This window comes from Oncorhynchus kisutch, linkage group LG2 (genome assembly GCF_002021735.2).
Source record: "Oncorhynchus kisutch isolate 150728-3 linkage group LG2, Okis_V2, whole genome shotgun sequence".
NCBI classification, from domain to species: Eukaryota; Metazoa; Chordata; class Actinopteri; order Salmoniformes; family Salmonidae; genus Oncorhynchus; species Oncorhynchus kisutch.
Genome location: NC_034175.2, coordinates 30,698,964 through 30,843,142, shown reverse-complemented (window position 1 = coordinate 30,843,142; position 144,179 = coordinate 30,698,964). Strand labels below are relative to the sequence as shown.

General features: G+C 42.6%; 2 protein-coding genes, 1 long non-coding RNA gene and 1 pseudogene across 3 annotated transcripts; 3 read left to right on the top strand and 1 right to left on the bottom strand.

The window, feature by feature from the left end:
- Positions 1 to 28,015: 28,015 nt before the first annotated feature.
- On the top strand, positions 28,016 to 46,559 carry tent5ba (terminal nucleotidyltransferase 5ba). The gene is made up of 2 exons (XM_020498532.2): positions 28,016 to 28,670; positions 45,040 to 46,559. Exons 1-2 carry the CDS (start codon positions 28,518 to 28,520, stop codon positions 46,069 to 46,071), a joined length of 1,185 nt encoding a protein of 394 aa, XP_020354121.1. The 5' UTR covers positions 28,016 to 28,517; the 3' UTR covers positions 46,072 to 46,559.
- A 5,958-nt stretch (positions 46,560 to 52,517) lies between these two features.
- On the top strand, positions 52,518 to 91,430 carry LOC109904016 (transcription elongation factor A protein 3-like; annotated as a pseudogene).
- Positions 91,431 to 115,485: 24,055 nt separating this feature from the next.
- Positions 115,486 to 123,721, bottom strand: LOC109865157 (uncharacterized). The gene is made up of 3 exons (XR_002251534.2): positions 123,609 to 123,721; positions 122,826 to 122,914; positions 115,486 to 115,530 (listed from the first exon to the last, which is right to left on the bottom strand). It is a non-coding gene; the product is annotated as an uncharacterized LOC109865157 (long non-coding RNA).
- Positions 123,722 to 123,757: 36 nt separating this feature from the next.
- Positions 123,758 to 127,871, top strand: oprd1b (opioid receptor, delta 1b). The gene is made up of 3 exons (XM_020453254.2): positions 123,758 to 124,180; positions 126,561 to 126,916; positions 127,007 to 127,871. Exons 1-3 carry the CDS (start codon positions 123,786 to 123,788, stop codon positions 127,534 to 127,536), a joined length of 1,281 nt encoding a protein of 426 aa, XP_020308843.1. The 5' UTR covers positions 123,758 to 123,785; the 3' UTR covers positions 127,537 to 127,871.
- Positions 127,872 to 144,179: the final 16,308 nt, after the last annotated feature.

Sequence of the window (144,179 nt, the reverse complement as noted above, 5' to 3'; positions counted from 1 at the left end):
TCGCACCTATATTTATGTAATTTTTTTACATGGACATTAATCAACATTTCTGTAAAAGTTAGCCAGTTGGCTAATTTTCGACCGCAGTCCCTAGGCAGGTTATTAAAACCACTGACAATACAGACTGACAATAAGCACATACAGAGCAACATATAACTAGCAAAACTATGCCATGCAGATAGACAAAGTAAAAACACAAAAAGCAAGCAAACAAAATTACAAAAATGTGTCCATGTCTAACAATGTACAACATGGAAAGTGGCTATACACAGCTAGAGATTGTTCACACACCTGATTATTCTTTAGCCATGTCTTTAGGTTCCCAGCTAGCACATAACATATTTTTAGCACATATTTTTCTTAAAGCTTGATGAGAGCATGGTTGTCCTATGGTTATGTTATGGATGGGTCCACAGTGTCTCCTGACCCCTCCTGTCTCAGCCTCCAGTATTTATGCTGCATTAGTTTATGTGTCGGGGGGCTAGGGTCAGTTTGTTATATCTGGAGTACTTCTCCTGTCCTATTCGGTGTCCTGTGTGAATCTAAGTGTGCGTTCTCTAATTCTCTCCTTCTCTCTTTCTTTCTCGGAGGACCTGAGCCCTAGGACCATGCACCAGGATTACCTGACATGATGACTCCTTGCTGTCCCCAGTCCACCTGGCCGTGCTGCTGCTCCAGTTTCAACTGTTCTGCCTTATTATTATACGACCATGCTGGTCATTTATGAACATTTGAACATCTTGGCCATGTTCTGTTATAATCTCCACCCGGCACAGCCAGAAGAGGACTGGCCACCCCACATAGCCTGGTTCCTCTCTAGGTTTCTTCCTAGGTTTTGGCCTTTCTAGGGAGTTATTCCTAGCCACCGTGCTTCTACACCTGCATTGCTTGGGGTTTGGGGTTTTAGGCTGGGTTTCTGTACAGCACTTTGAGATATCAGCTGATGTACGAAGGGCTATATAAATACATTTGATTTGATTTGATTTGATTTGATATGTTGCATACAACTTTCCCTCAATGTTTTGGGAATGGTGGCGGATACCCAGCTAGCGCCTAACGTTTTGAGAACCATATGTTTCTTAGGTGGGAATTTCAGTACTTCAGCATAATGGGGCCCAGTTAACCCACTGTTCCTAGGCCGTCATTGTAAATAAGAATTTGTTCTTAACTGACTTGCCTAGTTAAATAATGGTTAAATACAATAAATCTTCATGGGTGTATTTAAAGTCATGTTCTGGGGAATGTTCCGAGAATGTTAAGAAACAACGTTCTTCTGTGGGATTTCAGTTCTTCAGCATAACATTTTCTGCAGATTTCCTCATGGTTATATTTAATGTTATGTTCTCAGAACATTAAGACAACTTTCCATAAAAACCACAAGAAAACATTAGTAATATTCATAGAACGTTCTAAGAATGTTATTAAAAAACATGTTTTCAACATTCTCAACCTCAACAAAACTCTCTATCTTGTTAAGTGTGTTCAGGTGTGTTGGCCGCGCCCACTAATTGGTCACACTTGAGCTTAATGAGTGCTTTTTTCCTTTGAAATGGGGTCTGTTTGAATAGACAAAAATGAACAGCTTTGTATGAGTTAAAAAACATGGCATGCTAGCTCCATCTTGGTGGGGCAGTGGACCTATTCCATGTATAGAGAATCGAAGATCATAGGTTTGAACTTATTGATGCCGTGCCACAATAAAAAATACATGTGTTTGCATGATGTTTGCATTAATGCCTGAGCAAATTAATTTTCAAGTGTCCTATCTGTGCTTGGAGTTCAAAATAGTTAACCTAAGCTAGCAGTGTTATTAAAAGTCTTATTGAAACATGTTCTGGGAATGTTAATTTAATTACCTTCAAACAACCTCCCTGCACCCTAAAATGAAGGGTCCCGGAACAGGCAACATTTTCACTTCCGTTCTCAGAACGTTTATAAAATGTTATATTTTACTGGTCAGGAAACTTATGGCTTCATTCCCAGAACCAGTGGAGAACCAAAAATGTACGTTTCCACAACTTCCAAGGAACCAAATGTGCTAGCTGGGTTATGTGTGAAAGTGCAGTAGGTGGGGCAGTTCCCATGTGTCAGAATGGAAGGTGAGGACACCCACATACAGTACATGAATCAAAGCCAACTAGGCCTGTGGAGTGTAAGAACATGAACTAAAACAGGAAGCTCTGTTGAAGTGAAATTCTGGGCTAGTGCATGTTATCTGATCTTACTGTGTGCATTTCAATATATATGTGTACCATGTCTTTCTAATGGGTGTAACCTGGGTTTTATTATCTCTGTGTGAGTTGTATGTGTGTGCATGGTGGTTGGTGGGCTGGGTGTGTGTGTATGCAGAGATCCAGCTAAAAGTAATTGGATCAATAGAGTGGCATGTAGGCCTATTGGATTAGACTGAGCCTTAGGTACCTGAAGGTATGCTCGCTCTGCTTGCTTTCTACTGACACCTGATGGATCGAAATTCTTTATTAAATAGCTGGACATTGAGGGTGAACCTATTTGCATGCATAGCCGTGGGAAGTCGTTTGGGGGTGGGGGAGCTGAGAATTTTTTGTTGATGACAACGACGGCGCTACAGATGGCTATATCTGTCCACTAATAAAGGACTAGTAAAGGCACGGTGCACTGCTTTTGTGAGATTTTTTTCTTCCAGAAATAAAATAAAATACGTATTCAGATTTTTCAGTGGGTGCTGCAGCACCCTCAGCACCCCTACTTCTCACTGCTATGTCTGCATGTCTCCTTTCCACATATGTAAGACCATTTTCTATGTGGGTCACACCTACCTGCCAGTTGTTTATTATGACATACAATAAATGCATAAGCTCTTTGCACCCTGTGAGACTTTCGGCCCCAATGTAACCCAAGTGTAGCCATTTCTTAATCTTGAAGGAGCATTTTTCATCTTGACTGGGTCCGATATTGATTCAGGTTGTTTCAGCAATCTCCCTAATATGGCTCTCGGTGCATCCTGTTCTGTTCTTATTGACGTTGTATGTTGGTGGGTCCAGGGAAAGAAGTGCATGAGCGGTCAGCCAGTCCAAAGATCAGTGAGACCACCGCCTCAGCATTTTACAGTGTTTGGGCCTGCATGCACATTTCAATAGTTTACCATGCATGAGGTCATGACCAGATTTTGAGGTAAATTATTGAACAGGCCTTTGGACTTGGTTGCCTTTCTATCTCTCTGATGATGTGCGGTGCATATAGGCTACATGATTGTACTACAATTCTTTATGTAGCCTGTATCGATTTCCCATCTACATCAGGATGTCCACATTTGATAGCAGAAAAAAATAATATTTTTTCAGTCATATAAATAGTGTTGAAATATGTTGGTAATATTATACATAGATATATTAAGCTTCTATTGTGGAAAAAGTAGACAATTGTGGAGAATGTTTGGAAACCTGAATGTGTGCCATGGAAATGTCTTGGTGTACCAGGGTATCTATGGTTCAGGGCTTATCAGAGCAGTGCTTATCATAGTGGCTCTGTGATATGGATTTAATCACCATAAAATACCCTGGTTGCAGACAACACATTAAACAGCAATCCTGACCTGTCAGCACGTTGGCTACTTGTCTGCTTACAGAGTCATGTTTATCTAAAGACTGAAGGGAAACAAAGGCTGTGGAACTTCCAGAGAGACTAGATCCTAAATCCAGCGCCTTAGACCACTCGGCCACACTAACCAGCTCTGTCCTCATAGCCATACTTTCTCATCTGTTACTTAGGCCTGCTGCGCTCCCATTAATTTCGATCTCTTATTTGTTCCTTTTTTCCTTTTATTTTGTTCATTTATATCATGTTGCTTTTTCTCAAGGGCGGCTGGTAACCTAGTCGTTAGAGCATTGGGCCAGTAACCGAAAGGTTGCTGGATCGAATCCCCTGGCAGACAAGGTAAAAATCTGTCGTTCTGCCCCTGAACAAGGCAGTTAACCCACTGTTCCCCCGGTAGGCCGGTAATTGTAAAGAATAATTTGTTCTTAATTAACTGACTTGCCTAGTTAAATAAAGGTTAAATTAAACATTTTTAAAAACGTGTTTTCGAAGAATGTGAGTTTACTTATTGAAAGGTTAACCCTTATTTTGGCAGATTTCTGCTCTTTGATTATGTACCAACTGAGGCCACATTAGATCAAAATGTACATACACAATCCCATCACTATAAAAACCTTTAAAAAAACTAATTTATTACTCATGATCAAACGAAGGTCAACAAAAGGTCAACAGCAGTTAACATTTTGATTGGCTGTTTGCATGGAACAAGTTGCATGGAGTTGAACAATTTGGAACTGGATACAACCAAATAACAGATCAGTTTTTTACTCATTGCTAACTAGGTGTTGCAAATCTCAATTGAACTTAGTTGCAATCAATTACATTTGTATGCAATTGTGTAACAAAAGCCTAACAATCATAGTTCCAGTGCCTTCAGAAAGTATTCACACACGTGGAATTGTTCCACATTTTGTTGTGTTACAGCCTGAATTTAAAATGGATTAAATAGAAGAAAAACAAATTCACTGGACTACACACAATACCCCATAATGTAATTAAAATTTTTACAAGTTGATATTTATTTTTATTTAACCTTTATTTAACTAGGCAAGTCAGTAAACAATAAACCATTAAAGCTAAAGGCACTGTATAATGGAGTTGATGCACAGTTCCTAGTCCGTCATTGAAAATAAGAATGTGTTCTTATTAACTGACTTGCTTAGTTAAATAAAGGTCAAATAATAAAATAAAATAAATGCTTGCCATCGGCCATTTGGACCTTGAAGGACTGAGAGCATAGACATTGAATATCTCAAGGACACTACTCAATAATGAACCATAAATGCTGTCCCTTGTATTATCTATAAGAACCATTGACAAAGCAAAACTTGCTAGGACAGTAGTTTGACTGAACTTCAGTCACTTGGACATGACTTCTTTAGGAGCAATAACAATAAAGAAAGGTTGACAAGGCCTTGGTAATAAAAATGTATTGATGCTCAACCACAACTACGCCCTGTCATGGTGGGATATGCAAATACATATACCCATACTAGCAGGGCAGGGACACAGAGACAAAGAAATAGGCAGAAAACAAAGAGACAAATAGGCAAAGAAAGCTCCAGAAATACAGACTGTGAGGCAGAAACTGTGAGATGTACTGTATGTTGATGCGTAAAGTCATTGTGGGCAGCTACTGTTGGGTCTGTAACTCCAAACAGGCTTTGGCCTGCCTGCCCAATAACGCCTGTCCTGGGCCTGCTTTCATTTACACTTTTAAATCATAAAACTTAAAATGCCTCTTTTCAACTTCTGACATCAGTTTGATTGCTATACATGTTTTATCTTTGCACATCAGTGTTCACAAATAAGACAAGGACTCAAGAATCAGGGAATTGACCATTATAATGGTGATATTTGAAAATAAGGAAATAATAGTAATTATCACTGTGTTTATGGTTGAATCAAAGTCCTGATTCAAACCACCCAGCTGGTGCCATTTGCCTCTCAGCACAATGGGAAAGAATTGACTAAAACTTATCTTAGCTCTCCCTGGAGTGTGATCTAAGAAAACCAACTGGCAAGTTAAATGGCAACATATTGTAGCTGATAAATGTTAAAGTAAGTTGACAGACAGGACATAAAGCTGCTAATCCTGCACCAATATTTGAATAGGCTATATTTTAGAAGTGCTGAACTGTGCTAGATGTGTGTGTGATCATGACCTTAGCTGACACTGCCACTGCAAGTGTTGTGCGTGCTAGTAGCGATTAGAAAGAGGAGTAGCTCTGTGTCTCTGATACTTTGCTGGGCCTGCAGGACTGTCTGTAGATTTATACAATGGCTTTCCAATGTGTTTTCCCCTGTTATATCCCAGACAGATCTCTACTTTCCCTATCAGCTCCTGGATGGGAATGGGGTGTTTTCTGGGAATTAAATCAGAAATTATCTTTCAAGAGGGTTCACCCCCCATTTCTGTTAAATGGAACAGAGAGAGGAGGGGGTCACTTCCTCCAGTGTGTTTTTTCGCTTGCACACATGTCATTTACATGCTACTGGGCGATGGGAGACAGCAATGGCACACCTTGCGTGTGCCATTCCTGGCAGGAAGGTGCTGTTGGGCGAGGGGTCCCAGCCGTGGCATTTTCTGCCTTTTGGGGTGTGAGTTGGCTGATCGTAACAATGTTCCAAGACCCCAGCTATTTTTTTCTTCATTTATATCTGACTTGAATTTATCTGCATGTCCAGTCTTTATATTTAGGCTCACAATTTTCTTTTCAGGACAACCAGGGTTATAAGTAAAACAAAACTATTTGAGATAAATAGTTACATTCATGAGTTTAAGTGAAAAATTTAAATAAAAGTAAACAATTGATCAAAATGAATGTATATGAATGCTATAAATACAGCAATTGTTTGCTCAGTCATTAGCCCCAGGCCCCTTCAGGATCCGCCCTTGTCTCACAAACACCGCTCTAGCTCAGCCTTTGTTAATCACACAGAAATAGACAAATACAATGGTACAGCCCAGAAGTCTGTAGCTCAAACACACAATGTTTAAAATGGGTTAGAAGTCCAAAACGTGCCGACGTCACAGTGAGACTTGTAGCAGAGGAAGCAGTTGGTGTTGGGATGTCCCAGACAGAGGAGGTAAGAGGACTGGATTCTCTGGATGCCTCTTCCCGATAGCTAAACAACCACATGCCTTCTGCACATGTGCTACTTGAAAGGCATGTTGTGCAAACTTATTTGCTGTAACTATAAATTACATAATGGACATGTTGTACAACCATCTTTCCCTGAAGTGTTGTAACTATAAACAACATAATAGACAAGTAGCCTACAAACATTGATTGCAACTATAACATTGACATGTTGTACAAAGTTGTATATGACATTTAGGAGTACACCACATCAGTCACTGGCTTCATCAATAAGTCGTCCTCACAGTGACTGTGCGTACATATCCCAACCAGAATACATGGATTACAGGCAACATCCGCACTGAGCGAAAGGGTAGAGCTGCCACTTTCAAGGAGCGGGACTCTAACCTGGAAGCTTATAAGAAATCCCGCTATGCACTCTGACGAACCATCAAACAGGCAAAGCAGGACTAAGATCGAATCGTACTACACCGGCTCCAACACTCGTCGGATGTGGCAGGGCTTGCAAACTATTACAGACTACAAAGGGAAGCACAGCCGAGAGCTGCACAATGACACGAGCCTACCAGATGAGCCAAATTACTTCTGTGCTTGTGTTGTGCATGGCAGAGATCTTCGTGGGCTATACTTGGTCTTGTCTCAGGATGGTAAGTTGGTGGTTGAAGATATCCCTCTAGTGGTGTGGGGGCTGTGCTTTGGCAAAGTGTGTGGGGTTATACCCTGCCTGTTTGGTCCTGTCCGGGGGTATTGTCAGATGGGGCCACAGTGTCTCCTGACCCCTCCTGTCTCAGCCTCCAGTATTTATGCTGCAGGAGTTTATGTGTCGGGGGGCTAGGGTCAGTCTGTTATCTCTCTCTCTCTCTCTCTCTCTCTCTCTCTCTCTCTCTCTCTCTCTCTCTCTCTCTCTCTCTCTCTCTCTCAGAACCTGAGCCCTAGGACCATGCCTCGGGACTACCTGGCCTGATGACTCCTTGCTGTCCCCAGTCCACCTGGTCGTGCTGCTGCTCCAGTTTCAACTGTTCTGCCTGCAGCTATGGAACCCTGACCTGTTCAACGGACGTGCTACCTGTCACAGACCTGATGTTTACAACTCTCTAGAGATAGCAGGAGCAGTAGAGATACTCTGAATGATCGGCTATGAAAAGCCAACTGACATTTACTCCTGAGGTGCTGACCTGTTGCACCCTCGACAACCACTGTGATTATTATTATTTGACCCTGCTGGTCACCTATGAACATTTGAACATCTTTGCCATGTTCTGTTATAACCTCCACCCGGCACAGCCAGAAGAGGACTGTCCACCCCTCATAGCCTGGTTCCTCTCTAGGTTTCTTCCTAGGTTCTGGCCTTTCTAGGGAGTTTTTCCTAGCCAACGTGCTTCTACACCTGCATTGCTTGCTGTTTGGGGTTTTAGGCTGTGTTTCTGTACAGCACTTTGTGACATCAGCTGATGTAAGAAGGGCTTTATAAATACATTTGATTGATTGATTGCTCGCTTTGAGGCAAGTAACACTGAAACATGCATGAGAGCATCAGCTGTTCCGGATGACTGTGTGATCACGCTCTCCGCAGCCAATGTGACTAAGACCTTTAAACAGGTCAACATTCACAAGGCCGCAGGGCCAGATGGATTAGCAGGACGTGTATTCCGAGCATGCAGTGACCATCTGACAAATGTCTTCACTGACATTTTCAACCTCTCCCTGTCTGAGTCTGTAATACCAACATTCTTCAGGCAGATCACCATAGTCTCTGTGCCCAAGAACACTAAGATAACCTGCCTAAATGACTACCGACCCGTAGCACTCACGTCTGTAGCCATGAAGTGCTTTGAAAGGCTGGTCATGGCTCACTTCAACACCATTATCCCAGAAACCCTAGACCCAATCCAATTTGCATACCGCCCCAACAGATCCACAGATGATGCAATCTCTATTGCACTCCACACTGCACTTTCCCACCTGGATAAAAGGAACACCTATGTGAGAATGCTATTCATTGACTACAGCTCAGCGTTCAATACCATAGTGCCCTCAAATCTCATCACTAAGCTAAGGACCCTGGGACTAAAGACCTCCCTCTGCAACTGGATCCTAGACTTCCTGATGGGCCAACCCCAGGTGGTAAGGGTAGGTAACAACACATCCGCCACGCTGATCCTCAGCACGGGGGCCCCTCAGGGGTGCGTGCTCAGTCCTCTCCTGTACTTCCTGTTTACTCATGACTGCATGGTCAGGCACGACTCCAACACCATCATTAAGTTTGCCTTATGGCACAACAGTGGTAGGCCTGATCACCGACAACGACGGGACAGCCTATAGGGAGGAGGTCAGAGACCTGACCGTGTGGTGCAAGGACAGCAACTTCTCTCAACGTGACAAGACAAAAGAGATGATTTTGTGGACTACAGGAAAAGAAGGACCGAGCACACCCCCATTCTCATCGACGGGGCTGTATAGTGGAGTAGTTTGAGAGCTTCAAGTTCCTTGGCATCACCAACAAACTAACATGGTCCAAGCACTTCAAGACAGTTGTGAAGAAGGCACAACCAAACCTATTCCCCCTCAAGATTTGGCATGGGTTCCTTAAAAAGTTCTACAGCTGCACCATCGAGAGCATCCTGAGGGGTTGCATCACTGCCTGGTATGGCAACTGCTCGGCCTCCGACTGCAAGGCACTACAGAGGGTAGTGCACACAGCCCAGTACATTACAGGGGCCAAGCTTCCTGCCATCCAGGACCTCTATAACAGGTGGTGTCAGAGGAAGGCCCTAAAAAGCGGAATGTTGAGGACAGGTTATCTTAAGAGCGGGTGAGGTGGTGATGGTGGGACTGGCTTCCTCTCTCACATCAAAATATACCTGCAGACGAGAGACAGATGGATAGAGAGAGAGCATGATTAATCCTTGTTTTTTTATCCTAACACAGTCAGTCATCATAATCATCAGGAGGTGAAATGCAAAACTAACCTTGGATCATTAACTCTGGGACTACTACATCTCTGTCTGTATTTCATTGTAAAGCATCTCTTTAATAATACTTCCTGTTGACCTGACCAAGTGACCTCTCACCTATGATCATGCTGTGCCCTCTGTGTCAGCCAGTTCAGGTGCGGGAGGGGTTCACCAAAACAGCTGATATAACCTAGAGTATTTAGGGAGAAGGGGGAGAGGGATGAAGTCAAGGAGAGAGACTGTTATTGTGTGTGTGTGGTCTCACCTGGTGTCCACACTTAGTGGCTACAGAGTACTTTATGCCGAAAAACAGACACATGAGGACAAACTATAGAAGATAATGTCAATAGAAGATAGTGTATGTGACGGAGACACCTATCGGAGTGTATCTGAAACATTTGAATATAATAGAGGGCTATATGTCTCACCACTTGGTTATTGCAAGGCTAACCCCCAGGGAAATCATGACTTGGCAGCAACAGATAGTCCAGTGAAAATGGATGTGTTTATGTGGTGTAAATCTGAAAATTAGCAGCTGACATCTTAAGGTTTTTTAAATTAATGCATGTGAGACAGGTTCCATGTACAACAAGACAGGCGGAAGAGAGAAAAAGAACACAGAACAGTTTAATTACCTCTGGTTATGGACACTTTTGCAAGCAATAAAGCTTACACGGCCTATTCCTCAGACAGTGAACATCTGGCAATATCTACATTTTCGACCCCTTGATCAGCTCGCTCTCTGAAACTAAAGAAAATTGCTTATTTTTTTGTAGATATGAAAACAATAACTGAGATATGACAGTTCAATCTAAAGCAACAGATTTTCAGGATACGTCAATACAGCACAGAAAGCTAAACACCAGACTGGTGTTGTTCATTAGGTGATGGGAAATATGCAATGATACCTGCACCATCTACACGCTGCAAAGACAACCCTAACTCTTTGTAACAGACATATTGTGTTCTATCATCCTGTAAAAAAAGATAACGGTTACACTGTCATGAAATATGATTATATATTGACTATGAAAGAAATATGACATGGCCTGCTTATGAGTTGGCATGAAAGAAAGTTAGATTAATTCAACTGGAAATAGCAAGAACAGGCGTTCATAGCTAAATGCTTTTGGTTAGCTTAAGAAAAATCATTATTATTCATTCTACGGTATGTATGTATGTACTATAGTAGAGTGTTATGAAATGACACTGAATCGTAGGAGCTAACTACTAACTATGTAGAAGTTGGACGGAAGAACGCACAGTGCTGCTTACTTGAGATGCCATCATCACAGTCCTTCTTCATAGGTGTCCGCTATGAATTCCTTTTGTGTCTGAAAAAAGTTGCTTTCATAAGAATTATTTTTGATTGAAAATATAAAACGTTTTGCTCTCGACAAAAAGACACAAATGTTCCTCCATAGCATATAACAATTTGCCTGTGAATAGCCACACCTTCATACAAACATGCTACTGTATGCAGAATTCTTGATAAACAACTGAAGATGCTGCCATATCCTGCCAGCACTCCCACAAGTGAGCCACTCAGGCGCAGAATGATGACGCGTGGAAGAGGGAAAAGAACAACAACAATTTGTTGGAAGTTGGGGAGGGTGCTAATAGCTGAACAATAGACTATTCAACCTTTACTAAAGAATAGTTTAATAGGGTGTGGCAGGTACCCTAGTGGTTAGAGCATTGGACTAGTAACCGAAAGGTTGCAAGATCAAATCCCCGAGCTGACAAGGTAAAAATCTGGCATTCTGCCCCTGAACAAGGCAGTTAATCCACTATGCCTAGGCTGTCATTGAAAATAAGAATTAGTTCTTAACTGACTTGCCTAGTTAAATAAAGGTAAAATAATAGCAGAGCTAGGTGTGAAAACCCCCCCTGATATCACAGGCCAGATTTGCCCTAACAACCAAGGGGTAGCTTGCTACTCAATATAGTAAAGGAATGACTTTTCAAATAAGTTACCTTACATGTTATGTTGGCTGATAATTTGTTATTTACGCTGTCCTTACGAACCACATATCATCATTACAGCAGTATGTACCAGTATGTTAGCTAGCTAACATAATGATGATGATGACCTAACGTTAGTAGTTGTACATCAAACTTGCCAGTATATTAACTATAGTTAGTCTAACTACCCAACGTTTATTGACTTGATTATTCCCGTCATTCTTAGCTTAGCTGAATGGTATAGTTGTTGTGCGTTCTCAATGGTCATTCGGGTGCTTTTGTAAATTTGCTCTGGCTGTCTATAGGCTGGACAATAGAACGAGTCAAAATTCACCCATGGCTGAAAAACATCTAAAGAACTTTGGCTAAGCTGGAAACCTAGCGCAAACCCATAGCAAATGAATGGAATCAAACATTCGCAGAGCCTTTTTTACTGGAGTGATGCTTAGAATTCCAGTTTGCCTAAATGGCACAAAAAATGTATCCCTTTTTATTTTACCATGACAATCTATTCGTTGGACGAAACTAGAAAAAAACGACTTGTGTAGAAAGTGAACATCCGCACCTCGATGATGTCAACTGTGCTTATGTCTGCGTAATGAGAAAGTAGGGAAAAAACGTTGGACTATTTTTGGTCTAGCCATCGATGACAAACGAGCTCACTGCCCAGACATAATTACAAAGAGATTCTCCTGATTAAAATGGTGCCCGACTTGAAAAAATGTAAATATACACAGTGAGATATTTGGCGAAATAGACAGACATGCCTATATTTCCCCCATAGGACACAATGGGAAGACCGCAGAGTTCCAATATTATTTTGTTGTCGTTTACATTTTAACTATAAAACAACGTGAGCAGGTCTCATTGCCAACAATAGCGAAGGAGGCATTTTGACGTTGAACAATAAACTGGGAATAGAAAGTTTGGAAGGCGAGTTGGAGCCACAATGCTTAATAGAACTAGAAGCTGGCCGGTTGAAAATGCACTCAAATAAGGCCTGTTTTTCGTGATTACTTCAAAACGAAATACGGAAATATGTTATGAAACTGGGCTCCACGGCGGAAGCAATGAACTAGTTTTTATCAGAAAAGAACGTTGTTAAACGTGTAATGTGTCCAGCCTACTATCGACACGGATTTCAGAACACACTCGTCTGAGTGTACCAGAGTGCAGAATAATTAATTTATTTCATTTATGAGCGCTCAACACCTGTTGAATATGGCCAGTGTCAGTAAACGTTGGCAAAAAAGCGTGATTAAATTGTTTCCAGCAGCACAGATAGAGTCCCCAATGCTCTGGTTAACACAAAATCTTATGAGCTCTGCTAGGGTGAATAAAATGGTCAGAGTGGTCTCATTTGTGTCTGGAAGTAGTTAGCAAGCTAGCCAACGTTAGCTTGGGTGCTTGACTGCCGTTGTACGCTCAAATCAACACTACTCCTCAGCCCAAACGTCCAGTGTGCGCTCCGAGAGCAAAATGGTCTGAATTTACAAACTGACAACGCTCTGAATTTATGAGCATCTGCATTTATTTTATTTATTTTTATTTTATTTCACCTTTATTTAACCAGGTAGGCTAGTTGAGAACAAGTTCTCATTTGCAACTGCGACCTGGCCAAGATAAAGCATAGCAGTGTGAGCATACAACAAAGAGTTACACATGGAGTAAACAATTAACAAGTCAATAACACAGTAGAAAACAAAGGGGGGGTCTATATACAATGTGTGCAAAAGGCATGAGGAGGTAGGCAAATAATTACAATTTTGCAGATTAACACTGGAGTGATAAAAGATCAGATGGTCATGTACAGGTAGAGATATTGGTGTGCAGAAGAGCAGAAAAGTAAATAAATAAAAACAGTATGGGGATGAGGTAGGTGAAAAGGGTGGGCTATTTACCAATAGACTATGTACAGCTGCAGCGATCGGTTAGCTGCTCAGATAGCTGATGTTTGAAGTTGGTGAGGGAGATAAAAGTCTCCAACTTCAGCGATTTTTGCAATTCGTTCCAGTCACAGGCAGCAGAGTACTGGAACGAAAGGCGGCCAAATGAGGTGTTGGCTTTAGGGATGATCAGTGAGATACACCTGCTGGAGCGCGTGCTACGGATGGGTGTTGCCATCGTGACCAGTGAGCTGAGATAAGGCGGAGCTTTACCTAGCATAGACTTGTAGATGACCTGGAGCCAGTGGGTCTGGCGACGAATATGTAGCGAGGGCCAGCCGACTAGAGCATACAAGTCGCAGTGGTGGGTGGTATAAGGTGCTTTAGTGACAAAACGGATGGCACTGTGATAGACTGCATCCAGTTTGCTGAGTAGAGTGTTGGAAGCCATTTTGTAGATGACATCGCCGAAGTCGAGGATCGGTAGGATAGTCAGTTTTACTAGGGTAAGCTTGGCGGCTTGAGTGAAGGAGGCTTTGTTGCGGAATAGAAAGCCGACTCTTGATTTGATTTTCGATTGGAGATGTTTGATATGAGTCTGGAAGGAGAGTTTGCAGTCACGCTATATAAACACAGGGTTTTTCATTTTTCATGGAATAGAAACACCGTAATATTAATCTAATTAATTAAGCACCAGTCAAACGTTTGGACACACCTACTCATTCCAGAATTTTTCTTAATTTTTTACTATTCTCTACATTGTAGAATAATAGTGAAGACATCACAACTATGAAATAACACCGGTCTCCCCTGAGCCCCGCATTCTGTAGTACAGACATGGCCTGCCCTCCCTTATGTAAGGATTTAAGCACTTTCCCATGTTTACTACAGTATGTATTGTTGACTGTACAGTAGCCTAATTACCAAAAAAACACATTTCGTTAATAAAATAATGATAAAAAATGATAATAATGATTTTAAAAAACTCTTTCAAAATGCAGATTTAGTTATGGATCCATAACGAATTACTATGGGAATAAATATCACTGATTTACAGAAACATTTTGTCTAATGAAGGCAAACAATTTAGAATCCTCCAATCCTGTAGCCCACTCCCGACCGTCACGTTGTACGGCACTATATTTTCCATTCCATCCTAACGGAAAACCTGAGGGTTTCGTTTTTTCATTTTTCACTGAATAGAAACACCATAATATTAATCAAATAAATGAAGCCAAATTTCTTAAAATCCTTATCCCTTATACTATGTTTTACAAAAAAGGCTTTAAATTATCTGGTAATGCCAATATGGAATATTATCAAATGCTTCTCAAAGAATTCTGTGGCAGCACGCAACGTGTGCCACAGGAGGAACCACTGTAGTCTCTAGGCCTTGTCGAGTTCAACGAGGTGCAAGCCTAACCGTGACCGTGTGGAATTAACCCGTAACAGTGAAAATGGGTGTATTTCTTATAACACTTGACCTCGACCTCTTTCCCCATAGGAATACATTGCCTGTTGCCCTAACTTCAACCTGATGCCTATGTGGGTTATGATTGCCATATCAATCTATCTTTAATGACAATCCATCAGGCCACTGATTTTAAGCTTCCTGGATCAACCGGAAGTGGTTAAATTGTTAGAGAAAAACACTGCATTCAAACCCTCTGTAAATCATTCAGTTCTTAGCATAAAGACTTGAAAAGACTGGATTCTGTATAAGCGTGCCTCAAGGAAGATATGTATTTACTTTCAGCTTCCCGTGACAACTGGAATTGCCTTAAAATAGGGGCTGTTTCAGGTTAAACATCTTTCCAAAATGTCATATGTGTGATTAGCTGTAAAACAGTAATTTCTCCCATCAGATGTCCAAGACAAAACTCTCACACACACAGCCAGGATGGAGTGACACAATGTGGGGCTTACAGACACACAGAGCCTGCAATCGTAACCGTCAGACCTAGAGCTCTGAAACTTTATAAACCTGTTCTAGAGCTTAAGTCGGTAGTGCACCGTGAGTCATGTGGCTTTAGAAGGTTTTAAGGCAGCCTCGTCCATTTGCAATGTATAAAATTATTTTTTAACATTGGGAAAATGATGACATTTAGAAAAGTCCCAGAATCACAAGACTAGGTGCATTGAAACAGCCGCGGCCCGTAGAGACTGACCGATAGCTCGTTCAGGGACCCCGTAGCAACCCCCTAAATAGGTAAATTTACAGCATTAATTAAGATCTCTGCTCTGGCTCCAAATGACCTATCGAGCCGAAACTTGGGATTCGGGGTGGCCTCAGTGAGGCCTTCACATAATGTCAGAACTGGACCCGGAGCTCAAACGTAACTATGTTTCTGATTTTTTTTAAATGGTTTTAACAGAAGGCGCTATGAATTGTGGGCCAGCTCTGAAATATGTGATAGTTGGCTTCTAAAAGTGAGTTTGGTGTCAGTATAAGTTTGGTTTCAGTATGATATCTTATTGACTGATGACTGACTTGATGGCAGTATAATGTATTGGCAATGTACATTTTATATTGCAAATGGACAGTGTACATTTCCAATGTATTAATGAGGAATTTACCATCACCAAATGGACAGTTTGAAATCAACACCAATGAGAGATTGGACAGTGTCCATTACAGTCAGTGTGAACATGCTCATCTGCAAGTTGACAGTGTCCATTGCCAATGTATATCCATAAGCACTTCAAATTACAAAATGGACATGCTGAATCAAAACCAATGAGAAATTCTGACTTCCTATGATCAAACATGACAAGTAGACCTTCTAGGTTGATTCAGGTCTTAACATAGTGATATACAGTATATTATTTGGTCAGTATATTGGCCATCTCGACATTATATATGCCATTTGCACATGGTTGACTGACTTTTGTGTAAGGAAGCCGACTTCCTATGATCATATATGACAAATGGTCATAACATACTGATTTAGTACGTTCAATACTAATATATGCCACACTGATCCTTAACACTGGGGCCCCTCACGGGTGTGAGACCGGTTGCATCACCGCCTGGTATGGCAACTGTTCAGCATCTGACCGTAAAGGCGCTACAGCGGGTAGTGCAAACGGCCCAGTTCATCACTGGGGCCAAGCTTCCTGCCATCCAGGACCTATATAATAGGCGGTGTCAGAGGAAAGCCCATAAAATTGTTTTCTCTGCTACCGCACGGCAAGCGGTACCGGAGCGCCAACTCTAGGTCCAAACGGCTCCTCAACAGTTTCTACCCCAAGCCATAAGACTGCTGAACAATTAACAAAATCGCCACTGGACAATTTACATTGACCCCTCCCCTCCCTTTTGTACACTGCTGCTACTCACTGTTTATTACCAATGCATAGTCACTTCACCCCTACCTAAATGTATAAATGACCTCAACTAACCTGTACCCCCGCACACTGACTGGGTACCATTGTCCCCTGTGTATATCCTTGTTATTGTTATTCTTATTGTGTTACTTTTTATTCTTATTTTTTACTTTAGTCTACATGGTAAATATTTTCTTAACACTTATTGAACTGCACTGCTGGTTAAGGACTTGTAAGTAAGCATTTCACAGGGGTTAGAGCGTTGGACTAGTAACCGGAAGGTTGCAAGTTCAAACCCCCGAGCTGACAAGGTACAAATCTGTCGTTCTGCCCCTGAAAAGGCAGTTAACCCACTGTTCCTAGGCCGTCATTGAAAATAAGAATTTGTTCTTAACTGACTTGCCTAGTTAAATAAAGGTCAAATTAAAAATAAAGTTTGTTTTGATATGCCATTTGGACATGGTTCACTGACTTTTGGGTTCAGAAGCCTACTTCCTATGATCATATATGCAAATGGTCATAACATAGGCCTTATTGACAAACTCAATAAAATAAGACAAATGTATGTAAATAAGGTATTTCTGTTTTTTATATTTAATACATTTGCAAAAAATTCTAAAAACCTGTTTTCACTTTGTCATGGGGTGTGGATTGCGAAGGAATATTTGATGGGAGAGAGGGGGTTTTCCAGCAACCCCATCATCATCACCCCAGCTCCCACAACAACCCACACCGCTGTCCACCCCTCCTTCACCTGGATCTAGTGGGATTCGTCAAGCGCTCCCGAGGATATACGATGGAATGGCTGCCGGGTGCCAGGGGTTCCTACTCCAGCTGGGGCTCTACCTGGCAACTGTTCACCCAGCTCCTTCAGGACGCGAGAGTGTAAAAGCCCTCATCTCCTGTCTGACTGGTAGAGCAATCGAATGGGCCAACGCAGTCTGGGGAAGGGAAGGACCGACGTTGGACAATTATGAGGATTTTACTCACTTCCGGGCGGTTTTCGATCATCCACCTGAAGGGAGAGTGGCGGGGGAACGCTTGTATCATCTCAGACAGGGGATGAGGAGCGCACAAGACTTCGCTATGGACTTTTGAACTCTGGCCGCCGGCGCGGGATGGAATGAGCGGGCCCTGATCGACCACTACAGGTGTGGTCTACGCGAGGACGTTCGTAGGGAGCTAGCCTGCAGGGACACCACCCTTATCTTTGACCAGCTGGTGGACCTATCCATCAGGCTGGATAACCTGTTGGCCTCCCGCGGACGTCCGGATCGAAGTCCGTCAATTCCATCCCCCAGTACCTCAGATCCGACGCCGATGGAGCTAGGAGGTGCTGCTATGAGGGGGACCGGAGGGGGGGGGGGGGGGGGGGGGGCATTCCCTGCACCCCCGAGGGCACACTGCTGGTCAGTGCTGGGGAGGTTCTCCAGGGAGTCGAGGCAGCAGGCCACAGCAGGCCACTGGTGGATAATCCCAGGTGAGTAGGCACCCGACTCAGCCAGAGCTTCCTGTTTCGCACGTGTGTATGTATTGAGTTTCATGAGTTTTCCCCGCATTCCCAACATAAGGCACTAGTAGATTCAGGTGCAGCTGGGAACTTTATTGATCGTTCATTTGCAATTAGATTAGGGATCCCTATTGTTCCTGTTGATCTGCCCTTCCCTGTACATGTCTTAGATACTCGTCCATTAGGGTCGGGACTGATCAGGGAGGTCACAGCTCCACTATGTATGATAACGCAGGGTGATCATAAGGAGAGAATTAGTCTCTTTCTGATCGATTCACCTGTGTTTCCTGTGGTGTTGGGGTGTCCCTGGTTGGCCGATCATGACCCCACTATTTCGTGGAAACAGGGGACTCTCAAGGCTTGGTCACGTCAGTGCTCAGGAGGTGTGTAGGTGTTTCCATAGGTGCAACTACGGTGGAGAGTCCAAAACAGGTCTCCACCATGCACATCCCCCATGAATATGCCGATTTGGCTCTCGCCTTCTGTAAAAAAGAAGGCGACTCAATTTACCACCCCATCGACGGGGGGATTGTGCGATAAATCTCATGGTAGACGCAGCACTTCCCAGGAGTCACGTGTATCCTTTGTCACAAGGAGGAGACGGCGGCAATGGAAACATATGTCTCTGAATGCGATGCGACTGCAGTGGTCAGCTGGGGCGGACAGGGCTTTTGGTCACCTGAAGGCTCTGTTTAACTCGGCTCCCGTGCTGGCTCATCCTGATCCCTCTTTGGAATTTATAGTAGTGGTGGACGCGTCCGAGGCTGGGATAGGAGCTGTGCTGTCTCAGCCCTTGGGTACGCCACCAAAGCTCCACCCCTGTGCATTTTTTTCAAAGAAGCTCAGCCCGGCGGAGCGAAACTATGATGTGGGTGATCAGAAGCTGTTGACTGCTGTCAAGGCTCTGAAGGCGTGGAGGCATTGGCTTGAAGGGGCTAAACACCCTTTCCTCATTAGGATTGACCACCTCAATCTGGAGTACATCCGGGCGGCAAGGAGACTGAACCCTCGTCAGGCAAGGTGAGCCATGTTTTTCACCCGTTTTGTTTTCACCCTTTCCTACAGACCAGGTTCCCAGAACGCTAAGGCAGACGCACTATCCCGGATGTAAGACACATACTTCCGGCTTCTTGCCTGGTGGCACCGGTGGTATGCGAGGTGGACATCAAGCGGGCGTTACGTACAGAGCCCACTCCCAACCAGTGTCCAGTTGGGCGTCTGTACGTTCCCTCTTATGTCCGCGATCAATTGATCTGTTGAGCTCACACGTCACCCTCCTCTGGTCATCCTGGCATCGGTCGGACAGTGCGCTGTCTTAGTGGGAAGTACTGGTGGCCCACTTTAGCAAAGGACGTGGGGGTTTATGTTTCCTCCTGCTCAGTGTGCGCCCAGTGCAAGGCACCTAGACACCTGCCCAGAGGGAAGTTACAACCCCTACCTGTTCCACAACGGCCGTGGTCTCTTCCTCCGTCACAGGGAAACACCACGATCCTGGTTGTTATGGATCTAAGTCCTGACGCCTCCTTCCTTTGCCCGGTCTCCCTACAGCTCTACAGACTGCGGAGGCCCTGTTCAACTATGTCTTCCGGCACTACGGGGTGCCTGAGGATATAGTTTCTGATCGGGCTCCCCAGTTCACGTCTAGGGTCTGGAGGGCGTTTATGGAACGCCTGGGGTTCTCGGTCAGACTCACCTCAGGTTTTCACCCCGAGAGTAACGGGCAGGTGGAGAGAGTTAACCAGGATGTGGGTAGTTTTCTGCGGTCATATTGCCAGGACCTGCCGGGGGAGTGGGCGGCTTTCATCCCCTGGGCAGAGATGGCCCAAAACTCCCTCCGCCACTAACCTGATCTCCTTTTCAATGTGTACTAGGTTATCAGCCGGTCCTGGCACCGTTCCATCAGAGCCAGATTGAAGCACCTGCGGTTGGCCTCCGCAGGATGTTCCTGTGATGTTTTCTCAGAACCATTTCTATTGCTCTCACATTTTGTTGTGGCAGTATGTTCTAAAAACATTACTGGTACATTGTGTTATTACATTACCTGGAAACCTAATGAGAACATTTGGGGAATGTTCTGTGGTGGTTGTTACAGATGTTGTGCACCACGTTCCAAGGATATATCACTTAAAATAATTTTGGGAGAAAAAAAAATCATTCTTTGAATGTTTTGGGTATGTTATCATCCTCATAAGTAGAACTTAAAGGGAATCTTAGATAATGTTCTGGGAATATTTCCAATTTGCCTCGTACTTTCCTCCACTTGAATCAACAACTTGAAGTAGCCTAATCTGAAATGGTTTAAGACTGATCAGAAAGTGCCTTTGAAGCAGAATTACACTACCTTCAGATGTTAGAAACATGTGATGTAACTCTATATTAAAGGTTGACTTCAAAATGACAGAAAATACCTTTGCTCTACCTACAGGGCTGTACCTAACTTCTTCTGTCTGCAATTCAACACTATCTACTAATTACAGCTCTATGGCATATTACAGCTCTATGGCATAATGATGCATTCTGAAAAGGTTTTATAGCCTTTTGAGGGTGATGGTTTTATCCTTCCCCCGCCTGCCAGTATGACTGTTTGTGTCCAGTTAGTCATTGTCAACCATATTGTCTGTTTCCCGAATGGAACCTTTTCCCTATAGTGCACTAATTTTGAGCAGGGACCATAGGGCTCTGATCAAATGATTTAGTGCACTAGGCCTATATAGGGAATATGGTGCCATTTGGGACCCAAACATTGTTTGGTAACATCTATTTACAGCTCTGCCTTACAACATGCTGACGGCTTGCGTCATTCAGCCGTTTGAGTGACATTTATTTAACTGGATTCTCTGTTGTCTTTCTGTTGCTCTAGGGCCAAAGGTAGTCTATTAATCATCAATGTAGTCAATGCTGCAACGTACAGCCATTGATTAGCCTCCATTATAATCAGACTACACTTCTCTCATTGATGTCTAAGATTGTGCCCTTAAATCAATTTCTCCATGGAGACAACTCAAGTGTCATCTTCTGTTCAGGATTAGATTGATGAAATTCGTAGTGGCTCCTTTTTTTAAACCTTGTTTGAGCGTGATTAGTGCAGGATTAGTGGTTTGTTTTACGCACCATTTATTCAAGGTGTGATCAAATACTGCAAATCTCACCCCGCCTACAAGACTCACACTTCCAGTGTGCAGGACTCCACCAGGATGTGGCCTATGGCTCTGGGTCTGACATAGAGTTGGGTGGCAATAGAGAGTTTATTGGCTCTTGACCATTAGATACAGTAGGGATAGTAACTGATTATAATAGAGAAAAGTATTATCATTCAGCTCACAGTGCACACTATTTTATTCACTGCTTCCTCTGTCCTGTTTTTGCCTTTTTTTCTACAAATAGTGAACCCTTTACCTTGTTTGTATTGCACTTTGTTATGACACCTTTCGTGATGTCAAACACTGACACATCTGATCCGTCTTACCCATCATCACTAGGGAGCTGGAATGGCAAGCGGTTTGACATTCTACACGGTCCAGGGTTGCCTCCCACAATGCTGGCTGCCACATGGCAGGTTATTTATAGTTTGATGACGCAGGTGTCTCACATCACCACCTGTTGGACCCTTCGCTGGAGCTGCCTCTGCACAGCTGCCAAACGACGATGATGTTGTTGCCACGGAAACTGGATTATGTTGACATGAAGGCCTTTGAAATTGTTGTCCATGGAGACAAAATCCATGGTCCCTCAACATGCAGGACGTGGTTATCAGCCTCCCATAGCTTCAATGAGTCACTACACAGCAGCCAGCCCAGGTGAGGGCCATTTTGTAGCTGGAAAAAAGTCTAGCCGCCTGTTATGTGTGTGGATGAACGCGCACACACACACACACACACACACACACACACACACACACACACACACACACATATACGAGCCCACATAGTTATTCAAAGCGGAAATTAAGTGTGTGTGTTTCTTCAATGCATGACTTAACGAACACATGACAATAAACAAATCTCAATCAGCAAACAAACTTTACAATGTCATTAAAATTGCTCGGATGCTATATTTACAATTAAACCTGGCAGAGTCGAAGGAGAACACGAGAGACATAATCGGTTTTACCATTGGGTAAGAGACCATGCTGACTACCTCTTATGTTATTCATTAGTCATCAGCATTGCAAATAGTCAGCTGCAATGCAAAAAGTTATGTGCATTAACCAAACATGAGTTTCAGTAGAGACTCATGTTCGATTCTGTTTCATATGTAGTATATGTAAGTGTAAGGCATAATACGAGGAAAATTGCAGTTTAATTCAGTTATGAGTTCATGATTCATTACCACACTCCATTCTAAAACCGAAATGTAATACAGACAGTACATACAGTATGTGAAAGACACAAAGTCTACACAGCATTTATACTGAGTATACAAAACATTGGGAACATCTGATCTTTCTATGACATAGACTGACCAGGTGAATGCTATGATCCCTTATTGATAATCCACTTCAATCACTGTTTGGGTTTTTCACGCTCAACAGTTTCCCGTGAGTATCTAGAATGGTCCACCACCCAAAGGACATCCAGTCAACTTGACACAATTGTGGGAAGCATCGGAGTCAAGATGGGTCATTATCCTTGTAGAGTCCATGCCCCAATGAATTGAGGCTGTTCTGAGGACAAAAAGAGGTGCAACTAAATATTAGGAAGGTGTTCCTAATGTTTTGTACACTCAGTGTATATTCAAGATACTGCCGTCATTTTGTTTCTCACATTTTGAAATACAGATGTGCCTATACATTACATATTGAGATGAGGAGTTTTCAACAGCATTATTCCTGCCAGGAACCCTTTGTTTTGCATAATGTGACATAATTTCTGGTTTTGTCTGCAAGATTTGCATGCTATTTTAATCCTGAAGAGTCTACTGACACACCCGTGCGTCAATCTAAGTAACATAATAAAAAAAATCCTTAGCAAAATCCAGCTGTTTAAGCTAGAGATATCATGTGCTGCGTCTCAATTCACAGCATCCACCTATGTCAGCCTTCCACATCTGCGGTGGAAGGTGTTGTCATGACGTGGCCCTTTTTGGGTATGGATAGTTGCTTCTCCCTCTCTCCTACACCTAACGGAACGTTATCTCAGATTGTAAATTCCTGGAGGAGACTTTCTCCCCCTGGCCATGCAGAAAGAGACACATAGAGAGAATAAATTATTTCACATGGCGAACTCCTAAATCCTCAAAAGGAGGATTTGATACAAAATGTCCACTTGTGAGAAGGTGGGAATGGTCCGTGGACACTTAAGGGATGGGTATGACGAGTGTGTTTCATTTGGTGACAGAAAACACACATAACTATATCTCTGAATATGTACATTTCCCAATTATGGGGTTTGCATCTAATTATTGTATAAAATGAATGAGTAAAGATGAAACTATTTGTGAAATGATGCATGGTGATGTTAAACCTTTAATGAAAGATAATTGTATTCCCTTCTAAGTTTAACTAAGTCATTGGCCCGTCAGTGTGAGCACAGACATGATCTGGCGTCACGGAACAGCCCTTTTCTACTGCTACGAATAAAAACCCATCCTGAGGAAATCCCCTTCAGACCATGTGTACCTCGGTCAGCTGAGGGGGCAAAGGTTTGAGTAGAGACCACAAAAACTTCAGTGTCCGCTAAGGTTGCAATGGTTGTTGAATTCCTAACCATACCACGTGGAGCATTGGCTACACGGGTGGAAATGGTTAAACTCTGAGACTATCGATCCCGACAGAATAAGAGCAAATCTTAGATACTAATTACTCGTCTACAGCTAGAAATGATGTCAACCTGGGATGCGAAGACCGACAACTGACGAAACATCTATCTATGAGAATATTTCTGAATGGTACTCTGAAGTATCCATTCTAACCATGAAAGACTGATCTTCAGGAAAGCAGAGAGACGATGATGAACTGACTCTCCAACAGAAGGACTGACGATTCCAACAGAGATAACGACGACACACTGGGCGTAAATATATATTGATTGAAATTATTCCCAAATGAGTGAGCGTTGATGTACAAAGGATTAGCATTTCAATTAATATAATTATCAACTGTATAGTGACTCCTTTTGTTCTTTCCCGGCTTTTCAGTTCACACCCATTTACCTTTGTCAATCAAGCCGTCATATCGGCTTAGCCCACTAGGGAACCTCCCCTATAATTTCCATATCTACTGTGTTGTTTATGCATTTCTGTGATTATTTAGTTAGTAAATAAATAAGACAATTGATGTATGGATGATTTATAGTAAAGTCTGGGTTCGTGCGGATAACCAACAATATATGACGTTTGGAATGAGACTAACGTGAGGTAAAGAATAATGAATTTGTTAAGGTTTTCTGCCGTCGAGAGAGAGAGAGGAGGACCAAAATGCAGCGTTGTTATTTGTAAACATCTTTAATAAAGATGAAAAATACAAACAGTATACAAAAACAATAACCGTGAAAACCCGAAACAGCCCTATCTGGTGCAAACAAACACAGAGACAGGAACAATCACCCACAAAAAACTCAGAGAATATGGCTGCCTAAATATGGTTCCCAATCAGAGACAACGATAAACACCTGCCTCTGATTGAGAACCACTCCAGGCAACCATAGACTTTCCTAGACTACTATACTATACCACAATACCATAACCTACAAAAACCCAAAGACAAAACACACCACATAAATAACCCATGTCACACCCTGGCCTGACCAAAATAATAAAGAAAACACAAAATACTAAGACCAGGGCGTGACATAATTAGAAGACTAATTGATCAAATATTAAAATATCTGATTAATTAGAAGACTAATTAATCAGATATGTGTTCGTCAGACCACGAAAACGTCTGTAGCATCCGAACCATTTGGCCTATACACTATGATGGTTTCCTCCGTTTTGCTCGACGACAAGTGTCATGGGACTCGTCTGAAGGTAACTCATACAAATGAATGGAAATATATGGAGGTAGTTTCAAAACCTTATGCCTTATGATTTTTTATGCAGTCTTTTTTTGCCATTCATAAATGTGTTATTGAATGCATTTCTATGGGCTATAGCAGTAAAGGCCAAATTCAGTATTTTATGAAATACTCTTTTAATATTCGCCAAGTCCCTTGGCTTTGACTTTTAGAGGATTAATGACATTCCAAAGGATAAATGTGTACTTTGTATTCTATGTTATTATACGAATTAAGGGAACAACATGTTCTTTAGATGAAGAAGGGGAGTGGAAACAGGTGGTGATACTGTATCAGAAAGTATATAGAAAAGTGCAGCAGAAAGCTGTATGTGAATGATGGCTTTCCACATAACAGTTATCATTGACTTCCAACATTAATGAAATCAAAAGACGACTGTACAAAACACACTCACAAGTGCCACGTACAGCAAATAGACTTCTTCTGATACGCTTGTGGATATTTTCCATTAGTTGACTCAGACTACAGCAAAATGATTACATTTCTCCCCATATCACATAATGCCACTCATTATTGATAATGGAAATTTGAAAGCTGTGTGCGCTTGGAAAACAGAACATTTGTTTCATATTCAAGAGTTTCCTGTTATGTAATGCTTATGTAGTTTAAGCATCAGTAGGCTTAGCCCATGCTTTTTGCTTTGCAAGTCTTAGCTTTTGCACCTCAAGGTAAACAAGATATTCAAAAGGCAATACATTCTCATAAAATGTTGCACAGTAACTATATGCTTGTGATATTATTGTTATGGTATGCTTTGACAAATAGTCAGCATTCGGAAAGTATTCAAACCCCTTGACTTTTGCCACATTTTGTTACATTACAGCCTTATTCTCAAATTGATTAAATACATGTTTTTCCTCACAATACCTAATAATTTATTTTGCAAATAAAAAAAAGATATACAGTACCAGTCAACAGTTTGGACACACCTACTCATTATAGGGGTTTTCTTTGTTTGTACTATTTTCTAAATTGTAGAATAATAGTGAAGACATCCCAACTATGAAAAAATACATATGGAATCATGTAGTAACCAAAAAAGTGTTAAACAAATCTAAAATATGTTGATTTGTTTAAGTAGCCACCCAGCCTTGATGACAGCTTTTCACCTTCTTGGCATTCTCTCAACCAGCTTCACCTAGAATGCTTTTCCAACAGTCTTGAATGAGTTCTCACATATGCTGAGCACTTGTTGGCTGATTTTCCTTCACTCTGCAGTCCAACTCATCCAAAACCATCTCAATTGCGCTTAGTGGGACTGCTTTTGACTGGTGCTGTATATATAAGGTCCCACAGTTGACAGTGCATGTCAGAGCAAAAACCAAGCCATGAGGTCGAAGGAATCGTTTGTAGAACTCCGAGACAGGATTGTGTTGAGGCACAGATCTGGGGAAGAGTACCAAAACATTTCTGCACCATTGAAGGTCCCCAAGAACACAGTTCACACTTCATTATTCTTAAATGGAAGAAGTTTAGAAACCACCGGAGCAAATTACAGAGAAAAACCTGCTCCAGAGCGAGCAGGACCTCAGACTGGGGTGAAGGTTCACTTTCCAATAGGACAACGACCTTAAGCACACAGCCAAGACAACACAGGAGTGGCTTTGGGACAAGTTTTTGAATGTCCTTGAGTGGCCCAGCCAGAGCCTGGACATGAACCTGATCGAACATCTCTGGAGAGACCTGAAAATAGCAGTGCAGTGACGCTATATAATGGGAGAAACTCCCAAATACAGGTGTGCCAAGCTTGTAGCATGATGCCTTTTAGAAGACTCGAGGCTATAATCACTGTCAAAGGTGCTTCAACAAAGTACTGAGTAAAGTACTTATGTAAATGTGATATTTCAGCTTTTTGTTTTTAATACTTTTTTTTTCTTTTTCTAAAAACCTGTTTTTGCTTTGTCATTGTGGGATATTGTGTGTAGATTGAATAAATAAATACTAATAATAATTTTCATCAATTTTAGAATAAGGCTGTAAATAAAATGTGGAAAAAGTCAAGGGGTCTCAATACTTTCCAAATGCACTGTATGATGACCATAATCTATGTAGAACTCTGAGGCATTGCCAACTAAACAATTTGACATATGTTTAGAAGGATGGTATAGCTTATTAATGATGGTAAGTGAACAACAACTTATTTTATTGTAAATTGTAACTGATCTACTGACTCCTCGACTCGAGTTTAATGTCAGCTGCAATAGAGTTTGCCAGCTTTTAGTCCTTAAAAAACGGAAATTAGTTACCTCTGGTTTGTTCAGCGATTCACATGGTGGAAATGAATGGGGAAAGGGTTTTGTGTTAATTAAATGCCAAACATAAGATCTGAGGTTAACACAGGCTTAGGAGCTCTTATACGTTTTGTTCTTTGGAGATAATATCAGTCCGTTAACATGACCTTTATCAATTATGAAGCCTTTTATGTGCTTTATGTGCTTTTTAAAAATTACATTAACACTTACAAAATTAAGAAACAGTGACATTAGGTGATGAAGATTATCGCATAGGACTCAATGTACACGATCTCCTCAGCCTGTGTTTACAACATACCTTATTTTCTGCGTTTTTCCAAAAACCCTACAGAAATGCATTTGTCCAACGAACCATGGCGGAGTTAGTGCCTTCAAAAATACTCTATTGCTCTCAATGTCGAACGCGCCCAATTTCTTGGGGGATATCAGTGAGTATGGAAAGGGGTGGAGGCTCTGGAAATGCGTCACTAGTACACAGGTTGTGCCAAACATTTCTCTGCACTGACTGGTGGCACTCGCAACAAGGCAAGGTCTTGATAATTAATGAGTGAACAAAAAAAATCAGAGCCTCTATGCAAATGAGGAGCCTTTATAGACCTTGGATGAGCTTTTTGGATAACGATTCGCTGCAAACTTGTGACTGATCAGCTTAACATATGTGGATAAAGAGTTAAGCGTGTTTTGCATTTCAAACTTCAAGTATCTGACAGCAATCACATCTTCATTACTTTGCTGAATGAGGAAACGGATACTGAACATTTGTAGGCTATTGGAATTTACCACGATTGACCAAACTCATCCATTCATTATTCCCCCCTGCATTTTTAAGACGCACACCTCAACCGATTGATCCGGGAGTGATACAGCAAGATTAGACTACCGCATTCATTCCAATATTTAAAAAAAAACTCTGTTCAGTGCCACATCGCCATGTCAAGCGATACGTCGGATCAGAGTAGGCGGTTCTGTGTGCTGTCTTGGGATCAGGTACGTCGTTTGAACTCAATTCTCAGAGAAGCAATCCCGATTCACGGCCGCGGAAATTTCCCTACACTCTCTCTACAACCCCGGCAGATCGTTCAGGTAAAGCGCGTGCGCCACAACTTCTATACTGAGTATATGCTGTCTACTCTGAATCGCTTCATGTTTTGTGATGTACTGTTAGTATGCCAAGTATGCATGTGCTTTGTTGCAAATAAAATGTCCCTATGGCATATTAAAGTAGTCTATTCGCCTATATTCTATTGAGTGATGGAGCCATGTCTCTGACCGGCCTGGTCACAGAAGATGTATTATTCTGTATGTCAATCCGAGATACTCATTTAGTATGGCGTGTTACCTTTCCTATGGTATGCATTAATTTGTGGATGTCCATCACTCATTTTGTATGATACGATTTTTTTAAAAGTACAATATGTTACGAATTTGCGAAGTTTATGATTTTACGAATTCTAGCTAGATTGTTAACATCAGTTAGGCAATGGGTTAGGGTTAAATTTAGAGTAAAGGGTTAGCCAAAATGGTAAGGGGAAGGGTTAGCTAACATGCAAAGTAGCTAAAAAGTAGTAAGTAGCTAAAGTTGCTAAAATTCTGAAGTTGTCCGTGATAAGATTTGCTCTCGCAACCTTAGGGTTGCTCGACGTTTGCGTTTATATGCCCACTATCCACCCCAACCAACCACCCAACATTAGTTCTTGCCATGTGTTACGTTTGGTTACTTATCATACCAGGTTGAGTACCTCCGATTGAAATGTACTATGCATGTAGGTCTAGTCTGAGACCAAACTGATGCCTATCATACATATCTATTCACTGTAGCAATAGTCATTCTCTAGTTCAGGTCAAAGTGTGAGCTGAACTCCAACCCTGCCCCATATAGGACCTTTACTGTTGACTTCCACTCTGTTCAGTAGTGAGCTTCAGTAGGTGTTAACCCATTAACAATAGCCATTGGGGTAACTCTTTGCAACAATTTAGATTTCTGTAACTGTATTTAAAGAAAAGTAGACTACAGCAATGTGCTGATTCATACAGTTAGTTAACAAAACAGGTCGCTTAATTTACCTTGCTGCTACAGTTTATGTTGTCATCAAATCTCAAATCTCGCATCAAATCCATTTGTCATCAGTCACCATAGTATATTAATTACCACTGATGAGTCACATTTGACTGGAAGTGTCTTGCACCATTATGGGTCTATTTCTAATATCCGTCCAGATGGGAGTTTTGATATACTCCACTTTTCTGATATGCCTATTGACAATACCTTTCCAATTGACGGTGGCAGAAGGCTCTGTCATTTTGTATCATTAGAGAACAGTGGCGGTCAATGCCAATTAAGATAAGGGAGGATGATTTTTGTTTTCATGAGCATATTACAGCATATTGGATGACTCTCATTCGTATTCCATTCACACAGTTCAATGTAACAGCGATATGTTTAGGCTACTACTTGATACTCAAATTTTCTCTATACCCATCATGAGGTTGCTTTACTACAACCCAGCCTATAAATAAAAGTTTACAACGTAGGTGCACACAGTTCGAGAGAGAAATTTGAGGTCGCAGACAGTGACACATGGACAGACAATGAAATGAAATACCGTCGTGCACACTCTTGCCTGCATCTAGCTTATATAGTGTGTAATCATTAGTCCAACAGTTGCAAACGAGAGTTTCTATTGGACAAATTCAGGTATGTTATCCCCGTTTTGTTCTGTTTGCTTCCGTTTAAGAAACCTTTTCAACAGAATCAGCGGAATTAATACACCCTGAAACACAGTTCACTTTCATAGCAGCCACTTTGTCTTCCTCGTCGCATCTATGCACTCTACTCCTCTCACCTCTTCCCTTCGCTTGTGGACTTCAATGCACAACACATCAGCTGTATGGGATCAGGTGAAAAAACCTTTCCAAGCAGAACTGCTACACACAGCCTACATTGTTGTCACCATATTAGTTAAAGTGACGTCATAGTCAGCATATTCATAGTCAGCATAGCTAATAAAACTAACATGTTATTAAACCTGCTACAGTGTACAGTCAGAAAGCAGTTACACCGGCAGGCCCCGGTGGTAATAAGTTAGTAATACCAAAAGCTTACCTTGACTTGGAAGAGTTCCACTGTTGTGTTGGAAAGTCATAGCCAGCTAACTAACATAGTATCACTCTGTATGAGTATGGTGTTTCAGTAGCCTTAACTAGCTAGCTGCATTTGCTAAGTAAGTGAAACTGAAAGTGGAAAAAAATAATCTTTCTCTATTTCTCTCTTGCTTCTCCTTAATTTTGGAAGAAATTAATTTGTTCAACTATTATCCTTCTCTCTCTTTGTGTCAACTACTCACCACATTCTATACACTGCAGTGCTAGCTAGCTGTAGTTTATGCTTTCAGTACTAGATTCATTCTCTTATACTTGATTGGGTGGACAACATGTCAGTTCATGCTGGAGGACGTCATCCGAAAGTTGTCATAATTACTGTGTAAGTCTATGGAAGGGGTTGAGAAGGTTTAGTATTGAAGTCAATGTACCCAAAGGAGGACAGAAGATGGCTGTACTCCGGCTATATCATGGTGCTACCCTACAGTGCTGTTAAGGCTACTGTAGACCTTCTTTGCAAAATAGTGTTTTAATTATTTGGTGACGTGATTATATTTAGTATAATTTTATCTAAAAACTATCACTTTTTAATTGTTTTACCATTTACATTTTTATGAAATTGACTGAGGAGGATGGTTCTCCCCTTCCAGACAGTGGCTTGTGTTGTGTCTACCAAGGTGGTGCTGCTATCTGTCCAGGTCTCTCTTGAAAAATAGATTTGATCTCAATGAGACTAACCATGTTAAATAATCTGGACTGGCCAGTACCAGTATCTCCCTGCTGTAACTCTATCTCCAGCCCCCGTCTGCTGGTTTTCATTCATGTCCCCCTCTACATCAGACATGTTCTTATGCATGGGATGGATGGTGGTTATGCAATTGAAAGATCATGCCAGCTGGTTTAACAATTAACATATTGATTTGACTGACAGTTATGTAGTTAGTCATGATTAATTAATCCAGGATTTCTGGATGTGGTAGTGGATATTTTCAACCTTTATGATAAATGCTTGATTGACTATGCAGGTGCTGTTCCATATTTTGGAACAGGGTGTTCCCCAGGATTAGTGAGAACCATATGTCATCTTCCCAGCCTGACTTTCATAACAACCCCATTTGCTTGCTGAAATAGTTACCAATAAACTGGACACACTTCAGTTCTGTTCAAACAAAAACTTCACATTTTACTCTATAAGCCTCTTCTGAAGAAAGGTAAATGTAATAACAAACATGAATGAGTCTCTGAAGATCAGCTTGATTTTATGTTTTTTAAATAGTTTTAGTGTTTTTTGGACTTTATTATGGCACCACTCATAGGAATAGAATAATTGTTACCCAACAGTGTTTTGGGAACATACGTTTGACAACATTTCTGCTGTGAGTGTCAACATACTATTCAAATAATGTGTTGACAATAGTGTTTACGCCATATTGTCATCTGCTGTTGTCACTTGCCAGTCGCTATAGCATCCTCAAGTCAGGAATGTTCTCTTGTGATCAGTGGCGGTTCTAGCTTGTATGGCTCACTGGACCCCCCCCCCCCAGGCTTGTCTGGGATAAAAAAAACATTTTAGTTGATACACCTGTGTCTTAAATACATGACTAAAAATGTTTTCACCCTGGACATGAGACTTGCATTGATTTTAGACCTTTTAGAGTCCTAAGCACCAAGTCTTGATGGAGAAAGTATGCATGTTGTTTGATGTTTAAGTTACCATAGTAATTATTAAGAATGTGAATAACTTATATTAGAACCGGCTATGAAAAATGTATTGTTTTGTATGAACATGAGTAGTTTATACAAAACTTTGTTTGGTGATCATCCCCAAAATGTAGCTGTTATAAAAGCTTAATAGTTGCATCCTTCCTCCGGGAACTGTCTGCTGACAACAGGATGGCAGGTCTTTTTGATGTGCTGCTCTAGAGTTCCATGGCCCAGCAGACACACCTGGATATAAGGGGATGGACACACATTAGTATTGAGTTTTGGAGTGAGTACAGTAAATCCAATCCAACCAGTCACACCTAGGATAATAATCTATATGTCATCACACAGACGGCCATAGCGAAGGAGGTTTACATAGTTTGATCTGGAGAGATCGCAGGTAGTTGGTCAGAAGGTTCTGGAGGTCCTAGGAATATAGAGAGATGGTACTGAATGCAATTGAAAGAGCGAGTTAACATTTACATTATTGAGGACTACAAGGGTGCCTTCCAATCAGACACATGGATGCGTAAAAGACACAGCATCCCAATGGCGTTCAAAGTAGAGGTCGACCGATTAATCAGAATGGCCGATTAATTAGGGCCGATTTCAAGTTTTCATAACAATCGGAAATCTGTGTTTTTGGACACCGATTTGGCCTATTTTTTAAAAATATATATTTTTTTACACCTTTATTTAACTAGGCAAGTCAGTTAAGAACACATTCTTATTTTCAATGACCGCCTAGGAACGGTGGGTTAACTGCCTTGTTCAGGGGCAGAACGACAGATTCTTATCTTGTCAGCTCAGTGATTCAATCTTGCAACCTTAGATTAACTAGTCCAATGCTCTAACCACATGACTCTCATTGCACTCCTTGAGGAGCCTGCCTGTTACGCAAATGCAGTAAGCCAAGGTAAGTTGCTAGCTAGTATTAAACTTATCTTATAAAAAACAAATCTATCATAATCACTAGTTAACTACACATGGTTGATGATATTACTAGTTTATCTAGCTTGTTCTGCGTTGCATATAATCGAGGCGGTGCGCATTCGCGAAAAAGGACTGTCGTTGCTCCAACGTGTACCTAACCATAAACATCAATGCCTTTCTTAAAATCAATACACAAGTATATATTTTTAAACCTGCATATTTAGTTAATATTGCCTGCTAACATGAATTTATTTTAACTAGGTAAATTGTGTCACTTCTCTTCTTGCAACAGAGTCAGGGTATATGCAGCAGTTTAGGCCGCCTGGCCTGTGTGAAGACTATTACTTCCTAACAAAGACAGCCGACTTCGCCAAACGGGGGATGATTTAACAAAAGCACAATAGTTGCATGACTGTACCTAACCATAAACACCAATGCCTTTCTTAAAATCAATACACAGAAGTATATATTTTTAAACCTGCATATTTAGCTAAAAGAAATACAGGTTAGCAGGCAATATTAACCAGGTGAAATTGCCACTTCTCTTGCGTTCATTGCACGCAGAGTCAGGGTATATGCAACAGTTTGGGCCGCCTGGCTCGTTGCGAACTAATTTGCCAGAATTTTACGTAATTATGACATAACATTGAAGGTTGTACAATGTAACAGCAATATTTAGATTTATGGATGCCACACGTTATATAGAATATGGAACGGTTCGTAATTTCACTGAAATAATAAACGTTTTGTTTTCGAAATGATAGTTTCCGGAATAGACCATATTAATGACCAAAGGCTTGTATTTCTGTGTTATTATGTTATAATTAAGTCTATGATTTGATAGAACAGTCTGACTGAGCGATGGTAGGCAGCAGCAGGCTCGTAAGCATTCATTCAAACAGCACGTTAAGGTTTTCTTCCGGTGAAGGAAAGGAGGAACAAAATGCAGCGTGGTTATTATTAAACATCTTTAATAAATATGATAACAAACAATACAAAAACACTAAACGTAACGCGAAAAACCAAAACAGACCTTTAAAATTTTTTTTTTTTAAATAAAAAATAATTTATTATCTTCAATACCATTCATACTTTACAACTCATCATTTTCATACATACTCAAATAATGGTATTTTAATTTAACTAATTAAACTAAACAAAAACCCCAAACAAAACCTCAGGGGAGCATCTTCCCTCCCCGTCACCCTACAAACTACCTTTCCCTATCTCCCCGTCCCTAATCTATTACAAATCTAAATGACACCCAGCCCTAAACCCCCCTTCCACCCCTCCCGAGCAGCATGCTGCCCCCACTTCCTCTCCTCCCTCTTCATCCTCCCCCTCAAATCTCCTTCCACCCTCCTTCACTATCCCTTCCACCCCCCAATCTCTCCCTGTCTTCACCATGTTCTGCCTGGCTTCCCACAGCCCCCGTTTAAAGAGACTCATGAGAAGCCAGAGCAGAAACCTGTCCCGATCCGTCCCTCTCGCTCTCCCTACACCTCTCTCTAACCTGGCCCACGTCAATACAAAATCCCCCCTTACCAAACCTAACAACACCCGTGCCCTAGCCCATACTACTCCGGCAAAGGCACAGTCCCAAAAGACATGGCGCACAGTCTCCTCCCTGCCACAAGAGGATCTTGGACAGGTGGGGGATTGCACCAAACTATAACGGTACATGATGGAACGTACCGGCAAGCACTTATGGAGGCTCAACCAATTCAGGTCCTTGAGCCTGTTGTCCAGACCCCGCGCCTGCACTCCCTCCCAGACCACTTCCGAGATGCCCACTACAGGCGCCGGACTCTCTGCCTCTCTGACCTCCTCGTACAGGTGCCTGTGATCTAAACCTACTCGGGCAACTTCAACCTCAGGGTGCGCACGCAGCCACTTGGCCGCATGACCAAAGTGCCACGGCAGCTGTTCCGCCTGAGGACCCGTGTTAGACCACACCATTACGCTTCTCGCCTGATACGAGAAGAACACCCGCAGGAGGTAACCGGACGGGTGTATCACTGGATGAGCAAGCTCCGTTAACAAGAAAGAAACAAAAATTGTGTCCAGCTTGAGGGGGAAATGTGGTACCCCCTACCTCCCTCCCCGATGGGACAGATAATGCGTGCCCTGGCGACCCACTCGCACCTGCCACTCCACATGAACTGAAACACAAGCCTCACTAGAGGCCTCCTCAGACAAGCCGGCAATGGGTAGATGTACGCCAAATACAAAAGAGACGGCAACACATCCACCTTTAGGACCAGGACTTTGCCCATAAAAGACAAATACCTAGCCTTCCACATTGCTAGCTTCCTCTGTACCTCTGCGATACGCATGTTCCAGTTTAGCGTCGCTGAGCCGGAGGTCTCAAAATGGACCCCGAGAATCCTCAGGGCCCCCTCACAGAGAGAGAACCCCCCCGGGCACATCCGCTCTACCGCGCCATCTACCGAAAAACTTGACGGAAGACTTTGCATGGTTCAGAACCGCTCCCGACGCTCGGGTGAAATCCCCAAAGATGGCAAGGGACCTTGTCAGGCACGAGTCCTTGCACAGCAGTAAGGAAGTGTCGTCGGCGTACTGCGTCATCTTAACACGCAGCCCACCACTTCCAGGGATCAACAAGCCTTCCACCCCTGTGTCTGCCCTAATGGCAGCCCCCAGAGGCTCCATGTACAGAACGAAGAGGAGAGCCGAGAGTGGGCACCCCTGCCTGACCCCAGACGAGAGGTCAAAAACGTCACCCAAGTGACTATTTACACTAACTCGGCACCCCGCCCCGACATATAAATGTACGAATCCATCCTATGAACTTCTCCCCAAATCCTAATCGACCTAACACTCTGAATAAAAAGGATCTATTCACGCGATCAAAGGCTTTCGCCTGATCTAGCGCTGCTACCATTAAAGGCAGTCCTCTATCTTCAACCCAAGCGATGGAGTCCCTGATTAACTGTAGGTTCCGTCTAATAGAGCGGCCCTCACGTCTGATCCTCATGGACGATGTAGGGAAGGGCTGTGCGCAACCGGTCTGCTAAAACCTTTGCAAGTAGCTTGTAATCTACACGCAGCATGGTCAACGGCCGCCAGTTGCCAAGGTCTGTTACTTCCCCCTTCTTATATAAAAGTGACAGCACACCAACAGCCATTGATCCCCCCGGGACCCCCGTCTCAAGGATGGCCTTCAAGACTTCGAGGACCACTGGTCCAAGTATACCCCAAAACTTGAGATAAAACTCAGCCGGCAGCCCATCCATCCCAGGCACCTTCCCTTTTCCCATCCTCCTAAGAGCGCTCTCAACCTCTTCTAGTGAAATCTGGGCCTCCATCACTTCTCTAATGTCCTCCGGCAACCGCCTGGACAAGTGTTCTAAAAACACATTTCCCTGCTCTACATTTATTTCCCTTTCCTTAAATAAACCTTGGAAATGATCAGTTGTCACCCTGACCATATCCTCTGGTTCTCTAACTATACTACCATTTTCTTCCCTAACGCCATGCATTACCTTCCTACTCTGTCTGGCCCTAACCGACTTAAAGAACATAGCAGAACAAGTCTCATTGTGTTCTAGAAAGCCACTATGCGCACGCTCCAGGAAAGCTCGAGCCTTCCGCTCCTGCAACTCCCTGAGCTGCGCCTTTAGGGTTGCAGATCTCTCCCAGTCAAACGACCCGCCGAGGTTGCCTGCCTCGTACTCGTTCAATTAACCTTTGGATACGATCCACCTCCCTCCTCTCCTCCCTTTTTCTCCTCTTGCAATACCCTATTATAAAAGCCCTAATCCTCACCTTAACTAATTCCCACCACTCTAACACCCCCTCGCACATGGACCGGAGGCCTTCAAGCCTCGAAAAGAAACCATAAAACCCGTCAACAAAAGCCTGCTCCTCCAGCACATCCCGATCTAACTTCCAGTACCCCTTACCAAAGAGGCAGACTGGCGACCCCACCTGCAGGAGCACCCCGTCATGATCCGAAAAGAAAACAGGCAACAGCCGCCCGACAACTTACCCAAAGACCTGGGTACAAAAATATAGTCGAGCCTCCACTCAACCCCCCCTCAACCCCCCTGGCGCTATGTAGGACCAGCCATTTTCGGAGTAGTGTGCAGACCACCATCAACCAGACCATGGCAAGCCATTAGCCTGGTGATGGCGCCTGCACTGCTATCCTCCCCTATTCCTAAATCTGTATTAAAATCCCCCCTATCACTAATTTCCTATTTGTGACACACAGGGGCGTCAGACAGTCCACCATCTCCCTCCTGTCTGCCACCACCTGTGGCCCATACACCACCACTAATCTAAATTTACAATCCCTTATCGTGACATCCACCCCTATAACCCTCCCCTGCATTACCACAAAATAATCCTCCACTTTTACCTCCCTGTGCCCACACAAAATCCCTACCCCCGATGAGTGCACCCCCCCAATACCCCAAACCGACTCCCCCTTGTCCCACTCCCTCTTAAACCTACTAACATCCCCTCCATCCCTCAGGTGAACCTCCATCCCTCAGGATCCCATGAAAGAATAAAATAAAATCATGTAATATACTCAAATTCTAAACCCAGACAGAAAAAAACAAAAACAGGAGACTCACCCGATGCTCCCCTGCTCCATATCTACCGGTGAGAACACCATCCGTACTCCAGACATCCCCCCCTCTTCCTCCATCTCACCAACCCAGGTTGCAGGAATAGTGTTTGGCTCCGGGGTGCCCTGCACCCTGGGTCTACCCCCACACTCCTCCCCCTCCCCAGTGCTGCAGCTGGTTTGGAAAAAAAATCTGTTTGAGTCCCCAAACAAAAAACTCCCCACCTCCTCCTGTACCCAGTCCTGAGTCTTGTTAGGTGTGTCCCCACCCAACAGAAGTTGAGGGCCTGGGGACACCAGCAGCAACCCAGAGGTTTCTCCCACCCCCATCACTCTCTTGGCCATCCCCTCCCTCTCACTGTTGGCCAATCGCCAATCCTCTTCATTCTCTTCTTTGGTGATGGCGGCAGTGGAGAGATACCACCCTCCCCCCCCCACCAGCTCCTCCACCATACCCCTCATCTCTTCCACCAGGGCACTTTCCCCCCAGTCCACTTGCTCTTCCACTGTCTCCTTCTCCAACACTCCTCCCTCGCTTTCTTCTCTCTCATGCTCCTCCACTCGGTTGCCTTCTTCCGCCGCTTTTCCTGGTTCTCTTACTCCAGTGCCTTGTTTCCTTCTCTCTTCCATCCGCTGCTTCTTGCTCCTCCTCCTTCCTTGCGGCCTTCCCCTCTGGACCTGTACTCTGGTCATGAGGCGTGCTTCCTTCTCCTCCTCTTCTTCCCCCATCCCCCACTCCTGCTCCCCCCCCAGCCGCAGACGCATATGACCTCTGACGAGCCGGGCACCCCCGCCACAGGTGTGCTGATGAGCCACACCCATGGCACGCCTTAGGCTTGTCACAATCCCTCGCCTCGTGCTCCTCAGATACACAAAATCTGCATTTTCTTGTGCTGCACGAAGCGAATATGTGGCCGTGGGCCATACAGCGCCTGCAAAATGGGGGCATAAAACAACGTCCCCCTGTCAGCCCCTAGGGAGAACATAGCAGGAGGATGGAGGTAGCCACCATGTCCCTTTGGGTCCTCCCTGAGGAGGGCCTGGAAGCCTCTCCTCCGATTCCAAAATCCAAGGGAGTCTTTGAGGTGCCTTGCTGAGGAGACGTTATCCATGTATCTCCCCAGAAAGGCCCTCACCTCTTCGTCCTTAACGTATGGGTTGTAAATGTTGACAGTTACAACCCTAAAGTTGTTCTTCGCCATTCTTGTTATTTCATAGTGGCTCATCGGCCTCTCACCTCCCACTGCTCTTGCCCTTCTCAGGATATCATCGTGTTTCTCCTTTGTATATAGTGCCACGTCGTATGCTCCCTCCAACGAGTTGCCTTGGAAACAAAACACGTCCTTCACCGTCAGCTTTAGAATCCCCATCAATATTATCCTTCCAAAGGTTTCCCGTCCTAAAGGCTCCAACTCCTTTTCCTTCCAAGCAAACCGAATCGTGTTGGCCAGCCCAATCCCAGGGACCAACCGTGTTGATGTATTTTGCACCATCTCCGCAAGGAGAATATCAGCTCTATCACAATCCTGTGACTCTCAGATAAATTCAGTGTCTCCCCCTGAATTCTCTGAGAGCCCCCTTACAATGCAACTGAGTTCCTTTAATAGCAAAGAACACACATAGTCAGACAGCATAGACATAATTCATCGTTCAGCTTTGTCTTCTTTCCCAAACCCCAGAACCATAAACCAATCCTCCAAATCAACAGGCATATATCAAATTGTAATTTATATACAACCCACTCAAAATACAACCTCCTGGACAAACTCACGGAGAGGAGGGTGAGGCTATAGGTTAAGATAGAAACAACATAAAACGGAGCATAGAATGATTCCAGACACTGCAACCCTTCTTTCTCCACTGGGAAAAAGGTAGGGAGTGAAAGATATGTTTACACATGATGACACTTTGACCTCTCCCCTCTCAGCGGCCCATGCAACCTAGTTTTGACATAACAGATAACTGCAAACCTCACCACAGAATTACACAAAAATACCATTCTGATGAGAAGTAACTTACACACATTTGATGAATATTAAACATCTTACAAATGTTACCAACAAATTCTGATCCTTCCACGACACCATGTCCAGATAAAGTGTCCGGGGTGAAAAAGTTGAATGAAAAAAGTTGAGCGAGGGAGAAAAATAAAAAATATTAAACGGTAATTAAAAAGTAAAAAACATTAAAGTTGGCAGGTAGCAAAGAAATTTTCAGCAGCACGTAAACAAGTTTACAAGTTGTGACCGGAAATGACGATAAGGAAAATTATGTTTAAGATGGTTAACTAGCAAATATTATATTTGTTTTCTCCTCTCATTTAAAGCTTCCTGATTTTAAGCTGATTAGTAATGCTAGGATGAATGTCATTACACTTCTTTGGACACTGTGTTATCAAACCTCCAAACGAGCTTCAATGCCATACAACACTCCTTCCGTGGCCTCCAAATGCTAGTAAAACAAAATGCATGCTCTTCAACTGGTTGAAACAACGTTTAGGGTACAATTTTCAGATTCCTTTCTTTGCAAATTGAATGAGTGGAAATACAAAATCGATCGTGCATGCCATATGGACCATTTTATGGATCTGAAAAGGATTTTATCTAACAAAACGAAACTTCATGTTATTTCTGGGACCCTTGGGATGATAAATCAGAGAAAGATTTCAGAATGTAAGTACACATTTCAACTTCAGAGGTGAATTTATCAAACCTGTCGCCGTGAAAAAAGTGTTTTGTTGTTAGGAGCTCTCCTCAAACAATAGCATGGAATTTTTTTCGCAGTAATAGCTACTCTAAATTGGATAGTGCAGTTATATTAACAAGAATTTAAGTTTTCAGCCAATATAAGACACGGTCATGACATACGGCGCTCCATGATTTACATTTGACAGAACTCTTATCTCTAAGATGTAATAAAGGTGAAATAAAAAAAATATATTTATAAAAATGAGCTGCTGTCAATTTCATCTGAAATGTACCATTGTTAAACAAATTACCGTTACTTTGTAGACATGACTTCTCCTCTTCAAGCTACTTCCTTAGATTTGATTGATGGAACAATCCAGCCAATGGTTGCAGCAATACTGCAAATCTTTTTATACAAACGTACAAAACTTTCTATAAGCTTATGAATCTCTTGGTAACGTGACAAGTGTGTGCAGATAAATCTGCAAGTGTGTTTTTGATTCACAGCAGAATATTAATAGTTGTAAATGGACTTCTGCAAATCTTATTGAATGTATTCAAATGTCATGTTTCAAGTTTGTGACTAGGGATGCAACGATATGACATTTTTGGCTGATACCGATATCCTCCTTGCCAAAAAAGGATAGAGATATTTTAGCAGCCTTTTAAGCATTCTAGTAGACTTTTAAAAGTTGAAACACACATGCACTCTGACCAAAAACGTTATACGTAAATGTCAATTTTTTTTGGTTATTACATGATTCCATATGTGTTATTTCATAGATTTGATGACTTCACTATTATTCTACAATGTAGAAAATAGTAAAAAATAAAGAAAAACCCTGGAATGAGTAGGTGCCCAAACTTTTTACTGGTACTGTTGTTGGGAAAGTTATGATTAAATGACTGAACAAATAATTTTAAATGGAACTGTAACTAAGTAAAACTTATACTCTGTTTTATTATATCTGATTAACAATATGAGTTCACAAGAAGGGATTGTGAGACATGGACAAGGAGTAATTAAAGTTAATGAAAACCATTCCAACTAGGAAGAAACGAATGGGTTGTGGACTGTGTAAACACATAAGGTCGTTAGCCTATGGTTGAACCTACGGAACTGAGCTCTGGGTTTTTTAGATAAGACAGTGAGTGCATTCCTAAGTTTTCTGTTAATTAGAAGTGTCAGCTCAGTGTTGATCGATAATGTTGAGGGGTCAAAAGTTACCTGGGAGTGTGTTAGTATGTTAGAATGAACTTTTCACCTCACTTTGTCCCGGTCGAGAGGAGGGGGTTCTGTTTAGCAATGAAATTACGTCATGATTTGTATATAAACTGTTGCTCGTGGTAAAGTGGCAGCGCGCTCCGAGAATAAATTCTGTTACCTATTATTGAAAAGACTGGACTCCCTCTATTTTATGCAAACAAGAATCTTACAAATTCTCATAAAATAAATTAAGGGTTTTCAATTAATGAAAGCACATTGGCATAATTAAACTGTATGTAAATGTGCTTTCTGTATTACATTTTCAATAAATGGGTGAGAAAAAGATCATATTAATTCATTTGAATTCAAGCTGTAACCCGACGAAATCTAGGGGTATGAAGTCAAGGGGTATGAAACATTTCTGAATGCACTATTAAGTGTTGAGTCTAGCTTAGTCTAGTTTCACAGCATCTGTAGTCCCTGTCCAATTGATAACTGTAATCTGACTGGACACTGCTACTTTGTTGCAGAAAGCAATATAAGGCTACTGATCAAAAGGTTACTAAGAATTTAGTATCATTTGGCATTAAGGTGACCCACACCATTCAATTAGCTTTAATTATATTACATACCAATCATGGAGCCCATGTCTGTCTTTGCTGTAGAGCCCATGATGTATGTCTATGCGCTTAGGGGTGTACTGTTGAATGAAACTGCAGGCCTTTGTCTGTCTGCAGCCTAACCCATTATGTATAAATAGAGGCAGCTTATGATCTGATGGACATGATGAGAGTGTTAATTACTGTCAGACTGACACTAATCTGTCAGGACGAGGAGATTTGAAGGCTGCAATGGGAGGAGGTAGGGAGGTAAGAGTTGGAGAGGTGTTTTGCTAAAGTGTGATGCAAGTACTTGAGATATAATATGTGTAGGATCTGTACAATAGGTTAGTCCAGTTTCCAGTTGTATTTAAGATTGTTTGCTCTTTGATATTTTTTAAGTTTTTTAATTTTTTTTCTCATTTACAACTGAGACCTGGCCAAGATAAAGCAAACCAGTGTGACACAAACATCAACACAGAGTTACGCATGGAATAAACAAACATACAGTCAAAAACACAATAGAAAAAAAGTCTATATACTGTGTGTTTTATTATTATTTTTTTATTTTTTTATTTTTACCTTTTATTTAACCAGGTAGGCAAGTTGAGAACAAGTTCTCATTTACAATTGCGACCTGGCCAAGATAAAGCAAAGCAGTTCGACAGATACAACGACACAGAGTTACACATGGAGTAGAAAACAAACATACAGTCAATAATACAGTATAAACAAGTCTATATACAATGTGAGCAAATGAGGTGAGAAGGGAGGTAAAGGCAAAAAAGGCCATGGTGGCAAAGTAAATACAATATAGCAAGTAAAACACTGGAATGGTAGTTTTGCAATGGAAGAATGTGCAAAGTAGAAATAAAAATAATGGGGTGCAAAGGAGCAAAATAAATAAATAAAAATTAAATACAGTTGGGAAAGAGGTAGTTGTTTGGGCTAAATTATAGGTGGGCTATGTACAGGTGCAGTAATCTGTGAGCTGCTCTGACAGTTGGTGCTTAAAGCTAGTGAGGGAGATAAGTGTTTCCAGTTTCAGTGTGTTCAAACGGCGTGATGAGGTAAGGCAATAAATAGGCCATAGTGGCGAAGTTTACTAAATTGCAATTACTAACACTGGAGTGATAGATGTGCAGATGATGATGTGCAATTAGAAATACTGTTGTGCAAAAGAGCAAAAAAGTAAATAAGAAAACATTGGGGATGAGGTAGGTAGATTGGATGGGCTATTTACACACCTATCAGTGTGTGGGCTTTTTATAAACATTAGCTAAAATGATTAATTCTTAAATTAAAAGTTTCTCTGTATTTCATTGCATTTTACTGCATATTGTTGCATGCAAAATAAGTACAAAAAATGTATGGTAGAACATGGTAGTACAGCCTACCATGTTCTACCATAAAAAAAAAAAATTGGTGAAATGTAGACTACACATTTCCTAGCATCTAGCTTACATATCTGCCTGTGCTAAAGCCTTATTGAGAGTGTTGAGGATTCTGACTGAAAGCTGTGATCACTTTCAAATGCAAGTTACACCGATTCTTAACCGAAAGAGCTCTTTGGATTTTAAGAGTAAATTACATGTTTCCTTTACATGCACGAACTGTGCATTTTAATGGTGCCAACCCACCAAGTGGATTGAGTTTAGCTTTAGAGTGTGCTGTTAGTGCCACATCTTTGTATTTCCTGAGGTCTTCTAGACACACTTTCTCAGTGTGACTGCCAGTTTCTGTTAGCGTGCCATTCCTACCACTATCTAACTATGGAGCATAGACCCAGTGATGTCAGACTTGGGACACGCTCTTCACAGATGATTGTGGCGGCCTCTTTGCTGAACTGGTCCTGCAGATCACCGGGCCTCTGAAAGTGAAACCTTTGACCCAACGGTTGTGGAGATTGGAGCAAGATTTTCTCATTGTCTGCTCCACTAGGCCTATGCTAAGGCAAGCGCTTACTACCGGTGTGAATCGCAGTGCAGGGGTATAAATCCTATAGCACTAACTGCTGCCGTCTGGTTTGTGTTCATTAAAGCATGCAACAGAAAGCGTTTGAAAAAGTTTTGCAATGGAAACCTGAAAATTCGTTTTTCTTATTTAATTTTGTTCCTACTGAACATGGCCCTTGTGAAACAGGCATGACCCAGACAGTGAGTCAGATCCTCAGTGAGTAGTCCTAACTCTTCTGCTATCCTGGGCCTGTTAGTTTCCATTCAAACTGATGGCGGTGATGATTAAATGTACTTTCGTGAGCAGTGTATTGATCTCTGCCTAGTGCTTACACAGCCTATTGACTTTTCCAGAGGCCCATGTTGGAACTCATTGAGAAATGTCTCAAGATGTTTACTTGAGTCTTTGCAGGTCCGTGTGTGTGTGTGTGTGTGTGTGTGTGTGTGTGTTTGGATGAATAATGTTGGCAAGGAGGAGGCAGGTGGTCTGGCACCAAAGTCAGCAAATGTTCCACAAGGGAAAGGCATGTCTGTCCTGTATGGGCAAGAAGTGCCTTTGGACATAACCATTTACATTTATATTACTTCAGAAATGTATTTTTTGTAATTAAACATAAAAATGAAAAGCATTTGAGCGTATGTCTAATACATACTCTGTCTCCTTTACCCAGGTGGTGCGGGCGCGGCTGGAGGAGAGGGGCGTGTCAGTACAAGACGTGCGGCTGAACGGCTCTGCAGCCAGCCATGTGCTCTACCAGGACACTGGCATGGGCTACAAGGACCTGGACCTGATCTTCGGTGTGTCTCTGAAGGACGACCAGGCTTTCCGGCTAGTCAAGGACGTGGTAATGGACTGCCTATTGGACTTCCTACCAGCGGGGGTCAGAAAGGAGCGCATCTCGCCGCTGACCCTTAAAGAGGCCTACGTGCAGAAACTGGTGAAAGTATGCAACGACACAGACCGCTGGAGCCTCATCTCACTGTCCAACAACACGGGCAAGAATGTGGAGCTCAAGTTCGTGGACTCTCTCAGGCGGCAGTTTGAATTCAGCGTGGACTCCTTCCAGATTGGCTTGGACTCGCTGCTGCAGTTTGACCACTGCTCAGAGACTGCCATGTCTGAGAGCTTCCACCCCACCGTGATTGGGGAGAGTGTGTATGGGGACTTTGAGGGTGCCATGGGTCATCTGTGTCAGCGGATCATTGCCACGCGCAGCCCCGAGGAGATCCGAGGCGGGGGGCTACTTAAGTACTGCCACTTGCTGGCGCAGGGGTTCAGGCCCATCTGTGAAACAGAGATGAAGGCTCTGCAGCGCTACATGTGCTCACGCTTCTTCATCGACTTCTCTGACATCTGCGAGCAGCAGCGTAAGCTGGAGGCCTACCTGCAGAACCACTTTGCTGGCATGGAGCACAAGCGCTATGAATGCCTGATGACTCTGCACCAGGTGGTGAATGAAAGCACTGTGTGTCTGATGGGCCATGAGCGGCGCCAGACGCTCAGCCTCATCTCTATGTTGGCGCTACAGGTGCTGGCTGAGCAGAACGCCATCCCCACGGTGACCAACGTCACCTGCTTCTACCAGCCCGCACCCTACGTGCGTGACATCAACTTCAGCAATTACTACATAGCACATGTGCAGCCACAGCCACCGCTAGTTCACTACAGTAACTCTCACCATACTTGGCTGCACTGTAACTGAGCTAACAAGCATGTGCAGGGCAGAGGTGGATGTGGATGTGGCATCCAATGTTTCTCTCCATTGGGTTGGAGCTGCGGAATGGCAGCATTGCTCTTTCTCTTTCAAATAAATAAATAAACTAAGCAAATGGAATTGTGACTTGACTGAAACGATCCTTTACTGCTGTATGATTTTAGCCAATCTTCTCTCAACAATTGTATTTCTCCTCACACAACGTTTTTTGACGGTTGACGGTCCTTTTCACATGTAACAAGAATGTTGAAGTAGTTCCTTAAGTGAGAAAGAAATCTTAGATTAAAAAAAAATAAGAAAATAAAAACATTTATTTTGGAAGAAACAAACTATGAAGCTTTATTTTCAGACTGCTGCTTCAGTTGACTTATTTTTTAAACAACAGTTACAGGACCAAAGATGTATTTTGTTCAGAACAGAAGGGATTATTGTGATTCCAAGTGCCTAAAATGATCTGAGCAATTTACAAAAATGCCTCTGTAAAGTGAGAGCTGTGTTTTTTTTTTTAGGGGTTTGTGTTGCCTAGATTACTCCAAATCTCTTTTCAGGGACAGAGACATTCATCTTCATGCAATTTTAAATAAATACAATTTAAAAAAAATCCCTATCCTCGTGTTTTTTAAATTCTGAAATATGTGTATTATAAACATAGCCTGTGTAAATGGGAAAGAAAGGCCTTCATATTGTTGGGTTCTGAGAATATGAAATATACTTATTCATGTCACTGAGGGAGTGCTGAGGTTTAGAGTGTACACCAGAAGGGAATGGTTATAGGAGGAACGTATATAGTGTGTGCAATTAAGCTTGGAATGTGTTGAGTTCAGGGAAGCGATTTACATGTGGCAGGCATTGATAAGGGGAGAGAGCCATGGATTAGTGATGGAGGGGGGTTGAGGTCAGGTCAGGTCACATTAAGGGAGAAATAAAAGTTTATGGCCCGATACGGGCCACTAGTGTCCTGCCTAGCAGTAAAGAACGATGTTTGTACAGATGTGTAGGAGTGCTTGTGTAAATATCAGTGCTTGTGTGAAAATGTTTTTGTCTAATGCAGCTGTATTGATCCTCTGGGAAGAATAAACTTGGTTAAGCTTTCATAGTGTCTGAGTGTTTTAGTCTGAGAATTAGAACCTAACAATACCAAAATAGCTCCTAGTTTATGGATCCTGTCATCTGTTGTACATGCATCTTTAACTACCCATAAAGGGATAGGATTTCTACACCATAAAAACTGTGGGTACTGTAAGTTGCTCTAGATAACAAAAATGCAGCTGTCCACCCTTTTAAGAGGGTAATGTAGCTATGATTATCTTGATGACATACTGACAACTAAGACAACCCAGACCAGTTCCAGGAATTAGCCTGTGGAAAAACATAGTGTCTGTTGAGTGAGTGCCACTTCTTAAACTGGGCTTGTAAGATCCATTACAATCTGAGGACATGAACCATAAGAAGGCCTTTCTGAAGCACAATGGCCTCTCTCTGGTGTGATACTAAAGCTTTGACAAAGGCTGGTTTGTTCTCCCACCCATGTTGTCAGTGGAAACTGAATCCTATTTGCTTGAATAATGCCATATCCATGTTATTTTGCTTGTGTATATATCAGAATATGGTTGCGTCACTGGTTGAGTGGCCAGCGTGGATTAATACATGGTCAAATGTGGCAGAGGGAGTGGATGCCCATCTGGAATTGTCATTTCCTTTCACTTGCTTGATTGATACTTGGGAGCATACATTAATGGTAACATTAAAAACTTACCGAACATTATAAAGTGCAATCATAATGTGCAATCATTTAGCTTAAATGATCCAAATCCAGACATTCCCGAGAAGATGTATTCAGTTTAGCATGCATACACACAATGGTATTCAAAATGTCAGTGCATGGTAGCTTCTCTCTTGCTATGTCGCTGCCATTTTATTTTCTCTCCAACAAATCCAAAAACAACACATTGAGCTACAGTATACATGAGTAGTTTATATTGGTCTTAATGTGTACCAGTCTGCTTATACAGTGGCAAGAAAAAGTATGTGAACCCTTTGGAATTATATGGATTTCTGCATAAATTGGTCATACAATTAGATCTGATCTTCATCTAAGTCACAACAACAGATAGTCTGCTTAAACTAAAAACACCAAAATTATTGCATTTTTCTTGTCTTTATTTAATACATAATTTAAACATTCACTGTGTAGGTTGGGAAATGTATGTGAACCCCTAGGCTAATGACTTCTCCAAAAGCTAATTGGAGTCAGGAGTCCGCTAACCTGGAGTACAATCATTGAGACGAGATTGGAGATGTTGGTTAGAGCTGCCCTGCCCTATAAAAAACACTCACAAAATGTGAGTTTGCTATTCACAAGAAGCATTGCCTGATGTGAACCGTGCCTTGAACAAAAGAGATCTCAGAAGACCCAAGATGAAGAATAAAGCTGGAACGGGTTACAAAAGTATCTCTAAAAACCATGATGCTCATCAGTCCACGGTAAGACAAATAGTCTATAAATGGAGAAAGTTCAGCACTGTTGCTACTCTCCTGAGGAGAGTTCTGCAAAGATGACTGCAAGAGCACATTGCAGAATGCACAATGAGGTCAAGAAGAATCCTAAATTGTCAGCTGAAGACTTACAGAAATCTCTGTAACATGCTAGCATCTCTGACGAGTCTACGATACATAAAACACTAAACAAAAATGGTGTTCATGGAAGGATCTGGATGTTCCACAGCGCTACTGGCAAAATATTCTGTGGAGTTGAGTTGTTTGGAAGGAACACACAACACTACAGTAGCTTGCGAAAGTATTCACCGCCTTGGCATTTTTCCTATTTTGTTGCCTTACAACCTGGAATTATAATAGATTTTTGGGGGGTTTGTATCATTTGATTTACAATACATGCCAACCACTTTGAATATTCAAAATATTTTTTTATTGTGAAACAAACAAGACAAAAAAACTGAAAATCCTTCCCTCACTTCCCCTCACATTCTCTCTCTGTCTGTCTGCAAGCCATCCTCTCTCTGTCAGGGATGTTGGCTTCCAGAACATTGTCTAGATTAATGAGATCTATTTGCAATGATTCCATTTCTTTGGTTGACATTAATCTCTGATATGCAAAGATATGACCTGATTCTGGATGTTGTGCCATGGTAAAGTACTCTTGAATTTATGATAGTTATTCACCCCCCAAAGACAATACTTTGTAGAGACAACTTTTACAGCTGCAAGTCTCCATTTGTATTTATTATGGATCCCTATTACTTGCTGGAATGCGGTTTTAACTAATCCAATCCAGCATCCAGGATTAGACTCACCCTTTGTAGTATAAAGATCAGTTACACACACACACACACACACACACACACACAGATTTAATATTGTAGATATGTGGTAGTGGTGGGAGTAGGGGCCTGAGGGAAATCTGTGAATGTATTGTAATGTTTTAAAATTGTATAAACTGCCTTAATTTTGCTGGACCCCAAGAAGAGTAGAGTTCTTGGGGTCCAGCAAAATTAAGGCAGTTTATAAAATTTTAAAACATTACAATACATTCACAGATTTCCCTCAGGCCCCTACTCCCACCACTACCACATATCTACAATATTAAATCTCTGTGTGTGTGTGTGTGTGTGTGTGTGTGTGTGTGTGTGTGTGTAACTGATTTTTATACTACAAAGTTGGAGTCTAATCCTTATTGCTGGATTGGATTAGTTAAAACCGCATTCCAGCAAGGTGTCTATTCCACAAGTTACCACCGGCTAATTATATGATGTTGAAAAGATTATTTACTCTGTTACATCTGACTGCGCAATCCACTGTCTCATCAGCTCAGCCAGGCAATTTATATACTAGATCTACACTGTAAAAAGCATCTAGACATCATCTCCCATGTCTTTTAGACTAGCATTTGGTTTTCAACACTAGAGATTTGTAATAACCTTGCTGTCTCTCTCCCACATTTACAACATTGTTTCAATATTGAAATTTGACCTGTAGCTGTTCCATGGTATTTGTATTTGAATTTATTATGGATCCCCATTAGCTGCTGCCAAAGCAGCTAATATATCTACATTACTAAATCCGTGTGTGTGTGTGTATGTATGCATGTGTCTGTGCCAATGTTTGTGTTGCTTCACAGTCCCCGCTGTTCCATAAAGTGTTTTATTATCTGTTTATCTGCCACTCCTGTGGCAGGCCGGGCGCAGTGCACATTGACACGGTCGCCAGGTGTACTGTGTTTCCTCCGACACATTGGTGAGGGCATTGTGTCAAAAAGCAGTGTGGCTTGGTTGGGTTGTGTTTCGGAGGACGCACGGCTCTCAACCTTCACCTCTCCCGAGTCCATACAGGAGTTGCAGCGATGAGGCAAGACTAACTACCAGTTGGACACCACGAAATTGGGCAGAAAAAGGGGTACATTTAAAAAATATATAAATAATTGAGAAAAAAAGAATATTCCATGACACTTGTCAACTGTGGGACCTTATAGACAGGTGTGTGCCTTACTTAATCATGTACAATCAACTGAATTTACCACAGGTGCGCTCCAATCAAGTTGTAGAAACGAGGATGACCAATGGAAACAGGATGCACCTGAGCTCAATTCCAAGCAAAGGGTCTGAATACTTGTGATAAATGTGATATTCAGTTTTTTTTAAGTATATACATTTGCAAACATTCCACATAACAAAATGTGGAAAAAGTCCAGGGGTCTGAATAGTTTCCGAATACACCGTATGTGTGTGCTGTGTGGAGAAGAGATGACCAGGCAGAGACATGCTAATGACAGACTTGCTTTTTAATGGCCTCCGGAACACACTTCCACAATTTATTATGGTCTGTAGCATAGAAGGGTTGGTCCTGGTCGGTCCCTGGATGGGAGACTAGATGCTGCTGGAAGTGGTGTTGGGGGACCAGTAGGAGGCACTCTTTCCCCTGACCGCAAAAAAATATCCCAATGCCCCAGGGCATTGATTGGGGACATTGCCCTGTGTAGGGTGCCGTCTTTCAGATGGGACGTTGTTAAACGGGTGCCCTGACTCTCTGTGGGCACTAAAGATCCCATGGCACTCATTGTAAGTGTGTCCTGGCTAAATTCACAATCTGCCCCTCATACCCTCATGGCTACCTAATCATCCCCAGCTTCCAATTGGCTCATTCATCCCCCCTCCTCTCCCCTGTAACTATTCCTCATGTCGGTGCTGTAAATAAGAATGTGTTCTCAGTCAACTTACCTGGTAAAATAAGGGTCCAATAAATACAATCTATAGTACTCATCTCCAGTAATGAAAAAGGGCATGTTCGCCAAAGGGAGGGTTCACAACCTCTTGATCCCCGTCATCTATGGGATTTGCTCCCAGGAATCTGGCCAGATTTCGTCTTCAAATTGTACGTTGTAGAACAGATTTCATTGTCTGTCAGATTGAACAGGGAATTGTGTCAGCTCTGTTGTCTATCTATGCAAAAATCGCTGAAGTTGGAGACTTTTATTTCCCTCACCAACTTTAAACATCAACTATCGGAGCAGCTAACCGATCGCTGCAGCTGTACATAATCCATCTGTAAATAGCCCACCCAATCTACCTACCTCATCCCCATACAGTTTTTATTTTATTTACTTTTCTGCTCTTTTGCACACCAGTAGCTCTACTTGCACATCATCATCTGCTCATTTATCACTCCAGTGTTAATCTGCTAAATTGTAAATATTTGCTCCTATGGCCTATTTATTGCCTACCTCCTCATGCCTTTTGCACACACTGTATATAGACTTTCTTTTTTCTACTGTCATTGATTTGTTTATTATGTTATTGGCTTTTTTATTGTTTACTCCATGTGTAACTCTGTTGTTGTTGTCTGTGTCACACTGCTTTGCTTTATCTTGGCCAGGTCGCAGTTGCAAATGAGAACTTGTTCTCAACTAGCCTACCTGGTTAAATAAAGGTGAAATAAATCAAATATAAAATCTGCAGGGTTCAGAATGTTTCACATCACTGAATACACTGCAATTCTATTGATGAGCATTGGGAGACTGGCAGGATATAGGTGTTTTTCATGAAGCTTTATAATGGTGATCACATGGCCTTTAGTGGAGTTACGTCATGCTGTAGGAGTTGAAGGGAAGCACCGCTGTCACCGCTGAACGGGATGATGGGCCAGAACTGATGGGCCAACTCCAGCTCAGAGACGTCTAGGAAGCATCTTGGCTTTTCTGACTAACAATTAGCTTTGCCATGGCACCACTTTCTGTCCCCCACCATTTGGGATTTTCACTCTATCCTCAGAATAGATTGAAAGATTGAGACAGTGAGGAATATGCATCTTCATTTTGTTTATCTCTGTCTCTTCAATATAAACTCTCCTATCTCTGTAATAAACCAACAGATGCTACCGCTTTCACACAGTAACCAGACGGTTGTGCACACGTGGGTGTATGAATGCCTGTGAGTGTCTGTGCGTGTCCATCTGCATGTGTCTGTGTGTGCATGTGTGTCTGTTTGTCTGTTTGTCTTTTCTGGTTCGCTCCATTGTCTTTGCCCTCTTTCAATGTCCAAAAAGTTATTGTTCATCTTGATGTCTTGAGTTCATCATGTGAAGTCTTTGTCAGAACAAAAAATCTAACTGTCTGGGTAGCGGGTGGCAGGGTAGCCTAGTGGTTAGAGTGTTGGACTAGTAACCGGAAGGTTGCAAGTTCAAATCCCCAAGCTGACAAGGTACAAATCTATCATTCTGCCCCTGAACAAGGCAGTCAACCCACTGTTCATAGGCTGTCATTGAAAATAAGAATTTGTTCTTAATTGACTTCCCTATTTAAATAATGGTCATAGAAGTTTTCACTTATTTTAGCTGTAAGCGTATATTGTTGAAGACATCAGAATGTTGATGTAAGTTCTCCAGTTGCCTCCCTATGAAACTGAAAAACAGTCTACAGTCGGATCAGGTGATGGGTTAGGACCTCACTTTTCCATGGGCCCACCTACACAGCCTGGCGTCATGTGGAGCTCGTCTAAGGCCCCTCTTTGTCTCCACAGCCTGCATTCCTGGAAGCAGACGGGATGTTTGATGGAGAAGGGGTCGTCTTGCTCTTCATCATTGGTGGAGAGGTGCTTCGCAGGCCTCTTAGTGGCTGTATCAGGAGACATGGTTCGTCCCCTGGGGTTGGTGGGTTAGATGTTTAGATTATTATCCAATCAGATGTCGGTTTGTTTTAAAGTTTTCCACGTCTGATTCTGAAATCCTTCCCTCACTCCCCCTCATATTCTCTCTCTCTCTGTCAGTCTGCAAGCCGTCCTCTCTCTGTCAGGGATATTGGCTTCCAGGACATTGTCTAGATTAATGAGATCTATTTGCAATAATTCCATTTCTTTGGTTGACATTAATCTCTGATATGCAAAGATATGACCTGATTCTGGATGTTGTGCCATGGTAAAGTACTCTTGAATTTATGATAGTTATTTTCCCGAAATTACATGTTCTTCAAACTGCTCCTCAGGAGTCTCAATAATCCAGACTGCAGTGTTCAATAATCCAGACACTGGTTCACAATGCGTATGCTTTGGTCAGAGTTTAATCCGCAGTCTCTGGTTTTACCCAGAGCAGGTGCAGGCCTGTGTGGGATCAACAACCTGTCTGTTTCGTCCAGTCATGTCAACTGGCATCACATTTACAAGCCTCCACTTGTCCAGTTTTCCCTCTGAGGCAAACTCATAGTGAGTGGTGAGGGTGGACCCACCCTACCCACCACTTTCTCCAGATGTGTAGTCCAAATGTATTGATATTTCTCCCCTGTCTTTGGACAATGGTTCATCCTGTTCACATTGCTTTCCTCTCACTGAAGTAAGGGGACTCCAGTCAGGGATGTGATTTGTAGCAGCTATCTCACTCTTGGCTCACAGGGAGGGGAATGGGATTAAATCAAATGTTATTTGTTACATGCTTCATAAACAACAGGTGTAGACTAACAGGTGTAGAGGTCCTAGATAGCAGGGAGCTTGGCCCAAGTGATGTACTGAGCCGTACATATTACCATCTGTAGCCCCTTGTGGTCGGATGGTCGGATATGAGGGCCCATGCTGAATCTTTTCAGCCTCCTGAGGAGGAAGAGGCATTGTTGTGCCCTCTTAAAGAATGTGTTGATGTATGTGGCCCAGGATAATTCCTTAGTGATGTGGACACCGAGGAACCTCTCCACCTGCTCCACTACAGCCCTGTCCATGTGGATGGGGGCTTGTTCAGCCCTCCATTTCCAGTAGTCCACTATTAGCTCCTTTGTCTTGCTGATGTTGAGGGAGAGATTGTTTTCCTGGCACCACACTGTCATCAGGTCTCTGACCGTCTCCCTGTAGTTATGTCTTGTCGTCGTTGGTGATCAGGCCTAACACCGTCATGTTGTCAGAAAACGTAATGATGGTGTTGGAGTCATGCGTGGCCACGCAGTCATGGCTGAACAGGGAGTACAGGAGGGGACTAAGCACACACCCCTGAGGGGCCCCCGTGTTGAGGGTCAGTGTGGTGGATGTGTTGTTGACTACCCTCCCCACCTATGGGCCCCTCATGAAGTCCAGGATCCAGTGAGCGCTACAAGGTGATAGTCATTTAGATAGGTTAACTTGGAATTCTTGGGCACAGAAACTATGGTGGTCAGCTTGAAACATGTAGATATTACAGACTGGGTCAGATAGTGGTTGAAAATGTCAGTGAAGACACTTGCCACCTGGTCAGCGTATGCTCTGAGTATGCGCCCTGGTAAACTGTCTGGCCTAGGGTGGTTGCTGTGACCATATTACCGCCACACCGGCAGTTATGAGTCATGAACGCAGTAAAATTGTGATGTGAATATGTGATGGTAATCTCCTCTTACGTACTCTGGACATGTGTTGGTACTCAATTTGCTAAAGACCATCAGGTTAATAATGGCCTGGTACTCAGGGCTCTATTGTCCCTGTAACCACACTGATATCAATGCAATCAAAAATCACATCAAACACTTACAGTTGAAGTCAGAAGTTTACATATACTTAGGTTGGAGACATTAAAACTAGTTCTTCAACCACTCCACAAATTTCATGTTAACAAACTGTAGTTTTGGCAACTCGGTTAGGACATCTACTTTGTGCATGACAAGTCATTTTTCCAACAATCGTTTACAGACAGATTATTTCACTTATAATTCACTGTATCACAATTCAAGTGGGTCAGAAGTTTACATACACTAAGATGACTGTGCCTTTAAACAGCTTGGAAAATTCCAGAAAATGATTTCATGGCTTTGGAAGCTTCTGATAAGCTAATAGACATCATTTGAGTCAACCTTCAAACTCAGTGCATGACATGGGAAAATCAAAAGAAATCAGCCAAGACCTCAGAAAAATATATTGTAGCCCGCCACAAGTCTGGTTCATCATTGGGAGCAATTTCCAAATGCCTGAAGATTCCACTTCAACTGTACAAGCAAGTATAAACACCATGGGACCACGCAGCCGTCATACCTATCAGGTAGGAGACGCGTTCTGTCTCCTAGAGATTAACGTACTTTGGTGCGAAAAGTGCAAATCAATCTCAGAACAACAGCAAATAGTGTGAAGATGCTGGAAGAAACAGGTACAAAAGTATCTATATCCACAGTAAAACGAATCCTATATCGACATAACCTGAAAGGCCGCTCAGCAAGGAAGAAGCCACTTCTCCAAAACCGCCATAAAAAAGCCAGACTACGGTTTGCAACTGCACATGGGGACGAAGATTGTACTTTTTGGAGAAATGTCCTCTTGTCTGATGAAACGAAAATAGAACTGTTAGCCATAGTGACCATCATTATGTTTGGAGGAAAAAGGGAGAGGCTTGCAAGCCGAAGAACACCATCCCAACCGTGAAGCACAGGGGTGGCAGCATCATGTTGTGGGGTTGCTTTGCTGCAGGAGGGACTGGTACACTTCACAAATAGATGACATCATGAGGTAGGACAATTATCTGAATATATTGAAGCAACATCTCAAGACCTCAGTTAGTTAAAGCTTGGTCACAAATGGGTCTTCTAAATGGACAATGACCCCAAGCATACTTCCAAAGTTATGGCAAAATGGCTTAAGGGCAACAATGTCAAGGTATTGGAGTGGCCATCACAAAGCCCTGACCTCAATACTATAGACAATTTGTGGGAAGAACTGAAAAAGCGTGTGCGAACAAGGTGGCCTGCAAACCTTACTCAGTTACACCAGTTCTGTCAGGAGGAATGGACCAAAATTCACCCAACTTATTGTGGGAAGCTAGTGGAAGGCTAACCGAAACTTTTGATCCAAGTTAAACTATTTAAAGTCAATGCTACCAAATACTAATTGAGTGTATGTGAACTTCTGATCCACTGGGAATGTGATGAAAGAAATAAAAGCTGAAATAAATAATTCCCTCTACTATACTTTTATACTATACTATTATACTTTATTATACTATAGTACTATACTATTAGACCTAAACGGTATGACGGCTGCGTGGTCCCATGGTGTTTATACTTGCGTACTATTGTTTGTGGTGAACGTGGTACCTTCAGGCGCTTGGAAATTGCTCCCAAGGATGAACCAGACTTGAGGAGGTCTACAATTTATTTTCTGAGGTCTTGGCTGATTTCTTTTGATTTTGCCATGATGTGAAGCAAAGAGGCATTGAGTTTGAAGGTAGGCCTTGAAATACATCCACAGGTACACCTCCAATTGACTCAAATTATGTCAATTAGCCTATCAGAAGCTTCTAAAGCCATGACATAATTTTCTGGAAATGTACAAGCTCTTTAAAGGCACAGTCAACTTAGTGTATGTAAACGTCTGACCCAGTGAAATTGTGATACAGTGAATTATACGTTAAATAAAATGACTTGTCATGCACAAAGTAGATGTCCTAACCGACTTGCCAAAGCTATAGTTTGTTAACAAGAAATGTGTGGAGTGGATGAAAAACGAGTTTAATGACTCCAACCTGCTTGAATGATGCCTGTGAGTATAACAGGACTCATATGGCAGGCAAAAACCTGAGAAAAATCCAACAAGGAAGTGGGACATCTGAGGTTTGTAGTTTTTCAAAGCTTGGCCTACCGAATAAACATTGAGATATGGATGAGGTTACACTTCCTAGGGCTTCCACTAGATGTCAACCGTCTTTTGAAAATTGAATGAGGATTCTACTATAAAGGAGGGGCTCATGAGAAATGTTTGAGTCAGTGGTCTGGCAGAGAACCTTGTTGGTCTCATGACGCGTGCTCCTGACAGAGTCACCTCTCGTTCAAGTGCTTTTCTTCAGGCAAACGAATTCTCCTGTTCGAACATTATTGATGTTTTATATTTAAAACATCCTAACGATTGATTCCATACATCGTTTGACATGTTTCTAAAGGACTGTAACGGAACTTTTCGAGTTTTTGTCTGGATGAAATGCTCGCGCCTCATGAAAATGGATTACTGGGCTGAACACGCTTACAACAAGTGGCTATTTGGACATAAATGATGGAACTTTATGGAACACATCAGTCTGGGATTCCTGGGAGTGCCTTCTGATGAAGATCATCAAAGGTAAGTGAATATTTATGGTGTTGTTTCTAACTTTGTTGATTCCAAAATGGCTCTGAGTGCCGTTCTCAGATTATGCTTTTTCCTTAAAGTTTTTTTGAAATCTGACACAGCGGTTGCATTAAGGAGAAGTCTATCTTTAATTCTGTGAATAACACTAGTATCTTTTATGAATGTTTATTATGAGTATTTCTGCAAAATCCCTGGATGTTTTGGAATCAAAACATTACTGCAAGTAACGCGCCAATGTAAACTGAGATTTTTGGATATAAATATGCACATTATCGAACAAAACATACATGTATTGTGTAACATGATGTCCTATGAGTGTCATCTGATGAAGATCATCAAAGGTTAGTGATTCATTTAATTTATATTTCTGCTTTTTGTGATCTTGACTGGAAAAATGGCTGTGTTTTTTCAACTTGGTGGTGATCTAACATAGTCATATGTTGTGCTTTAGCTGTAAAGCATTTTTTAAATCGGACACGATGGGTAGATTAACAAGATGTTTATCTTTAATTTGCTGTATTGGACTTGTTAATAAATCCTGTTATGGCCGTGATCCCTGTACAGGGATCAACATCAGGGGAAAGTAAGCAGACTCAGGCCTCTGGGTGAAAACCCTATAATAACAAATTACATTTTTTACATTATCACAAAAATGTGGATCCCCAGAATAGACCCAACACCTTAACATGCTGATGACACTACCATGGTACACCTGATCACCAGTGATCATGAGTACATTAAGGAGCTGTGGGACCTGGCATAATGGTGATAGGACAACAGCCTCAGCGTAAGCAGAACAAAGTAGATGGTTAAACTTAATGACCATTCTCCCATCTACTGTACATTGCCATGAAGATGATCAGCAGTTTCAAGTTCCTAGGCACCCTGATATCCTTTACTGCCCTAAGACACAACTCAAAAAGTCCCACCGGCGCTTCTCCCTAACCCTCATCAACTTGCTGCAACTACAGTGTCTGTTTTTATTGCCATAGCACATGTAAATGAAATGTTGTCCATATTTACTTAAAGATGTATTTATGGTAACATTGCACATATTGTAACATTGTATAGTCCCTTGACATACAGTACTTAACCATATTGCATAATGCTCAGTTTACCCACTCTAAGAAATCATACGTTTATTTAAATATTATAGCTGCATTATGTATTAATGTGTCCAATTGATTCTGGTTGGTTGTAAATGTTTTTGAAAACTTTCACTAAACAACTTTTTTTTGCTGATGGCCGATCCTGTTGGAAACTTAATATATCAATAATTTTGGGACACATCACTGGCTGCAGTATTCCGAACTTTACTAGGTAGTCATGCAATAAACATTTAGGATTGTCACGACTTCTGCCGAAGTTGGTTCCGCTCCTTGTTCGGGTGGCGTTCGGTGTCGCCGGTCTTCTAGCCATCATCGATCCACTTTTCATTTTCCATTTGTTTTGTATTGTCTTCCCACACACCTGGTTTCAATCCCATCATTGTGTATTTAACCCTCTGTTCCCCCACATGTCCTTGTCCGGAATTGTTTATTGTAAGTTGCATGTGCACGTTTATCTGGTGTGCGACGGGTTTTGTACCCATTGATTGTTTGTTCTGTTTCCGGTGGTTTTTATTATTAAACTGCTCCGTTATAAACACAGTTTTTACTCTCCTGTGCCTGACTTCTCTGCCACCAGTACGCAACCTTTACAGAATTCCGGAGCAGCTATATGGAGTCAGCAGGAGCAGGTACGTCCGGGAGCACGCAGCAACCCCCCCCCCCTTCCTAGGACAACGCGCTCGTTGATTCAGGCGAGGCTGGGATTTTATAGATAGATTGTTTGCCTATAGTTTAGGGACCCCCATTGTTCCCGTGGCTGTGCCCTTCCCCGTTCACGCCTTAGCTGGTCGACCATTAGGGTCAGGGTTGATTAGGGAGGCCACCGCTCCTCTGGGTATGGTGATGCAGGGGGTTCACAAGGAGAGAATTAGTCTCTTCCTCATTGACTCTCCTGCGTTTCCCGTGGAGCTAGGCTTACCCTGGTTAGCTTGTCATGACCCCACTGTTTCTTGGCAACGGGGGGCTCTCACGGGGTGGACACGAGAGTACACAGGTAGGTGTTTAGGGGTTTCCGTTAGAGCTACCGCAGTGGAAAGTCCAGACCAGGTCTCTACTGTGCGCATTCCCCCTGAATATACCGATTTGGCTCTCGCCTTCTCTAAGAAGAAGGTGACTCAATTACCACCCCATCGGCAGGGGGACTGTGCGATAAATCTCCTGGTAGACCCCGCACTTCCTTGGAGTCACGTGCATCCTCTGTCACAAGCGGAGACGGTGGCTATGGAAACATATGTCTCCGAATCCCTGCATCAGGGGTACATTCGGTCCTCCACATCACCCGCCTCCTCGAGTTTCTTTTTTTTGAAGAAGAAGGTTGGAGGTTTGCGCTCGTGTATTGACTGACTATCGAGGTCTAAATCAGATCACTGTGAGGTACAGTTACCCGCTCCTCTCATCGCCACAGCGATTGAGTCAATGCACGGGGCACGCTTCTTCACCAAACTAGATCTCAGGAGTGCTTACAACCTGGTTCGTATCCGGGAGGGAGACGAGTGGAAGACGACATTCAGTACCTCAGGGCATTATGAGTACCTTGTCATGCTGTACGGGTTGATGAATGCTCCATCAGTCGTCCCAGCCTTTGTAGACGAGATTTTCAGGGACCTGCACGGGCAGGGTGTAGTGGTGTATATGGATGACATTCTGATATACTCCACTACACATGTGGAGCATGTGTCCCTAGTGCGTAGGGTGCTTGGACAATTGTTGGAACATGACCTGTATGTCAAGGCTGAGAAGTGCCTGTTCTTCCAACAGACTGTCTCCTTCCTAGGGTACCGCATTTCCAACTCAGTGGTGGAGATGGAGAATGACCGCATTGTACCCTTGCGTAATTGGCCGACTCCCACCACGGTAAAGGAGGTTCAGCGGTTTCTTGGGTCTGCCAATTACTACCGGAGGTTTATCCGGGGTTTTGGTCAGGTAGAGGCTCCCACAGCTGAAGGGGGCCTGGTGAGTTTGCAGTGGTCGGCTGAGGCGGACAGGGCTTTTGGGCTCTGTTTACCTCTGCTTTTTTTTTTTTACATGCGCATAAGAAATATGTTTTGTCCATTTGCAATATGATTTCATAGGAAGTCAAAAGTCAAAAGTCAAAAATGTCGAAATTTTGTAAAAAACTTCACACACCCTTTTGTGTCAATTACACACGTATAGGAACTGTATCAATATACTTTAATCATATTTTAATATCATTATTTTTTTTATATTTTTTTTTTACTTGTGCATAAGGCACAAGTTTTTTCCATTTGCAATATGATTTCATAGGAAGTCAAAAGTCGAAAATGTGAACTTTTTTGAAAAACTTATCACCCTCGTAAAAAAGTGCTTTCTGGACCGTTTTTCGAAATTGTTTCGATTTTTATGTCAATTCATCATGTGTAAGAACTGTATGAATATACATTTGTAAAATTGTATTATCATAATTTTTTTTAAACTTGTGCATAAGTAATATGATTTGTCCATTTGCAATATGATTTCATAGGAAGTCAAAAGTCAAAGTCAAAAGTAACTTTTTTGGGGGCCAAATACCATAAGAAATTTGACATGCTCAAAAATCCTGCAGAAATGCAAAATTGACTGGCCTGATGAACTCGGGATGGCCGGGCAGTGATAGTTGTTCCTTTCCATCATTCGTTGTGTTGATTTCATCATGTGCATTTGGTAATTTTTTTTCACTATAGAATCATATTGCAAATGCACGTGCATTGTTGTGCAACTGGTAACCCCCCCAAAAAATATGGTTGTAAATGCATTTACCGGGACTCCTATTGTCCATGCCCGCTATGGGAGTACCCTACTACGGCCCTCTATCCATGGGGGCCGTCCTGATGAACACAGGATGGCCGAGCAGTGATAGTTGTACCTTTCCATCACTTGTTGTGTTGATTTCATCATGTCCATTTGGTGATGTTTTTTCACTATAGCATCATATTGCAAGTGCATGTACATTTTCAATATGGTTCAATGGGCATTTACCATAACAAATTTGACATGCTCAAAAATGCAAAATTGACTGGCCTGATGAACACAGGATGGCCGAGCAGTGATAGTTGTACCTTTCCATCACTCGTTGTGTTGATTTCATCATGTCCATTTTGTGATGTTTTTTCATTGTTGAATCATATTGCAAATGCACGTGCATTGTTGTGCAACTGGTAACCCAAAAATAAAAATATGGTGATTTCATTATGTCCATTTGTTTATGTTTTCTTACTTTTGCAAAGTCACTGTGCATTTGCAATATGGTTCAATGGGCAGGTACCATCACGAATTTGTCATGCTATAAAAATCCTGCAGGAATGTGAAATTGACGGGCCCGATGAACTCGGGATGGCTGGGCAGTGATTCTGGTTCATCTCAATCGCTCGTTGTTAGGGTTGATTTCAGACTGTCACTTTGGTGATGGTACCTCACTGTTTAAACATATTGCAAATGGACAAGAGTCACCAGCAAGTCACCGTCCATCAGTCAATTAGATATCATTCTGACACCAAACTGATACAAACTGACACCAAACCCACTTTTTCCAACTCGTTTAGTAGCCAACTATCACATACTTCAGAGCTGGCCCAAAATTCACAACGCCTTCAGTTCAAACCATAAAAAAAAACATAAAACACGTAGTTACGTTCTAGCTGCGGGTCCATTTCTTATGTTATGTGTAGGCCTAGCTGAGGCGACCCCGAATCCCAAGTTTCGGCTCGATCGGTCATTTGGTGTCTGAGCAAAACCCTAATTGGTGCTGAAAATCCACTTTTTTTCCATGACTTGCTACGGGGTCCTTGAATGAGCTATCGGACAGAAACGTTGGGTTCCGTCTCTATGGGCCGAGACGGTCGCAATGCACCTAGTCTTGTGTCTCTGAGACTTTTCTAAATGTCGTCATTTTCGTAATGGTCAAAATGAATTGAAGTCATTGCAAATGTACGAGGCTGTTTCTCGGTCCGAGAACCTTCTAGAGCCACGTAACTCACCACGCACTATCGACCGGAGGTCTAGAACAGGTTTCTAAAGTTTCGGAACTCTAGGTCCGACGGTTCTTTAAAAGTTCCAACAAGGTTAACTAATGCAGGCAGTGTATGTCTCTACGCACCCCAATGGGTCCCTACTTCCAAGCTGTGTGTGTGTGTGATTTAGTTTTCCTTTGAAATTTTATGGGAAAAATGACTGATTTACAGGTCATGGGGGTTGCCATATATGAAGTTTTGGAAAGATCTGATTTTTTTAACCCCTCGAAACAGCCCCTGAGACACCAATTATGGCACTTCCGGTTGGCACAGGAAGCTTATAAGTCAACACATATCCTCATTGGGGTATGCTTTTACAGACTCCTGAGTTTTAAGTCCTTACGTTAAGAACTGACTGATTTACACAGTGTTGAATGCACTATGTCTATCAAACTGCAGGCAGGGTATGGGTATTTATTTTATTTATTTTATTTAACCTTTATTTAACCAGGTAGGCTAGTTGAGAACAAGTTCTCATTTGCAACTGCGACCTGGCCAAGATAAAGCATTGCAGTGTGAGCAGACAACAAAGAGTTACACATGGAGTAAACAATTAACAAGTCAATAACACAGTAGAAAACAAAGGGGGAGTCTATATACAATGTGTGCAAAAGGCATGAGGAGGTAGGCAAATAATTACAATTTTGCAGATTAACACTGGAGTGATGAATGATCAGATGGTCATGTACAGGTAGAGATATTGGTGTGCAAAAGAGCAGAAAAGTAAATAAATAAAAAACAGTATGGGGATGAGGTAGGTGAAGAAGGGTGGGTTATTTACCAATAGACTATGTACAGCTGCAGCGATCGGTTAGCTGCTCAGATAGCTGATGTTTGAAGTTGGTGAGGGAGATAAAAGTCTCCAACTTCAGCGATTTTTGCAATTCGTTCCAGTCACAGGCAGCAGAGTACTGGAACAAAAGGCGGCCGAATGAGGTGTTGGCTTTAGGGATGATCAGTAAGATACACCTGCTGGAGCGCGTGCTACGGATGGGTGTTGCCATCGTGACCAGTGAGCTGAGATAAGGCGGAGCTTTACCTAGCATGGACTTGTAGATGACCTGGAGCCAGTGGGTCTGGCGACGAATATGTAGCGAGGGCCAGCCGACTAGAGCATACAAGTCGCAGTGGTGGGTGGTATAAGGTGCTTTAGTGACAAAACGGATGGCACTGTGATAAACTGCATCCAGTTTGCTGAGTAGAGTGTTGGAAGCCATTTTGTAGATGACATCGCCGAAGTCGAGGATCGGTAGGATAGTCAGTTTTACTAGGGTAAGCTTGGCGGCGTGAGTGAGGAGGCTTTGTTGCGGAATAGAAAGCCGACTCTTGATTTGATTTTCGATTGGAGATGTTTGATATGAGTCTGGAAGGAGAGTTTGCAGTCTAGCCAGACACCTAGGTACTTATAGACGTCCACATATTCTAGGTCGGAACCATCCAGGGTGGTGATGCTAGTCGGGCATGCGGGTGCAGGCAGCGACCGGTTGAAAAGCATGCATTTGGTTTTACTAGCGTTTAAGATCAGTTGGAGGCCACGGAAAGAGTGTTGTATGGCATTGAAGCTTGTTTGGAGGTTAGATAGCACAGTGTCCAAAGACGGGCTGAAAGTATATAGAATGGTGTCGTCTGCGTAGAGGTGGATCAGGGAATCGCCCGCAGCAAGAGCAACATCATTGATATACACCGAGAAAAGAGTCGGCCCGAGAATTGAACCCTGTGGCACCCCCATAGAGACTGCCAGAGGACCAGACAGCATGCCCTCCGATTTGACGCACTGAACTCTGTCTGCAAAGTAATTGGTGAACCAGGCAAGGCAGTCATCCGAAAAACCGAGGCTCCTGAGTCTGCCGATAAGAATATGGTGATTGACAGAGTCGAAAGCCTTGGCAAGGTCGATGAAGACGGCTGCACAGTACTGTCTTTTATCGATGGCGGTTATGATATCGTTGAGTACCTTGAGTGTGGCTGAGGTGCACCCATGACCGGCTCGGAAACCAGATTGCACAGCGGAGAAGGTACGGTGGGATTCGAGATGGTCAGTGACCTGTTTGTTGACTTGGCTTTCGAAGACCTTAGATAGGCAGGGCAGGATGGATATAGGTCTGTAACAGTTTGGGTCCAGGGAAGAGGGGAAGAGGGGGATGACTGCGGCAGCTTTCCAATCCTTGGGGATCTCAGACGATATGAAAGAGAGGTTGAACAGGCTGGTAATAGGGGTTGCGACAATGGTGGCAGATAGTTTCAGAAATAGAGGGTCCAGATTGTCAAGCCCAGCTGATTTGTACGGGTCCAGGTTTTGCAGCTCTTTCAGAACATCTGCTATCTGGATTTGGTTAAAGGAGAACCTGGAGAGGCTTGGGCGAGGAGCTGCGGGGGGGGGCGGAGCTGTTGGCCGAGGTTGAAGTAGCCAGGCGGAAGGCATGGCCAGCCGTTGAGAAATGCTTATTGAAGTTTTCGATAATCATGGATTTATCAGTGGTGACCGTGTTACCTAGCCTCAGTGCAGTGGGCAGCTGGGAGGAGGTGCTCTTGTTCTCCATGGACTTCACGGTGTCCCAGAACTTTTTGGAGTTGGAGCTACAGGATGCAAACTTCTGCCTGAAGAAGCTGGCCTTAGCTTTCCTGACTGACTGCGTGTATTGGTTCCGGACTTCCCTGAACAGTTGCATATCACGGGGACTATTCGATGCTATTGCAGTCCGCCACAGGATGTATTTGTGCTGGTCGAGGGCAGTCAGGTCTGGGGTGAACCAAGGGCTGTATCTGTTCTTAGTTCTGCATTTTTTGAACGGAGCATGCTTATCTAAAATGGTGAGGAAGTTACTTTTAAAGAATGACCAGGCATCCTCAACTGACGGGATGAGGTCAATGTCCTTCCAGGATACCCGGGCCAGGTCGATTAGAAAGGCCTGCTCACAGAAGTGTTTTAGGGAGCGTTTGACAGTGATGAGGGGTGGTCGTTTGACTGCGGCTCCGTAGCGGATACAGGCAATGAGGCAGTGATCGCTGAGATCCTGGTTGAAGACAGCGGAGGTGTATTTGGAGGGCCAGTTGGTCAGGATGACGTCTATGAGGGTGCCCTTGTTTACAGAGTTAGGGTTGTACCTGGTGGGTTCCTTGATGATTTGTGTGAGATTGAGGGCATCTAGCTTAGATTGTAGGACTGGCGGGGTGTTAAGCATATCCCAGTTTAGGTCACCTAACAGAACAAACTCTGAAGCTAGATGGGGGGCGATCAATTCACAAATGGTGTCCAGGGCACAGCTGGGAGCTGAGGGGGGTCGGTAGCAGGCGGCAACCGTGAGAGACTTATTTCTGGAGAGAGTCATTTTCAAAATTAGTAGTTCGAACTGTTTGGGTATGGACCTGGAAAGTATGACATTACTTTGCAGGCTATCTCTGCAGTAAACTGCAACTCCTCCCCCTTTGGCAGTTCTATCTTGACGGAAGATGTTATAGTTGGGTATGGAAATCTCGGAATTTTTGGTGGCCTTCCTGAGCCAGGATTCAGACACAGCAAGGACATCAGGGTTAGCAGAGTGTGCTAAAGCAGTGAGTAAAACAAACTTAGGGAGGAGGCTTCTGATGTTGACATGCATGAAACCAAGGCTTTTTCGATCACAGAAGTCAACAAATGAGGGTGCCTGGGGACATGCAGGGCCTGGGTTTACCTCCACATCACCCGCGGAACAGAGAAGGAGTAGTATGAGGGTGCGGCTAAAGGCTATCAAAACTGGTCGCCTAGAGCGTTGGGGACAGAGAATAAGAGGAGCAGGTTTCTGGGCATGGTAGAATATATTCAGGGCATAATGCGCAGACAGGGGTATGGTGGGGTGCGGGTACAGCGGAGGTAAGCCCAGGCACTGGGTGATGATGAGAGAGGTTGTATCTCTGGACATGCTGGTAGTAATGGGTGAGGTCACCGCATGTGTGGGAGGTGGGACAAAGGAGTTATCAGGGGCATGAAGAGTGGAACTAGGGGCTCCATTGTGAACTAAAACAATGATAACTAACCCGAACAACAGTATACAAGGCATATTGACATTTGAGAGAAACATACAGCGAGGCATGCAGTAATCACAGGTGTTGAATTGGGAAAGCTAGCTAAAACAGTAGGTGAGACAACAGCTAATCAGCTAGCACAACAACAGCAGGTAAAATGACGTAGACTAGGCAACGGGGCCAACAGATAAAACAAACAAGCAGAATGGAGTACCGTGATTAATGGACAGTCCAGCGTGCATCAGCTATGTAGCCAAGAGATCAGTGTCCAGGGGGCAGCGGTGGATGGGGCAGGGAAGCTGGACTGGCGAGTGTTATCCGGGTAAAAAAAAACGAACAATGACTAAATAGCTTGTAGCTAGTTAGCTGGTTAGCTTCTGGAGGTTCTTGAGTGTGTTCTAAAAATAAAAATAAAATAATAGCGATTCCGTATCACATTGGGTGAGGCAGGTTTCCGGAAGGTATAAACAAATTAAAAGTCAAAAGAGATAGAAAGTAAATATGGGTCCGGTAAGCGTTTGGGACGCGGTGATTCAGGCGGTTAGCAGGCCTGTGCTAACAAGCTAACAGTTTGTAGGCCCGGGCTAGACAAGGTAGCAGTTAGCGGACCGGAGCTGGACAAGCTAGCAGTTAGCAGGCCGAATTAGCAAGCAGGGAGATAGTGAGGGCTAGAGAGTTAGCCTTTGGGGGACGTCGCGATGGGGTGAGTCTGTTTATTCCTCTTCATGCGATGACATCGATAGACCGGTCGTGGGCCCGGGTATTGTAGCTCAGGAGTATGCTACGGTGGTAGCACAGGTGCTACGGCCGGGCTAGCTTCAAGCTAAGTGGGTGGAAACGCTAGCCAGGAGTAACCCGGGGTTGCGGTTTAGCTAGATAGCTAGTTGCTGAAAAATCCAGCTGAAAGATGTTCCGTTTGCGGTGGGAATCCGGGGATGAATCCGGGGATGAAAAATAAATAGGTCCGTTATGCTCTGGTTAGAGTCGCGTTGTACGAACAGGCGAGAGGTTTCCGAACTACAGGTTAGCTGATGACCGGTTAGCTTAAGACCGCTAGCATACCCGCTGGTTAGCTGGCTAGCTTCAGTTGAGGGGTCCCGAAGTAACCCCTCAACTGAAGAGTATTTGGAAGCTTAGGTTTAGCAAAATGTTTTCAAAGAGATATGTGGAGAAAATATGTAAAAATATGTAAAAAACGAAAAAGAAACGATAAATACAGGGACACGACAGGACTGGACGACTTACTGCTACGCCATCACTTTTAGGGTGATTTTTAACCACTTCCAGTTGCTCCAGGAAGCTTAGAATCGACACAGGTAGACCTCATAGTGGCCTGATGGACTGTTATCGAAGACAGGTTCATAAGGCATTCATAACCCACATAGGCCTGAGGTTGAAATGAGGGGTGCAGGCAATGTATTCCTATGGGGAGAGAAGTCATTGTAATCTGTGAGATCAAAAAACCCTGTTTTACTGTTAAGGGTTAATGCCACACGGTCAAGGTTAGGCTTGCAAAGATCGGGAGGACCTTAGGAACATTCCTGTGGTTGAATTGTCCTTCTAAACCTAACGGTTCCGCCGCTGTCACCCAAAAGCAAATGACGTTGTGGGGCAGGCTTCATTTTGGACCTACTTTTCTCATGGTCGCTGCGCTCAGACCGAGCGAGCTACGGTCAAGCAGGATATCTCGTTGAACTCGGCACGGCCTAGAGATTATGTTTATGCTATTGCCTGCTCTCTGTGTCTTTAAGCACCGTACTTTTTCACTCCATCCTTGCTGTGTGTGTGTGTGAGAGCTTTTCTTTGACATCTGTTGGGAGAAATGACTGATTTACAGTTGAGGAGGGTTACCTAGTCACACATATGACATTTTGGAGAGATGTGACTTTTTTAACCCCTCGAAACAGCCCCTGAGACACCAATTATGGCACTTCCGGTTGGCACAGGAAGCTATAAGTAAACACATGTCTTGATTGACATAGCCACTTACAGAATCCTGAGTTTTAAGTCTTTAAGTTAAGAACTGACTGATTTACACAGGGTTGAATGCACTATGTCTATCAAACTGCAGGCAGGGTATGGATATACACTTTTAGGGCGATTTTAACCACTTCCGGTTTGGCCAGGAAGCTTAGAATCAACACAGGTAGACCTCATAGTGGCCTGATGGACTGTTACCGAAGACAGGTTCATACGGCATTCATAACCCACATAGGCTTCAGGTTGAATTTAGGGGTGCAGGCAATGTATTCCTATGGGGAGAGATGTCATTGTATTCTGTGAGATCAAAAAACCCTGTTTTACTGTTAAGGGTTAATGCTACACGGTCAAGGTTAGGCTTGCACAGATCGGGAGGACCTTAGGAACGTACCTGAGGTCAAATTGTGTTTTTCACCCTAACGGTTCTCTCACTGTCACCCAAAAGCAAATTACGTTGTGGGGCAGGCTTCATTTTGGGCCTATTTTTCTAATGGTCGCTGTGCTTAGACCGAGCGAGCTACGGTCAAGCGGGGCATCTCGTTGTACTCGGCACGGCCTAGAGAATATGGAAATGCCATTGTAGGCTTTGTGTGTCTTTAAGCACCGCACTTTGTCACTCCATCCTTGCTGTGTGTGTGTTTCTGTGTGTGTGTGAGAGAGAGCTATTCTTTGACATCTGTTGGGAGAAATGACTGACTTACAGTTTATGGGGGATGCCTAATCACACATATGAAGTTTTGAAAAGATCTGACCTTTTTAACCCTTGGAAACTGCCACTGTGACACCATTTAAGGCACGTCCGGTTGGCACAGGAAGCTATAAATAAACACATATCCTGATTGGGGTATGCCTTTACAGAAACCTGAGTTTTAAGTCTTTACGTTAAGAACTGAGTTATTTACGGAGGGTTTAGTGAGTGTGTGTTATTTCAGAAAATCATAGAAAATCACAGAAATCTCGCAGAGCTCCGCAGCACACTTTAAAAAGATTTGTAAGAACACCCTGCAACTGGATCTGTAACCGTTGAAAAAAACAAACACCTATCCATGAACATCACCAATCTGTCATTGTACGATTTCTCTTAAATGACGATAGATAAATGGCTGGTTATTTTTTTATTGACACCATTTTGGACCTTTAATCCCAGATAAATAGCCATAACTCAAAAACCGTTGAGGCCTAGACGCCATCTTGTTCGGGGCCAACTGCCCATTATGCCAAACCTACGCTCACCAAGTTTCGGCTTCAAAATATTTTCCGTTTTCGAGATAAGGCCCCGTCGTGAATCGTGATGTTTTGTCCAATAGCAATATGATTGCTTATGCCCTCTTGTGGGAGTTTCCGGGACAGCGGAAAAATTACCAAAATCGTATTATTTTTGTAAAACGGAAACCGAATGTCCGACAAAGTTCATTTGATGACTTCCCGGTAGGTCCGGCCCTGCCGCTCTGCCCGACGCCGTCCGCGAATTTTACAAACGTTTTCGGACGTCTAGTAAGGGACCGTACATTAGCAATATGGACTTTCTCACTAACTATACACGAAATGTCAAAATGTTCCCTTAATGTATGTCATTTCCAAGTTTAAGTAAGTGGAACAGTAGAAAGCTATTGTTCAGCAGGGTTGGGTTCTGAGAATATGAAATATACTTATTCATGTCAGGATATGTTATTGTTAGCCATCAGGGATCCTATGGGAGGGATGCTCTGGGAGGAGAAGAGGCACAATCTCGTACCAGACACCATGACAGCCATGAGTTGGGGTGGAGTGAGCACTTTGGGGTAGAGGTCAGGTCAGATGAAGTGAGGAAGAACAGATCACTAAGGTTCTGTCTAGCAACAGAGATGCATTGGCTGTTCAGATGTGTAGGAGGAGACTCGGCCTAGGACAGTGGTTCTTAACCTGGGTTCGATCGAGTCAGTCTCAGGGGTTCGGCGGAGGTCAAGACACACATCCGACTCATATGATTTGTGATGACACGCCCCGCTTGGCCATCATTGGCTGCAGGTGATCACGCTACATTGCTTGGCCTATCTGTGCTGCAGGGAATTTGGTGCCCTCAGTAGTCAACTTGTGACTGTCGTGATGGTACGTCTTGTGATTTCTTTCTTAAGATTTTAATCCCTTCATACTTACTTTGTCAAGCAAAAAAAGAAAGTGGTCGGACGAATATGTACAATATGGATTCACATGTATAACGGAATGTGATGGGAGTCAGCGTCCTAACTGCATGATTTGCAATGCCAAGTTAAGCAATTCTAGTCTAGCACCGGCAAAACTAAGAGAACACTTCCTTAAGCTGCATGGAGATGGAAAATACAAGAACACAACGCTCGCTGAATTCAAGGTGAAGAGAGCCAGATTCGATGAAAAGGCTACTCTGCCTGTTCTCGGCTTTGTACCCATCAACAAACCGATCCTCACAGCATCGTGCGAAATTGCTTACCTGATCGCAAAGCAGGGCAAACCACACACCATTGGTGAAACACTCATAAAACCAGCTGTGTTGAAGATGGCGAATATCATGCTGGGAAAAGAGGCTGAAGTTAAGTTATCCCAAATTCCTCTTTCAAATGACACCATCAGCGACAGAATAGAGGACATGAGCAAAGACATCTTGGCTCAAGTAGTTGCAGATCTGATTTCAAGCCCGGCAAAATTCAGCCTTCAACTCGACGAGACCACAGACGTTTCCAATCTAAGCCAGCTTGCTGTATTCGTGCCCTATGTGAAAGACGACGTGATAAAGGAAGATTTTTTAGTTTGTAACCCTCTTACAACAACAACTAAGGCAGCCGATGTGAAGAAACTTGTGGATGACTTCTTCAAAGACCACAATCTTACATGGGATATGGTTTCTGCAGTTTGTTCGGACTGAGCTCCAGTCATGCTGGGAAGAAAGTCTAGTTTTGGTGCGCTAGTGAAAGCCGATGCACCACACATCATTGTTACGCATTGTATTCTGCACAGGCATGCGTTGGCAACAAAAACCTTGCCTCCAAAACTGGCAGAAGTATTAAAAATTGTAGTGGAATGCGTGAACTATCTGCGAACTAGTGCTCTGAGGCACCGCATCTTCAAGGTACTTCGAAGTACTTCTGTACCATTCTAACGTTCAGTGGTTATCCCGGGGACAGGTGCTGAATCATATTTTTGCCGTGCGTGTGGAATTAGCCCTGTTTTTGCAAGAGCACCAACATTGTCATGCAGATTGCTTCAAAAATTCTGAGTTAATTCTCATTTTAGCGTACATGGCTGATATCTTTGCAGCTCTCAATCATCTCAATCAAAAGATGCAGGACAGTGGAGTCAACATCATCGAAGCGGAGGAAAACCTGAAGGCTTTTCAAAAAGAGCTACCATATATGGAAACGACAAACAGAGAACGATAACTTCGCAAACTTTCCCCTGCTGGACGACTGTGTAAGTAAGATCGAAGATGTATCTGGAATCGGAGACAATTTCTGTACCCGCGGAACTGAAGCAAGCAATTGCCACGCACTGAGCTTGCAAAGTCTCTCGACGGATACTTCCCTACAAGAGAGTCATATCCAGCATGGGTGAGACAACAGATGTCAATGATGAATACCTCGATGAAATCATTGAAATTCAGCAGAGCCAGGTTCAACAGCAACTCTTCAGAACAACAACGCTTCCAACGTTTTGGTGTCAACAAATGGTAACGTACCCTGTTATTGCTAAGAAAGCTCTGGAGATTTTCATACCGTTTGTTACAACATATCTTTGCGAGCAATCCTTTTCGAGGATGCTGGACATAAAAACGAAGAAAAGGAACAGACTTTGTTACGAAAATGACATGAGAGTGGCACTTGCCAAGGTGAAGCCGTGCATTTCTGAACTGGTCTCTGAAAGGCAACAGCAGAAGTCACACTGATTTGCAGTAAATATTCATTATTATGTTTTTGTGTGAAAATCATGTTTTGATGATTTTGTTCTTTGAACACAGTGATGTTGATGCACGGTTCATTTTGTGCACCAGTAAAATATATACCTATGTTTTGAATTTGAAAAAATCCTATTTTATTTTTCCAATTAAGAAGGGTTCGGTGAATGCGCATATGAAACTGGTGGGGTTCAGTATCTCCAACAAGGTTAAGAACCACTGGCCTAGGAGGAAGTGTTAAACGTGTTTATGTATTTGTTAAAGGTATATTTGACATGTATTTTTCAGTTTAGAAGTTATATATGATAAGAGATTAATTAATGTGACATAAACGGTCATATTTATGGAAAGTACATTTTTATCTTTAACGACCATTTTCTCAAAATGGCATGCGCCAAAACATTTTTCTCAGTTTTCAAAAGACGTATATTCACATTATTCCACACACAGGTTCTTAGGGCTTACAGTCAGACTAATGCAGAGGCTTTTTTGATATATTCTGTTGTTTTGATTTTGTGTCATTTTATCAGTAAATACAGTTCCTTCAGAAAGTATTCAGACCCCTTGACCTTTTCCACATTTTGTTACGTTACAGCCTTATTCTAAAATTGATTGAATAAAAAAAAAACATCCTCAGCAATCTACACACAATACCCCATAATGACAAAGCAAAAACAAGTTAAAAAAAAAAGTTTTATAATAAAAAAACAGAAATACCTTATTTGCACAAGTATTCAGACCCTTTGCTATGACATTGGAAATGGAGCTCAGGTGCATCTTGTTTCCATTGATCATCCTTGAGATGTTTCTACAACGTGATTGGAGTCCACCTGTGGAACATTTAATTGTTTGGCCATGATTTGGAAAGGCACACACCTCTGAGAGAGCATTGTGTCTAGGCACAGACCTGGGGAAGGGTACCAAAAAATGTATGCAGCATTGAAGGTCCCCAAGAACACAGTGGCCTCCATCATTCTTAAATGGAATAACTTGGAACCCCCAAGACTCATCCTAGAGCTGGCCGCCCGGCCAAACTGAGAAATCGAGGCAAAAGGGCCTTGGTCAGGGAGGTGACCAAGCTCCCAATGGTCACTCTGACAGAGCTCTAGAGTTCCTCTGTGGAGATGTGAGAACGTTCCAGAGGGACAACCATCTGTGCAGCACTCCACCAATCAGGCCTTTATGGTAGAGTGGCCAGACGGAAGCCACTGCTCAGTAAAAGGCACATGACAGCTCGCTTGGAGTTTGCCAAAAGGCACCTAAAGACTCTCAGACCATGAGAAACAAGATTATCTGGTCTGGTTAAACCAAGATTGATCTCTTTGGCCTGAATGCCAAGTGCCACGTCTGTATGGAGCTAAGACGCGGGACAGGGTAAGTTAAGCACATAGACATTTCTGTACTGAATGAAATATTACCACTGCATTTTTACTTGCCATCACCTCAACTTACCCCAAGGCAAACATTTAGACTATATTAGCCCATACTTTCATGCTAGGTTTAGGACCTCATATTGAAGCTTATAGAGACCCCAACTTTTTATTTAATTAGGCAAGTCAGTTAAGAAAACATTCATATTTACAATGAAAGCTTAACCAAGTTTATTCTCCCAGAGGGTCAATACAGCTGCATCAGACAACGACATTTCACACAAGCACTGATATTTAAATAAGGGACAGGCATAGCTGATTAATGTTCTGCGCATTTCAACAGCCATACAAAAAGCCTTGTATGTATGTGTATGTATGTGACAAATTGGGCAAAGTGATATGCGAATTTGCAACAAGTGGGACACAATCATGAAGTGGATATTGGATATTTCAAAGTTTTTTAACAAATCAAAAACTGAAAAATTGGGCGTGCAAAATTATTCAGCCCCCTTAAGTTAATACTTTGTAGCGCCACCTTTTGCTGCGATTACAGCTGTAAGTCGCTTGGGGTCGCTTGGGGTATGTCTCTATCAGTTTTGCACATCGAGAGACTGACATTTTTTCCCATTCCTCCTTGCAAAACAGCTCAAGCTCAGCGAGGTTGGATGGAGAGCATTTGTGAACAGCAGTTTTCAGTTCTTTCCACAGATTCTCGATTGGATTCAGGTCTGGACTTTGACTTGGCCATTCTAACACCTGGATATGTTTATTTTTGAACCATTCCATTGTAGATTTTGCTTTATGTTTTGGATCATTGTCTTGTTGGAAGACAAATCTCCATCCCAGTCTCAGTCTCAACTCCATCAGGTTTTCTTCCAGAATGGTCCTGTATTTGGCTCCATCCATCTTCCCATCAATTTTAACCATCTTCCCTGTCCCTGCTGAAGAAAAGCAGGCCCAAACCATGATGCTGCCACCACCATGTTTGACAGTGGGGATGGTGTGTTCAGGGTGATGTGCTGTGTTGCTTTTACGCCAAACATAACGTTTTGCATTGTTGCCAAAAAGTTCCATTTTGGTTTCATCTGACCAGAGCACCTTCTTCCACATGTTTGGTGTGTCTCCCAGGTGGCTTGTGGCAAACTTTAAACAACACTTTTTATGGATATCTTTAAGAAATGGCTTTCTTCTTGCCACTCTTCCATAAAGGCCAGATTTGTGCAATATACGACTGATTGTTGTCCTATGTTGTCCTATGGAGTCTCCCACCTCAGCTGTAGATCTCTGCAGTTCATCCAGAGTGATCATGGGCCTCTTGGCTGCATCTCTGATCAGTCTTCTCCTTGTATGAGCTGAAAGTTTAGAGGGACGGCCAGGTCTTGGTAGATTTGCAGTGGTCTGATACTCCTTCCATTTCAATATTATCGCTTGCACAGTGCTCCTTGGGATGTTTAAAGCTTGGGAAATCTTTTTGTATCCAAATCCGGCTTTAAACTTCTTCACAACAGTATCTCGGACCTGCCTGGTGTGTTCCTTGTTCTTCATGATGCTCTCTGCACTTTTAACGGACCTCTGAGACTATCACAGTGCAGGTGCATTTATACAGAGACTTGATTACACACAGGTGGATTGTATTTATCATCATTAGTCATTTAGGTCAACATTGGATCATTCAGAGATCCTCACTGGACTTCTGGAGAGAGTTTGCTGCACTGAAAGTAAAGGGGCTGAATAATTTTGCACGGGGGGGGGGGGTCATGAGGGATGGGCCGTCCGTCCCCAGTGAAAGTTGCACCTGTGGTACTACATATGCAATTAAAATAAATAATTCTGCTGCTCTCCCTGTTGGCTACAACTTCCAATACCATCATCTTCATCTTTGTGTACATAGGAGGGTGCCCTGGACCTGCTGAATGAACTGAAGAGCTTCAACATGACGCTGAAACTTCTGCAGGTAGAGAACAGGAAAATCCCACTCACCTGTTATGTATTATTTAGGTGTACAGAAGTTTCATATTTTAGACTACTTCTACGTTCAACATTAAAAATGATCAAATGCATGGGGAATACAGTACAGTCAATTTCCCAACAAACAGGGAATGGTTTATATAGTTATGCCTGCTCCAAATGATGTGTAAACTCATTATTTCAAGGATCACATGCAACAAAACATTCTCTCCTCTGAATAGGAAACGAGGATCGGCATGTCTGTGAATGGAATCAGGAAGCACTACACAGACGACGTGGTCGTTTCCCTGTCCAAGATCCTCATCAAGGACTGGAAGAGACTGCTGGGTAGGATTGTTGGAGACTGTCTTTTAGAACGTGGAGCTGTCTGGAGTTGCGTTTTACAGTTTACACAGTACGTAGAGACAACATTTTACGCTATTTGCCCCCTAGATGCTGCACGTACTCAGTGAACTGAGAGGCCCAATGAGATGAAGAATGGGGTTGACTCCAGCACCAGTCCGAGGTCGGCAGTGAGGGTCGCCGTTCTTAAGAGGCCACGGAGGCGGATAAAGAGGCAGAGAAAAACTTTGGTGGAGTGGGGTCCACGTCCCGCGCCAGAGCCGCCACCCAGGACAGACTCCCACCCAGACCCTCCCCTATAGGTTCAGGTTTTGCGAACTTCGTCCCTTTGTTTTGTCTTTTGTTTTAGTATGGTCAGGGCGTGAGTTGGGTGGGTTGTCTATGTTAGTTTTCTATGATTTGCCATTTCTGTGTTTGGCCTGGTATGGTTCTCAATCAGAGGCAGCTGTCAATCGTTGTCCCTGATTGAGAACCATATTTAGGGAGCCTGGTTTCTATTGTGTTTTGTGGGTGGTTATTTTCTGTCTAGTGTGTTTTGTCACCTTACAGAAATGTTTCGGTTTCGTTTCTTTCTCTTTGTTATTTTGTTAAGTGTTCTGAGTTTAAATAAATATCATCATGAACACATACCACTCTGAGCTTTGGTCCTCACCTCATTCCAACGACGAGCGTTACAATCTGAGCCACTGGCCTAATCCTATTCTTTAATGTTTTTTATTTAGTTGGAGATGTGAATCCAACATAATTTCTTAACTTGACGACACGTTATTATGCAAGTTATTGTATTGCAAAAGTGATATTGAATTGTGTTTGTCAACTCAACCAAATATCAATATTTGAACATCAACATGTGTCTTTTGTGCCATTGACTTAGTCTGGCTTTAATTCCAGTTTGTTTACAAATTAATAATGTATATGTTGGATTCATTTCTCCATTTCAAAGTTAAAGATTGCGACTAAATCCGTTTGTGCCCAGTGGGTAGTGACCTTGTGATCATGATCAATGCATGCTTTCCTTAATCATTCGATTTGTGCTAGTTGTATTAGTTCTGGAAAGCATGGTTTTACTCAGATTCCATTTGGAATATTTCAATTTCCATTCAGGAGAGATTCTTCAGACACTCTGTCTCCTTTTCATCCTCGTCCCACCCCTCTGTCCAGATGTCTCTCAGTGAAGGTGAAGAAGGAGAGGTCAGAGGGCATGCTGTTTGTGAATAGACTGAGTTGTCTATTATGGTCCATAGTTTGTTATAGATCATCATCTACCTCTGTTTTATCAGACACAGTGAAATGTGCCCTGACATCACTGTATTACCATTTGTTTTGTTGTCATAGGTTGTACTTTATACAGCACAGCAAAGTCAAAATCATTGCATCAATGAACATGTTCTTCCTTTTTTGATGATAAACTGTCAGCGATACACAGAAAATGACAAAAGTGCCTCCAGCCACCAGAGCCTCTGGGTTCGCGCCCAGGCTCTGTCATAACCGGCCGCGACCGGGAGGTCCGTGGGGCGACGTACAATTGGCCTAGCGTCATTAGGGAGGGTTTGGCCGGTAGGGAAATCCTTGTCTCATCGCGCACCAGCGACTCCTGTGGTGGCCCGGGTGCAGTGCACGCTAACTAAGGTTGCCAGGTGCACAGTGTTTCCTCCGACACATTGGTGCGGCTGGCTTCCGGTTTGGATGGCGCTGTGTTAAGAAGCAGTGCGGCTTGGTTGGGTTGTGTATCGGAGGACGCATGACTTTCAACCTTCGTCTCTCCCGAGCCCGTACGGGAGTTGTAGCGATGAGACAAGATAGTAGCTACTAAACATTTGGATACCATGAAATTGGGGAGAAAAAGGGGTAAAAAAAAATAAAAAAATAAAAAATGACAAACGTTTTCAGAATTGCAATAGATTTAGTCTGTTGGCTTTTCATTTAGGAAAAAAGCTCCTCCTGACCCTAATGCCCCACTTCCTCCTCTTCTTCCTCATCCTTCTATGCCCACTGCAGCAGAGGTCAGAGTCAGCTTCTCTTCTGTCAAACTATATTTATTTCACAAGACATATTGGACTACAGTATAAATTGTCCTTCCTTGTATTATACTTATGCAAAAATGTGTATTCTATTCTACTGAGCCATTTACTTTATGTTCGTTCGTATTCATATCTTTTATTACTTCTTATAGTTGTTGCATTGTCGAGGAGCCTGCAAGCAGTGATGGCAAAACTCCGGAATTGTCATACTTGTGTAAAAGTAAAGATACCGTAATAGAAAATGACTCAAGTGAAAGTCACCCAGTAAAATACTACTTGAGTAAACGTCAAAGTATTTGGTTTTAAATATACTTAAGTATCAAAAGTAAATGTAATTGCTAAAATATACTTAATAATATTTTCTTGAGGCGGCAGGTAGCCTAGTGGTTAGAGCATTGGGCCAGTAACCGAAAGGTTACAGAAAATGGGTGTCAAGGAAAATGTATGGAGTAAAAATATATCATTTTCTTTAGGAATGTAGTAAAGTAAAAGTTGTCAAAAATATAAATTCTAAAGTACAGATACCGCAAAAAACTACTTAAATAGTGTATTTTTACTTAAGTACACCACTGCCTGCAAGTAAGCTTTTCATTGGATGGTGCATGTGTATCCCCTATACACGACTAATAAAACTTTAAACATGAGTGTGCTACTATTCTATCGATAGCAATGATGAATAGTAGTGATGATTGAAAATAATATTTTACATTTAGAAAATAGCCTCCGTGGATTTCTGTGGTTAGAAAAGAGACTCCAGACCCCAATGCTCCTTTTGCACCTCTCCATCTCCATCCTCCCCCTCCTGTGAAGCGCCCGTCAGTGGAAGTCAAAAAGGAGAGGTCACTGTGATGTTGCATGGTTACTTTTGAGTGTTAGCAATGTTTGTTCTCTGTGACATTGTTGAACTGCTCCTATTGACAGATATGCTAAATGGATTATATTCATTCCGACACAACGCATTTTTGTTGCTTTTCCTTGTGAAGTTTCAAACATCACTTTCTTTGCTGTTTGCTACCCAGAGAGGAGTTGTCAGATTACAAACTCGTTTCTCTGAAGGTGATGTCATCTGACCATGTGAAAAAGGATGGGTCTGGGATCTGTAAATCATACTACCTCATTCGTGTTAAGTTTGCTCAATTGTGTTTAGCCTTTTCAGTACATGTTCCTAATGTCATGATAAATATAGTATCCAACAGTAATTTAATAGTTCCTGTTTATATAGTGCCTTCGGAAAGTATCCAGACCCCTTGACCTTTTCCACATTTTGTTAGGTTCTCTGGGTAGTACATTACCCCATAATGACTAAGAAAAAACTAGTTTCGAAATTATCGCTAATTTATTAAGAAAAAAAAAATATCAGTATTCAGACCCTTTGTTGAAGCACCTTTGGCAGTGATTACAGCCTCGAGTCTTCTTGGGTATGACACTACAAGCTTAGCACACCTGTATTTGGGGAGTTTCTCCAAGTCTTCTCTGCAGAGCCTGTCAAACTCTGTCAGGTTCGATGGGGAGCGTCGCTGCACAGCTATTTTCATGTCTCTAGAGATTTTTGATTGGGTTCAAGTCCGGGCTCTAGCTGGGCCAGCCACTCAAGGACATTCAGCCACTCCTGCGTTGTCTTGGCTGTGTGCTTTGGGTCGTTGTCCTGTTGGAAGGTGAACCCCAGTCTGAGGGCCTGACTAGTCTCCCAGTCCCTGCTGCTGAAAAACAACCCCACAGAATGATGCTGGCACTACCATGCTTCAACGTAGGGATGGTGCCAGATTTCCTCCAGACGTGACGCTTGGCATTCAGGCCAAAGAGTTCAATTTTGGTTTCATCAGACCAGAGAATCTTGTTTTCCCATGGTCTGAGAATCTTTAGGTGCCTTTTGGCAAACTCCAAGTGGGCTGTCATGTGCCTTTTTTTTTACTGAGGAGTGGCTTCCATCTGGCCTCTCTACCATAAAAACCTAATGGTGGAGTGCTGCAGAGATGGTTGTCTTTCTGGAAGGTTCTCCCATCTCCACAGAGGAACTCTAGAGCTCTGTCAGAGTGACCATTGAGTTCTTGGTCACCTCCCTTGACCAAGGCCCTTCTCTCCCGATTGCTGAGTTTGGCCGGGTGGACAGCTCTAGGAATAGTCTTGGTGGTTCCAAACTTCTTCCATTTAACAATGATGGAGGCCACTGTGTTCTTAGGGACCTTCAATGCTTCAGAAATGTTTTGGTAGCCTTTCCCAGATCTGTGCCTCAACACAATCCTGTCTCGGAGCTGTACGGACAATTCCTTCGACCTCGTGGCTTGGTTTTTGCTCTGACATGCACTGTCCACTGTGGGACATTATATAGACAGGTGTGTGCCTTTCCAAATCATGTCCAATCAATTGAATTTACCACAGGTGGACTCCAAGTTGTAGAAACATCTCAAGGATGATCAATAGAAAGAGGATGTACCTGAGCTCAATTTAGAGTCTCATAAGCAAAGAGTCTGAATACTTATGTAAATAAGGTATTTTTGTTTTGCAAACATTTCTAAAAACCTGTTTTCGCTTTGCCATTATGGGGTGTTCTGTGTAGATGGTTGAGGAAATTGTTTTATTTGATCCATTTTAGAATAGGGCTGTAAACCCAACAAAATTTGGGAAAAGTTGAAGGGTCTGAATACTTTCATGACATTCTCTAAATGTGGATGATGATATAATTTTGTAAAATTAGATGAAGATTATTATGACAACAGTTGCAAAGCACTGCTAACCGTTCTCCTTTTGCAGAAAATACTCCGATAGCAAAGTGCCCAAAAGACCATCTGTTGATGCCAAGGAAGAAAGGTTGGCAGGCCATAGTGCACAGGTGCATGCATAATTATACACTGCATGTGGGCCTATGTGCTTGTTTAAGTTGAATCCCACTGACATGAGTTGTGGTTGTATTATTTGGTGATATTAGAGAATTGTGTTAACCCCTTCATTGGTGCAGAGGTCTTCATAGGGAAATACTGTATGTGTGCATATTTATCTGTGCTTCGCCACCTTGTTATGTTGTCTGCCCTCTGCTGGTGAAGCTGTTTGATCAAGCATGTCTGCTCCCTGAATGCTGTGTGCTTTTTGCCAATCAGCAATGGCTGCAATACATGCAAATGTTACATACAAATGTTTCCTGTTTCAGAAACATTTGTCAGATTCCAAACCAAAACCTGCTAAAAGGCCAAGTCTGGATGGCAAGAAAGACAGGTCTGCATAAGCAGGATCATATTATTTTTATTTATTTTATTATTTAACCTTTATTTAACTAGGCCAGTCAGTTAAGAACAAATTCTTATTTTCAATGAAAAACAAACAATCGGAAAGGGGATTCATCAGAGAAAATTACTTTACCCCAGTCCTCAGCAGTCCAATCCCTGTACCTTTTGCAGAATATCAGTCTGTCCCTGATATTTTTCCTGGAGAGAAGTGTCTTCTTTGCTGACGTTTTTGACACCAGACCATCCTCCAAAAGTCTTCGCCTCACTGTGCGTGCAGATGCACTCACACCTGCCTGCTGCCATTCCTGAGCAAGCTCTGTACTGGTGGTGCCCCGATCCCGCAGCTGAATCAACTTTAGGAGACGGTCCTGGCGCTTGCTGAACTTTCTTGGGCAGCCTGAAGTCTTCTTCACAACAATTGAACCGCTTTCCTTGAAGTTCTTGATGATCAGATAAATGGTATATTTAGGTGAAATCTTCCTGGCTGCAATATCCTTGCCTGTGAAGCCCTTTTTGTGCAACGCAATGATGACGGCACGTGTTTCCTTGCAGGTAAACCATGGTTGACAGAGGAAGAATAATGATTCCCAGCACCACCCTCCTTTTGAAGCTTCCAGTCTGTTATTTGAACTCAATCAGCATGACAGAGTGATCTCCAGCCTTGTCCTCGTCAACACTCACACCTGTGTTAACAAGAGAATCACTGACATTATGTCAGCTGGTCCTTTTGTGGCAGGGTTGAAATGCAGTGGAAATGTTTTGGGGGATTCAGTTCATTTCCATGGCAAAGAGGGACTTTACAATAAATTGCAATTAATCTGATCACTCTTCATAATATTCTGGAGAAAATGCAAATTGCCATCATACAAACTGAGGCAGCAGACTTTGTGAAAATTAATATTTGTGTCATTCTCAAAACTTTTGGCCATGACTGTACTAAACTTCACTCTAAAAACACTTATTGACCTCACTTTTAAACCTGTATGAAGTGAACTTTGAAGGAAAATAATTAAATCAAGAAATATTGTAATTTGTAAAGCTATTTTCTCACACCCAAGGCACTGATTTGTTTTATATAATAATAAAAGCAGACAACAATCAATGCTATATACAGGTGTTGTCCAATCCGTTGAAAATAATTAACATTGGTCATTGAAAGCTTTTCTGAACAGCTCAATCATTTAGCTTTGCCTTAAGTAAGGCCAGAGACTCTACAGCCCTGACAGTGACTTTAAGTGCGTTCCACAGCCTAGGAGCCGCACAACTGAAAGCCCTGTCACCCATAGTTTTTTGTTATGCTCTGGGACTGCTGAAGGGAGATGGACTTGTAGGAGTGAACAGAGTGTACGACGAAGTCAGACAGATACTTGGGTCCAGAGTTGTGGATAGCTTGGTAGGTGTGAACCATAATTTTAAAGTCAATGTGTGAGCATGTGGGGAGCCAATGGAGGTTGAACAGAGCTGGAGTGATGTACTCATGGGGGAAGTGTGGTTGAGGACACATGCAGCACAGTTCTGGACATATTGTAGCCTTCTTAGGCACTTGTCATATTTGTCAACCAACCGAGCCTTAAGGGACCCCCTGGTGGATCAGTGAGATAGGACCTGAACCAGTCCTGGACAGTGTCTGACAGGCCCGGTAGCTTCACCTTGCGGTCCAGCAGAATGGCATGGCTGAATGCTGCATTGAGGTCCAGCAGTATGAGGATGCTGGCAGCCCCAGAGTCTGCATTCATGAGGAGGTCATTGGTGATCCTTACCAAGGCAGTCTCTGTGTCTGAAACCAGACGGGAAGGGCTCAAGTAGGTTGTGAGTGGCAAGATGTTGTTGGACTTGGCTAGACATATCATGTTTGAGGAGCTTACTCAGCAAGGTCAGGTTGGAGATAGGCCTGTAGTTCTGGAGGTTGTCAGGGTCAGATCCAGGCTTTTTAAGTACTGGTGTGACTGCGGCGAGTTTGAGCTGCGGAGGGACACATCCAGTGGTTCATGATTTCTGTGAAAAAAAGGCTCCAGAACAGATAACTAGGACTTGACAAGTGAGGTGGGGATAGGGTCAAGTGAGCAAGTGGTGGGCCTCATTGTTCTAACCAGCTTGGTTACATCAGCTGCAGTGACTGTGGTGAACATGGAGAACCTTGACCCAGGGAGCATAGGACTGTGTAGATCAACTACAGGGTCTGGAGAGGACAGGATGATGTTATTGGGATGTTCAATTTTGCTTTGGAAGAAACAAAGGTATTGATTGCACCGTTCTGGGGAGGCTGAGGTAGCAGAGTTGTTCACAGGCTGAAGGAGCTTGCTCACAGTAGAGAACAGCACCTGGGAGTAACCACTGCTGTTGCTGATCAGTTGGGAGTAGTAGTAGTAACATGGTCAAATGAAAGTAAAAAAAACAGTATCTAGCACTCACTCAGATGAACAGCAGTGTCACAAGGTGACAGGTTTTCCTCTCTCTCTCTCGTTGTTGTAGAAAGGACTCCACTGACTCCTAGCACAGCCTTTCTGTGAAACGTCATTCGACTGACTCCAAATCCGACAGGTAGGTACTGGCTCTCATTCAGATTCATTACTATGACTGACACTTCTCTGGTCATTACTGCTAATATCCTTAATAAGGCAGAACAGTTGAAACTGGAGCAGCAGCACGGCCAGGTGGACTGGGGACAGCAAGGAGTCATCATGTCAGGTAGTCCTGAGGCATGGTCCTAGGGCTGAGGTCCTCCGAGAGAGAGAAAGAAAGAGAGAAAGAGAGAATTAGAGAGAGCACACTTAAATTCACACAGGACACCGAATAGGACAGGAGAAGTACTCCAGATATAACAAACTGACCCTAGCCCCCCGACACATAAACTACTGCAGCATAAATACTGGAGGCTGAGACAGGAGGGGTCAGGAGACACTGTGGCCCCATCCGAGGACACCCCCGGACAGGGCCAAACAGGAAGGATATAACCCCACCCACTTTGCCAAAGTACAGCCCCCACACCACTAGAGGGATATCTTCAACCACCAACTTACCATCCTGAGACAAGTCCGAGTATAGCCCACAAAGATTTCCGCCACGGCACAACCCAAGGGGGGGGGGGGGGGGCGCCAACCCAGACAGGAAGATCACATCAGTGACTCAACCCACTCAAGTGACGTACCCCCCCAGGGACGGTATGAAAGAGCCCCAGTAAAGCCAGTGACTCAGCCCCTGTAATAGGGTTAGAGGCAGAGAATCCCAGTGGAAAGAGGGGAACCGGCCAGGCACAGACAGCAAGGGCGGTTCGTTGCTCCAGAGCCTTTCCGTTCACCTTCCCACTCCTGGGCCAGACTACACTCAATCATATGACCCACTGAAGAGATGAGTCTTCAGTAAAGACTTAAAGGTTGAGACCGAGTTTGCGTCTCTTACATGGGTAGGCAGACCATTCCATAAAAATGGAGCTCTATAGGAGAAAGCCCTGCCTCCAGCTGTTTGCTTAGAAATTCTAGGGACAATTAGGAGGCCTGCGTCTTGTGACCGTAGCGTACGTGTAGGTATGTACGGCAGGACCAAATCAGAGAGATAGGTAGGAGAAAGCCCATGTAATGCTTTGTAGGTTAGCAGTAAAACCTTGAAATCAGCCCTTGCCTTGACAGAAAGCCAGTGTAGGGAGGCTAGCACTGGAGTAATATGATCAAATTTTTTGGTTCTAGTCAGGATTCTAGCAGCCGTATTTAGCACTAACTGAAGTTTATTTAGTGCTTTATCCAGGTAGCCGGAAAGTAGAGCATTGCAGTAGTCTAACCTAGAAGTGACAATGGATGGATACATGGATACATTTTTCTGCATCATTTTTGGACAGAAAGTTTCTGATTTTTGCAATGGAAAAAAGCTGTCCTTGAAATGGTCTTGATATGTTCTTCAAAAGAGAGATCAGGGTCCAGAGTAACGCCGAGGTCCTTCACAGTTTATTTGAGACGACTGTACAACCATTAAGATTAATTGTTAGATTCAACAGAAGATATCTTTGTTTCTTGGGACCTAGAACAAGCATCTCTGTTTTGTCCGAGTTTAAAAGTTGAACGTTTGCAGCCATCCACTTCCTTATGTCTGAAACACATGCTTCTAAGGAGGGCAATTTTGGGGCTTCACCATGTTTCATTGAAATGTACAGCTGTGTGTCATCTTCATAGCAGTGAAAGTTAACATTATGTTTTCGAATGACATCCCCAAGAGGTGAAAACAATAGTGGTCCTAAAACGGAACCTTGAGGAACACCGAAATTTACAGTTGATTTGTCAGAGGACAAACCATTCACAGAGACACTGATATCTTTCCGACAGATAAGATCTAAACCAGGCCAGAACTTGTCCGTGTAGACCAATTTGGGTTTCCAATCTCTCCAAAAGAATGTGGTGATCGATGGTATCAAAAGCAGCACTAAGGTCTAGGAGCACGAGGACAGATGCAGAGCCTCGGTCTGATGCCATTAAAAGGTAATTTACCACCTTCACAAGTGCAGTCTCAGTGCTATGATGGGGTCTAACACCAGACTGAAGCATTTCGTATACACTGTTTGTCTTCAGGAAGGCAGTGAGTCGCTGCGCAACAGCCTTTTCTAAAATTTTGGAGAGGAATGGAAGATTTGATACAGGCCAATAGTTTTTTATATTTTCTGGGTCAAGGTTTGGCTTTTTCAAGAGAGGCTTTATGAGAGGCCACTTTTAGTGAGTTTGGTACACATCCGGTGGATAGAGAGCCGTTTATTATGTTCAACATAGGAGGGCCAAGCACAGGAAGCAGCTCTTTCAGTAGTTTAGTTGGAATAGGGTCCAGTATGCAGCTTGAATGTTTAGAGGCCATGATTATTTTCATCATTGTGTCAAGAGATATAGTACTAAAACACTTGAGCGTCTCTCTTGATCCTAGGTCCTGGCAGAGTTGTGCAGACTCAGGACAACTGAGCTTTGAAGGAATACGCAGATTTAAAGAGGAGTCCGTAATTTGCTTTCTAATAATCATGATCTTTTCCTCAAAGAAGTTCATGAATTTATCACTGCTGAAGTGAAAGCCATCCTCTCTTGGGGAATGCTGCTTTTCAGTTAGCTTTGCGACAGTATCAAAAAGGAATTTCGGATTGTTCTTATTTTCCTCAATTAAGCTAGAAAAATAGGATGATCGAGCAGCAGTAAGGGCTCTTCGGTACTGCACGGTACTGTCTTTCCAAGCTAGTCGGAAGACTTCCAGTTTGGTGTGACGCCATTTCCATTCCAATTTTCTGGAAGCTTGCTTCAGAGCTCGGGTATTTTCTGTGTACCAGGGAGCTAGTTTCTTATGAGAAATGTTTTTAGTTTTTAGGGGTGCAACTGCATCTAGGGTATTACGCAAGGTTAAATTGAGTTCCTCAGTTAGGTGGTTAACTGATTTTTGTCCTCTGGCGTCCTTGGGTAGACAGAGGGAATCTGGAAGGACATCAAGGAATCTTTGTGTTGTCTGTGAATTTATAGCACGACTTTTGATGTTCCTTGGTTGGGTTCTGACAGATTATTTGTTGCAATTGCAAATGTAATAAAATGGTGGTCCGATAGTCCAGGATTATGAGGAAAAACATTAAGATCCACAACATTTATTCCATGGGACAAAACTAGGTCCAGAGTATGACTGTGACAGTGAGTGGGTCCAGAGACATGTTGTACAAAACCCACTGAGTTGATGATGGCTCCGAAAGCCTTTTGGAGTGGGTCTGTGGACTTTTCCATGTGAATATTAAAGTCACCAAAGATTAGAATATTATCTGCTATGACTACAAGGTCCGATAGGAATTCAGGGAACTCAATGAGGAACGCTGTATATGGCCCAGGAGGCCTGTAAACAGTAGCTATAAAAAGTGATTGAGTAGGCTGCATAGAGTTCATGACTAGAAGCTCAAAAGACAAAAACTTTTTTTTTTGTAAATTGAAATTTGCTAGCGTAAATGTTAGCAACACCTCCGCCTTTGCGAGATGCACGGTGGGATATGGTCACTAGTGTAGCCAGGAGGTGAGGCCTCATTTAACACAGTAAATTCATCAGGCTTATGCCATGTTTCAGTCAGGCCAATCACGTCAAGATTATGATCAGTGATTAGTTAATTGACTATAATTGCCTTTGAAGTAAAGGATCTAACATTATGTAGCCCTATTTTGAGATGTGAGGTATCATGATCTCTTTCAATAATGACATGAATGGAGGAGGTCTTTATCCTAGTGAGATTGCTAAGGCGAACACCGCCATGTTTAGTTTTGCCCAACCTAGGTCGAGGCACAGACACGGTCTCAATGGGGATAGCTGAGCTGACTACACTGACTGTGCTAGTGGCATACTCCACTATGCTGGCAGGCAGGCTAACAGCCTGCTGCCTGGCCTGCACCCTATTTCATTGTGGAGCTAGAGGAGTTAGAGCCCTGTCTATTTGTGACGAGATCCTGAGGCCCATTGTCATGCCATTCATCTGCCCCCATCACCTCATATTTCAGCATGATAATGCATGACCACATGTCGCAAGGATCTCTACACAATTTCTGGAAGCTGAAAATGTCCCAGTTCTTCCTTGTCCTTCATACTCACTAGACATGTCACCCATTGAGCATGTTTTTGATGCTCTGTATCGACATGTACGACAGCGTGTTCCATTTCCCGCTAATATCCAGCAACTTCGCACAGCCTTTGAAGAGGAGTGGGACAACATTCCACAGGCCACAGATGTGTCGCACTGCATGAAGCAAATTATTGTCACACCAGATACTGAATGGTTTTATGATCCACTCCCCTACAATTTGTTTAAGTTATGTGACCAACAGATGCGTATCTGTATTTCCAGTCATGTGAGATCCATAGATTAGGACCTAATTTCTTTAGATGAACTGTAACTCAGTAAAATATTTAACTAAATTGTTTCATTTATATTTTTGTTCAGTGTATAAATAGTAAAGTATAGAACCACCAAAAAATGACTTATGTATATTTACTTAAAGATACAGAAAATATTGCATCATAACGGGCCAGATTTTAGTATTTTTCAAATTATGTATCCTGAGAACTTGATTGCTGACATACAAAATATTGTGGGTCTATATCAACAATGGACTAAGAAATCTAGCCCGTATGATGATTTTGGATCATATGATGCTCCGTTTTGCAACTTTCAAAATATAGTAATCTTGTCCTGTATGAAGCAAAATGCATTTCTGTATTTTGAAAGTTAGGTAACTTGATTGCTTTCAGAATAGAGCAATCTGGCCTGTATTATGCATTTTGTGTCATATGATGCGAAACGCAGCATCATATGATGCAAAAATGGATCATATGGGCCAGATTTTTGTATTTTGAAAGTTACGTATCTTGAAAACTTGATTGTTGACATGCAAAATATTGTGGGACTATATCAACAATGGACTGATGAAACAAATACCAAGACACATTTTGGGGTGTAGTTTTCCTTTAAGTACTTTACACCACTGCAAGCGAGCCATGTCATTGCATTTTAGTTAAAATGTTGATTTAAAAAAAACAATTTCCGTGTACGTTTTCCACATTTTGACAAAGTTAAAATTAAAAATATATATTTGATGAAATGCCATTGACATGGAACCCCTTCTCTCTTTCAAATTGTCAATCATTTACTACCTCTCTTTAGGAGGGACTCTATGAGTTCCAAGACTAGCAGCTCACCCTCAGCTAAGAAGCTCTCTAGTGAGACGTAAGAGTGCCCCTTTCTTATGCAGATAGAAAAGCTAATTTCCTTTTCTTATTTATTTTACTGTGTCATTAAGGCTTTTTTATTTACTTTGCATAATGGAGCGCATTAAGATACGGATGTTAGTTCACTCCATTGCTTTTTCTGTCTCTGTGTTTGTTTCAGGAAAGAATCTCATGGCTCCAAGTCCTCTCACCCTGGTCCTCTGCAGGGAAAGTCCTCAACGGACAGTATTGAACGGTACCCTTTTTAACTGGAAAATACTATCTACTGTACTACTGATATCAATATGGATCCGATTTTAAACTCTCGATTGACGTATATGCTGTTTGGCTTATGTACGATGACCAGGAGAAAGAAAGAGATGCCAAAGATCCCCACCACCCCCACCAGTCCCATGTCCCCCTCCTTCAGCTCAGCAGGGGTTCCCCTGTCCCCTTGCCTGGCTACTGGAGAAAACATCAGGGACAAGTGCATCGAGATGCTGGCTGCTGCTCTACGCACAGATGGTGGGGAAAAGACCAGCCACTAACTGAATGGATCAGAGTACAAGTACAGAGACTCACAGAGATACAAGTAACAAGAGATCAACCTACACATAAAGTGACTCAATTCATTCACAGTACAGTATGGAAATGAACGGTTACATTAAATTAATAGCGGTTACATTACACACAGAATGATAGATATTGTAGATGAAAAAGAGTAAACGTAATACCCTCAGTTTTCTCTCCTCAAATAACTTCAAAGAATATCCTTTTAAATCTGCATGTGGTTCTAAAGTATTTTACCAATTTGGGTTGGTTTCAGTTTGCGGTGTGTTTGCAGAGCTGCCATTTGCTCTCTTGGCTTGACATTTTATATTTGTTTGATCTTTGATTGTCACCGTTAGATATTTCAGCCAGGTGGTGATGAAAGCTTCCTTAACTGTCCTCCGCTGCACATATTTACAAGGAGATGGGAGCCACAGATATGAAGTATAAAAACAGGGTGCGGAGCCGCATCAGCAACCTGAAGGACCCCAAAAAGCCTGGGCTGCGGAGGAACGTCCTGGCTGGAGGCATCGAGCTGAGACGCTTCACCATCATGTCTGCTGAGGTACTGTAAACTTCTGCCATATCAACCCATGACCCACCCCTGCCTCTAACATATTCCAAACACCTACCAAAACATTTGAGTAGACACATTTCCCTCAGAGATTCTGTCTGTCTGTCTGTCTGTCTGTCTGTCTGTCTGTCTGTCTGTCTGTCTGTCTGTCTGTCTGTCTGTCTGTCTGTCTGTCTGTCTGTCTGTCTGTCTGTCTGTCTGTCTGTCTGTCTGTCTGTCTGTCTGTCTGTCTGTCTGTCTGTCCGTCCGTCCGTCCGTCCGTCTATCCGTCTATCCATCTATCTATCTATCTATCTATCTATCTATCTATCTATCTATCTATCTATCTATCTATCTATCTATCTATCTATCTATCTATCTATCTATCTATCTATCTAGGAGATGGCTAGTGATAAGCTGAAGCAGCTGAGGAACAATCTGACTAAGGAGGCCGTTAGGGAACACCAGGTGTCCAAAACCAGCGGTACCATTTCTGATCTGTTTCAGTGCAGCAAGTGCAGCAAAAATAACTGCACCTACAACCAAGTAGACATACCATATTCTGTATATTACAAGGTATATACTATATTTTACTTAAACAGATACATACTGCTCACTGCACTGAAAACATACATATGCTCTACATACTGACCCAATATCAGTTTTATATTGTACCAGTTCCAGTTACATTTTACACAGTGAGATACAGTGAAGACAGCCTGTGCTGTTGAATGAAAGCTGCCATCGTATTAACTGTGTGTGTGTGTGTGTGTGTGTGTGTGTGTGTGTGTGTGTGTGTGTGTGTGTGTGTGTGTGTGTGTGTGTGTGTGTGTGTGTGGATGCAGACCAGCAGCGCTGACGAGCCTATGACCACTTTTGTTCTTTGTAACGAGTGTGGGAACCGCTGGAAGGTGAGACATTTCCCTCACCAGTTCAGATAAAGCCCATTAAAATACATAACGCTAGCCCAGCACATACAGTGGTGTCTGAGGCATAACAATGGTCCACAGACATAAATAATCTATTAATTTACTAATATTAATTTGTTTTCTATTCCAGTTCTGCTGATGTGGCCCAGCTCCAATGACGATGTTGCAGACCACATTTTTGTATAAGGGGTTATAATGTTTAGCAATGAGTAATTTTACAAAAACAAAAATGAATACTTATAATTTATAATTGACTTTTTAAGATGGGCTCCCGAGTGGCGCAGCGGTCTAAGGCACTGCATCTCAGTGCAAGAGGCATCACTACTGTCTCTGGTTCAATTCCAGGCTGTATCATCTGGCCGTGATTGGGAGTCCCATAGGGCAGGGCACAATTGGCCCAGCGTCGTCCGGGTTAGGCCGTCATTGTAAATAAGAATTTGTTCTTAATTAACTGACTTATTTTAAATTATTTATTTATTTAACTATGGTGCTTTTAATGGGGGTTGAAAACATTTTTGTAAGATGCAGGGGTTGAGACAGTCTCCAGATTGATGGCAGTGTCATTTAATCTGTCCTGGTTGGACACAGGTAATTCAATGGTGCTGAGGAGATGCAGCAGCCTTTTATGAATTTCACTGACATCAAAATAGTTTTTTTGCATCGTTAAAAAAAATAATTATAGTCTTTAAATCTGCAAAGACCACAGATCAAGTCAGAAATCAAGTATGAAAGCTTATCATGCAACCCGTTTCAATTAAAACATCTTTATTGTTAAAATCTCAAGCCCAAACATCTGAGGTTTTATTGTCACTTGTTTTATTGTCACTGCTTGGGCTTCAGTTTTTCTAGATATGGTAAAGACCAAAATACGGTATTTATGTAATTTGTGGGTTTCGCTCTGTGAAATTTTAAAAGAGCAGCTAAAATGTATATACATATTTATGAATAAGTGGAGTTGATTATTTTCATATGTACTGTATAATATATGAAATAGTAATAAGTCTCCTACATATTGCTTTGCATCATAATTGAAGGAGTAAACAGTATTGAAATTATGCTAATTAATACAAAATAATGTCATTGTCAAATTGTGTTTGAACTCCCAGTGAAATGGAAAAGTCAATATACTGTACCACTAAGACTAGCCACAAGATGGCGAGGAAGAGTAATTTATAATGTAAGAGCTCCCACTTGCAAATGACGTATCATTTAGGGACTGAATGTTATTTACAGTACCAGTCAAAAGTTTGTACACACCTACTCATTCAAGGGTTTTTCTTTATGTTTACTGTTTTCTACATTGTATAATAATAGTGAAGACATCAAAACTATGAAATAACATATATGGAATCATGCAGTAACCAGCATTTTTTTTAAACAAATCAAAATATATTTGAGGTTCTTCAAATTAGCCACCCTTTGCCTTGATGAAAGCTTTGTACACTCTTAGCATTCTCTCAACCAGCTTCATGAGGTAGTCACCTGGAATGCATTTAAATGAACAGGTGTGCCTTGTTAAAAGTTAATTTGTGGAATTTCTTTCCTTAATGAGTTTGAGCCAATCAGTTATGTTGTGACAAGATAGGGGTGGTATACAGAAGATAGACATATTTGGTAAAAGACCAAGTCCATATTATGGCAAGAGCAGCTCAAATAAGTTCATTAGAGTTAACTGCACCTCAGATTGCAGCCCAAATAAATGCTTCAGAGTTTATGTAACAAACACATCTCAACATCAACTGTTCAGAGGAGACTGACTGCATTAATCAGGCCTTCATGGTCGATTTGCTGCGAAGAAACAACTACTAAAGGACACCAATAAGAAGAAGAGACTTGCTTGGGCCAAGAAACATGAGCAATGGACATTAGACTGGTGGAAATCTGTCCTTTGGTCTGATGAGTAAATTTTTCGATTTTTGGTTCCAAACGGAGAGTAGGTGAACAGATGATCTCTGCATGTGTGGTTCCCACCATGAAGCATGGAGGAGGAGGTGTGAGGGTGCTTTGCTGGTGACACTGTCTGATTTATTTATAATTCAAGGCACACTTAACCAGCATGGCTACCACAGCATTCTGCAGCGATGCGCCATCCCACCTGGTTTTCCCTTCCCCTGGGTTTCCCTTCCCCTATCATTTGTTTTTCAACAGGACAATGACCCAACACACCTTCAGGCTGTGTAAGGGCTATTTGACAAAGAAGGAGAGTGATGACCTGCTGCATCAGATGATGACCTGGCAATCACCCGACCTCAACCCAATTGAGATGGTTTGGGATGAGTTGGACCTCAGAGTTAAGGAAAAGCATCCAATAAGTGCTCAGCATATGTGGGAACTCCTTCAAGACTTTTGGAAAAGCATTATAGGTGAAGCTGGTTGAGACAATGTCTAGAGTGAGCGAAGCTGTCCTCAAGTCAAAGGGTGGCTATTTTAACGATTCTAAAATATGAAATATATTTAGATTTACTAACACTTTTTTCTGGTTGCTACATGATTCCATATGTGTTATTTTATAGTTTTCATGTCTTCACTGTTATTCTACATTGTAGAAAATTGTACAAAATAAAGAAAAACCCTTGAATGAGTAGGTGTGTCAAAACTATTGACTGGTACTGTATAATGAGGGTTATATGGAGAAAAATGGACCTCTGAAATGAAAATGGATAGCCCTTCAGCAAAATATATTTTACCTAATGCATTTTACCTAATAGCTTCGCTATACCCAAAATAATAATTACACTGGCATGTGTTGTGAAATATGTTATGAATGTATTGTAATGTTTTTAAAATGGTATAACTGCCTTTATTTTGCTGGATCCCAGGAAGAGGAGCTGCTGCCTTGGATCCATAATAAATACAAATACCCTGTCATATTCCATTGCTCCATCAGTTGGCCAAGTCTTTTCACATTTGAAGTCTGATTTTCAAGCACTGCAGGTGTCACTATTGGATCTAAAGTTGGTGGTAAATCCAAACAAAACACATACTTTTTTGTAGGTCCCATAACCCATATTTAATTGAATTTGTAACAATTAATTTGCATGGTACACAAATTGAGTGAGTTCCTTCCTGCAAACATCTTAGTATCTGGCTTGATGACAAACATGTCACTGAGCTGGTGAAAAAGTTAAAGTTTAAGGTTGGTTTCTTTTACAGAAACAAAGCATGTCTCACTTGTAATTAGAAAGGAAATTGTCCAGGACATTTTTATGTAATCTTTTGTTTACGGGGATATCAGAAAGTATTTAAACCCCTTGACCTTTTCCACATTTTGTTGTATTACAGCCTGAATTTAAAATGGATTAAATTGAAAAAAAAATGTGACTGGCCAACACACAATACACCATAATATGAAAGTGGAATTATGTTGTTCAAAATACTGCAAAAGATGTGACAAAGCAATTAACTTTTTGTTCTGAATACAAAGTATTATGTTTGGGGAAAATCCAATGCAACACATTACGTTACTGAGTACCAATCTCCATATTTTCAAGCATAGTAGTGGCTGCATCACGTTATGGGTTTCCTTGTAATTTTTAAGGACTGGGGAGTTATTCAGGATAAAAACAAATAGATGGAATAGAGCTAAGAACAGGCAAAATCCTAGAGGAAACACTGGTTTAGTCTGCTTTCCACCAGACAGTAGTAGGAGATGAATTCACCTTTCAGCAGGACAATACCCTATAATACATGGCCAAATCTACACTGGAGGTGCTTACCAAGAAGACAGTGAATGTTTCTGAGTGGCCAAGTTACAGTTGACATAATCTATGGCAAGACCTGAAAATGGTTGTCTAGCAATGATCAACAACCAATTTGAGCTTGAAATATTGTGAAACGAAAAATGGGCAAATGTACAATCCAGGTGTGGAAAGCTCAGACTTATCCAGAAAGACTGTAATCACAGCTGTAATTGCTGTCAAAGGTGCCTCTACATAATATTGACGCAATACATCAATAAGCTGATCCCAAACAATTGAAACCAGCATCAGGAAATTGAGTCTATCATAGTTCACGTGGGATTCAAAGACATTATGAAGGGCAGCTCAGAACAGCTGAAGATGGATTTTACAGAACTGATTGGGTCACTATTTGACACCAACCAATGTCCTCCTGCCCTCCCTAAATCGTGACATTTAACAGTTCAGCAGACTTTAAACCCTCTATACCTGGCTACGTTACTATTGCAGCTCTGTGGGTGTAACATTTATTCAACATTTTGATATCTTCTGGAAACAAAGCTCCTATTTTAAAAATATGGGATAATCCAAGTCATTTGGGTTCCTGGATCCTTTCACAGCATTTTGTGCCTAAACTTGGTGTAAGGACATGGATTGCCAAGCCTGTGGTAAAAAGGGTCACATCGAGTGAGCCTGCAGAAACAAAGAGAGCTCAGAGAAAACATCAAAGACTGAAAACAAGAAAAAGACAGTACCAATGAAGGATAATGAGATGCTCACGCATTTGAGCAAGAAAACACAGAGATGAGTGACTCATCAGAAGAGGAAGTCACACTGAATGTACTGACTGTTGCTGGATGGCTGCACGGCTACTATGTCTCTCCCTTACTAGAGGGGCAGTCGTTGCGTAGGGAGAGTGACACGGGCAGCTGTCCCTGGTGTCAGACACAGTCTACAAAAAGACACTAAAACACCTTCCACTTCAGCCAGCACACATGGTGTTAAAGACGTACACAGGTGAATCTCTCGCTGTGAGAGGCATTACTGATGTCGTAGTTCAGTTAAACAGACAAACTGAAAAGCTGCAACTCTATGTCGTGAAAGGAGACTTATCCAGCACTACTGGGACCATCGTGGCTGGAGAAAATCAAACTGGACTGGCCATCAGTGCATACAATGACACATGGAGAGACAGGCCTACCTGCTATCTTAAAGAAACATTACAGAGGAGTATTTCATGGAGATCATGAAATACATTACAATGAAACTTAGCATTAAACCAGACAGTAAATCAAAGTTTCTGAAAGCACCTTATGATACCTTATGCTATCAGACCAAAAGTCAAGGCTGACTTGGACTCTTTAGTCAAGAACAAAGTACTGGAGCCGGTCAGTGTGGTTGAATGGCCAACACCCATCATACCAGTCCTTAAGAAGGATGGTGGAATCATGATGTGTATAGACTTTAAAGTTACAGTTAACCTTGTGTTGTCCGCTGTGCAGTATCCACTACCACACATCTGCAACTTTTTTGCCGGCTTAGCTGGCGGTCAAAAGTTCAGCTAAATCTACCTTTGTCAAGCCTACCTGCAGCTGCACGTGGAAGAATAGTCACTGTGACACTGTGTTAACAACCCTCCAGGCAAGCTTCAATGCCATACAACTCTGCTTCCGTGGCCTCCAATTGCTCTTAAATACAAGTAAAACTAAATGCATGCTCTTCAACCGATCGCTACCTGCACCTACCCGCCTGTCCAACATCACTACTCTGGACGGCTCTGACTTAGAATACGTGGACAACTACAAATACTTAGGTGTCTGGTTAGACTGTAAACTCTCCTTCCAGACCCATATCAAACATCTCCAATCCAAAGTTAAATCTAGAATTGGCTTCCTATTTCGCAACAAAGCATCCTTCACTCATGCTGCCAAACAAACCCTTGTAAAACTGACCATCCTACCAATCCTCGACTTTGGCGATGTCATTTACAAAATAGCCTCCAATACCCTACTCAACAAATTGGATGCAGTCTATCACAGTGCAATCCGTTTTATCACCAAAGACCCACCAGTTTGACCTGTATGCTCTCGTTGGCTGGCCCTCGCTTCATACTCGTTGCCAAACCCACTGGCTCCAGGTCATCTACAAGACCCTGCTAGGTAAAGTCCCCCCTTATCTCAGCTCGCTGGTCACCATAGCATCTCCCACCTGTAGCACACAGGAGGTATATCCTATATCCACAGGAGATATACACACAGCAGGTATATCTCTCTAGTCACTCCCAAAACCAATTCTTTCTTTGGCCGCCTCTCCTTCCAGTTCCCTGCTGCCAATGACTGGAACGAACTACAAAAATCTCTGAAACTGGAAACACTTATCTCCCTCACTAGCTTTAAGCACCAACTGTCAGAGCAGCTCACAGATTACTTGACCTGTACATAGCCCACCTATAATTTAGCCCAAACAACTACCTCTTTCCCTACTGTATTTAATTTATTTATATATTTAGCTCCTTTGCACCCCATTATTTTTATTTCTACTTTGCACATTCTTCCATTGCAAATCTACCATTCCAGTGTTTTACTATATTGTATTTACTTTGCCACCATGGCCTTTTTTTGCCTTTACCTCCCTTATCTCACCTCATTTGCTCACATCATATATAGACTTGTTTATACTGTATGTTTGTTTTACTCCATGTGTAACTCTGTGTCGTTGTATGTGTCGAACTGCTTTGCTTTATCTTGGCCAGGTCGCAATTGTAAGTTAGAACCTGTTCTCAACTTGCCTACCTGGTTAAATAAAGGTGAAATAAAAAATAAATCAAATAAATCAAAAATAGTCAAAGGAGCTTCTGACCATCGTGACACACAAGGGACTCTTCAGGTACTGTCGTCTACTGTTTGGAATCACAAGTGCGCCAGTACCTTTCTAGAAGGCAATGGACTAGATTTTGAGTATTGCCAGGAGTACAATGCTAAATGGATGACATTCTCGTTACTGGGAAGGACGAAGTGGACTATTCCAGAATTTGAATCCAACCTTAGAGACTGAAGGACTACAAGTTTGTAAGGACAAATGTGCATTCTTCCAATCTTCGGTTGAATAACTCAGACATGTCATTGATGCTACAGGCCTTCACAGGGCTCCGTCCAACGTCAAGGCAATCATGGCTGCCCCAGCTTCTCAGAACGTGAGCCATTTACGTTCTTTCCTAGGGTTACTGAATTACTACGGACACTTTATCCCGAGCTTAACAATTAAGCTGAAGCCGCTGCCTCGAATGCTTTGTCAAAACAAAACATGGAAATGTACTGAGAAACCATTCGTGAACTACTGAAATCTGAGGTACTGACACACTTTGAACCATTATTGCCCATCCAACTAACTTGTGATTCTAGTCCATATGTTGTGGGAGCAGTCGTGCACCAGTCGTGCCTTCCGGTGCAGAGGACATTGAACAAAGTAGAAAGTAACTAAACGAAATGCCCTGGGCATCTTTTTTGGAGTGCATAAATTTCAACATTATCTGTACGGGAGGAAGTGCACGGCGATCTTACAGATCATCGTTTGTGGCGAGCATCTTTGGACCGCATACTGGAAATCCATCACTTGCTGCAAGCAGAATGCAAAGGTGGGCATTGTTGTTGTCAGCACACACCTACAACATCAAGTACCGCAAGACAGAACTGCACTGCAATGCAGCTGGACTTTCCCAGTTAACACTATAATAATACCTGTGGTCAAGCCAGATTCGCGCCAAGTTGACATCTACTTCAGACAAGTGGAAAATGAAAACACACCAGTCACTTCAACAAAAGTGAGAGTCAACCCGGAAATGACCCGGTCGTTTCAAGTGATGGACATTAATCATCAAAGGTAAAGCCTCTAGAGATCCTTCAGAACTGAAACCTTTTGGAGAACTGAGTTGTCAGCACAGTGCGGTTGTCTGCTGTGGGGGAAGAGAGTTGTCATTCCGCCTTCGCTGAGGAAAGAAGTGTTGCAATAGCTACACTCAGGTCATTGTGGGAGGGTTTGTGTTAAGGAAATTGCACAAACCTACTTCTGGTGGCCTGGATTGGATGGAAGCATTGAGGAGAAAGAGAAAACACTTTCCTCATGTCTGACGGTTCACAACGTACGTCAACTTGCACCTCTTCATCCGTGAGTTTGGCTGGAGGAGGTGTGGCAACGTATACAAGTCAACTTCACAGGTCTATTTGAAGACCGAATGTTTCTCGTGGTTATGGATGCTCATAGCAAATGGCTTGAGGTTGCCATTATGAGGTATATTACTGCAAAGAAGACTGCAGCTAGTGTCCCAGGAAATGGCCACGTTCCTACAGGTGAATGGCATACAAACACAGGTCTGCACCGTATCATCCATCTACCAACAGGCTAGCGGAGAGGTTTGTACAGACCATGAAACATGCCTTAAAAGCGTCTCGGAGTTAAGGGACACTGCACCAATGCTTGAACAGCTTCCTGCTATCCTACAGGAACACACCACACAAAACCACCAAGGCTTTACCTGTATCCCTAATCATGAAGAGAGAGCTACACACAAGTTTAGACCTACTCAAACTGCAGAATGCAAAGGAGATGTCAACAGGAGAATCAAGTCAAACATTGTGAGAGCAAAGGACAGAACTTTCAATCCGGAAGAAACTATCTTAGCTAGGAAGTACCTCAAAGGACCAAAGTGGGTTGTTGCTACAGTCATTGCTCAGGCTGGTCTTGTCCTACACTGTCCACACGGCAAAGGACGTCATCTGGAAAAGGCACATAGATCAGTTACTGTTGAGTAAAGTCACACCAAAAGAACTGTTACTAGGTGACACACTGACCCAGCAGTCAACACCTAGGGCCTCACAGTCACCTTCACTTTCTCAGGACACAGACTCAGCCGCACCCGCACAAATGTGTTACGAGACTGTGACACAGGCAACTCACATGCTTACACCTGTGTCATCTCCAAAGTCTAGCCATTGTTAGTAGAAAGAGGAGGAAGGGAAGCGCTACTAAGGTACACAATAGTAAATGATGGTAGATAGAAGGTGCTCTTTGGTAAAAGGGGTAAATTGGTCATCAAAAAGAAAGGAGGACCAAGGTAGTGCTAACCTTAAATATGACTGGGAGAAGTGTCAAGAATAAAAAAGCTATATATTCCATAGTACACTAGAACACAGCAAAACATGAACAACAACAGTCTAACCATAGCTGAGGGCAGTTGAGCAAAATTTCCACTAGATGACAGAAAATGGACCCATCACGACCCTACAGGAAGGGTGAGAAATCCATATCTTCATTTAAACCAGGGTATTTAGTGGTCCGTAGTTTGTAAATCCAAAAACTTTCCCTTTGGTTTAACTGTTTAAGATGGTACCCTTTTCTAATAGAGGCCGGAATATGATCAATACCCATAGCTTGTAGGGAGGCATGGTTGACATGGTGTAGGGACTTGTAGTGCCTTAGTCTTCATTGCCTACCCGTATGGCATACTTGTGTTCCGCTAAGCGGTCTTGAAGGCGTCTCTTTGTCCGTCCAATGTAGAACACCTTGCACTGTGGACATTCCAATCTATAGATGACATGAGTGGTTTTGCAGTTAATGAAATGCTTGACGTAATACTCCATTTTGGAAGCTGTGTCAACAAAATACTTCTTCTTACTGCAATGGTTGCAATGGTTACATTTAAAAGAGCCCTTGGGTTTGTGGTCAAGTAAAGTTTTTGGAGAGTCACCCGGAAGATAACTGTGGACTAATTTGTCATTTATAGGGTAGGACATCTCTTAAAGCTTATGACTGGTGGCTCAGGAAAGACTTGGCGTAGTAGCGTATCACTTTGGATGATTCTCCAATTATTTTTAATAATACACTCTCTCCGATGTATCACGAGGCACTCCCCTTAGCAACAAGTTCTCTCTGCCAAGTAAATCCAGCCCTTATACCAGCATCTTTCAGCACCTGAATGCTGTAGCCCCGATTCAAGAAGCGATTCTCCAATCCGATTCTCCATGGAGAATAAGAGCACCTCCTCCCAGCTGCCCACTGCACTGAGGCTAGGAAACACTGTCACCACCGATAAATCCACTATAATTTATCATTTCAATAAGCATTTCTCTTCGGCTGGCCATGCTTTCCACCTGGCTACCCCTACCCCGGTCAACAGCTCTGCACCCCCCACAGAAACTTGCCCAAACCTCCCCCATTTCTCCTTCACCCAAATTCAGATGGTTGATGTTCTGAAAGAGTTGCAAAATCTGGACCCCTACAAATCAGCTGGGCTAGACAATCTGGACCCTCTCTTTCTAAAATTATCTGCCGCAATTGTTGCAACCCCTATTACTTAGCCTGTTCAACCTCTCTTTCGTATCATCTGAGATCTCTAAAGATTGGAAAGCTGCCGCGGTCATCCCCCTCTTCAAAGGGGGAGACACTCGAGACCCAAACTATTATAGACCTATAGCCATCCTGCCCTGCCTTTCTAAAGACTTCGAAAGCCAAGTTAACAAACAGATCACCGACCATTTCGAATCCCACCGTACTTTCTCCCCTATGCAATATGGTTTCTGAGCTGGTCATGGGTGCACCTCAGCCACGCTTAAGGTCCTAAACAATATCATAACCGCCATCGATAAAAGACAATACTGTACAGCCGTATTCATCGACCTGACCAAGGCTTTCGACTCTGTCAATCACCACATTCTTATCGGCAGGCTCAACAGCTTTGGTTTCTCAAATGACTGCCTCGCCTGGTTCACCAACTACTTCTCAGACAGAGTTCAGTGTGCAAATTGGATGTAGTCTATCTCAGTGCCACCCGTTTTGTCACCAAAACCCCATATTACTACCCACCCCTGCGACCTGTATGCTCTTGTTGGCTGGCCCTCGCTTCAGATTCGTCCCCAAACCCATTGGCCCCAGGTCATCTATAAGTATTTGCTAGGTAAAGCCCCGCCTTAACTCAGCTCACTGGTCACCATAGCAGCACCCACCTGTAGCATGCACTCCAGCAGGTATATTTCACTGGTCACCCCCAAAGCCTATTCCTCTTTGGCCGCCTTTCCTTCCAGTTCTCTGCTGCCAATTACTGGAACAAATTGCAAAATGCACTGAAGCTGGAGACTCATATCTCCCTCACTAACTTTAAACATCAGCTCTCAGAGCAGCTCACAGATCATTGCACCTGTACATAGCCCATCTGTAAATAGCCCATCCAACTATCTCAATTATTATTGTTATTTGTTTTTTTGCTCCTTTGCACCTCAGTATCTCTACTTGCACATTCATCTTCTGCACATCTATCACTCCAGTGTTTAATTGCTAATTGTAATTACTTCGCCACTACAGCATATTTATTGCCTTACCTCCCTAATCTTACCTCATTTGCACACATTGTATATAGATTTTTTTCTATTGTGTTATTGACTGTACGTTTGTTTATTCCATGTGTAACTCTGTGTTGTTATTTGTGTCGCACTGTTTTGCTTTATCTTGGCCAGGTCGCAGTTGTAAATGAGAACTTGTTCTCAACTGGCCTACCTGGTTAAATAAAGGTGAAATAATATATATTTTTTAATTGTAAATTAGAATGTGTTCTTAAATGACTCGACTAGTTAAATAATGGTTAAACAAAACGAAATAAATACAAATTCAATGTGATCATGCTTTGTTGACACATGACACATGCAGATCGATTCAAGTTAGCTTTTTGTTGCTTCACGCATCAGGTTCCAAAGAAATGTCCAGACGAATACTGCAAGAAACATGATCCTAACACTATCCAATAATTAGTTTAATCATAAGCAGGTGAGCTTCTTTCCCTTTCCCTTTCAATGACTTCAAATTGGCTTCAATGCGTGTAGAAATGTCTCCTCCTCTCCCATTACACAAACAGGGCGTCATACTCGATGAAAGGCGGCCTACTGTCTGCTCTCCACCTCCGTCACATCATAACCAACCGCTCATTAGTGAGCGCCATTAAAAATACATCATCCATCTGGGAGGTTCCTGTGTGCCCACACTGCCCTGGTCTCCTGGTGTGTCTATTCACAGCATGCCAAGAGGAAGGCTAACTCTCTCTTTAATGTGGAAGTGATGACTCAAAATTAAGTGCCATCACAGTATGGGGGTGTCACAACCATCCCTAAATGAGATGGGCTGCAGTGGTAACTATGGCGTGGTGACAATACTGCTACTGCTGCTACTTCCTCCTCCACATCCTCTCTCAACAATAGAGATCAGAGATCAGATGACGTTAGTGGGGTGCTGTTTCCAGACAAAGAGGGAGGCAGATATGTTTGAAGGTGGATTACAGCTACAGGACTGTGACATCAGTGAAACATGGCTGCTTCCTCTTTCCTTTCTTGATTGCGAATAAACATTGGCAGGAGAAAAAGGAGTCTGACTAGGTGAAGGCTGCTGTGCCCTTAGGGTTGGGTTGCTTCCCCCAGGGGTATTAATGCTTTGACGTCATCCCAGCCATGGCTAATGGTACCCTTTCTCCCCATAAGGGCTTATTAAGGGTACTGGTCCATAGCCCGCCCGCCCTCCTACTCTATTTGTGTTTAATGAAAAATAGGAAGCCTGGGCTGCAATTGGTAATTTTTCTCCAATGTACAATGCTCTTCTTCATGCTAATCTTGCTATTAATGTCTCACATAGCCACCAATGACGTCTATTAAGCTCTAATATTGACATTGAGGCTTCTTGGAACCTGCTATGGGCTGTCCATTAGGTGTTAATACCCATCCTATAAGCCACTTTGCTCCTCCATAGCTTCCTGTCACCAAGGTCCTCAGCACAGTAGCTCCTCCGTAATGGCATTCATTAGGCATGTACACTCACTCCATCCTAACATGCGTATAGGGCAGCTTTGGAGACGTTGTAATTGGCATACTGATGTTGTTTGGACCAGATCCCATATTCTCAAGTCAGAAGTGTTCATAATAACTGGTTGAAGTATTGAAGACAGCTAATGCTCGATCAGGGACAAAGGCAGTGTTTGAGAACTTAGCCTACTGGAAGACAGAGAGCAAGCTGCAGACAGAGGCTATTCTATGGGAGAACAATTTGATCTGAGTATCAGTACTAGAGAATTACATTTGGGATCAGAGGGTGGCCATTGAGCTAAGGGATTGACCTTTCTAAATTGGCATTAGCAGGCCTGGCGATACTCTCTAAAGTCTCAGAAAACGGAGCTTTCCTCTTTGTGCAACTTGGTCCGAGTGGGACATAGTGGGGTACCTTCTCCATGGCTGTGCAGTTAATTGTCTGGGCTACAGTAATAGGGAGCCCATTGTTCCACTTGAAAGGTGCTGTGGCCTTTGGGTAGGTGGGCTCAAATGTCAGCATGGGTGCTTTCAGAACCACAACTAACACTGGCGCTGTCATCAATGGACATAATAAAAAGTCAGGGACGGAGGCTCCAAACATGAGCAGAATCAGACCCTCCTGGCATTTGCACTCAATGAAAAGTCATTAAATACATTTTCTCTTTCTCTCCCCACGGCTTACAACCACCTCCTACAGAGCTCTTTCTCTCCATCTAGCTCTCTCCCTCATGTTTCTACTCCAGCACCTTCTTTCTCGGTGTCCTTCCATGCTGCTAGCACTGTCTGCTTGGTTTCTCGCGCCCCGTCAGCCCAGGCAGTGCCTCGCTCCAGCTCCTTCTCTCATTACTTTGGTTTCACTCAGTGATGGGAGTGAGAAGAGAGACATGGTACTCTTTCCCACACCCCGGGGGCCCAATCCTTCTCTTTATTCACACCTAGGGCCAGCTCAATCAGCCACACACGTGTGGGCACCTGTCTTCCCAGGAACAGACTCTGAAGAAGGGCTAGATAGTTTATTTGGTCATTGTCATTAGACTTTGCTATTTCATTTATTTTTAGACCGAAGTTATTCAAATCTTTAGTGCAGAACATTTTTATATTTTTTAAAATAATTTTCTGCACTAAGGATTTGATTAAGTATATTATACTTATTCACATTGGCTCTTTTGCGGAGCTAAGGAAAAGGAGAGGAGTTCGAATGGGTTTACTTTTACAGAAACACAAAGAGGACACAATTAATTAAATGTGAACACTGTGCTGGTATCTCTGTAATGCATTTGGGTGATGCTGTGTGTTTGACCCATCGCAATGAAGATAATTAAGGAGAACACACTGGAGGAGCTTTAACTGTGTTTGTTCCTGTAGTAATTGGATTGGTGACAGAGTAAAGTTAATAGCAACATACCTGCACCTCTTTATTCACAATCGATGTGAACCATTGTCTCACAAGAGGTCTCACACTCTCACAAGATGTAGCCAATTAATTAATCATACAGGGAATCAGGTTTTGTAAGTGTGCTGTGATGCTGTTGGTTGGTGGTGTTGGGTTCTATGATACTGATCTAGCAAGTGGTACTGATTAATAACATCTTTGCAAAGCATTTTGGTTGTGTCTATGGTATAATGTATGATGACAATGTTGTTGGCTAATTGTCTTGCAATCAAAAAACAAATTCTACCAAGCTTTTTGCTGTCTGTCCTCATAAGTTTAATGGCCAAGCAAACTTTTCTATAAGGTCCATTATATTTCTTAAGAACTCATGGAGTGGTTAATAACCTATTTCAAGCACTGATTTCCTCTATCACCCCCACTACCCCCCTACTTCCAAACCCACCACCTCCAGTTTGATGAGCCACCATATGTCCGGTGCCAATGTGGTGGTCTCTCTTTCTCTCCCTCGCAACCTCCCAATCTTTCTTTCTCCTTCCCCATCCCTCTTTCTCTTTCTCCCTCTCAATCTCTGTCTTTCTCCTCGCCATCTTTCTTTCTCCCTCCCCCTTTCCATGCTCCCCATCTCACACTCTTCCTCTCCCAGTTGCCTCTCCAGGAGAGCTCTGGGTCGATGTGTTCAGTGAGGTGTTGGCACCTTGTGCACTCTCCTCATTACAGACTTGCTCTGCTCACTCTCCTGCCAGGCCATGGAGACACTGACACCACACCTCCATCCTTCTCTAGTGCTTAGCAGTATCGATGTCTGATGTCTCTCACCAACCTTATCCAACCAGATTTAAAGCTTAATTCAATCCGTATGGCTGTAAGTTCTGTTCTAATAGTGCGATTTACATTTAAAGTTCATTTCCAATTGTGCCTACATATGCAGCGTTTACCATGAATGCAGTCTCCGCGAATGTGGGAACATTGCCTTTATATTTCAATCGTGCTATAGCGCTGACATTTTTAATCGAGACCCAAGTCTGGTTGGATGAGGATGGTAAATAGGCATGGGAAGCTTACATTTACAGACCTACATATGCTGAACGTCAGCCATATTGATTGAATAGGGCCCTTACAGCACTGTGACTACTTAAAGACACCATACTCTTGGAAAGGATCTTTGGACAGGATCTCTGGACATGTTCCAATCCTTGGAGAGAGGAAATAGTTAACGAATCACTTGGGGATTTTTCAGTGGACAGAGCAGAGTCCATTTGTACACTTTTCAGCAGGTTTCTCTTTCACAGCAGGGTAAAGCATGTGTTGGCGATCCACTGCCACTCTAAACAGCATGGCCCTTTTCTACTTTCTCAGAGTCAGATGTACACGTCGATACCATTTGTATGTCTCTGTGTCCAATATGAAGGCAGTTAGAGGTAGTTTTGTGAGCTAATGCTAACTACTGTAGCGTTGGCACAATGACTGGAAGTCTATAGTATTTGCTCATTGCGCAAATGCGCAAAAAAAAAGAAGGTAATAATACAAATGTCACTCCACAGACAACTGTAAAAATGCTGTCATCTCATTAACGGCTTAATTGTAAATACACTTATTATTTTACTTATTCTCTCAGCAATATAATATTAGCAAATTCCTTCAAACTGCATGCAGACACATAAAAATGGTATCCACAAGTTCATCTGACTCTGGGGAAGTAGATAAAGGTCAGAATCCCGAAGTATGCCTTTAACTCTGGTTTGTGCATCTCTGCAGTGTTATAATAAGCACATATTTTGTGTCCTCTTATGCATGTAACAGTGCCTAACTGTCTGTTTAGTTGCATGTGTGTCTGTGTATGTGTGTGCTTGTTTGTGTGCTTGTGTGTGTTTGTGTACGTGTACTGTATGAGTCCGTGGGCAAGGCTGCTCCTTTTTATTTTACGCTCTGGTCCAGTTTCCATTCTTTCTCCTTTCACACCTTTGTGACACCTACCAAAATCCAGCGGTGTCAACACACATTACCACAGACACCCAGCTACCCCACAGAAGCCTCATCTGGGATGATGATTAACACCAATGAGGAGAGTTACGTCAGTAGGATAGTTAGTGAGCCAGAGAGTGTGGGGGAGTGTGGCAGAGAGAACTGTGTAAAAGCCATGTACCATTCCAATCTCTGATCAAATATGACTGGTCGTGAAGTCCTTGGATGATGAAGAAAAGACTGGCTAGTCTGTATTGTGTGTGTGTGTGTATTAGAGAGAGAGGGGGGGGGGGATCTCAGGAAAAAATTTGCTGAGGATAATGTGTTTAATCAAGTTACCCTAATCCTTTAAAATCATAGGCAATGAATCATTGCCTTCAGGCCGCCAGGAGAGGGATGGGTTGGATACAGAGTCGTCCTCTCAGTATCTTCAAACTTGGATACTTGAAGAAGGACTTCAGATGCACTACTGGCCTTTCCAGTCAAAAAGACTTTCAGCCACACTATACCTCCAGCAAAATATAGGCTTCAATATTTATGTGTACTTAGATTGTAGGAAGAGTGTGTCCAGAGACAAACATGTTTAACAAGATACCCAGATGAGAGTTTATTCATATCACAGCATATTCATATGTGCTCATAAACATTGATGAAACAGTATTTGTAAGAATACAAATCTCCATGGTAAATGAATAATGTACACTTCTCGCATTCTATCGTTCTTCTTTTTCCCATTCCTTCTCTCTCTTTGTCTGTCAAACAGAAACACACACACCACCACTGTTCTTTTGTAGCTAGTTATGACTCACTGTTAGTGTCCTTGACGGTAGCTACGTAAACAAAAGAGCTCTCTCGCTCTGCGCAGGTCAAGGTCTATGGCTCTGCCATCATACAGAACCACCAGCGGATGAAAACAATGACTAACAGCCCCTCGTCACCAAAACAGGAAAACCTTGAATGTTAGTTTTAGACAGGGCCTTGTTGTGCATCCATTCTGAAGGCCACCCTCACTCCTCCTCATCCACTCTTCAAATGTGGTCTATGGAAAGAGCAGAAAGGAACTAGGCTTTCACTCCATTTGCTATTTTGTCTGGTCCATGGCATTAGTGATGATCTCTCCATTATTGGTCCTTCTTCATGATCTGCCTTCCATAATAACGCCCGAAGAGCCGGACATGACACAGTGCTCACATCTTACAGCTCTCCTGTCTCTGGCGGGAGTGAGCAGGCAACCAAAGCCACATATTGCCGTTGTGCCCTTGAGTAAGGCACTTAACCCCTAACCTGCTCCAGCACAGTTGACCCTGTGCTGCTTTCATCCTCTCGGGTGAGTGTGTGGTGTATGGAAGTATCCTTTTCTATTATGTCTTACCACTATTTCAATAATACTCTGCTTTGCTGTGTCAGTAAAACTGCTGTAATCACTTTAGGCTGATTGAGTAAGTAACTTTCATTACACTGTCCCCGTATCACTGAATCTTAGCAGCCTACTCTGCCTGTTAGAACAAAACTGTGTAGAAGGAAAAAAACTCAGCCATATGGAAATCAGGAAACTAATCAGGTGCTAGACTGAGACAACTCACTGTTGCAAAACTAATTGTCACTATTTAAAGGAGTATCAAACACACGATAGTATCAAACACACGATAGTATCAAACACACGATAGTATCAAACACACGATAGTTTGCAATTTTGTCAGGTAAAACCTGTCAACCAGGCAATTTCCGGCCTTAACGCCAGGCTCGACAAGTTACCTGTCTAACATAAGCTCGCTTGCGTTGCCAGCCACCAATATATCACGAGTTAGAATATTATGAATATTATTATATGAAGTTTAGAGCATTATAAATCACAATCAGTAAAACAATAATCAAACTATCTAACTACCAGATTTACATCAGTCATAAACATCAATGATCAGCTGGTACCCTCTTTTCCTGATCCCTCAAAACACACAACCTGTTTATTCATCAAGCCCTTTTGCGCCACCGCCAGCTACTGCGCCCATAATTCCGGCTGTGAAAATAACAAAAATATTTCAGAAACCCCCCCCCAACCTAGAACCTGTAATGCTCCTGCCAACACCAAGGTTTGTTCAAATAAAGCCCTGTGTGTAGTACTCATTAACAGGATAAATTATACATGTAAATATGAGACAATGTCTAAGAATTTAGAACTATTGGTAAAACAATTAAGGTATTACAAGATTTACTTGGATTTCAAGCACCTTTCAATGGAACTGACAAACAATCTTCTAAATAACCTAAGATGTCTGAAATAAAACAAAGATGGATACAGATGAATATTTTCTTGCAGGCCAAAGGCAGTGAAAATTAACCAAATACAATTGTTTAATGCCAGTTGATTCTACTGGAGCTAGACATGTTACAGGTGCTTGTTTCAGAATGGCATTATTTTCTTAATTATTCTGTTGTCAGAGCTCCCATCCTACAGTCATTGGTTGTAACGGGCAGACTGTAGCAGAACACAAATTAGAGTTCCATTTCTTATTGCTGGCTGCACTCTTCTTTGGGGACACTGTCAGTTAACTCCACACAAATAGTGTCCCCACTCGGCTCCCTCTGTGTGACTGGGCTGTTGTGACAGGCCCGTCTGTAATATACTGAGTAATAACGACCTACAGCCCTAATCCTGCTAGTCCCCACTGTAACAACTGGCAACTGTTGGCTAATCAAAAAACAATGAAGTGTGGGAGAGCAAACAAAACAAATAGCATTGAGACGCTGGAATGTAATTGAAATGTCCTTTGAGATCTTCTCCAAATGGGTTCTTCTGCTGTAATGAGGAGATAAGGGGGGGATTATGATCTGTTCTCTCTCTGCTGTGTGAATCCCCCCGCATCAACATTATTTGACCAATCAGCTAGTCCGAAACACCCTAACACAGGCGGGAGGCATGAAATTAACAGTCCGGAGAAAGTGGTTGTGGTTCCTTTTCTTTTGCATTGTCCCTAAACGTGTTTTCTTTCGCCCGACAAAATAAGTCCTGTACAAGGTAGGGTCCAAAGCTGAAACAGCGTAAAAAAACAAAGAAACATACACTTAGTAGCTGACCAAAAGGCCGTGGTCAAAAAGGGAACACAAAACAACAAACGGCTTCCCTTGTCTTTAGACTATCATCTACATATCAATATTTACAGGGAGAATGCTCTCTCTATCTATAGACTGCCTTGTTTAACATAGAGTCACGGTGCATGAAGAAGTGTTCTCTGAGGTAGGACAGTCCAACGTCCTCACAGGTCCTTATGTCTACACCCAATCCCCCCGAGCTCTTTTCCTGGCACACCTATATAGAGGGCCAATTAGTGGGCCCTGGTGTGTACTAATTGGCTTTACACTAAGGAGGGTGCTGTCGTGCCATCTTCCTCCAGCTGGTCACGAACCCTCACAATTATTACTATCAATAATTGCAATCAGTCATATATAAATGCCTGTACTTGAAGTCATATAAACATTGTTTCAGAATGAACATTTGAATCTTATTATAATGTGTCAAATTTTAGATGATTAACATGTGCCTCAAGAAGAATTCCTCATGTACAGTATATTCAAGGAATGGAGAGAAATTAAGATGCCATGAATGTACTATGCAGTACTGGTCCTGTGTAAGAAGCAGATAAATTAGATACCTTTAGGTTGAGAGTTAGGATGAAAATATGCATGAATGTGTTTCTGTACAAAGTAGCATAACAAATGAAGGTGTGAGGGAGGAACCTAATGGTATGAGTGGGTGAGCATGGTATGGTGTCAAAAATTTGACCTGTCACATACAATCCGATCAAAACAGGGGGAAATAAAATGGTCTCCTGTAACAAACTGTGCTGGGAGGCAGATAACAGTGTAACATGATCAAAATAATGAGTTATTAGCAGTTATGTATGTAAGAAACATCCAGAGGAAATAGAAACTATAGCCTTGTGTTTAAAAGCACTCTAGCTCTTGTTTGTCGGTAATGTTCCCCACCCACAGTCTGCAGATGAATAATTGTTTGCGGAGAGAGTGAGATTGCTTCTCTCTTATTTCATAAAGACCAAACAGACGAGATTCTGTATTACTCTTAAATAGGATTTGAATTTATTGCATGGAGGTCCAAAATTAATCAGGCTGCTTGCTGCATGATGCATAAAAACAGGCTTTAACAAGGAATGGATGCCACGTTCTGACCTTTATTTCCTTTGTTTTGTCTTTATTTAGTATGGTCAGGGCGTGAGTTGGGGTGGGCAGTCTATGTGTGTTTTTCTATGTTGGGGTTTTGAGTTCAGCCTAGTATGGTTCAGAGGCAGGTGTCGTTAGTTGTATCTGATTGAGAATCATACTTAGGTAGCCTGGGTTTCACTTTTGAGTTGTGGGTGTTTGTTTTCCGTGTGTGTGTTTGTTGCCACACGTTAAACAAATGTTGTCCCGCTCCTCTTCAATGACTGTCCGAAGTTGCTGGATATTGGCGGGAACTGGAACACACTGTTGTACACATCGAGCCAGAGCATCATTTTCAGGGACATTTTCAGCTTCTAGGAATTGTGTACAAATCGTTGCGACATGGGTCCGTACATTATCATGCTGAAACATGAGGTGATAGCGGCAGATGAATGGCACGACAATGGGCCTCAAGCTAATATTTTCCGTCTCAAGCTAATATTTTTTTATGTTCAGAGCTTTCTCTGTGCACTACTGTATCAGTTCTGCCCCACATTTTGATGTAATTAAGATCTCGTCACGCTATCTCTCTGCATTGAAATTGCCATAAATAAAATGCAATTGTATTTGTTGTCTGTAACGTATGCCTGCCCATACTATAACCCCACTGGCCATCATGGGGCACTCTGTTCACAACGTTGACATCAGCAAACCGCAAGCCCACACGATGCCATCACAGTTGAAAACGGGCTTAATCTGTGAATAGCACACTTGACCATCAAAGGTGAATATTTGTCTACTGAAGTCAATTACAATGCCGAACTGCAGTCAGGTCAAGACCCTGGTGAGGACAACGAGTGCGCAGAAGGTTTCTGATAGTTTGTGCAAACCAACAGTTTCATCAGCTGTCTGGGTGACTGGTCTCAGACAATCCCGCAGGTGAAGAAGCCAGATGTGGAAGTCCTGGGCTGGCGTTGTTACATGTGGTCTGCGGTTGTGAGGATGGTTGGACTTACTGCCAAATTCTCTAAAACAACATTGGAGGTGGCTTATGGTAGAGAAATTAGCATTCAATTGTCTGGCTACAGCTCTGGTGGGCATTCTTGCAGTCAGCATGCCAATTACACGCTCCCTCAACTTGAGACATCTGTGAAATTGTGTTTGGTGACAAAACTGCACATTCTAGAGTGGCCTTTTATTGTCCCCAGCACAAGATGCACCTGTGTAATGATCATGCTGTTTAATCAGCTTCTTGATATGCCACACCTGTCAGGTGGATGAATTATCTTGGCAAAGAAGAAATGCTCACTGACAGGGATGTAACAAATTTGTGCACAATGTTTTAGAGAAATAAGCTTTTTGTGCGTATGGAACATTTCTGGGATCTTTTATCTTTTCTCAGACGACCCCGCAGGTGAAGAAGTCAGATGTGGAAGTCCTGGGCTGGTGTGGTTACATGTGGTTTCCGGTTGTGAGGAATATTTCATGAATTTCATGCTCATGAAACATGGGAGCAACACTTTACATGTTGCATTTATATTTTTCATCGGTATACAATTAGTGACTGAGATGTAAAAAAAACAAGACGTTAAATGCAAAATCCAATTAACCCAATGAAAACAATGTAACAACGAGGTGATGAGCGAGATTTGGTTCATTTCAAGCAACATAAATTATTTTTGAATAAATTTACACCCTCATTCTCCCTTGGAAGCCCAATGTGTAGATTTAACATGGTTCTTTATGGGAAAGGATATAAAGCAGTTATCTAAAATGTATAAAGACAATATATTGAAGCCATTCTAATACCACTATAATAAATATGACTGTTTTATGCTGATGAGTTAGATTGGTTAGAGTAATGACCAGAGTAATCACAAGTCTCTAGTAATGACCCTATAACACTTCAGACCTTGTTCTCTGTGGATCTTCATTATCCTGCATCAAGCTGTCAACATCAGCTCAATATACCACTCTTTTGAATGAACATAATGTATAGCATCAATCAATGCCTATGATTTATGGGGTGGATTGAAATGCATAGTGCATATTTTAGTATCCACAAGCTTGACTTAAATGGACAGTTTGTAAAGGTTTCAGTCACTGTATAGAGAGAAATCAACTATTCTTGTTTCTCTGCTGCAACAGCTAAAAGCTGTTGACTGGCCAGTAGGGTTGAAAAGGGTAGTAGTGCATATGTGGTTCCTAACAGAACAGATGTTCACAATACCACCTAACTTATACTTATATGGCCGGCTACTTCCAGACAAGGTAAGGAGGACATTAAAACCAATTGGAATGCAGGCATTCTATTAGCATCCACATCCTTTCCCTAGCATTGTATCTAGAGGGTGCAGTGCTTCATTCTTATTACATCATCCTAAACTCGCATTTGCCTCAGATAGATGGCTGTATGAAGGTAATTGAGACAATACCAACATGAACGTCATCACCACCCTACCCCTCCACCTCAAACAAAACGGATAAACAAACCAAAACCATCCCTGCCTGTTGCTACGTGTATGATATGTTTAGGGGTGGTTAATGCATCCCAAGGTTTCCATTGGGTAGATGAGTGATGACTGCAATCAGACTGGCTGTGGCGACTAATCATGACGGATTCTCCTCTGGGGTGTGCACAGCGAACAATACTCAGCTCACTGTTTAGGCCAACCAGACAACGGTAAGTTCCCTTTTCCTAAATGAGTGACATATTACAGTTTTCAGATGACAAAAAAGAGACAAAAGCCCAATCTTGTGGCAGAGGGATAAAATGACAGCGGATTAGAGAAAAGCATCTTATTCTCCTGACGGCACTCAGCTCACACAGTTACAATTATTTCACTCATGCAAAATTTTTTCACAAGCTGTCTCTAGCTGCTTTCGAGCTACTTTCTTCTACCTGCAGTTTAGCTTCCAAAAAAAGTATTCTCTGACCTTTATTTTTGATTGACCCTGCCCTAGCTTAACCTTTTGCTCTTTGCTTTCCTGCTTCATCCCCTTCAAAGATTAAATGGCATATTTGCTGTCAAGGTTAAAAACAAAAGTATTTTTTGAGCTTTTCAGAAACCAGTTTCTCCAGGGGCATTGTGTTTATTTTTCTAGCGCAAAGCTCGTCCACAATACTTTTTTTCTCAAATTCTAATGATAATCCTCAGACAAAAATAAAAAGTGATTTAAGGGTATGCTCCAGGACAATAAAAATATATTTAGAAAAAACATACATTGGGGGCCTCTCACGTATTGAATGAACAAATCCAAGAAGTAGCATTTGGAGCTTCTGTTTATCATCCAGGCCTATTATCGGCTTTCCGCTGCATTGCTGACTGTTGTCTTAAAGACAGGGGTCTTTAAAATGGTCACATGGTCAAGAGTTCAAGAGATTGTTTTAATCACAGACAAATCAAAAATCAAATCAAAGTTTATTGGTAGCATACATAGATTTGCATATTTTATTGCAGGTGCAGTGAAATGCTTGTGTTTCTAGTTCCAACAGTGGAGTAATGCCTAACAATACACACATAATCAAAAAAGTTCAAAGAAAGAAATTAAGAAGTGAAGTGATGTCTGAGTCCAGAATATACACAGAGTACAAAACATTAAAACACCTGCTCTTTCCATGACATAGACTGACCAGGTAAATCAAGGTCAAATCAAAACAAATGTATTTATATAGCCCTTCGTACATCAGCTGATATCTCAAAGTGTTGTACAGAAACCCAGCCTAAAACCCCAATCAGCAAGCAATGCAGGTGTAGAAAAACAGTGGATAGGAAAAACTCCATAGAAAGGCCAAAACCTAGGAAGAAACCTAGAGAGGAACCAGGCTATGAGGGGTGGCCAGTCCTCTTCTGGCTGTGCCGGGTGGAGATTATAACAGAACATGGCCAAGATGTTCAAATGTTCATAAATGACCAGCATGGTCAAATAATAATAAACACAGTAGTTGTCGAGGGTGCAGCAAGTCAGCACCTCAGGAGTAACGGTCAGTTGGCTTTTCATAGCCGATCATTAAGAGTCTACCACTCCTGCTGTCTCTAGAAAGTTGAAAACAGCAAGTCTGGGACAGGTAGCACGTCCGGTGAACAGGTCAGGATTCCATAGCCGCAGGCAAAACAGTTGAAACTGGAGCAGCAGCATGGCCAGGTGGACTGGGGACAGCAAGGGGTCATCATGCCAGGTAGTCCTGAGGCATGGTCCTAGGGCTCAGGTCCTCTGAGAGAGAGAGAGAAAGAAAGAGAGAAAGAGAGAGAGGATTAGAGAGAGCATACTTAAATTCACACAGGACACCAGATAAGACAGGAGAAGTACTCCAGATACAACAAACTGACCCAACCCAGACAGGACGATCACGTCAGTGACTCAACCCACTCAAGTGACACACCCCTCCTAGGGACGGCATGGAAGAGCACCAGTAAAGCCAGTGACTCAGCCCCTGGAATAGGCAGAGAATCCCAGTGGAGAGAGGGGGGAACCGGCCAGGCAGAGACAGCAAGGGCGGTTCGTTGCTCCCGAGCATTTCCGTTCACCTTCACACTCCTGGGCCAGACTACACTCAATCACATAACCTACTGAAGAGGTGAGTCTTCAGTTAAAGACTTAAAGGTTGAGACCGAGTCTGCAACTCTCACATGGGTAGGCAGACCATTCCATAAAAATTGAGCTCTGTAGGAGAAGGCCCTGCCTCCAGCTGTTTGCTTAGAAATTCTAGGGACAATTAGGAGGCCTGCATCTGGTGATAGCGTGTAGGTGTTGGAGGAAATGAATTAATTGTCTGTACCTTGCGGGAAGTTTAAGGGAGAGGGATGATATAGGTTTTCTGACAGATAAGAATGGTCCTTGATATTTCGTTAGTGGAGGAGAAGATATCTTCTAGACAGATTGGAATGTCTGGTTTATGAGGGGAGTAGAAGAAACCTCCGGACCTGAAAACACTGTGCCATTGTGTGGATCGGAGAGAGTGTGAGAAACTGATGATGTCATTTCATGTCCTCTCTTTAAAATGTAAGGTTCTTTGTATTTTGCTTCAGTACTCTCTGGAATTAAACGCTGTTACCTTGGCTTTTAAGACTGGTCTCAATCTACTTCATGCATAATTAATGAACTTACAAATCATTAATGAATTAGAATGAGTGCGAATTTGGTTTTGGCTACAAAACATACAGGAATTTAGAAATTCCACTAACAGTAGGGAGGACCAAATCGGAAAGATAGGTAGGAGCAAACCCATGTAATGCTTTGTAGGTTAGCAGTAAGACCTTGAAATCAGCCCTTGCCTTAACAGGAAGCCAGTGTAGGGAGGCTAGCACTGGAGTAATATGATCAAATCTTTTGTTCTAGTCAGGATTCTAGCAGCCGTATTTAGCACTAACTGAAGTTTATTTAGTGCTTTATCTGGGTAGCTGGAAAGCAGAGCATTCCAGAGCATAGTCTGACCTAGACATCCGGTGGATAGAGAGCCGTTTATTATGTTCAACATAGGAGGGCCAAGCACAGGAAACAGCTCTTTCAGTAGTTTAGTTGGAATAGGGTCCAGTATGCAGCTTGAAGGTTTAGAGGCAATGATTATTTTCATCATTGTGTCAAGAGATATAGTACTAAAACACCTGAGTGTCTCTCTTGATCCTAGGTCCTGGCAGAGTTGTGCAGACTCAGGAATACGTAGATTTAAAGAGAAGTCCGTAATTTGCTTTCTAATGATCATGATCTTTTCCTCAAAGAAGTTCATGAATTTATTACTGCTGAAGTGAAAGCCATCCTCTCTTGGGGAATGCTGCTTTTTAGTTAGCTTTGCGACAGTATCAAAAATAAATTTCTTATTTATCTTATATTCCTCAATTAAATTGGAAAAATAGGATGATCGAGCAGCAGTCAGGGCTCTTCGATACTGCACAGTACTGTCTTTCCAAGCTAGTCGGAAAGACTTCCAGTTTGGTGTGGTGTAATTTCCGTTCCAATTTTCTGGAAGCTTGCTTCAGAGCTCGGGTATTTTCTGTATACCAGGGAGCTAATTTCTTATGACAAATGTTTTTAGTTTTTAGGGGTGCAACTGCATCTAGGGTATTGCGCAATGTTAAATAGATTTTTGTCCTCTGACATCCTAGGATAGGCAGAGGGAGTCTGGAAGGGCATCAAGGAATCTTTGGGTTGTCTGAGAATTTCTAGCACAACTTTTGATGAACCTTGGTTGGGGTCTGAGCAGATTATTTGTTGCAATTGCAAACGTATTAAAATGGTGGTCCGATAGTCCAGGATTATGAGGAAAAACATTAAGATCCACAACATTTATTCCATGGGACAAAACTAGATCCAGAGTATGACTGTGGCAGTGAGTAGAACCGGAGACAAGTTGGACAAAACCCACTGAGTCGATGATGGCTCCGAAAGGCTTTTGGAGTGGATCTGTGGACTTATCCATGTGAATATTAAAATCACCAAAATTTGAATATTATCTGCTATGACTACAAGGTCCGATAGGAATTCAGGCAACACAGTGAGGAACGCTGTATATGGCCCAGTAGGCCTGTAAACAGTAGCTATAAAAAGTGATTGAGTAGGCTGCATAGATTTCATGACTAGAAGCTCAAAATACGAAAACGTCATTCTTTTTTGTAAATTGAATTTTGCTGTCGTTAATGTTAGCAACACCTCCGCCTTTGCAGGATTCACGGGGGATATGGTCACTAGTGTATTCAGGAGGCAAGGCCTCATTTAAAACAGTAAATTCATCAGGCTTAAGCCATGATTCAGTCAGGCCAATCACATCAAGAATATGATCAGTGATTAGTTCATTGACTATAACTGCCTTGGAAGTGAGGGATCTAACATTAAGTAGCTCTATTTTGAGATGTGAGGTATCACGATCTCTTTCAATAATGGCAGGAATGGAGGAGGTCATTATTCTAGTGAGATTGCTAAGGCGAACACCGCCATGTTTAGTTTTGCCCAACCTAGGTCGAGGCACAGACATGGTCTCAATGGGGAGAGTGGGGACATTGGCTGATGTCACAGCCAATGTCAATATGGGGAGCTGAGTATCCAATGATGGAATGTTATAAACTGACTTACATGGGCTTTGGTTGCTATCATGCATCAGCTCAAGCCCTCTACATGATTTTAAAACCGAGGGGCTATTCAAGTTTATGGCATTCACATTTGAAATTAAAGTACAGGCGGAGATACAAGCCCAGCAGGATTTCTCCTGAGGTTGAAGAGGTGCTGTTGCGCCTTCTACACCACACTGGCTGTGTGAAGGGACAATTTAAGGTCGACACACCTGACTCGTATCTAGAGTCTTTGATGAGATATATGGTTAGAATTTAAATCTCGTAAACTAAGAAGTGCTTACAGATCCTCAATAGGTGTGTTATGTGGGAGTGATGGAGACTCCAGAAAGGTTATCTTACATAAGCAAGAACAGTTAGTGACAGTGTTACAGATACATTCTGAAAGTTCTCTCTGATACTTCACTTCAGAGTGAGCTTAAAGGCTAATGCAACCGAATGCAACTTGGTTTCTTGGGTTTCAATTATTTGACAGTCAATTATTTTACATTCAGCAGCCCTACACCTCTGAGGTTAGATCCCTAGGTGGAAGACAAGAGGCTGTCTGAACTAATGCATTCAGTTGGGTGACCCTTTGGTTCAGGAAAGGAAAAGTTGAGAGAGGGGTTTAGTTTTCAATTGATTAACTTTGCAGCTATACATCTGGCTGTTATATAGTATGTTATCATACCCACCTTAAATATTTGATTAGACCTCTGCTACCCCCAGCCTTCATTAATTGCATTACCGCTATGGCCCGGTGAGGTAATTTCATTGTGGTGAAGGCCTAGGGAGTTCACTGATGGAAGGCTAAAGGCCACAGGGAGAAGGGGATGTATTGGGCTCCCAAGCGGTCTAAGGCATTGCATCTCAGTGCTAGAGGTGACACTACAGACCCTGGTTCGATCCTGGGCTGTATCAGAACCAGATGTGATAGGGCGGCGCACAATTGGCCCAGCATCATCCGGGTTAGGGGAGGGATTGGTCTGAGTAGCCCGTCATTGTACAATTAGAATTTGTTCTTAACTGACTTCCTGGTTAAATAAATATATTGCCATGGTTAGAGACAATACACATACCCTAACAAGCAACCCCATCAGTTTTTTTTTTTTTTTACCTTTATTTAACCAGGCAAGTCAGTTAAGAACATATTCTTATTTTCAATGACGGCCTGGGAACAATGGGTTAACTGCCTGTTCAGGGGCAGAACCTTGTCAGCTCGGGGGTTTGAACTCGCAACCTTCCGGTTACTAGTCCAACGCTCTAACCACTAGGCTACGCTGCCGCCCCAGCGTAGCCTAGTGGGGTTACCATGAATTTAACAGTCGCTAACAGCTCAGTGGCAAATACAATTCTGAATTTCATCTTACAGAACACATGCAATACACTATCAAAGCAAGTTCTGTGTTCACACAGTTCAATAATTAAAATGTACAGTATTATACTCTGAAAAAGTAAATGCTACTATAATCAGAATGAATGAAATTCATTAAGGGGAAGGGTTTGTATTCCACAGAAATTACTAGGGATTGGGGCAATCAGGTTGGCTGCTAGTTACTAACATTACAGCATGGCTATTTGGTGTTCTATATCACTTCCACTTCTAGAGGCCTTAACAAAAGTTTCCAAACTGGCAGCAACTACAGGGAAAAACAGACCAAAAGAACATCGCAAAATAAGGTTATACTTGAGTAAAAGTAAATATACAGTACCTTTATTACTCAAGTAAAAGTGAAAGTTACCCAGTAAAATACTACTGAGTAAAAGTCTAAAATGATCTGGATTTAAATGTATTTAAGAAAAGAAAGTCACATTCACATTGAATTACTCAGGTATTACCTGAATTTCAGGTAAGACTTGACTTGGCTTAAATTAATATATCTTGCCCAACTTTTCAATAGTCACACTTTTTTTGGACTAATTTCAGCATTTATTTTCAAATATTTTCTCAAATACGTTATGCATATAATCATTCAAACTATTAAAAGGACAATACGTGATACTATCGTGAACTGAGAAAATCATTTAAGATTATTTTAATAAAAAATATAAGGTAACAGGGTTGAAATTAGAGTAACAGGGTTAAATACCCAGGACCACAGGAATGTTGTTTAATAATATTTTATATATATGTTTTCAGAGAAGGAAACAGGATGAGTAGGAATGATTTAAAAAAATAAACATGTCAACAAGACCACAAACTGGATCTGATATTCAATGGACAAACATACAAAGAATTGTCATATTACAATAGGCCGACAACCTGGCATTAAAATTAATGATCATATCAAGAATAGTCATGAACTGATCAATATTTTAGAAAGTTGATGTTATAATGTTCATATTTAATTTTAGTGGCTGGCCAGGGAATCCCATACCTCACTTGCGATGGCCATGTGGCGTGAGGTAATGTTCTCTGGGGCAGGAATGATGGTCAGCACATCCTCAAAGGGATACCAAAGGAGATTGTCCCTCAACAGCCAGAAAAAACAGTTTTACACCCACTCTATGCATACATTTCACCTGGAAGTGGGTCTTATTCAACCCTTGGATGATCCCTGGGTAGATGGGGTGGTCGTACACCAAGGCATACCATTGCCCACCACCTCTGGACTGTGCCACTGCACTTTTTCTGGTGTGCTTTATAGAGGTCGACCGATTATGATTTTTCAAAACCGATACCGATTATTGGAGGTCGATATATATATATAAATATCGTCCGATTAATCGGTACTGGCCTTTTTTGGACCTCCAATAATCGGTATCGGTTTTGAAAAATCATAATCGGTCGACCTCTATACAGCACACCAGAAGAAGTGCAGTGGCACAGTCCAGAGGTGGTGGGCAAATGGTGTGCCTTGGTGTACAACCACAACATCCATATATATATATATTTGTAATAATGACAATTACAACAAACTGAATGAACAATGAACACTTTTATTTTAACTTAATATAATAAATAAATAACATCTATTTAGTCTCAAATAAAAAATGTAACATGTTCTTGCTCAGAACATAAGAAAGCTGGTGGTTCAATATTCCCAGTTTTTATTTATTTTTATTTAACCAGGCAAGTCAGTTAAGAACAAATTCTTATTTTCAATGACGGCCTAGGAACAGTGGGTTAACTGCCTGTTCAGGCGCAGAACGACAAAAAGGCAGATTTCCGATTGTTGTGAAAACTTGAAAGCGGCTCTAATTAATCGTCCATGCTGAGTAATCGGTCGACCTCTAGTGCTGTGTATGGGGTCTTCTGTGTGGTCATCTGTGAGATTAAAGCTGAAGCACTTTAACAAAAAACAGTCACACTTCAGATTCCCTGTTGCAGAACACATGCAGCTGATGTCGCAGTGACCACCTGGTGGAGCATCATTGTGGACGATATGGCTGGAAGGTCAGCTGGCATTTCTTTCACTGGATCCTCCACAGCTTGTAAAACAATTTCACCTTCGATTGTCCCTCACTCAGAGCTTGGTACAGGGACAATGCCATGGGGATATCAACTCCTTGGCTGACAAGCCTGCCGGCCCTCCTCTTCAATGTGCCACCAACACCATATGGGGCACCTTTGCCATTGACTGGCTTTGAAGTAGTTCCAGGTTCCTCTTGTAAACCCCTTCTTGAAAATTTCAGTACAAATGCTGCTTGTACTGTGTGCAGGGACTGTCACCAAAAAATTGATGGTTGTCACATTCGGGCATCTCTCTCGGACTTCCCTCAGGATGGGCCCCAGGTGTTGCCATATGGCCAGTCTGGATGCTGATACAGTGCAGAAGGAGGTAGGGACAGATGCACCCCCCACATAGTAAACCCCATTGTGCAAAGTGGCCTGTTTTTGTGATGCACCAAAATGGACAGCTTGTACTTGAACCCTGTACTCGCAGCTGTATGTCTCAGAGAAGTCAATATGGACTGCACATTCATTTGCAGGGAGGTTCAGCTTCAGGAACCATGAGAAAGCATATTGCTGTCTGATGTCCCCGTTTCTACGTCTTTCCTCCACTTCTCTTTCTCTTTTTCTAAGTACTGCTGTCTCCTCTGTACAACAGCAACACGCCAGGCATGGTAGTGCCTCTGCTTTTCAGCAGAGCCAGAACTCTGTGCCAGAACTCTGTTGAATGACGTGGCAAACTGCGGTTCTAGTGTTAATTTTACTATAGTTAATAGATTGTCCCTTCTGAGTGAACTGAAGGAGATACTACAACCCTGTTACTGTAGTACAACACTGTTACTTGAATCAATGCTAATGTTAGCTTTTTCTCAGGAATAGATGCTAGCTGTGGAATGTAGCATTTACTGTAAGGGTCAAGGACAAACTTAGTTATACAAATAAAAATAGAAAACTTAGAAATTAATTTGTCTTATTCTGATAAAATGAGTAACAGGGTTGTGTTGGTTAGAGTGATACACTCAATCAAGACTGAAAATATTGGAAAAATATGAAAAATAGAAGAGAGGACTTACCTTTGGTCTACCCATGGTGTTAGCAAATGGCTTGAGGATGTAATTTCCTGTGTCATGTGTCTCATTGTTTTTTCTCTTGCTCTGCCAGGCTAAATAGGTTTAGGGACACAACTTCAGTGCATAATTGATATCATTAAACAAATTCTTTGAACAACTACAAGAGACATAAATCAACAAAATCATACCAACATTTTTTGGATTTAAACCTTATTTGAACTGTTATATTTGATGTGCAAGTTGGTCATCAAGAAGGTGGGACAATAGAAAAATGCCATTTTAGGGGGACCATTTTTTGTCTACAACTATATTTACATTTTGTCACAGGACAAGTATAATATACACAACAAGTGCATGTTTTAGTATTTTGGGCATGGATTATTTGAAATTTCATGGGTGGGACAGAAAATGTCCTCCAATTCTGGAATGACCAATGGGAGTAAAAAGTACATATTTCCTTTATGAATGTAGTGGAGTATAAGTTAAAATATATATATATATATATCAATATTAAATGTTATTGCTGTCATAAGTGCTCCGAAGCAATATGTTGTTTAGAAATTGTTGTAGAAACCAAGCCATTCATTTTTTTGAAAACTGGGTGGACCTGAAAAGAATATGTAATGTTTTACTGCATTATTTTCATTTTAGCGACCAGCCTACTAGACATTAGCCATTAGGGTAGGTTATCGTGCAGGATGTCGTCTCGATGCCCATTAACTTGCGCATTAGGCTAATGTCAGTTAGAAAATTAGAGAGCAATTTAAGAGCATGCTGCACACCTACCCTTGTCTTGCTTCGCACCAGTGTGTCCTCGCCAAGGGAAGTAGATTGCACTTGCCCCCGCCGTCACCACCCCGTTGCATTGCGCGTACCTCGTACAGGGATAGGATCGGATACCTGTCTTTCAGAACATCTTTCCATACCTTCGCCAGAGCCTGAGATGTCAGTGATCACAATTGAATGAGGTCTGATCAGTGCTTTCACACGTTCCTCGTCTGCTCTCGTGCGCTCAACAAAATCTGTATTTGGGGAGTCCGCAAGCATCTGCACTACAGGAAAGGAAAAGGCATCACTGACCTTGAATATAACGACGTTTTATCTACTAGGCTAATATTGCACCTGAATATGATGGAGTTTCCTACCCTGTCTGCGGCTGATTTAGCCGACCTGTATTCTGTGATCCCTTTCAATGCCACATTGCCTGAGGATTCTACATCAAGAGGCAATGACACCGAGAAGGGTTCTTCGAAGGACACCACAAGTATTATAATCGCAGTATCTATAACTGCTCTCTACTCTATTATATGCATTGTTGGACTGCTTGGAAACATCCTCGTTATGTATGGAGTGGTGAGGTAAGAAAGCCTATCTACTGTAGCTCTTTTGGTGACCCTAATGGAAATAACTAATACAAGCACTCTTATGTCCATTTTCTACTGTGAAGTGATTGCATTTTAATGTTGAATATCACCACAAGTGAACTGATATAGTTTATTATATAATCAGAGGCATTTGCATCCTCCAGCTAACTCACATTATTTTGGATAGGCTATGTAGTGCCACAGGTGCATAGTGAGAAAAGGAGACAACAAACCCACCCCACTCATGCCCTACCATCCACCAAGCTCTAGCATGAAGCAGTTAAATTGCAGTAGTGGAAAAAGTACTCAATTGTCATATTTGAATAAAGTAAAGATACCTTAATTGAAAATGACTTTAGTGAAAGTGAAAGTGCCCAGTAAAATACTAATTGAGTAAAAGTCTAAAAGTATCATTTCTTTATTTACTTAAAGTACAGTGGTGGAAAAAGTACTGAATTGTCATACTGGTTAATAAGTAGCAAGTACAAATACATGTGGTACATCAAATTCCTTATATTAAGCAAACCAGATTCACTTATTTACATGTATGGACAGCCAGGAGCACACTCAGACATAATTTACAAGCACAGTGATTGAGTTTATTGAGTCCACCAGGTCAGAGGCAGTTGGGGTGACAATGCATTCTATTAATAGTTGTGTGAATTGGACCATATTGCTGTCCTAACTGAGCATTCGAAATACAACAAGTACTTATGGCTGTCAGGGAAATTGTATGGGAGTATAAAAAAAATGTTTTATAGGAATAAAAGTAAAACATAGATACCCCAAATAACTACTTAAGTAGTGCTTTAAAGTAGTTTTACTTAGTACTTTACACCACTGTAAAATTGTAAAGCGCTTCCTGGCTGTAAGTGACACAAAGACATGTAGGAACGATTTTAATTAATTAAATTTACATAGACAATTTTTGCTTGTGAAATTGTTATAAATGTTTAAGTCTTGTCAATCTCATCATAAACGTTTAATACATAATGTAGCAAACTAAACTCATGTTGCTTTTATGTGATGCTTATTACATGCCCGGCTCGCTTATGATATTGTGAAGATATTGTGAATTGTTGCAGAATATTATGTCAAATTGCAAAATGTGAACTGTGATTTTTACAGTAGCTATTTTTACGGTAGCTATGATGTACTGTTTTTTATTTTGTATATATGAATTACAAATCAACCTTTAAACAGGTCAACATTCACAAAGCCGCTGGGACAGACAGATTACCAGGACATGTACTCAAAGCATCCGCTGACCAACTGTCAAGTGTTTTCACTAATATTTTCAAACTCTCCCTGACCGAGTCTGTCTTACCTACATGTTTCAAGCAGACCACCACACTAAGGCCACCTGCCTTAATGACTACTGACCCATAGCACTCACATCTGTAGCCATGAAGTGCTTTGAAAGGCTGGTCATGGCTCACATCAACAGCATCCTCCCGGACACACTAGACCCACTCCAATTTGCATACCGCCCCAACAGATCCACAGATGACGCAATCTCAATCACACTCCACACTGCCCTTTCTCAGACAAAAGGAACACCTATGTGAGAATGCTGTTCATTGACTACTAGAAATGGGTCCCCAGATCCTCAAAAGGTTATACAGCTGCACCATCGAGAGCATCCTGACCGGTTGCATCACCACCTGGTATGGAAGCTGCTCAACATCTGACCGTAAGGCACAACAGAGGATAGTGCGAATGGCCCAGTTCATTCATGGGACCAAGCTTTCCGCCATCCAGGACCTATATAATAGGAGGTGTCAGAGGAAAGCCCATAAAATTGTCAGACTCCAGTCACCCAAGTTATTTTCTCTACAGCACAGCAAGCGGTACCGGAGCGTACCAAAAGGCTAGGACCAAAAGGCTCCTCCTCAACAGCTTCTACCCCCAATCCATAAGACTGCTGAACAATTAGTAAAATCGCAACCAGACAATTTACATTGAGCCCCCCCTCCCTTTTGTACACTGCTGCTACTCGCTGTTTATTATCAATGCATAGTCACTTCACCCCCACCTACATGTACAAATTACCTCAACTAAATTGTACCCTCGCACACTGACTCGGTACCGGTGCCTCCTGTATATAGCCTCGTTATTCTTATTGTGTTACTTTTATTATTACTTTTTATTTTAGTCTACTTGGTAAATATTTTCTTAACTCTTCTTGAACTGCACTGTTGGTTAAGGGCTTGTAAGTAAGCATTTCACTGTAAAGTCTACACTTGTTGCATTCGGCGCATGTGACAAATAAAATGTGATTTTAATTACACCTCCGTGCAATACAGATACCTTGCCTTCTGAGATCTGTAGTATTTGACAAGCTAATAAACAGCATTGACCTCTCTCTGTCCAGATACACCAAAATGAAGACAGCCACTAACATCTACATCTTCAACTTGGCCCTGGCCGATGCTTTGGCTACCAGCACTCTGCCCTTCCAGAGTGCCAAGTACCTGATGAACACCTGGCCCTTCGGCGAGTTCCTGTGTAAAGTGATCCTCGCCATTGACTACTACAACATGTTCACCAGTATCTTCACCCTGACCATGATGAGCGTGGACCGCTACATCGCTGTGTGCCACCCGGTCAGGGCCCTGGACTTTAGAACACCTGCCAAGGCCAAGATGATCAACGTGTGCATCTGGATCCTCTCCTCTGCCATCGGAGTGCCCATCATGGTCATGGCTGTTACCAAGGTGACAGACAAAGGTGAGCAGTCCATATGAGCTGTACCGTATGTGCTCCAGACACCAACATCCACATATCCATATGCTAACCATTTGATTGTTTATCCCTCAGGCAATACAGGCTGCATGCTACAGTTTCCTCAGCCAGACTGGTACTGGGACACGGTGACTAAGATTTGCGTGTTCATATTTGCCTTCGTGGTGCCAACCCTGGTCATCACCATCTGCTACGGCCTGATGATTCTCCGCCTGAAGAATGTCCGGCTGCTCTCCGGTTCAAAGGAGAAAGATCGGAATATGCGGCGCATTACCCACATGGTCCTGGTGGTGGTGGCAGTCTTCATAATTTGCTGGACGCCCATCCACATCTTTATCATCCTCAGGACCATGGTGCAGATCAACAGCACGAACCCCTATGTGATCGCCAGCTGGCACCTGTGCATCGCGCTGGGCTACATGAACAGCAGCCTCAACCCCCTACTCTATGCCTTCCTGGATGCGAACTTCAAGAGGTGCTTTAGTGATTTCTGCCTGCCTTTCCGCTCGAACATGGACCAGAGCAGCTTCTCCAGAGCCCGCAACTCCACGCGAGAGCCCACCACCGTGTGTCCCCCTAGAGTGTTGGTGAGGAAGCCTGTATGACTAGGCATGGAGCAGTGTCCTGGAGACTCCCGCTCACTGACAGTCCAGGCCGACTTACAGACTGATGTCACACAGTTCTCCACAGAATCCTGACAGTAGCTCTGGCTTTAGAACTACAGCACAAAACCCACTGCAACATTTGCATAGAGTGTGATGTTACATTTTTTGGCCTATCCAGACAAAAACTAGATTTACTCTTCCTCTAGCCTAACATAGCAGGCATAAATTCCCCCATCTGGGTTTCAGTGGAAAGGAATCTACAGTGGCTTGCGAAAGTATTCATCCCCCTTGGCATTTTCCGGTTTTTTTGCCTTACAACTTGGAATTAAAATAGATTTTTGGAGGTTTGTATCATTTGATTTACACAACATGCCTACCACTTTGGAGATGCAAAATATTTGTTATTGTGAAACAAACTAGAAGTAAGACAAAAAAACAGAACTTGAGCGTGCATAACTATTCACCCTCCCAAAGTCGATACTTTGTAGAGCGACCTTTTGCAGCAATTACAGCTGCATGTCTCTTGGGGTATGTCTCTATAAGCTTGGCACATCTAGCCACTGGGATTTTTCCCCATTCTTCAAGGCAAAACTGCTACAGCTCTTTCAAGTTGGATAGTTTCCGCTGATGTCATACCACAGATTCTAAATTAGATTGAGGTCTGGGCTTTGACTAGGCCATTCTAAGACATTTAAATGCTTCCCCTTAAACCACTCGAGTATTGCTTTAGCAGTATGCTTAGGTCATTGTCCTGCTGGGAGGTGAACCTCCGTCCCAGTCACAAAAAACAGAAACAGGTTTCCCTCAAGAATTTCCCTGTATTTAGCGCCATCCGTCATTCCTTCAATTCTGACCAGTTTCCCAGTCCCTGCCGATGAAAAACATCCCCACCGCATGAGGCTGCTACCACCATGCTGGAGTTCTCGAGGTGATGAGAGGTGTTGGGTTTGCGCCAGACATAGTGTTTTCCTTGATGGCCAAAAAGCTCCATTTATGTTTGGGGAGTCTCCCACATGCCTTTTGGCGAACACCAAACGTGTTTGCTTATTTTTTTCTTCAAGCAATGGCTTTTTTCTGGCCACTCTTCCATAAGCCCAGCTCTGTGGAGTGAACGGCTTAAAGTGGTCCTATGGCCAGATACTCCAATCTCCGCTATGGAGCTTTGCAGCTCCTTCAGGATTATCTTTGGTCTCTTTGTTGCCTCTGATAAATGCCCTCCTTGCCTGGTCTGTGAGTTTTGGTGGGCAGCCCTCTCTTGGCAGGTTTGTTGTGGTGCCATATTATTTTCATTTATTAAGAATGGATTTACTGGTGCAAAGTTTCATATATGTTTTTATAACCCAGCCCTGATCTGTACTTCTCCACAATGTTATCCCTGACCTGTTTGGAGAGCTCCTTGGTCTTTATGGTGCTGCTTGCTTGGTGGTGCCGCTTGCTTAGTGGTGTTGCAGACCCTGGGGACTTTCAGAACTGGTGTGTGTATATAAATACTGAGATCATGTAACACTTAGATTGCACACAGGTGGACTTTATTTAACTAATTATGTGACTTCTCAAGGTAATTGGTTGCACCAGATCTTATTTAGGGGCTTCATAGTAAAGGGGGCGAATACATATGCACGCACCATTTTTCTGTTTTTTATTTTTTTGAATTTTTTTAAACAAGTAATTTTTTTCATTTCACTTTACCAATTTGGACTATTTTGTGTATGTCCATTGCCAGAATTCCAAATAGAATTCCATTTAAATTACAGGTTGTAATGCAACAAAATAGGAAAACTGCCAAGGGGGATGAATACTTTTGCAAGGCACTGTAAGTTGAAATAGCTGTATCCCTGAAAACCAGATACATCCGGTTGTTGCATCGGCCAGGGCCAAAAATCTGTCATTCTGCCCCTGAGCAAGGCAGTTAACCCACTGTTTCCCAGGTGCCGAAGACATGGATGTTAATTAATGGTGATTCAGAGGGGTTGGGTTGAATGCGGAAGACACATTTCAGTTGAAGGCATTCAGTTGTACAACTGACTAGATATCTCCCTTTCCCTGGTGTTGTTGCATAATGACCAATACGCTACCACTCACTGGGCACAGACATCAGTGTAGCATACCTCCTGAGGTCGGGCACCCCAGATAGCATTTGAACACTTCATAAGCCATGATTTTATTCATTTTTTATTACAGGAAATTAGCTTAAAAGTGTTCAAAGTGTTCTCTGCCGATAATGGATATTAACTGAAATATTATCGTATGTAGTTTCTTGCAATAGCCCTCTGTGACTTTAAAGAATATTTATCTCAAAACTTTGCTTTCTAAATGATGTGTCCAGAGATTTGGTTAACTTCGTCAGATTTGTCAAAATCCAAAATTAATCAGGAATGAGCATGGTCAGCTATACCATATTCATGTCCTCATTACTAGTGCAACAAAACCACTCATGGTCTGTAAAGTTCTCTACTTTTTATAGATTTAACAAACAATATTGGAATCTCCATGGTCACAATCATAAACTGTCTTCTCCATCTGCCTGATAGATTAAAATATAACATGAATTTTAGTTTAAATATGTTACATGTAATTGGGTTTTAGAGACAAAGCAACTGAGGAAAAACTAAATTGCTGCTGTGTATACCACTTGAATGAAGAAGAAAAATTTAATCTTTGTAAAACATCAACTCTGTCAGATTGCTGAAAGATCTGATAGAATGAGTATTGGGGATTTTCAAATGAATCATTTTACAAATGTTTGTATTTTACTTTTAGAGTCAAAAATATGTCTGTTTTTGAGAATCTGTTGTCAACTCCGTCATTGGCTTGTCACCTCTGTCACTGATGGCTAAGCCCCTTAAGATCAATATTTTTGTCAATATTGTGAACAAATATTGTAATCACTGTTATGCAACATATGGCAAAAAAAATTGAAGTATTTGCTCTGCTATGTTTGCTTTCTAAACCTAGAAAAACCTAGCTCTGGAGCATTTAATAGTGCTATAAAGCAAAACAAAAAGACCTTTTGGAAATTTGTATTAAATATTTGAATAATCTAATATTAGAATTAAACAATTAAGGTCTTTAAAAACTTGTTACACTATCATTGTAAAAAGTAAATACCTTTTATGGTGTCAGACAGAGTTGAAATTAATCCAGTTAGTTGCATTTTATGATTTTTTTTTTTTTAAATCAGGTTGTTCCATTAGATGGTGTGATAGCTGATACTTTGGTCTATAAAAAATACAGTGCCTGCCTCAAGGGGCCTGAATTCAGACCCCTTGACTTTTTCCACATTTTGTTATGTTACAGCCTTATTCTAAAATTGATTAAATATTTGTTTTTATCGCAGTGATCTACATACAATACCCCATAATGACAAAGTGAAAACAGGTTTTTAGAAATTCTAGCAAATGTATTTACATAAGTATTCAAAACGTTTGCTAAGAGACTCGACATTGAGCTCAGGTGCGTCCTGTTTCCATTGATCATCCTTGAGATGTTTCAACAACTTGATTGGAGTCCACTTGTGGTAAATTCAATTGATTGGACATGATTTGGAAAGGCACCTGTCTATATAAGGTCTCACAGTTGACATTGCATGTCAGAGCAAAAACCAAGCCATGAGGTCAAAGGAATTGTCCGAAGAGCACAGATCTGGGGTAGGGTACCAAAAAATGTCTGCAGCATTGAAGGTCCCCAAGAACACAGTGGCCGGTGTCATTCATCATTCCTAAATGGAAGAAGTTTGGAACCACCAAGACTCTTCCTAGAGCTGGCCGTCTGGCGAAACTGATCAATCGGGGGAGAAGGGCCTTGGTCAGGGAGGTGACAAAGAACCTGATGGTCACTCTGACAGAGCTCGAGAGTTCCTCTGTGGAGATGGGAGAACCTTCCAGAAGGACAACCATCTCTGCAGTACTCCATCAATCAGGCCTTTATGGTAGAGTGGTCAGACGGAAGCCACTCCTCAGTAAAAGGCACCAGACAGCCCGCTTGGAGTTTGCCAAAAGGCACCTAAACAACAAGATTCTCTGGTCTGATGAAACAAAGATTCAACTCTGGCACCATCCCTACAGTGAAGCATGGTGGGGTCAGCATCATACTGTGTGGGTGTTTTTCAGGGGCAGGGACTAGGAGGGTAGTCAGGATTGAGGCAAAGATGAATGGAGGAAAGCACAGAGAGATCCTTGATGAAAACCTGCTCCAGAGTGCTCAGGAACTCAGACTTCCCACAGGACAACGACCCTAAGCGCACAGCCAAGACAGTGCAGGAGTGGCTTCTGGACAAGACTCTGAATGTCCTTGAGTGGCCCAGCCAGAGCCCTGACCTGAACCCGTTCTAATATCTCTGGAGAGACCTAAAAATAGCTCTGCAGCAATGCTCCCCAGCTAACCTGACAGCGCTTGAGATGATCTGCAGAGAAGAATTGGAGAAACTCTCCAAGTACAGGTGTGCCAAGCCTGTAGCGTCATACCCAAGAAGACTCGAGGCTATAATTGCTGCCAAAGGTTCTTCAACAAAGTACTGAGTAAAAGGCCTGAATACTTATGTAAATGTGATATTTTTATATAAATTAGCAACAATTCTAAAAACCTGTTTTTGCTTTGTCATTATGGGGTATTGTGTGTAGATCCACTAGGGATTTTTTTTTAAATTCAATTTTAGAATAAGGCTGTAACCTAACAAAATGTGGAAAAATCAAGGTGTCTGAATAGTTTCCAACGGCACTGTATATATATTTCAAATATTGCTAATATTAAAACAAATAGTTGTGGATTGTCCCGTATTTCAAGAATCCCTGACCTCTAAAACAGCAACAACAGCAAAAACATCTCTGCCACATGGAAAAAAAGATAAATCCTAAAATAAAATATTTTGGGGGGTTATTTTTTGTGGTTGTTGGGCCTTGCTCGAACCTTGTGGGAAGCCCAGCTATATGTGTCCTACGACACTTAGTTAAATGTAGTTTTCAACTAAAGTGAATTCAACCAAAAAGATTATGTAATTAGATTTTGGGTAAAAAAAATATATACTAAATGCCCTTAAGTCAATGACTTCTTGCAAATCCAATCAGTTTTCCATGTTGATTCAACGTCATCACATAGATTTGGGGGGGTTGAAATGATGTGGAAACAATATTGATTCAACCTGTTTTTTTCCAGTGGGCAGTCTGTAGCAAGTTTGCAGTTTAATAAAATATTGTAACATTATTGCCTTACTATGTATAACTCTTGTCAGTTGCTTTTGGCAGCAAATGAGGCAGCAAAAAAAAAAACGATTTATTTTACCTAATTTAAAATTACACATTTCTTTGTTGTGTTTTAAAGAATACATCTGGATTTATATTTCTTTGCTGTAGTAGATGCTCAGCTAATTTAACAATGGGAAGCATTAACATAAATAAATATCTGCATTGTGTTTTAGAAGTACTGAATGTGTGTGATGCATACAGTATACGTTATGTGCCTTTATTTATTGGTTTCTTCCATTTATGAGTTTCTTGAAGCATGCATGTGAGGATTTTGTGATGGTGTACAATTTCACTGAAGTGAGAGGTTGGAGTATATATAAAAAATGTCAGCACTTAAGACATTTTATAAAACTTTGTTTTGCAGGAGTTGGCAGGGCTGAATCCTAACATTTATATAATTTCTGTGGAAATAACCAACTAACATGCAAATAATCAATCATTAAATGATATGTATTTATAAAGCCCTTTTTACATCAGAAACCCAGCCTAAAACCCCAATGTAGATGTAAAAGCACAGTGGCTAGGAAAAACTACTAGAGAGGAACCGGCTCTGAGGGGTGGCCAGTACTCTTTTGGCTGTGCCTGGTGGAGAATAGAAGATTATTTGTATTCTGATATACTATGGATCCTGATTAGCTGCTGCATTGGGGTCCAGCAAAATGAAGGCAGTTATATAATTTTTTTAAAAGCATTATACCCTCAGGCCCTGACTCGACTACCACATATCTACAACACAAAATCCATGTATGTGTGTATAGTGCATATTTTATCGTGTGTGTGTATGCATGTGTCTGTGCCTATGTGTGTTGTTTCACAGTTCCCGGTGTTCCATAAGGTGTATTTGTATCTGGGTTTGTTATCTAATTTTACTGCTTGCATGAGTTCATTGATGTGGAATAGTACTGTATCTAACACTGTATGCTTCCTATAGTCTGTTCTGGACTTGGGGGCTGAAAAGAGACCTCTGGTGGCATGTCTTGTGGGATATGCATGGGTGTCCGCGCTGTGTGCCAGTAGTTCAAAGAGAAAGCTTGGTGCATTCAATATGTCAATACCTCTCACAAATTTAAGTAGTGATGAAGTCAATCTCTCCTCCACTTTGAGCCAAGAGAGATTGACAGTCATATTATTAATGTTAGCTCTCTGTGTACATCCAAGGGCCAGCCGTGCTGCCCTGTTCTGAGCCAATTGCAATTTTCCTAAGTCCCTCTTTGTGGCAACTGACCATATGACTGAACAGTAGTCCAGCTGCGACAAAACTAGGGACTGCAGGACCTGCCTTGTTGATAGTGATGTTAAGGCAGAGTGACGCTTTATTGTGGACAGACTTTATTAGGACTAACTCATTCCTTGCCACCCATTCTGAAACTAACTGCAGCTCTTTGTTAAGTGTTGCAGTCATTTCAGTTGCTGTAGTAGCTGACATGCATAGTGTTGAGTTATCCGCAAACATAGACACACTGGCTTTACTTAAAGCCAGTAGCATGTCGTTAATAAAACATTTTAAAAGTAAGGGACTTAGACAGCTGCCCTGGGGGATTCCTGATTCTACCTGGACTACGTTGGAAAGACTTATATTGAAGAACACCCTCTGTGTTCTGTTAGACAGGTAACTCTTTATCCAAAATGTAGCACGTAAGTCCCCACAATCTTTTTATGATCTATTTCTCAGCCAATCATCAGTAATTGTGTAAGTGCTGTGCTTGTTGAATGTCTATTGTCATTTTGTGTACTGTAAAATAGCATTTCATCAGGTCAAACACACATTTTTCCAAAAGTTTCTTAACGGTTGGTAACAGGCTGATTGGTCGGCTTTTGAACTAATAATGGGAGCTTTACTATTCTTAGGTAGCGGAATGACTTTTCCTTCCCTCCAGGCCCAAGGGAACACATTTTCTAGTAGACTTAAATTGAAGATATCAAATGTATTTATAAAGCCATTCGTACATCAGCTGATATCTCAAAGTGCTGTACAGAAACCCAGCCTAAAACCCCAAACAGCAAGCAATGCAGGTATAGAAGCACGGTGGCTAGGAAAAACTCAATAGAAAGGCCAAAACCTAGGAAGAAACCTAGAAAGGAACCAGGCTATGAGGGGTGGCCAGTCCTCTTCTGGCTGTGCCGGGTGGGTATTATAACAGAACATGGCCAAGATGTTCAAATGTTCATAAATGACCAGCATGATCAAATAATAATAATCACAGTAGTTGTCGAGGGTGCAGCAAGTCACCACCTCAGGAGTAAATGTAAGTTGACTTTTCATAGCCGATCATTAAGAGTATCTGAGAGATACTCCTGCTGTCTCTAGAGAGTTGAAAACAGCAGGTCTGGGACAGGTAGCACGTCCGGTGAACAGGTCAGGATTCCATAGCCGCAGGCAGAACAGTTGAAACAGGAGCAGCAGCACGGCCAGGTGGACTGGGAACAGCAAGGAGGTAGTCAGGTAGTCCTGAGGCATGGTCCTCAGGCTCAGGTCCTCCGAGAGAAAGACAGAAAGAGAGAATTAGAGAGCACACTTAAATTCACACAGGACACCGGATAAGACAGGAGAAGTACTCCAGATATAACAAACTGACCCTAGCCCCCCTACACAAACTACTGCAGCATAAATAAATAAAGCTGAGACAGGAGGGGTCAGGAGACACTGTGGCCCCATCCGATGATACCCCCGGGACAGGACCAAACAGGAAGGATATAACCCCACCGACTTTGCCAAAGCACAGCCCCCACACCACTAGAGGGATAACTTCAACCACCAACTTACCATCCTGAGACAAGGCCGGGGAATAGCCCACAAAGATCTCTGCCACGGCACAACCCAAGGGGGGCGCCAACCCAGACAGGAAGATCACGTCAGTGACTTAACCCACTCAAGTGACGCACCCCTCCTAGGGATGGCATGAAAGAGCACCAGTAAGCCAGTGTCTCAGCCCCTGTAATAGGGTTAGAGGCAGAGAATCCCAGTGGAGAGAGGGGAACCGGCCAGGCAGAGACAGCAAGGGCGGTTCATTGCGCCAGAGCCTTTCCGTTCACCTTCACACTCCTGGACCAGACTACACTCAATCATATGACCCACTGAAGAGATGAGTCTTCAGTAAAGACTTAAAAGTTGAGACCGTGTCTGCGTCTCTTACATGGGTAGGCAGAACATTCCATAAAAATTGAGCTCTATAGGAGAAAGCCCTGCCTCCAGCTGTTTGCTTAGAAATTCTAGGGACAATTAGGAGGCCTGCGTCTTGTGACCATAGCGTACGTGTAGGTATGTACGGCAGGACCAAATCGGAAGGGTAGGTAGGAGCAAGCCCATGTAATACTTTGTAGGTTAGCAGTAAAACCTTGAAATCAGCCCTTGCCTTAACAGGAAGCCAGTGTAGGGAGGCTAGCACTGGAGTAATATGATCACATTTTTGGGTTCTAGTCAGGATTCTAGCAGCCGTATTTAGCACTAACTGAAGTTTATTTAGTGCTTTATCCGGGTAGCCGGAAAGTAGAGCTTCCTTGGCCGAGGCACCGGATACACCGGATACACAGGGCCGTGGAGGCGCACTGGTGGTCTCGACCGCATAGCTGGCACCTCCGTTCTGGCACCAGGCTCAGGTCTCCAACATGACTCCGCCACACTCCCCCGTGTGTCCCCCTGCTGCCTCCACTCTCCTGGCTGCCTCCACTCTCCTGGCTGCCTCCACCTGTTCCCATGGGAGGCGATCCCTTCCAGCCAGGATCTCCTCCCATGAGTAGGATCCCTTCCTGTCCAGAATGTCCTCCCATGTCCATTCCTCCTTTTTACCACGCTGCTTGGTCCGTTGGTGGTAGGTAGTTCTGTAACGGCATTCAGAGGAAGAAGGTGAGGACCAAGATGCAGCGTGGTACGTGTTGATATTTATTAAATAGAACTGAACACTAAATACAAAGTAACAAAAGGAATAACCGAAACAGTTCTGAAAGGTGATACAAACAGAAAACAACTACCCACAAAACCCATGTGGGAAGAGCTACCTAAGTATGGTTCTCAATCAGAGACAGTGACAGACAGCGGTCCCTGATTGAGAACCATACCTGGCCAAAAATGAAGAAATACAAAAACATAGAAAAAAGAACATAGAATGCCCACCCTAGTCACACACTGGCCTAACCAAAATATAGATTAAAAACCCTCTCTATGGCCAGGCCGTGACATTACTAAAGCACTTGAGTGTCTCCCTTGATCCTAGGTCCTGGCAGAGTTGTGCAGACTCAGGACAACTGAGCTTTGAAGGAATAAGCAGATTTAAAGAGGAGTCCATAATTAGCTTTCTAATGATCATGATCTTTTCCTCAAAGAAGTTCATGAATGTATTACTGCTGAAGTGAAAGCCATCCTCTCTTGGGGAATGCTGCTTTTTAGTTAGCTTTGCGACAGTATCAAAAATAAATTTTGGATTGTTCTTATTTTCCTCAATTAAGTTGGAAAAATAGGATGATTGAGCAGCAGTGAGGGCTCTTCGATACTGCACGGTACTGTCTTTCCAAGCTAGTCGGAAGACTTCCAGTTTGGTGTGGCGCCATTTCCGTTCCAATTTTCTGGAAGCTTGCTTCAGAGCTCAGGTATTTTCTGTATACCAGGGAGCTAGTTTCTTATGACAAATGTTTTTCGTTTTTAGGGGTGTAACTGCATCTAGGGTATTGCACAAGGTTAAATTGAGTCCCTCAGTTAGGTGGTTAACTGATTTTTGTCCTTTGACGTCCTTGGGTAGGCAGAGGGAGTTCTGTCACACAACACAACGCCATAGATGTCTCAAGTTTTGAGGGAGTGTGCAATGGCATGCTGACTGCAGGAATGTCCACCGGAGCTGTTGCCAGAAAATGTAATGTTAATTTCTCTACCATAAGGCACCTACGCCAGGCAGATAGCCTGGTAGGTAGGAGCGTTGCCGAAAGGTTGCTGGATAGAATCCCCAAGCTGACAAGGTCTGTTATTCTGCCACGGAGCAAGGAAGTTAACCCACTGTTACCCAGGCACTGATTACGTGGATGTTGATTAAGATTCAGAAGGGTTGGGTTAAAAGCAGAAGACATATTTCAGTTGAATGCATTCAGTGGTACAACTGACAAGGTATCCCCCTTTCCCTCCAATGTCATTTTAGAGAATTTGTCAGTACGCCCAACTGGCCTCACAACTGCAGACCACGTGTATGGCGTTGTGTGGGCAAGCGGTTTGCTGATATCAACTTTGTGAACAGAGTGCCCCATGGTGGCGGTGGGGTTATGGTATGGGCAGGCATAAGCTACGGACAATGAACACAATTGCATTTTATCGATGGTAATTTGAATGCACCGTGACGAGATCCTGAGGCCCATTGTTGTGCCATTCATCCGCCACCATCACCTCATAGTTCAGCATTATAATTAATGGGCCCATGTCACAACAATCTGTACACAATTCCTGGAAGCTGAAAATGTCCCAGTTCTTCCATGGCCTGCATACTCACCAGACATGTCACTCATTGAATATGTGTGTTCCAGTTCTCAGACTGTGGTAGTGGGTACTGTGCCTCGTCATTTCCGGTCACAACTTGTAGACTTGTTTATGTGCTGCTGTGCAGTTTGTTGTTAACGTTTCTTTGCTACCTGCCAACCCTATGCTTATTACTTTTAAATTACAGTTTTATATATATTTTATTTCCCCTCGCTCAACTTTTTTCATTCAACCTTTTCACCCCGAACGCTTTAACTGGACATGGTTCAACACAACCTTCACCAGCTGAAGCTAAGCAGTAACATTAACATGATGCCTTCTAATTGCAGTCGATGTACTCATAATATACAGGAGAACGATCGCCTTATGGCGAGGATAGCCGTGCTGCAAGCCCAGCTTCAGACACAACTGTTAGGCAAGGGTCATTTAAGTGTAGGAAAGGATGAAACAGCATCTGTGCCACCAATAAGTACAGATAGTAGTACAAATCCCCTCGCACAGTCCCTGCAGCCGGACAATTTTCACATGGCTTCTGGAAGGAAATGCTGTAGGAATGCTCAACCGGTGTCGCTCATTCATCCGACACAAACTTTAAAACGGTTCTCCCCATTAAGCAACAAGTCAGAGTCTGAGTCTTCTCTGGTCTCCCCAATGAGTAGGGTCTAACACGCAGAAGCCTCCCACCAATAACGCTGGCAAATTGAAAACCCTACTCATTGGTGACTCCATTACCCTTAGTGTTAGACTTAAAAATAATCATCCAGCGATCATACACTGTTTACCAGGGGGCAGGGCTACCGACTTAAAAAAAAATTAAAAAGTAAAAATTTGACCCCCTTCTCGTGGTATTCAATTGTTAGTAGTTACTATCTTGTCTCATCGCTACAACTCCTGTACAGGCTCGGGAGAGACGAAGGTCGAAAGCCATGCATCCTCCAAAACACAACCCAACCAAGCCGCACTACTTCTTAACACAGCGCGCATCCAACCCGGAAGCCAGCCGCACCAGTGTGTCGGAGGAAACACCGTGCACCTGGCGACCTGGTTAGCATGCAGCCCCAGCCCGCCACAGGAGTCGCTAGGGTGATATAAAGGGGCTTTATAAATACATTTGATTGATTGATCGAGTTCCTGCCAATATCCAGCAACTTCGCACAGCCATTGAAGAGGAGAGGGACAACATTTCGCAGGCCACAATCAACAGCCTGATTAACTCTATGCGAAGGAGATGTATCGCGCTGCATGAGGCAAATGGTGGTCATAAAATGCATCTCAAACGTGTACACTGTTTCGGACAAAGAGGACAGAGATATGAGTGTCCAATCGTTGCCAAATTTTCTTTCTTTAATGATAAAGTAAAGCCTGTGTAAAAGACTCGCTGGCATGAAAATAGGCATGAATGATATAGGTTCTCGAGGGAGATTGCAGAACGGAGCAAAGTTCTGTATCCAATCTTCAGCGAAAATAGATTAAAGGGGAATAATTGTTTAATAAAGTAAAACTACACTGCACCTCTCAAGATAGGGAATAGTACTCAATTTTCCATTAAGTATTTTATAAATGGATAAGACAGCATTAGAAGAAAAATAACACATCTTCAAATATAACTAATTGGAACATGAAAGTACTAATTCAACATGGAGATAAAAACACAGCAAACAGAAGACATTGAAGGCAAAGTATGTGGGTATGTGTGGATGTATTGTGATGGAAGGTGTGGTGTGTGTTTTTGGGTGTTTGGAAAAGTGTGGCAAGTGAGTAAGGAAATGGTTGCATATCCCAGAACCAATGTGTGTCTGTGAGCAGGGGTTGTGAGAGAGCTTTAAATTTTGTGCAGATGAGGGATATACATTTTAATATAAATTATGGATCTATTTAATTTATTTATTGTCTTATGATGGAACAAAAATGTTAAATAAATTATACATCAAATGTATTTATTTGTTGTCCTATCATGATGGAATGGTCCACAACCCTGTACCCTAAACACCCACCTGAATGACCCATACACTAAAAAGAAGTCCCTATCTGTTTTTTGGGACTGCTGCGAGGAGCCCCCTGATGGGAGAACATAATGTACAAGGAAATTCTCAAAGCTGCTAATGAGAACCGTGAAGACCTGTAAGGGTTTTCCTGTGGTGAAGGAGAAGCAGACCAAAATGCAGCGTGGGGGTTATTCATGTTCTTTAATAAAGGAACTAGACATGAAATAACTAACAAAACAATAAATGGGTGAAAACATAAACAGTCCTATCTGGTGCAAACACAGAGACAGGAACAATCACCCACAAACACACAGTGAAACCCAGGCTACCTAAGTATGATTCTCAATCAGAGACAACTAATGACACCTGCCTCTGATTGAGAACCATACTAGGCCGAAACATAGAAATACCCAAAACATAGAAAAACAAACAGACTGCCCACCCAGCTCACGCCCTGACCATACCAAATAAATACAAAACAAAGGAAATAAAGGTCAGAACGAGACAGTACCCCCCCCCCCCCCCCAAAGGTGCGGACTCCGGCCGCAAAACCTTGACCTATAGGGGAGGGTCTGGGTGGGCATCTGTCCGCGGTGGCGGCTCTGGCGTGGGACGCGGACCCCACTTCACCATTGTCTTAGTCCGCCTCATTGTCCGCCTCCATGGCTCTCTAACCATGGCAACCCCTCTCAATGACCCCACTGGACAGAGGGGCAGCTCGGGACAGAGGTGCAGCAGCTCGGGACAGAGGGGCTCTGGGCTGAGGGGCTCTGGCGCCTCTGGGCTGAGGGGCTCTGGCGGCCCCTGGCTGACTGGCGGCCCCTGGCTGACTGGCGGCGCTGGGCAGACTGGCGGCGCTGGGCTGCCTGGCGGCACTGGCGGCTCTGGGCAGACGGGTGGCTCAGGCGGCGCTGGGCAGATGGGTGGCTCAGGCGGCGCTGGGCAGACGGGTGGCTCAGGCGGCGCTGGGCAGACGGGTGGCTCAGATGGCGCTGGGCAGACAGGTAGCTCAGATGGCGCTGGGCAGACGGGAAGCTCCGTCAACGCTGGAGAGGAAGGCTCTGGCAGCGCTGGACTGAGTAGCTCTGGCGCCTCTGGAATGAGGGGCGGGAGACTCCGGCTGCGCTGGAGAGGAGGAAGGCTCTAGCAGCGCTGGACAGGCGGGAGACTCCGGCAGCGCTGGACAGGCGAGGCGCACTGTAGGCCTGATGCGTGGTGCTGGCACTGGTGGTAATGGGCCGAGGACACGCACAGGAAGCCTGGTGCGGGGAGCTGCCACCGGAGGGCTGGTGTGTGGAGGTGGCACTGGATGGACCGGACCGTGAAGGCGTACTGGAGATCTTGAGAGCAGGGCTGGCACCAACCGCCCTGGTTGGATCTTTACCCTAGCCCGGCAGATGTGGGAAGCTGGGATGTAACGCACCGGGCTAAGCACGCGTACTGGGGACACCGTGCGAACCACCACATAACACGGTGCCTGACCAGCACCACACCCGCCACGGTTAGCACTGCTAGGAGCACTGTAGTGCTGAGATGGCACAGGACGTGCAAGGCTAGGGAGATGCACAGGAGGCCTGGTGCGTGAGGCTGGCACAGTCTTCACCAGACAACTAGCACGCACCTCAGGATGAGTATGGAGAGCTGACCCAGGTGCCATTAAATCCCTGACACGCTCCGTCGGGTGAATGTCGTGCCTCATGCACCAAACCAGCAACTCCCTCATATCTCTCTCCTCCAATTTCCCCATTAACTCCTTCACAGTCTCTGCTTCGCTCACCTCCAACACCAGCTCTGGTTCTGAGCTCCTCCTTGGCTCCTCACGATAAACAGGGGGAGTTGGCTCAGGTCTGACTCCTGACTGTGCCACACTCTCCCTGTGCCTCCCCAAGAAATTTTTGGGGCTGACACTCGGGCTTCCGTCCGCACCGCCGTGCTTGCTTCGCCAACCTCATTCTCCTGTAAACCTTCCGCGCACTGCTCCATCGAATCCCAGGCGGGCTCCGGCACGCTCCCTGGGTCGACCGCCCACCTGTCTATCTCCCCCCAAGTTGTGTAGTCCAGATTCTGCTCCCATGTCCCGAAATCCTGACATCGCTGTTGTTGTTCCTGCTGCTGCCTCTGTTCCTTCTCCTGCTGCTGCTTTTGCTGCAGCTGCTGTTTACCACACCGCTTGGTCCTGTTAAGGTGGGTGATTCTGTAAGGGTTTTCCTGTGGTGAAGGAGAAGCGGACCAAAATGCAGCGTGGTGGTTATTCATGTTCTTTAATAAAGGAACTAGACATGAAATAACTAACAAAACAATAAATGTGTGAAAACCTAAACAGTCCTATCTGGTGCAAACACAGAGACAGGAACAATCACCCACAAACACACAGTGAAACCCAGGCTACCTAAGTATGATTCTCAATCAGAGACAACTAATGACGCCTGCCTCTGATTGAGAACCATACTAGGCCGAAACATAGAAATACCCAAAACATAGAAAAACAAACATAGACTGCCCACCCAGCTCACGCCCTGACCATACTAAATAAATACAAAACAAAGGAAATAAAGGTCAGAACGTGACAAGACCTTGTACCTAGCCGGTGGGGTACCCCCCCCCAGGTATTGGCAGTGCTGGCAACACTGGCTGCAGTAACCCATGGAGAGGGGGTCACACTCAGACAATCAGAGAGGGGGCATACTATTGTGGCCCTGGTGGCACAAAATAATCAAAGGTCTGACTGCACAGAGATGCTTGGGAAAATGGTCACAACGGGGGACCAGCGTGTGTGTGTTTCAGGGGAGCAGGGTAGATCTGATCTCCATCACCTAGAACTTGACAATGGTTAATCAAATCTCACATTTTTGCTCAATCTTGCATGCTATCTCAAACAACTCCAACTATATGAATCATGAATCAGGTCCTTTCTTGAGTTGGGCTCTGGGATGTAACAACCGTTGATCATCTGAGCCTATGGTTGATTGTAGGGGAAAGGGGTAAAGGAAAGGAAATCACATTACAAACTATCACCCACATGCTCTTAAGGAAATGATGAATGTCATGGATATATTGTAAATAGTGGATATATGGAGGCTTAGATATCCTGACCTAATGAGATATACATGGCGGAGGCTCAATCAAGCTAGTCGTCTTGACTTCTTTCTTATGTCATTCTCGTTGGCACCAAAAGTGGGAAAAGTGTTGATAGGGGATAGAATGCAGCCAGAGAATCAGATAACTTGCATATACATTACTCTTACTGAATGTCCATGTGGGCGAGGATATTGGATATTTAATCAAAACCTAATGGAATATTTTGGGATATTTAATCAAAACCTAGAGGAATTTATAACTGCATTTTTCCAACATAACTTTGGTACAGCAAATCCGCTTATTGTATGGACACTTTTAAATGTGCCTTTAGAGGCCATGCAATTCAGTACTCATCTCAAAAACAAAAGCAATTTATTTCAAAGGAGTCCATACTAAGAAAGGAAATAGAAGGTCTAACAGAACAGATAGATAGCAATAAAAACTGTACCGTAGAGTCTCAGAATAAGATAGAGGAAAAACAACAACACAAAAGGAGCTACTTATTCAACAAAGATTAGTGTAATATATTATAACAATAAAGCAAACTGGATGGAATATGGGGGAAAATGCACAAAATTATTTTTTTATCTTCAACATAGAAATGCTACCAAAAACAATTTACAGAAACTTGCTACAAATGACGGAGTCACCTATGATTCGGAAAATTATATTTTGAAGGAGGAAGCAAAGTACTTTAAGCATATGTTTCTCTGTATATATCAATGATGTCGCTCTTGCTGCTGGTGATTCTCTGATCCACCTCTACGCATCTATCCATTCTTTGGACACTGTGTTAATAAACCTCCAAACGAGCTTCCTATTTTGCAACAAAGCCTCCTTCACTCATGCTGCCAAACATACCCTCGTAAAACTGACTATCCTACC

Coding starts and splice junctions, on each gene's coding strand:
- tent5ba (XM_020498532.2), top strand. CDS start 28,518: ATGTCAAGCGATACGTCGGATCAGAGTAGGCGGTTCTGTGTGCTGTCT. Junction 28,671..45,039: donor AACCCCGGCAGATCGTTCAG/GTAAAGCGCGTG, acceptor TCCTTTACCCAG/GTGGTGCGGGCGCGGCTGGA.
- oprd1b (XM_020453254.2), top strand. CDS start 123,786: ATGAGGTCTGATCAGTGCTTTCACACGTTCCTCGTCTGCTCTCGTGCG. Junction 124,181..126,560: donor GTTATGTATGGAGTGGTGAG/GTAAGAAAGCCT, acceptor CTCTCTGTCCAG/ATACACCAAAATGAAGACAG. Junction 126,917..127,006: donor TACCAAGGTGACAGACAAAG/GTGAGCAGTCCA, acceptor TTTATCCCTCAG/GCAATACAGGCTGCATGCTA.